At 40.6% G+C, this 144,179-nt stretch overlaps 1 protein-coding gene across 1 annotated transcript; it reads right to left on the reverse strand.

Moving 5' to 3' along the window:
• Positions 1 to 27,155: 27,155 nt before the first annotated feature.
• Positions 27,156 to 120,975, reverse strand: FCLY (farnesylcysteine lyase). Its single transcript, XM_089394902.1, is given in 6 exon segments — positions 27,156 to 27,602; positions 27,777 to 27,952; positions 28,477 to 28,836; positions 118,580 to 118,747; positions 120,250 to 120,593; positions 120,596 to 120,975. Coding segments are annotated over 6 exon segments (1,398 nt in total). The 5' UTR covers positions 120,681 to 120,975; the 3' UTR covers positions 27,156 to 27,337.
• Positions 120,976 to 144,179: the final 23,204 nt, after the last annotated feature.

The following is a 144,179-nucleotide window of genomic DNA, read 5'->3' on the forward strand; positions in this document are numbered from 1 at the left end:
TCAATAGTGTGCTCAAACCCTTTGTCTGGTGGCGGCCCTGGTGGAATGTCACCAAACACTATTGTGCACATGTCCATCAAAGCCTGTATTTATGTCAGTGGTGGTTGAGCATGGCCTTCAGCCTCTGAGATCCTCAACTCAACTGCCCATGCAATGTCCCCATGTCGTAAGTCTGCCTCCATCCTGTGGACCAAAACTGTCCGGGGTGGATAAGACTGCATACCTCTCAAGACTACCAGTTTTCCATCCAACCCAATGAACTCCATCTATGGATTCCTCCAATATGTCGTGACTCACCCAAGGGAATACAACCACTAGACACCCATCACCATGTTGGTGTCTAGCACATCGACCACAAAGAAATGGTCTGTCATCGAGTAGTTCCCCATAACTACTGTCAAGGAAGGCACATATCTAGTGCATTATATGATACGGTCACCTAGTACTAGGACTGAGAAGCCCTCGAATGCACTTGTGGTGAGGCCCCTCCTTTGGGCCAATGGGGCATCTATGAAATTTTGGGTAGCCCCACTATCAACTAGAACTGACACCCTCTACCCTTGTACATTGCCTCTAATCCTTAGTGTCAAAAATTTGGGGATCCCACAAAAGGAAGCAAGAACTCCCCCTACTGGGGCAAGAAATGCCCCACCCTGTGGAGGTGGTGGTGGTGCCTCTCTGTCTGTCAGACTCTTGCCATCTACCCCACTGCAATCCTGCTCCACCTCGTCCTCCTGGTCACTATCAGAAAAAAAAATCAATGTAGTATGCTCTACCAGCAGTGCACCGATGGCCTGGTGCCCAAGGTTCCCTGCATGTGAAGCACAACTTCCTCCTCCGGAGGTCCTTCCGTGTCTCCTCATCTAACTACCCCCTCCCCTATGTGATCCTTTGAGGTGGGGGTCTAGTCTCAAGCCCCTTTTGTGGAAAAGGGGTCCATGCAGGAAATGGTGCTCTCATCTAGGGGATGGCCCCCTATAGGTCTCAAACACACAATATTGCTTCCTACAACGTGGAGGGTCTACGTGACTTCACCAGTCCAAGCAGGGGATCAAGCAAGCCCTGAATGAAGGTATACACCCTCCTTGCCTCGGATAGATCCGGCACCATCATTGACACTCACAAAAATTCAGAGATGTACTGCTCTGGGTTGCCTGTTTGGCGCAGTAGGGTCAGTTCCCTAAAATGGGCCTCTGGATCTCTCTGATCAAAAGGCTCCACCACCCTCTTGGTGAAGTCCTCATAAGAAGCTATGTGGGCATGCCCTAGGGTGGTCAATCCATGAAACCACTAATCATGGGCTTCCCCCTCCATGTGCATCATGTCCATCTTGATGGCTTCCTGCTCTGTCATCCGGTTGAGTTGGAAGTAGGTGTCCATCTTCTCAACCCAAGCCCTGGTTGTGCACTTGGTTGTGTCATCGAAAGTAGGTAAATACATCCTCCCTATGGTCCTCTGCAGCTCGTAGTTTTGGGACCCTTGTCCCCCACGACCCTTGTCCTTCTCACTCTGCTTGAGCTTGCAGTAATCTCTAAAGGAGAGGGCTTCTGTAAAGTCTTTGTCCATAGACTGTCACTCTCTGAAGTAATCTCCCATCTGAGGGGGGTCTTCCTCCCTTGTAGGCTCGATTTGTGCCATGAGCACGAAAAAAGGAAGTGTAGCATGAGTTGGCACACTGGTTGAAGGGCACTGCATTGTTGGTGAGGGATGATCGAATGGCTGAGAGGCCCCAGAAGTTTCCCAAACAGAAACCCTCTAGGAGTGGTCCTCTCTCTGTTCTACGACTTGATCTCTTCCAACGTGTCTTTTTTACCCTTTGCTAAGTCACTCAAGGCCCTTAGGAGGCTGTCGAAAGCCATCTCTTCCTTGCTCCTAGGCTATGCCATTTCCTCCTCTTCTGCTACTATTTTCCCTCTGTCCTCCGTGTCTGGAGTAATCTCCAGCTCTCTTTCTTTGCTCTGGTACATCTGCCTTCGGTAGATGATATTCTATTGGTCCCCTTCTCTCGTAGGAGATAATCCCCACAACTGAGCCAAGAACTAGCCTTTGATACCACTGTAATGATCCTAAATATGAATACAAGTGATAACAAGGAAATAATTTGTGCAGCAAATTATAAAAACGAAATATACATCAAGCATCCATAGAAAAGTTGCAAATAGGGAACTACTGAGCCATTTTATTAAGTTTATGAAGGAAAAATACAATAGATAACAAGATGGTGCACGTAGGCTTGTCTGAATGGACAAGCATGACCAAACCCAAGTGGTAAAATGATTGAGTTGAAGATTCCCCAACTGCTGCACCAATCTGCACTGCGCTACCCATAAACTGCCTCTCTACTGAAGTTCGAATGGATGGAAAGTGAACTTATACTTCCCATAAAATTGTATGCTTTTAATCCCCACACTCCTTGGCCTAAACGCAGAAAAACCCAGAAGGGATTTTGGCTGGTTTGGACCTCTGATTTTCGACCCATTTGGAGCCTCACCTCAGTTGTAGCTACAAAACTCGACCTGCTGGAAACAACCTATAAATCCACCTAAAAACTCCTCCAAAATGTCGATTTCACCCTTCCTATCCAACACCTGACTTCCCGGATGAGCTCTTGGCCAAAATCACTTGCTCCCGAGCTCCACGAAAATCTGCTAAGTGGTCTTTGCGTTGTCCCTTAGCCTAGCGATTCGAACTACTGGAATGTTGTCTCAACTAGTTGTAAACCCAACAAGAACGTTGGTCTAGTGTTGCTACCTTGGCTCCCTAACTCCCCGACAAGCAATATGATCTTTTCTGGCCTCAATCTCCCTCTATGTGTTTCCTGGATGCCCAGAAATGTGCACTCCCTACTCTGTGCTAGCTACTGGTGCTATGTCACTGCCCCAGAACTCCTGTAAACCCTTGTGGAATAGCCTCCCTAGGGCGGGCAGGGATGGTCCCCCGAAGTAGAGGTTGAATCTCCTGCTTGAGAGACTCGTGGCTAAACAGTCGATTGACTCAGCTAAATAGTAGAGTGAACAGTTGAGTAGTTGTTTTCAAATGTCAGAGATGAAACCAAAATGAGAGATGATCTCTCCTTATAACTCCTTGGGCCTCCTTAGCCTCATGTGGGCCCCTCCATCCACGCATTCAACTTTCCCTCCAGTCTGTTCGAATGGCTAATTCGAACTCCCATGTGGGTGGTCCCCACATTCCACTAGGAGCCAAATAAAGTTGATTTGGCTCCTAAGTCCCTAAGTCGAAAGTGTGGGGTCCTCTCCCTTAGTCAAAACTATGAAAAATTGTGTAGCAGCACCCTGTTACAAATGTGTTTGAGAAGGGACATGACACATGGATACTTGTGGATCCAAATCCATCCAAATTATTGTTGATTTTGAAGCAATTGGGTATTCCAAATATTACAAAGGCAAAAAGTTAAACATGTATAATACATAGTTTTGGCTTGAGCGAAAGGTATATTCTGTGGTTATGACATATGAGTTCAATAATGAGCAGCACCAACACGGTACAAAGAGGGCTTGGTTCTCTTCACTAAATACCAATCACATATTCTCGTACATGATGAAATCCAAGCTTGAATTATTGCAATCCAACCAATCTTAAAATACCAAAACCTTAAACATTTTTAACTTTTTTTAACCCCCAATAAAATGTGAATTTCTATTTTCCTTATATGATGTTCCCTAAGGTTGGAACCACTCTCAAACGCCTAGGAATTATTAATGGAAATGTTAAAAAACTAGGAGGATAGAAAAATAAATATTAAGTGAAAACCAACTTTTACTTACAAGAATTCAAGATTCCCACTTATGGCTTTCAATATAAAATAAAGTTGAGAAAATTACCCAAGAAAATCAAATTTCAAGCTTATATTGGCTTTTTTTGATAGGGTTGGGATTTTTTTCCAAAAAATCAATTTTTTTTCAAAAGACCAACCAAAAAATATGAATTTTTATTGTGTTTATGTTGATGATTTCTTCACATATGACTTAAATACTCAATGAAGTGCTCATATTTTCCCTCATAAATTAAGAGGTGAAAATAGTTAATAAAAACAAAAGAAATGGATTCCAATGTCAAGCATTAAGGAAGGACTAAAATTTATAATGAAATTAGTTGCATCAAGAGGCGCTCTCCAGCCCAATATGGAAGAGATGTTGTAATGTCTTGTCTTGTGATGTTATGTTATGTAAACAAAAATAATAAAATAATAAAAATAACCATACATTAAAATTAAAATAATGTATTAACCCATGCTATTGATATGGAATATAGTCTATTTAAAGGGAGAAATACTCTTAAAAGGAGGAAATACCAACCTAGATCCATATTAACTCCAGATCTACCAAGCACTAAGATGGATCAAACCTTTTTTCACTCTAAAAGAGGTTTGCCCCTCAAGATATTTGATCCCTCTCGGCCCTTGATAGATCTGAAGTTAAGATGGATCTAGGTTGGTTATAGAACAATTACAATTTTACAATTGAAGACCATTCAAAATGAATATATGGTTGTTGTCACTAACCCAACAAACACTTAAAAACTATTAATGTTGATTTAGCAAACCATTCAAACTTTTAAAAGTTCACCTCACATATTAGAGAAATGTGCATCTTAGGCTAGTCCCTCTGGGTAGCTCACTTGACAAGGCATGTAAGCGTCTTATATAAATATTATGAGGTCCTTGGTTCAATCCCTCGATTAACCCATGTCCATATTAGGGGCATTTGCAGTGGACCTAGTGGTTATAGTGGTAGTAGACAGAATTGATCATGTGTCATACGAGTATCAGACCACCCAAGTTGCCAATTCCACTAGTCATCAAAAAAATGTGCATCTTAGGCTCAAAGATTTCAAAATTCAATGACATAAAATTAATGATCAATAATTACACTTAAGAATCTAAATGGTATGCTTCATGTATGAAAATTTGTGATATAATTATCAAATATTTTTGTTTAAAATCATCGGGGACTTCACCATAAATTAACAATTAGTCAACAATATGGTATAAAAAGAGGAAATAGCATTCGATGACATTGTAATCAATTGCATTGAAGCCATGTCAACAAGAGATATACCATGAATCAAATATCATCATTCAAAGTATTCGGGAATTAGAAGGAATGAGATCAGGATCAAGCACCAACTCTGCAATCCAATGTGACCAAGAATCACATCATAAGCATGTTTCCAAGAAAATTTAGGAAAACCCTTTGGGACAAGGGCAAGGAAATTACCTAAATCTTGCTTAAAGAAGAAAAAAAGTTAAAACATGAGGATATCTCAATCCCAAAAAATAGTTGATCTGGATTTATGAAGCGAATGAAATGATATACAAATTTATAACAAAAACATCGAGATACAGTAAAACTTGACTTCTATTAATAATTGAAATGCGTTAAAACTGTAAAAATACAAAATGAAACAAACTCACTCGAATGGTGTTTGCTTATCTTTGAGAAAATATGTGACAACTATGTGCATTCACTAGACAGAATTATAATGAGGTTGAAATTCCCTTTTAATCATAAAGCACCAATGAGGGAACCCTAAGCATCCAAAAACCTATCCCTGTGAGATGAAACACCAAAAGGCTTGTGGCCCCCATGGGGTTAGTCGGTATGTCAATATCCCAGGGTTGTAACTTTTGCATGTGATCTCTATTTGGTGTACTCTATAACCCGTTGAAAAGGTCTAACCGAGAAGTACATATTCCGACTAGGCCCATGCTAGAGCCTAGGACTATTTCTTAGGCCCCTTGCCACATCAAAAAAAAAATTGTTGAGGGCCTCACAATGGCCCCAAAAGTTCAGGATCTGAAAAACTATAGAAAAATTACCAAGATGGAGAATTGTGCTTTGAGCCAGTGGAATAGGTGGGTGGTCATTGATATCCACCTAAATTATTCATCCCCTTTTAGGAAGCAATGGTCTCCATTGTGTTGATTGCCCCCATCAGATGGGGAAACTTCTCTTGAATTTGGCCTTGGGTGAGCCACTTGCCTTGGTGCTGGAACTGCCCTGCTTTGACAACTCGATAAAGTTGGATACTTTGTTGGTGAGTTCCCTTAACTTGTGTGTCCACAACCTAATCAATGGTTGCATTTTCCATGTAGTTAGGGTTGAGCTCTATCAATATGAACTACTCCGTTATCTCTGGTGTGTACAATAATGGTGGAAACTATGGTCGGAGAAGGTCCACATTGAACACTAGGTGTAAGCCAAGGAAGGGGGAATACTTTTCTCAAAATAATTGTCACCCACATTCTTTTTGATGGTGTAAGTTCCATAGTGAAGTGGTTGAAGCTTTCGATGGGGTCTTGTAGGGCACCCTTTCTATAAATACAACCAAACCTTGTCTCCCACCTGAAATTTGTGTGGCACCTAATGTTGATCATGGAACTGCTTGTACTTAGTATTGCATTTTTGTAAAATATCGTTGACCTGTTGATGGAAGTGTTGAATTCGTTCAATGAATTTGGTGGCTTTTTCAGACTCATAGTGTGAAGGACTTGTTGAATATGGTGCAAGTGTTCTTCCCAACTCTTGTTGAAGATGAGTATATCATCCAGATATACCACCACAAAATAATTGTTGAAATGTCGTGAGATATCATCCATCAACCTCATGAAAGGAGTTGGGGCATTCATCAAACCAAAGGGCGTGAGCAACCATTCAAAAAGACCTTCTATGGACTTGAAAGCAATCTTTCATGCATAAATTTGTTATATTGGGACCTGGTGGTAGCCAACCTTCAGATCGATCTCACTGATGTACTTGGCCCCCTTGAGATATTCAAGAAGGTTGTCAATTCAGGGAATTGGATACTAGTTCCTAACTATGATTTTGTTCAGGCCCCTGTAATTAATGCAAAGTCACTAAGTTCCATCTTTCTTTTGCACGAGTACAATTGGGCTTCTGCAAGACACAGCCTTATGCTTACTTTGAGAGTGATGAAGAAGAGAAATTTCTCGGTCTAGGAGATGACCTTCATGCATTTCTTAGCAGAGATCAAAGAAATGGAAGTAGGCGGGGTTACCTAGTATCCTATAAGGTTATCTACCCAAAGTAATAATAACATTGTGAGGTTTAGAATCATATATACCATAACACTTTCACAAGTGTGGTTTGCCTAAAATAACATCACAAACTTCAAGGGGGGAAATATCACACAATACCTCATCCTTAAAGGGCTTGATATCATAAGGCAAGTGGCACTATCGGTTGATGTGCAGATCTCACCCTTGCTAGAGACACCTGATGGTATATGGTTATGGGTATGGTGTTGTCAATAAGCCCAATTGCTTGATGATCTCTACTGAGATGAGGTTCTTTTGACTTTTGCTACTAAAAAGGAATTGTAGCAAATAACCCTTCTCCCACATCTACGAGTGAAAAGGGCGATCACCTTCCTCTATCTCTTTGGGTTCACTTGCATAAACCTTGCTAATATCAACAGTGGCATTGGGTTTTGTATCAATGATTTGTTTCCCCTTGTCTAGATCTTATTCAAATTCAAAACTTGTAGTTGACTCTGAGACTTTCCGCTCAGCCACCAATGACTATTTTGAGTGACATTCATCGGTGTTATGTTAAGGGCTCTTATGGAACTCACATCATTTTCCCGTGTCTTTCTTTGCCTTCCCATTACCATTTTTTATTTGCGGCTTAAATTGGTTGTCCTAGGGTGGTCCATCTTGGATTTATCTTTTGTTCTATGTGTTGGCGTTTCCTTTTCCATGTTTCTTTTGACTTCTACTATTAAAAATGAATTGTAGCAAATAACCCTTCTCCCACATCTGCGAGTGAAAAGGGCGATCACCTTCCTCTAGTTCTCTGGGTTCACTTGGATAAACCTTGTTGATATCAACAGTGGCATTGGGTTTTGTATCAATGATCTGTTTCCCCTTGTCTAGATCTTATTCAAATTCAAAACTTGTAGTTGACTCTGAGACTTTCAACTCAACCACCAATGACTATTTTGAGCGACATTCATCGGTGTTATGCCAAGGGCTCTTATGGAACTTGCATCGTTTTCCAGTGTCTTTCTTTGCCTTCCCACTACCATTCTTTATTTGCAGCTTAAATTGGTTGTCCTAGGGTGGTCCATCCTAGATTTATCCTTTGTTCTATGGGTTTGGGTTACCTTTGTCCTGTTTCTGCTGTGAGGAATTTGTAGATCAAAACTCTTTCTTCTTCTGTTTAAATTTATGCTCAATTTTGACATCATATGGATACGTTGCACTTAGTGAAGAGATGTCCAAAAAATCCATTGCCTTGATGTATCTGTGCAAACCATCGTAGTAATTGAGCATCAGATGTCACTCCGAGTCTTTGATACCCAACTTGGTGCACAAGGTATGGAATACATTTGTGAAATCTAGCACTGTTTGGTCTCTCTCCTTCTGCAGTGTGATCCATCTCGTGTACTAGTCATTGTAGCTTCCAACAAGGTAATGTTGTTCCTTAATAGCATCCCTAAAAAATCCCCAACTTGGTATGACCACAAACATTGTGGATTCCTCTATGGTATTTTTCTCACGGTAAGTCTCCCACCAATTCTTGAAATGCGGGATAGACTTAAGGAGCACAAAGGTAATATTTTGTCTATCGAAAAATTATGGATTGAAAAATATAGGAATATCAAAACTGACTTGTAACTTGAAGAGGGTGGCACCTCCAAAGTGGTCGATTGGCGAAGATGCATCAACTATTGGCAGTGATCAAAGGATCCAGGAAAAATTATGCACCATCTCCTTCCTTTGTTGTGGAAGGGATTTCTTGAGCAACAGTTTAATAGGATCTCCTACTCCCTTGTCTTTTTTTTCCTCTACTACGGGGAGGTTGTCGGGGTCAGTGAAGACTGTCTTGCAAAGACTCAAGTAGTTCGAGTCTTAACTCCTTATACGTTGACCTCATTGGGGACATGCACAAAGAAATAAATAAAGAGAAAACCACTATGATACCAAAGATCCAGAATTATGAAGGGAATGAAATGAAATACAAATTTATAACAAAAACATTGAGATATATTAAAACTTGAATACTATTAATAAATAGAGTGTGCTATAATTGTAAAAAAGTGGAATGAAACAAACTTGCTCGAATGGTGGTAGCTAATCTCTGAGAAGAGATGTGACAAATACACATGTTTGTCAAATTGTGTTACAATGAGGCCAAAAGGCCCTTTTAATTATAAAGTAGCAATGAGGAAGCCCTAGGCATCCAAAAAATAACCCTAAGAGATGAAATGCCAAAAGGTTTGTGGCCATGATGGGGTTAATTGGTACATCAGCTTCGTGAATTTGTAACTTTTGCGTACAATCTCTATTTGGCGCACTCGATATCCCATTGAAAATGTCTAGCCGATAAGTACACATTCTGACTGGGTCCAAGCTAGAGCCTAGGGCTATTGCCTAAGCACTTGCCATGTCAAAAAAATGTTGTTTAGGGCCTCAAAATTGACCTAGAATTTCAGGAACCAAAACACTATAGAAAAGCTACCAAGATGGAGAACAGTGGTTTGAGCTAGTGGAATAGGTGGGTGGTCACTGATATTTGTTGAAATTCTATAACATGTGCAGTCAAATACAATTTTTTTATTCGATAGTTACTTCCTAATCATTTATCATATAGTATTTCTTATGCCAATAATATCATTGAATAATTACACACAGAAAATGTCAATTGTAAATTGCAGTAGAAATAATAAAGATCATAGAAAAACAACCATGCATAGTAGACACAATATCTTTCACTTGGGAAACCCAATCCAAGAGAAAAAACAACAATATTTTCTTGAGGAAAAATTGTCTTTCAGTAAGGTTTACAAATAAGAAATTTGTCTAGAAATCTGAGCCAACATTACAAGTCAAAACACTAGTCAAACTTGGTCAAATGGTTGTTGGTCAGCACTAGTCAAACTAGGCCTGAAATCAAACTTGTCCTGTGGTCAAACTCAGCAAAGGTCAAATTTAGCCTGCGGTTAATAGTCTGCGATCAACAACTTGCAGTGAAATAGCACACGCAGATGTACGGACTACAATCAAACTCAGTTGGTCAAACTCTCACATGTGCAACCTCCAAGAGAGAGATAGAATGATGAAGAAAGATGAGAGATGAACAAATTTCCCCTTAGCTGAACTTTCTCCTCCACTAGGAAAGATAAAATAAGCTTGCTATATTGATGAGTGTCTCCTCACATGCACGTCTATTTATATAGAGCTCTAATGTTGAGTGGAGACCCAATAAGAAGCCCCTCATCACAAGGAACCCCTTCACTTATTGAGTTTACATTACAACTCAACATTAGACTAGAATTGTTTATTCCACTAATGGGTGAAAACCTCATTTAAGTAAATGAATCAAGCCCGTTGTATAAAAAATAGATCACTCCATCCTAAATCAAGTAATGTAAGTACCATGGGCCAATCACCCAAGCCAGATACTAGGGCTAATTGGAAAAGATTGCCCTGAGTCATTCACCCGTAGCCAAATCAGCATGGTCCCGTGGGTAAATGTATCATTCCCCCCTAGTCAAATCAGCATGACCCCATGGGAGAACGTTTGCTCGATGTTGCAAAATGCAGAAACATCAACACTCCCTCTTAGTAAGGGAGGAATTCTACATCACGCCAAGCTTGTCTATGAAGTATACAAACTTCCCCCTATATAGAGCCTTAGTGAGAATGTCTGCAATCTGCTCGTCTTTGGATATGTACTAGAGCTTCACTACTTCCTTCTACACCATGCGTTGGATGAAGTGATATTTGATCTCAATCTACTTCGACCTGTCATGAAATATTGTATTCTCTATAAGCTTGACAAATCTTTGATTATCGCAATGTATCAAGGTCATTGCTAGCCCCTGATCAAATAGTTATGCAAGAAGCTTCTGAAGCCACACTCCTTGACTTGTGACACTGGTTGTGATATACTTTGTTTATGTTGTATTGAGTGCAACAAAAGTTTACTTCCTGCAAAACTAGGATATCATAGTTGATCCGAAGCTGAAGCAACACCACGAGGTGCTCTTTTTGTCCATTGCACTCTCGTCCCAATCAGAATCAGTATGTCCTTGCAGCCTCACTTCACCGCCCAAGACATATCTCAAACCATATCCAATTATACCATGTAGGTACCTCAACACATGCTTTGATGCAACCCAATGTGCATGCCTCGGCTCAACTATAAATTTGCTCAGGTTGCTCACTGCAAAGCAAATATATGGTCTGGTGTTAACCAGGTACATCAAGGATCAAATCAACTACCTATACATATTGGGATCCACCAAATATGAATCTAAATCCATAGGTGTAGCCATGGACTTACAGTCAATCATATTGAATCTCCTCAATACTGGAATTGTGTACTTCCCTTTTCCAAGGAAGATCTCACCTGGTCTTTGCCACACCTCCAATCCCAAGAAATAATGCATCAAGCCGAGATCCTTCATATCAAACTTTGAAGGGAACTCCCTTTTGCACCTGAAAATGAGCCTTTTTCCCCAATAAGGAACATATCATCAACATACAATACTAAGATCAAAGGATCACTATCAACAGCCTTGTAGTAAAGGTTAGGATCCGCATCACTCTTAGTGAAGCCCAAACTCATCAAGTATCCATCAATCCTGGAAACCATGCTTTGGGTGCCTGCTTGAGTTTGTACAAAACCTTCATCAATTTGCAGACATGGGACTCCTTCCCATGTATCATAAATCCTTGAGGAGCGCGATATTTACATCCATCTGATGTAACCTCCAACCCATAACTATAGCAAGAGAAATAATATTCCAAATGGAAGTGGACCTAGCGACTAGAGTAAAAGTCTCCTCATATTCCTCTCCCTTTTTCTAGGAGAACCCTCTCGCCACAAACCTTGCTTTTTACTACTTGATGTTGCCATTTGTTGCATGCTTGATCTTAAAGATCCACATGGAAGTCACTACTGACTTCGCTTTTGGTCTCAGAACTATCTCCCATGCATCATTCTTCATGATGGATTGATACTCCTCCATCATGGCATACTTTCAAACCTATTGTCTTGATGCCTCCTCATAACTGGAAGGTTTGGAATCAATGATGTGGTTCATCAATGCCATATAACTCGAGAACCTTTGTGGTCATCTCTATCCCTGAAAGTACCACTGGGATCTGCATGCCTCTTTACATCTTGCAAAGTGTCATGAAGCCATGTTGGCCTCTTCCTGGTCTCTGCAATATCTCTAGGCGAGTCCACTAGCTCTGTTGGCTCTACTGATTCCTCTTGATAGTCTGAAGGATGAAAAACCTAGCGTTGTCCTGGAATGTACATCTTGTAGGCCTTTCAAGTCTCATTGTATCCCACAAAAGTAACATTCTTTCCATAAGGTTCTAACTTTGTCCTCTTCTCCTTGGGCACATTAATGTCTACTGAACAACCAAAGATCCTCAAATGATTTACCTTTGGCTTCACTCGTGTGAATTCCTCCTCACAAGTCTTGTTCTCCAATATCCGGTGAGGACTCATGTTATGAACATAAACTATTGTGTCGGATGCCTCTGCCCATAAGAACATGGGTAAATCTTGATCATGAATCATCGCCTTGACAACCTCCACGATGGACATGTTCTTCCTTTCCGCAACCCCATTATACTGAGGGTTGTAAGAAACTATCAACTCCCTCTTGACCCCCGCCTCCTTGCAAAAATACTAAGTCCTTGGAAGTATACTCTCCTCCATTATCTGGCCTTAAAACCTTGATCTTCTTCCCTGTCAAGTTCTCTACCTGAGCCCTAAACTCCTGGAACTTGTTGAAGACTTCATCCTTGGTCTTCATGAAGTAGATCCATGTCTTCCGGGAGAAATCATCAATGAATGTCACATAGTACAAGAAGCCACCCAAAGATAGCACTATCATTGGTATGCATACATATGAATTGACTAGATCCAAGATCCCCTTGTACCTACTAGAATTGCTCAGAAAAGATCCCTTGGAATTCTTGCCAAGTGCACAACCCTTGCAAACACCCTCATGCTCTCCCTGAAGCTCTAGAAGACCTATAACCATCCTCTTCAATGCTCACAAATCCCTGTAATGCAAGTGAGAAAAATTTTGATGCCATAACTCACATAAATTGATATTGTCATGTACCAATGTCTGGGATGGATTCCCTAACAATGTGTACAGTCCTCCCACTCAAACACCAATCACTCTTGCTGAGTCTGCTCGAGCCCCTAGGCCATACAATAACCTGGCCATCTACAAATGCAACTAACTCATGTTGAGTCTACTCGAGCCCCTAGGCCATACAAGAACCTGACCATCTACAAATGCAACTATGTAATCTCTATCCTCCAATGTTGAAATAGAGAGCAGAGTCTTCTTTAATCATGGTACAAATAATACATCTCTCATGTGTAGAGAATCTCCAACTCTAGCTGAAACGATGTTGTCTCAACTCCTTTCACTACATACTTGGCATTATCTCCAAGTTCCATCTGCAGTGTTGAATCCTTCTTTGTCAACTCTATGAGAGAAACTCGTGAACCTATCATGTGTCTAGAAGCACCATTGTCCACCAATCAAATATCACTACTATCTATAATAATTCCTATAAGAGCGAAGACAAAGAAATATTATTTCCGCAGTCCATCTACAATCTCATCGAGCTTAGATTCCTTTGTCTTCTTCTGTGGTAGAAGCTCATCATCATCATCAACATTGATTGTTGATGCATGTTGCTTTCCCTTCCTTTTCTTCTGAGGACACTAGGAAGCATAATTACCAAATGTATGACATTTGAAGTATCTAATCTTTGAAAGATCCTTCTTTTGATCTTGAAACGGAGTTGATCTTCCACCTATCTTTTTCTTGTCAATGTTTCTTCTTCGTTTTCCTTGCATGAGATACAAGGGCTCGGGTTTTCTTCATCCTGAGGTCTCTGCAAGTTGTTCTTGGACAACAATCTGGCCTCCTCTTTGACACAATTAGTCTAGAGTTAATCAAACATGGGTAATTCAGCCCGTGCACAAATACCTTGTACAAATGGATCCCATGAAGATGGAAATCCATTAAGAGTCATTGTAATAAACTTTGCATCATCAATGGTATCTCTAATGGATTTAAGTTTATCTCTCAATTGGGAGACTCTCGTGAGACTTTGATGTGGATATTATGATACTACAGATTTGATGCCTTAAGCTAATTTCCTACTAATGTTCTTACTCTTGAACAATCTCACCAAGGCATCATACATTTCTTTGGCAGTCTTCAACTCAGAAACATATGGAATCAAATGGTCCCTTATGGAATCTATCAAGATTCTCTTAGCCTTTGCTTCATTCTTCTTAAGCCTATCTTTCTCCTCAACACTCTCTAGTTCTGAGACATTTTCCTTCACATCATTATGAATCTCATTTTCATTTAAGGCAAGGAGTATCATGGACTTCCAAGATCTGAATTTGTAGCACCATCCAACTTGTCTTCTACTTTGAGATTGGGCACCATCTTGACAAGATATGTTAAATTTGTACAAGTTGTTGAATACTGAAATCTGAGTCTAGGATCAATGGTTGATCTTCAACAAAGCTTTGATATGATGTTGAAATTCTATAGCATGTGCAGTAGAATACAATTTTTTGATCTAATAATTACTTCTTAGTGATTTTTCAAACAATATTTCTTATGTCATTGATATCATTAAACAATTACACACACAAAAATATCAATTGTAAATTGCAACAGAAACAATAAATATCATAGAAAGACAACCATGCGTAGTAGACACTATTTTTCACTCAAGAAACCCAATCCAAGAGAAAACCCGGCGATTTTTTCTTGAGGAGAAATTGTCTTTTCAACAAGGTTTACAAATCAGAAATTTGTCTAGAAATCTGAGCCAACATTACAAGTCAAAACACCAGTCAACCTGGTCAAATAGTTGTTCAACGTCGGTCAAACCAGTCAAAATATCAACTCTAGTCAACGTTGGCCAAACTAGCCATGCGATCAAACTCAACCTGGTCAAACACGGCCCACGATTAAATTTAGTGTGAGGTCAATGGTCCGCAGTTAACAATCTATGGTCAACTCGCACATGCTGTTGTACGGACTATGAACAAACTCAGCGAGTCAAACTCTCACACGTGTGGCCTCCAAGAGAGAGATAGAATGATGAAGGAAGACGAGAGATGAACATAATTCTCTTCATCTGAAATTTCTCCTCCATTAGAAAAGATCAAATGAGTTTGCTACGTTGATGAGTGTCTCCTCACATGCACATCTATTTATATAGAGCTCTAATGTTGAGCGGTGACCCAATAAGAAGCCCCTCATCACAAGGAACCCCTTCACTTATTGAGCCTATATTACAACTCAACATTAAACTAGAATTGTTTATTCCACTAATGGGTGAAAACACCATTTAAATTAACAAATCAAACCCACTTTATAAAAAATAGATCACTCCATCCCGGAGCAGGCAATGTGAGTACCATGGGCCAATCTCCCCAAGCCAAACACCAGGGCTAATGAGAGACACACTGCCCTGAGCCATTCACTCCTAGCCAAATCAGCATGGCCCCATGGGTGAATGTATCATTCCCCCCTATTCAAATCAACATGACCTCGTGGGAGAATGTTTGCCCGATGTTGCAAACTACAAAAACATCAACACTCCCTCTCAGCGAGGGAGACATTCTACATCATGCCAAGCTTGTCTCTGAAGTATACAAACTTCCCCCTAGATAGAGGCTTGGTGAGAATGTCTGCAATCTACTCGTTTGTGTATATGTACTGGAGCTTCATTGCTCCCTTTTGCACCATATCTCGGATGAAGTGATATTTGATCTCAATGTGCTTTGACCTATCATGAAATACTAGATTCTCTGAAAGCTTAACACAACTTTGATTATCACAATGTATAAAGGTTCTCTAGCACCTGATCAAATAGTCCTACAAGAAGATTCCAAAGCCACGCTACTTCTTGACTTGCAACACTAGTAGTAGAATACAATTTTCTAACTGATAATTACTTTCTAATGAATTTTCAAACAGTTTTTTTTTATGCCACTATTATCATTGAATAATTACACCCATAAAATATCAACTATAAATGCAATTAAAACAGTGAAGATCATAAAAAAATAGCCATGCAAAATAGACACAATATTTTCCCCCTACGAACCCAATCCAAGGGAAAATCTAAAAATCTTTTCTTGAGGAGAAATTGTCTTTTCAATAAGGTTTGCAAATCAAAAATTTGTCTAGAAACCTAAGCCAACATTACAAGTTAAAGCACCAGTCAAACCTGGTCAAAAAGTTGCTAGTCAATGTTGGTCAAACCAGTCAAAATATAAACTCTAGTCAATGTTGGTCAAACTAGGCTTGCAGTCAATGGTTTGCAGTCAACGGTTTACGATCAACTCGCATGTGTGGCCTTACAGTCAACTCGCATGTGCAGCTATATGGACTGTAGTCAAACTCGGTTGGTCAAAACTCTATCAAACTCTCACATGTGTAGCCTCCAAGAGAGAGATAAAATGATGAACAAAAGATGAAATATGAAGAAATTTCTCCTTGGCAGAAATTTCTCCTCCACTAGAGCATATTAATGAGGTTGCTATGTCGATGTATGTCTCCTCACATGTTTATCTATTTATATAGAGCTCTAATGTTGAGTGGAGACCCAATAAGAAGCCCCTCATCACAAGGAACCCCTTCACTTATTGAGCCTACATTACAACTCAACATTAAACTAGAATTGTTTATTCCATTAATCGGTTAAAACCCCATTTAAATAAACAAATCAATCTCACTCTATAAAAAATAAATCGCTCTATCCTAGAGCAAACAATGTGAGTACCGTGGGCCAATCTCCTTGAGCCAAACACCAAGGCCAATGGGAGAAAGACTGGCCTAAGTCATTCACCCCTAGTCAAATCAACATGGCCCATGGATGAATGTATCATTCCCCCCCTAGTCAAATCAGCATGACCTCGTGGGAGAATGTCTACCCAATGCTGCAAACTGCGGAAACATCAACAATATCCACCTAGATCAATGGCATAGAGACATCTATTGACATAGAGAAGGAAGCATATACAAAATTGAAATCAAAATCAAAATATCAATAAAGAAGAAATTTCATCAACTAAAAATGCTAGGTTTCAAAGCAGAGGTTGAAAAATCAAGATCAAGAAGCAAGTTGCATGGATGTTTCATCATAATCACAAGAGCCATTGTATTGACCAACCAACTTACCAATGCCAACATCACCCTAGACAAAAATGACACTTTCCTTACATTTTGAAGAATCAAAGAAGTTCATTTCTTCAACCTAAGACAATAACAAGAGTATATCAACTAGTGAACGAGACAAATTGACATCAACACCTTCCTTGCCATGCTTTAAAATTAAATCATTTTATGGGAAGAGGTTTGTAATGTACCTAACGTATATTACATTAATGTAATAGTCATTATGTCAATAAATCATAATAAATATTTATTATTACTTATTCTAAATGTGATGAGTCACCTTTTTTACCAACAGGTGTAACTTCTAGCCCTTAAGTGAATTTACACACACTACACTGTAATTGAACATCATCAATCCTATGTCGTTAATTATTATTAAATATGAACATATTTGCATATATATCTATGTGTGTTTTGTGTGCCTTAAATCTCTGTACTTGGTTTGTGAGACGGATCTATGAAGCAACCCAATTCATAAAGTTTCTTTCAAGGATACTTAGTGTAAATGAAAAATAATCTAGAGAATAGTCAAGAATATTCCAAGTGGTTGAAAATAAGCAGCTATATTTCTCACTTCCAAAGCTCTAATAATGCTCATCATTTCCATTTTAGTCCTTCCTAGGCCATGGACATGATCTCAAGGTTGTTAATACATTCACCTTTAGCTCCATGGATAAAGATTGTTTCTGCATGCATGTCATGTCCCTTCCCAAAAGAATTTGTAACAGGCTTTCTCTCTACACAATTTTTCCAAGGAAAAGGACCCAAGCAGTTTCGACTTAGGGACTTACGAGAAAAACGGCCAGATTATTTTGCTAGTGGAAGGTGGGGGCCACCCACGTGGGAAGGCATACTAGGCAATTCAAATTGCTTGGAGGGAATTCGTATAGTTGTTGGAGGGGCCCACATGAAGCAAAGGAAGGCCCACAAGTCATAAGGAGGAAGTGTTAATCTAGTTGTCATTGATGTCAATAGTTGATCGTTGATAGAGCAATAACTGGGTGGCAAATATACTTGAAAATGCAAGAAGAGGAATACACTTGGAAGATTTCTTATATGACATAAACATGATGACATGCCCTACCTCCAATGATGATTTGATGATGACATGAAAAACCTCCAATAATGTTGAAGGAGACAAGGTGATGAAGAAGGCAATCAAGGACATGATGGTGTCCCTACATTGAAGAAGTGTCAACCATGCACCTTGATGACTATACTCGATGAAGGACATGTCCTTACCTCACCTTGACGACCACACTTGATGATCCTAATGATGAAAGATTCCCTTGATGACATGAAACCCATCCATGAAGAATTTCCACTGTCCTCTATTTTTTCTACACCATCTATTTACCAACCTCATAAAAACATATTTATCACTCTTTAGAGGCAGCATTTAAACATGATACATATGCCATCTTTTAGAGCATATTTTTAGCTTTCTAATGAGCTATCACATGCCCCGAAACTCCAAATATTCTAAGAGATATAAATTTTTAAAGATAAGGAAATTAATTCTGGTTATTGAGCCAACTTTACCTCCATAACTCATGTCAGCTTGCATGTGGACGTGGTTGTTCATTGTGAGGACAAATAGGTATATATATAAGAGGTTAGACCTCTGTTTTTTGTAAAGAATTCGGTGAAGATTACACAGGAGATCCGAGACACAGAGAGAACAGGAAAAAAGGAGTTCACAACTCGTGAACTCATAGATTAAGGGCAGAAGCAACTTCATTTGACACATAGAGACTATGCATTGATACCAGAAGGTGCTCTAGGGGTGTGGAGCTCAGTATAGGATCTGTGGGAGCTACGGACTAGCCTATGCAGGCTGCGGAATGGCCTAGACTCCAGACTGTGGGTTGGCTGTGTTTTAAGTGCAGATTAGTAATAACAGTGCAGTGACACCTCCTGATTGCAGCTAGAGACCAAGTATATATCTGCTGAAAGGTTATTAGCATCTCGGACAGACAACACATACTACTGTGGCAAAAGGTGTTAACCCTCAGGCTTATTACAATGAGAGCATTGACCAGTAGAAGAAGTATTGCGGACTGTGTTGGAGTATTGCAGTGAAGAAGTACAGTGCCCCTCAAATCAGTGCAGTGACATCTAAGGAATATCTAACATGTTGTTCGCTGTGTAAATGTTGTGGACAGTGAGCTAATCAATGATTTATGACATTCAGAGATTGGAGTTTCAGTGCTTGTGCTAATTATTGGTGATTGAAGACATTGTACAATTCAATGCTTGGGTGAAGGTGATGATGATGAAGTAACGTGATGACTATCCTCAAAACAGTGAGTACTATTTACATCTTCTAATTTAAAGCTACCAGAGGATTGGTGTCCTTGGAGTTGGTGCTTCTAAACTCAAGGTTGGTGCCTTTAGATAGATAGGGTCGTAGCCCTAGAGGTCGGAGCCTCATCAAAACCAAGTTGGAGCTTGGGAACATATTTATATTGTATACAATTTCTTTTGGTCGATTAATAATACAATTATTATACATTGATTTGATTTAAATTGTGAAAAATCTAACTGGTAAAATAACAATTGAAAAGAAATATTGATTCACCCCCCTCTCAGTATTTCCAACAGGAAGAGTTCCTCACTTGACCATTCATTCCCTCTTGCATATCGAAATTCACTTGACTGTTTGCTCGAGCTGCTTAGCCGAGTCAATGGTTGTTCAACCACGAATCTCTCAAGCGAGAGATTCAACCTTACCTTCAGGGGACTACGAGTGCCACCCTAGGAAGGTAGTTCCATAGCATCTTGAGGAGCACCAAGGAGTATTCATAGCACATCCATTCAGCCATCACCCAAAAGTGTGTATTTCTGGGCCAGCAAGTAGAGAACACGCAGTGGAGGGGAGAACTTCATTGGGCCAACCATTAGCTGGAGAAACCAGGGAATTCGAAGGACAACATTGGGTTAGCACTCAGGAGGAGTTTTGGAGCAAGGGAGTGCAGCAAATAGGCAGTTCAAATTCCAGTCTTGGAGGACAGCGCAAAGGGCTAGTCCACGCAACACGTGGGTCTTGAGAGAAAGAGCTGCAGCCCGGAATCACAGTTGGGAAGGAAGGAAATTCATAGGAGGGATCATCTCAGTGATTTGGGGTAGTTTTTGGGAGGTTTTCCAGCTTCATTCCAGTAGGCCGAGTTTTGCAGTTGCAGCAAAGGTTGGGCTCCTTGGGGGTCGAATTTCAGAAGTTTGAACTAGGCCAAACCCTTCCTGGATTTTGGTGGGTTTTGGCTGAGGATCCGGGAGCTGAAATCTTATAATTTTTTGAGCACGAGAAGCAGTGACTCCAACCCTTTGATTCCAGCAGATAGTGCAGTTTCTAGGCAGCGCAGATCAGTTTTCGTGCTGCAGTTAGGCAGCCTTCAAATCAGCATTTTCTCACCTGGGTTTTGTCATGCTTGTCCTTAGAGACAAGCCCAGGTGCACCATTCTATTTTATCATTGTATTTTCCCCTGAACTTTTAATAAAATGGCTCAGCAGTTCTTTATTTCCAGCGTTTTTATGGGTGCTTGATGTGTATTTCGTTTTTCTAATTGTTGGACTATTTGCTTGCTTTGTTTATCACTTAATTTCCTGTTTAGGAACACTAAAGCGGTATCAGAGCCTAGGTCTTGGCTCAGTTGTGGGGATTTTCTCCTATGAGAGAAGGGGACCAGCAGAATATTACATACAGGAGGCAGAGGTACCGAAGCAGAGAAAGAGAGTTGGAAATCACTCCAGACACGAAGGACAGGGGGAAGGCAGTGGTAGCAGAGGAAGATATGGTAGAGCCCAAGAGCAGGGAAGAGATGGCTTTCGACAGCCTCTTGAAGGCTTTGAATGATTTAACAAAGGGGCAGAAAAAGATGCTAGAGGAGATTAAAATGCAGAACCGGGAGAGAACCACCACTAGGGGATTCTTATTTGGGGAAACTTCTGGAGCCTCTTAGCAATTCGATCACCCTTCACCTGCAGCACAACCCCCATTAGCAAGTGGGCCAACTCGAGCCACACTGCCCTCTTTCGTGCATGTGGCACAGATTGAACCTACAGGGACTTGACGACCCTTCGCAGATGGGAGAACACTTTAGAGAGTGGCAGTCTATGGGTGCAGACTTCAGGGAAGTACTCTCTTTCAGAGATTTCTACAAGCTCAAGCAGAATGAGAAGGGCAAGGGCTATGGAGGATAGGGCATGTAGAGCTATGAGTTGCAGAGGACCATAGGGAGGATGTACTTCCCTACATTCGATGGCACTACCAAGTGCACTGCTTGGGCCTGGGTTGAGAAGATGGACACGTATTTCCAGCTCAACCGGATGATAGAGTTGGAAGCCATCAAGATGGCCACGCTACACATGGAAGGGGAAGCCCACGACTGGTGGTTTCATGGTTTGGCCAACCTAGGGCATGCCAATGTGGCTTCATATGAGGATTTCACCAGGAGGGTGGTGGAACGCTTTGACCAAAGGGATCTGGAGGCTCATTTCAGAGAGCTAACCCAACTTCCCCAGACAAGCAACCCAGAGCAGTACATCTCAGAGTTTCTATGAGTTTCAGTGATGGTGTCGGACCTATCAGATGCTCGGAGGGTATACACCTTCATAAAGGGCTTACTTTAGCCCCTGCCTGGACTGGTGACGTCACGCAAACCCTCCACACTAAAGGAAGCGGTTATGTGCACAAGAGATTTGCAGGCGGCCATCCCTAAGACACAAGCAACTTTTCTTGCACGGACCCCTTTTCCCCAGAAGGGGCATGACACTAGACCCCCACCTCAAAGAACCACCCAGGGACGGGGACAGCTAGACGATGAGACATGGAAGGACTACAGGAGGAGGAAGTTGTGCTTCACTTGTCAGGAGCCATGGGCACTAGGCCATCGATGCACTACTGGCAAGGCACATTATATTGAGGTCTTTTCAGACGGTGACCAGGAGGATGAGGTGGAGCAAGAATGTGGTATGGGAGACGGTGAGGGTCCAGCAAATAGGGGACCACCACCACCACCTCCACAGGGTGGGGCATCCTTTGCCCCATATGGGGGAGTCCTTGCTTCTTTATGAGGGGTCCCCAAATTCTTGACATTGAGGATCAAAGGCACTATACAGGGACAGCGGGTGTCGGTCTTAGTTGACAATGGGGCTACCCACAACTTTATAGATGCCCAGTTGCTTCAGAGGAGGGGCCTCACCACCACTGAGTTTGAGGGCTTCTTAGTCCTCGTACCAGGTGACCGTACCATGCAGTGCACTCGGTATGTGCCTGCTTTGACAGTAGTTATGGGGACCTACTCTATGACAAACCATTTCTTTGTGGTCGATGTGCCAGACACCAACGTGGTGATGGGTGTCCAGTGGTTGTACTCCCTTGGGCAAGTCACTACTGATTGGAAGAAACTAGAGATGGAGTTCACTGAGCCGGATGGAAAATCGGTGGTCCTTAGAGGCATGCATTCATATCCACCCCAGACAGTCTCAGTGCATAGGATGGAGGTAGATCTACGACATGGGGACATAGCATGGGCAGTGGATCTGAGGGTTTCAGAGGTTGGAGAGTAGGCCCAGCCACCACCTCCAGACATACAGGCCTTGTTGGACAGGTACTCACTAGTGTTTGGGGATATTCCACCAGGGCAGCCACCAGATAGGGGATTCGAGTACACCATCGAGCTGGAGCCGGGTGTGCAGGCGGTGATCATGAGTCCCCTTATAGGCATCCCAAGGCCTATAAGGACGCGAATGAGAGGTCCATCAAAGAGTCGTTGGCATTGGGCCATATCAAGCCAAGTTCTAGTCCTTTTGCTTCTTCAATAGTGTTGGTGAAGAAGAAGGATGGAACCTTGCGCATGTGCATTGACTACCGAGCCCTCAATAGGAAGACATTGAAGAACCGGTACCCCATCCCCCGCATCAATGGGTTGATGGATGAGCTTAGAGGAGCCAAGTACTTCTCTAAGATAAATCTACGTTCAGGGTACCACCATATCAGGGTGAGGGATCAGGACATCCCCAAGATAGCTTTTCGATGCCATTATGGGCACTTTCGAGTTCCTGGTCATGCCATTTGGGTTGACCAACACCTCGACTACTTTTCAATCATGTATGAACCATGTGTTCCCGAGGCAGTTGAGAAGATTTGTGCTGGTTTTTTTCGACAATATCTTGATTTACAGCAGGACTTGGGAGGAGCATCTCCAACACTTGGAGGAGGTGCTGCGTATTTTGGAGGAGCAACAGTTCTATGCCAAGCTATCAAAGTGTGAGTTTGGCCTGATAGAGATGCTCTACTTGGGGCATATCATTGGTGCAGATGGGGTGAAGGTCCATGAGGAGAAGATACGAGCTATCTGTGATTGGCCAGTACGCAGAGATGTGACAGCGTTGAGGGACTTCTTGGGCATCTGCACATGCTACCGGAAGTTCATCAAGGGATTTTCGCAGTTGGCAGCTCCCCTGACAGATTTGACCAAGAGAGGGGTTTTCACATGGACAGATGGGGCACAGGCAGCTTTTGACCACCTCAAGGAGGTGATCAGTAGTTGTCTAGTTTTAGCACTTCCAGACTTCTCTCAGCGCTTCACCGTGGAGTGTGATGCATCCGGGGAGGGAGTTGGAGCGGTACTATCTCAAGATGGGCACCCCATTGCGTTCGAGAGTCAGAAGCTCTTACCCCATGAGCGGTCATATTCTATATATGACAAGGAGATTGTGGCCATCATGCATGCCTTGGCCAAGTTCCAACAGTGTTTGGTGGGTAGCAGGTTTCGGGTGAGGACTGATCACAACAGTCTTTGTTACTACATGGGGCAGCAGGGCCTAAACGACAAACAACAGAGATGGGTCAGCAAGGTGCAGGCCTATGACTTCAACATAAAGTATGTGTGGTGAAAGCACAATGTGGTGGCTGATGCCCTATCCTGGAGACGCGCAGGCCTATCACTCATGAGCATCTACCATGATTGGAAGGCCCAGTTATTGGTGGAGTATTCCAAGGACATAAGGGCATGCGAAATTCTAGAGGGTACCCACGCAGATGAGCACTACCGGGTGATGGATGAGGTCATCTACTACAAGGGGCGCATATTTATGGTTCCCAACTCGCAGTTGAGGGAGAGGGTGCTCTAAGCAACACATGACTCGCCATTGTCAGGGCACCAAGGGTTCAGGAAAACATACATGGCAGTCAGGGAGTGCTTCACATGGAAGGGCCTCAAGGGGGATGTGTTGAAGCACGTACAGGAGTGTGAGGCATGTCAGAGGAACAAAGGGGAGTTGATTCATCCTGCAGGATTATTACAGTCGCTTCCCATCCCCGAGGGGAAATGGGAAAGTATCTCCATGGATTTCATCACGGGGTTCCCCACAGTACAGGGCAAGGACTGCATTTATGTAGTGGTTGATCAATTGACCAAGTATGCCCACTTTTTCACCATCCCTACCAGATATTCGGCTTCACAGGTTGTAGAGTTGTTCTTTAGGGAGGTCTTTCAGTTACACAGGCTTCCTAAGAACATCGTGAGTGACTAGGATAGCAGGTTCATGGGAGGCTTCTGGCAGGAAATCTTCAGGTTGGTTGGTACTGAGCTCACCCCTAGCACGAGCTACCACCCTGAGATAGATGGCCAGACCGAGCGAGTTAATCAATGGCTGGAGGGGTACCTGAGGAACTACGTGACTGGGCAGCAGAGGGCTTGGATCCGGTGGCTGCATTTAGGCCAGTATTGTTACAACACCACCCATCACATGTCCATCGGTATGACTCCTTCCGTGCCTTGTATGGTTATGATGTCTTATCTTTTGTTGATGTTGTTTTTGGAGACAGCCAAGCCCCAAAGGCCAAAGATTGGATCCAAGAGAGCCAAGACATCCTCAAGGCTCTCAAGGATAACTTAGTGACAGGGCAGAACCAGCAAAAGGTGTACGCAATTCAACACCGGACCGAGAGACATTTTGAGGAGGGGGACTTGGTGTACCTCTAGTTACAGTGATACAGGCAATCCACGTTGAAGCAAAAGGGGGCCAAGAAGCTACAACACCGTTTTTATGGGCCATACAAGGTAGTCAGGCAAGTCGGGGAGGTGGCCTACGAGCTGGAGCTGCCTCCGAGGAGCAAGATTCACAATATATTCCATATCTCATGCCTTAAAAAGGTGTTGGGACAACATGTGGCAGCAGCAGTAGAGTTACCCCCATTGGATGATGAGGCCACCTAGTTTTGGAGCCCGAGGCCATTTTGGAGAGGAGGGAGAGGAAGCTGAGAAGCAGGACCATCAGGGAGTTCTTGGTGCGTTGGAAGAACTTTCCAAATGAGAATGCCACCTGGAAGGGTGAGCACATTTTGGAGTACCCAGCTTTGAAGTTGCTTGAGGGCAAGCAACATTTGGGAGGGGAGGATTGTCATGTCCCTTCCCAAAATAATTTGTAATAGGTTTTGTCTCTACACAATTTTGCACAATTTTGCCAAGGAAAAGGACCCAAGCAATTTCGACTTAGGGACTTAGGAGAAATAAGACCAGATTATTTTGCTAGTGGAAGGTGGGGGCCACCCACGTGGGAAGGTGTACTAGGCAATTCAAATTGCTTGGAGGGAATTTTATAGCTATTGGAGGGGCCCACATGAGGCAAAGAGAGGCCCACGAAGTCATGAGGAGGAAGAGCTCCTCACTTGGTCATTCATTCACTCTTGCATATCGAAATTCACTTCACTGTTTGCTCGAGCTGCTTAGCCAAGTCAACTGGTTGTTCAGCCACGAATCTCTCAAGTGGGGATTCAACCTTACCTTTGGGCGACTACAAGTGCCACCCTATCAAGGCAGTTCGATAGCCTCTTGAGGAGCACCAGGGAGTATTCACAGCATATCCATTCAGCCATCACCCAGAAGTGCGTATTTCTGGGCCAGTAGATAGAGAACACGCAGTGGAGGGGAGAGCTTCATTAGGCCAGCCATTAGACAGAGAAACTAGGGAATTCGAAGGACATCATTGGGTCAGCACTCAGGAGGAGTTTTGGAGCAAGGGAGTGCCGCAAACAGGCAGTTCGAATTCTAGTCTTGACGGACAATGCAAAGGCCAATCCAGGCAACACGTGGGTCTTGAGGGAAAGAGCTACAGCCCGAAATCACAATTGGGAAGGAAGAAAATTCATAGGAGGGCTCATCTCAGTGATTTGGGGCAGTCTTTGGGAGGTTTTCCAGCTTCATTCCATTAGGCCGAGTTTTGCAGTTGCAGCAGAGGTTGGGCTCCTTGGGGGTCGAATTTCAAAAGTCTGAACTAGGCCAAACCCTTTCTGGGTTTTGATGGGTTTTGGCTGAGGATCCAGGAGCTGAAATCTTATAATTTTCTGAGCACGGGAAGCAGTGATTTCTGCACTTGATTCCAGCAAACAGTGCAAACTGCAGTTTCTAGGGAGCGCATATCAGTTTTGGTGCAGCAGTTGGGCAGCCTTCAGATCAGCGTTTGCTCACTTGGATTTTGTCACGCTTGTCCTTAGAGACAAGCCCAGGTGCACCATTCTATTTTATCATTGTATTGCCCCTGAAGATTTAATAAAATGGCTCAACAGTTCTCTATTTCCAACATTTTCATTGGTGCTTGATGTGTATTTCATTTTTCTGATTGCTGGACTGTTTGTTTGCTTTGTTTATCACTTAATTTCCTGTTTAAGAACACTACAGAGATGAAAATAGGGACATTAGGATAAGGAATGTAGGAATTTACCAGGTGGAATGGACAACTCTGTAAAACGAATATTTGATAGCACAAATATTAGATCCTAGGTCTTCAGCTGTTGATCCATGACACTATAAAAATCATTACTTCAGGCTTCAACATTATCCTTACAACGTAAGGAGAACATTTAAAACTAAAAGAAACATGAACCAAAAACATGGAAAGATCAATTGCATATAGCAAGACGAATGTATCATTTATAACGCATATTGCCAGTGTTCTCTGACTTTAAAGGTCAATCTTTTACACAATAAAAATCTGAGATTTGATAATCATCCAACATCAGATACAACTCTGCTTAAAAGAAAATCTTGATATACACATCTAACTGTTTTTAAGGCCCAAGCATCCAACTGCTTATAGCTCTGGATGCATTTTTGCATTGTTTGAATCAGAAGTTTCTGATTTTGATATCTGTAATCGACCACCAGGTAATCTAGATAAGATAAGTCGTGCAATATTTTCAGCAGATACAGAACTTGTCTCCATGGTACTAGCAGCATTTTCAAATGCATTAATATAATACAGGTGATGACCATCCAACAAAAAAGGAGCAAATTCCTCAGGTGCTTGATAGTGAGGATATGCAGCCCAGTCTATTCGTATGGTCTCTTTTCTATCACTGTGAACAATTTACAGCCAAAGTTAGATTCCAAAAATTATAACTACAAAATCAGGAAATCAGAAGCCACAGTTAATAATCAGATAGAAATTACTTGACTAGAAATTCACTAGGTTTCATCTGAACAGAAGGCAAGCAATCAAAAGCAACAAATTAGCATAAAAGATATCAAACCTGAAAATTTTATTCAGCAAATCATCTGCCATAGGTTTGCGTGAAAATATCTTATAAGCTTTGTCATCTTTGCTATAGTCCTTCAATATAGATATACTTGAAAATGGCAAATCCGGTACTTCTACAGTGCCTATTAGATCAGGAAGGCTGGAAGTAGATGACAACCCAAAGTATACCTTGACAATAAACAGAGGAACCAATAATCAAATAATGTGTATAGACAGAGTGGGCTCAAAAGACATGTGAAACTTTGTAGAGTTACTCCTCTTTTCTTGATCTAGTTCGAATTTCCATAAATCTATTGCATATACGAAAACACAATGAGTTGAGGATGTCATTCTCCTACTGCCAGGAATAAGTGTTTTTGCATTCTGGTATTTGTTGTCTTGTGGAAATTGGATAACCACACTGCACTAGTTATAGCAAGATGGCAGGAAGTTCCAAGACTAAGTATAAAAACAGATGAAGCTCCTCTATGCAACTCATAGAAACCATGATTACCATGCCAAAGGATTTTCACTTAGAAGAGGTTGAAAGTAGTAAAGTTCTGGCACATGCTCAAAACCATTCTACATGATCTTCTAGATATCAATTATCACCAACCCAAAGGATTCACACTTACGAAAGAGAGTGGAAACTGACAAAGTTATGACACCTAAACAAGATATTCCTACATATTTATCGAGAAACCAATCATTACCGGATTTAAGAGGCCCCTGACAAATGTTGTATAAGTGTGGTGAAGATGTCGCTCTGGAATTGAGATTGGTGGGATAAAGTCGATTTTGACCTCATCCAGAGGGGTAGCCACAACAACAACTTCACAATAATAAACTTGCCCATCAGTAGAGTTTACTTCATAATCCTTCCCCTTCAATGAAATTGAGGCAACCTCTTTGTTGAGGTGTAAAGAAACATTTGCCCGATCAATTAAACCTGCAGCCATCTGCCAATTGCCTCCTTCCACTGACCAAAGCCCGCCACCGGACCCACACAAGGAAACTGCTCCAGCTAATCCACTGATATCCACATTCTGTCCATAATTAATTCTCATAATAACCTACACCAGAATGCAGTCTTCGTTAGGTACTATCTACAATAAAAGCCAGAAAATTGTGAGTAGACACTATATTAGTTTTATACACCACAATTTTTGGGCACAAATTTGATCAATAAAAACTACATTTAGTGAATGTCTTTCGGATTAATCACATTATCATTTGTTGGTCGACATTTCAAACCATCTAATGTGGTTCATCCTCAGGACAAAGTTGTCCTGAGGATGAACCACATTAGATGGCTCGAAATGTCGACCAACAAATGATAACGTGATTAATCCGAAAGACATTTGTTAAATCAGTATGGATCACAAAAGCCTGAAATCATTGAAAAATTACATTTGTAACTTTGTTTAACATCGTAACAACTAACAGGTTTTGACATAAAATCAGTTTGTAGACACTTTACTGGTTACATAGTTGCAACTTGCATACCAACAATTTCTGGGTTTCAAATTTGTTAATAGAAATTGCCTTTTCCACAGTTCAAAAAATTCTAGTGCCACAAAACAAATTGGTTAGCAGCGACAATGAGTCAACGAGTCTTAATTCATAGTCTTTGTCAAGTATAGCAATGCATATATTACATGTCTAAAGCATCTGGTTAAAAAACTGAGCTAAGTGTAACGTACCCAATATCCTCTATGCTCTCTTGAGGATAAGGGGTACTTCTTGAAACCACCAAATCAAACCAACTTATCACCCGATACCACAATGTGATATACACAATTGCATAATTAAGCTGTAACCAACATTCATACATGTAATTCATGAACAATTATAGTTTAGCAGAAAAATAACATTGACTGTGACCAAGTAACCCACTTCCCATGAGAACAATTATCCATCTCAGCACATAAAACACAGTTCTACTCATACATTGAATAAATATAGCTGATACATGGGCAATTACAGCAGCATCCTTAAACACTTACAGCAGCATGCATATACAACTCTTTTTCATACATATATTAACATTTTCTTTATGGTTATGACCCCTTCAATGCTGCATGCAAGGCCATTTACAATTGATTGACATGGTTGGAATATTTAACAGAGGCATAATTATGTCCTCTGCATTGCAATTAATGCCTGTACCAACCCTCAATTCAGAGAATAAACCATTACCAGACAGCTCAGCATGCACTCGTGAGCCCCAAAGTCAATTACCAAGCTGGTAGCCTCCAAAGTAAGCACATCATTATCAATTGCAGCACTCACCACAAGCATTAGTATCTAGAATATAAACATTATGAATTAATAAGTTGACTGTCATCAGATGTACTTGGGAAAATAGCTCCATGGGGGCATTTTCCACCCAGCAATAGCAACCAACTTGAGTAGGTGCCACTCCCATGCCAAGCGATAAAACAAGGAAATTCACTGGCCAAAACTATAGTTTTCTCACTTGACCCAATCAATTATTGAAGCCAGTGATTTTTCTTCTTAAGCCCCAGTTTATAACAGCATTTACAACCAAGGAAGTCCCACCCTTCAACCCATGAATTCTACAGCAATCCCACTTTCCAGCCTCTCTTTCCCCCTCAGCTTTGCATAGCACAAGAATGGGATCCACTTCACTGCTAGTCCCTTAGGCTATCCCACTTCTCTCCAGTGCTCCATTGAAATCTGACAAGTAACATCTCCAATGCTAGAAGCCAGGAAATATCAACTGTAGCAATTACAAACACTCACAACCTTGTTTTTCCTCATGCAAGCATAATAATAAGCACATAAAACACAATTCTACTCATACATTAAATAAATGCAGCTGATACATGGGAAATTGCAGCGGGTTTCTTAGACATTTACAGCAGCATGCATATACAACTCTTTCTCATACATATATTTAGTATTTACATTTCTTCATGGTTATGACCCTTTCCAGGCTGCACACAAGGCCATTTATAATTGGCTATGGTTTGAATAAATAAACAGAGGCATAATTATGCACTTTGCATTGCAATTAATGGCTGTAACAACCCTCAGTCAGAGGATAGCTCATTACCAGACAGCCCAGCATGCACTTGTGAACCCCAAGCCAATTCCCAACTTGTAGCTTCCAAAGCACACCATTATCAACCACGGCACGCAACACAAGCATTAGCTTCTAGATATATAAACAGAATGAATTAATAGCTTAACAGTCATCAGATGTACTTGGGAAAATAGCTCCATCAGAGCATTTTCCACCAAGAGATAGGCACCAGCTTGAGTAGGTGCAACCCTTATGCCAAGCAATAAAACAACAAGGGAGAATTCACTGGCTAAGATTATCGTTTTCTCACTAAACCCAATCAATTATTGAAGCCAGAGAATTTTCCTCCCAGCAAAAAATTTTAAGTGTTTACAACCAAGGAAATCACCCTTCAACCCATTAATTCTACAACAATCGCACTTCCCAGCCTCTCTTTCCCCCTCAGCTTTGCATAGAAAAAGTAATGGGATCCCCTTCACTGTTAGTCCCTTATGTGAAAATTCCTAAACCGGAATCTCTACTGCAGCAACTGATGATATTTCTCCTACTTGTTAGATTTACATGAACAAGTTATTTGCAGTTTCCTACGGCAAATATTGAAATACATACACTACAGCCTTCACTTAATTAATTTATATGCGGAAACAAGAGAGTGAGCAAGAAAGAAAATACAACACAATAACACCGTTATTTTTGGACAAATGTCTCCGGAAAAACCCAACTTAGGAAAACCGGTGCAGCAGATCTAAGGGTTTATTATTATTAAGTAGTAGCAAATTCTGAACACATCTCTGAATACCTCGAGGGTTATTCAGTTATAGAGAGAGAAATTTTGGCAGAAAGATTTGTGAGATTACCTCACACAATCACAGAGAAAAATCCCCGTTGATCCAGTCACTTGATGAGGTGCCTCTGGCAGGCCTTGCGCTGCCTCTGCACAGTCCTCAAGCAGTCCCTTTGTTAGCCCCTCTAGGCACTGCGTCACCTAGCCAGTTGATCGATTTTCTACCCGAAGTCATTGCTCTCAACCTTCCAGTCTTACACCCCGGCTCCCGGCTTCTGAAACTGACTCTGCTCCAAAATTTCAAACTCTCTCTCACCCTCTGCGTGGCCCTGCGTCAACCTCTGCATGAAAGTTGCTGGATCACTCTCTACCTCTCTCTACTAATGATTCTTCGGCTGAGAAAATATCTCTCTCTAGATGATATCTCTGCCCCTCAACTGCAAGAAATCTACTTGATCAAAATTTCCTCCTAAGAACTTCTCACTTCAGAAATTCGATCTCTTGATCTCTCGGTGTGTTCTCCAAGTGCCCATCAAGCTTCCTCTTATAATCCTCTCGTTGATCAATCAACGGCCCAAATTAGATCTTAATCAATGGCTAAGATCATACTGACTTGATCTTCGCCTTCTTCTAGAAGTTTCACCCACAGTTTATATTAATACCCTTTAATTATTTTAATTTCCTAAGTTTAGATTTAGAGTCCCATTAAAAATAATTAATTATTTTAATAAAACTATCTTCGGGTGGAATTTCCCAAAACGATTTCTGGGTATTGGAGAATGCATGTGTCTAAGCCTCCCTGCAAATTTTGAGGCCTAGATCACATCCGATACTACCCCAAATCAACACTCCCTCTTAGCGAGGAATGTGCTCTAGCAATATACGTTACTGCATACTGCTCTGACTCTGGAGCATCGCCCTCTGTGTTGTTGATGTCTGACATGCTATCCACCAACTACTGCGTTGCTGCTGCAACTGTACTGCTACTGCTAGCACTGCCACTGCCAACAGCAACTGCACTGCAAATTGTTGCTGTTACTCCATCAGCGATGGAAAAACATCCAAAATTACTGAACTAACTTTGTTCAGTATGATACCACGTGAATGTTGGAGCTTGATTGCTGCTAGTTTCTGCGCTAACCCTCTGAATCTATTGCATTGCTACTGACCTTTGCTCCGAGCCATCTGCACCGCTGCCAACTCTGCTCTGCACTACTCAGACTCCGACGCTCCCAGCCACTGCAACTGTCTCTCTGACACTCCTCAGCATCATCCAACACTAGTCCATCCTGCTACTTCTGATCTGGGCTCCTGTAGCAAGGAAATGATCCTAGAGGTGGATTCCTCAAAGATCCTGCCCATCTGTATCTCTTTCGAACTACAGCTCCAAATCAGGCCACCTCCCTCCTGAAGGTATCTTGGCTGTCATGGCAAACTCCTCTTCGATCTTCGCAGGCGCAGCCTTCAGATCGTGCTTCTCATCCTTGTCCCTCTTCTTCAGAGGAAACTGAGTAGCGTAGTGACCCATCTCACCACACCTGAAACACTTGATCTTCGAGACGACCTACTTACGTCTCCACTGCTGCTGTTGTCCCTTCGATGCAAGCGCTGCATTATCCTCCTCCTCCTTGGGCTTCGACCCACTACTGCTGCTTCCATCAAGTTTAACCTTGACCAAGTTTCTCCTCAGCTCCTCTTGTTTTAGAGCTGCCCACATCTCATCCCAATTTGGCAATGTTGCTCCGCCCAGGGTACTCTGAGACAGAATTGAGGGCCAGTCTAACCAACTCTGAATCTTGAGGTGTATGCCCCATAGTAAACAATTCATCACGAGTCTCCTGAAGCTTCGTGAGGAATGGATCCACACGCTCCCCCTTCTGCATCTGAGCAAATCTTAGCTTTTGTTCAAGGTACATCTTTCGCTGCTCGGAAGATCCTTGATATAACATAGACAAAGCATCCCACATCTCCTTAACAGTCCCTTTGCTAGCGATGTGACAAACCACATGATCCTTTACTCCATCTAAGATCATTCTTTTCGCCTTGCCATCTCAGACTTGTATTTCTTCAACAGATCTGCATCTACAAAGACAGCCACCACATTGTCGACGTATGTCTTGAGGGCATGCTCATCTAGAAGGAACAACATTCTTGGGTTCCAAATGACATATTTGGATGCCCCATCCAACCTGTCCTGATCCCTCAAGCCACTGGTTGCCATTTCTGCCACAAATGTTGAAAATCTCCTCTCTCCTCTGTGCTGTTGTTGGGCTAGCCTACGCACTCCCTGCTGGAGCTAGTAAAATTGTTGCCCCTTGTTGTTGCTCAGCTCTAGAGAATTCGAATTCCTTGGCTAGGAATTCTCTGAGGAAGAAATTCCCTCAACCATGCTTCTCCTCTCTCTTCTGATGATTTTCTGCCCAGCAAACTGCCTGCAGAAAAATCTGTGTCCCACCAACTTTGCTGAGGCTTCAGCGCTACTCCCTCTACCTCAACAAAAACTCGATCTGGAAGCCCTTCTCTCTGTCGGCTCACTCAGAGAGAGACTGCTTTGAAATTTCAGCCCTCCGGCTAAAAACTGCGCAAACCCTCCGGGCTTTCAAACCGCTACCTCCTACAGCTTTTCGACCTCCCTCTTCTGCTCAGCGTTGGGTTCTCTAGCACTGCTCTTCTTGTTCCACCTGCAGCTTTGATACCATGTGAAAATTCCTAAACCAGAATCCCTACTGCAGCGACTGATGATATCTCTCCTACTTGTTAGATTTACATGAACATGTTATTTGCAATTTCCTACATAAAATATTGAAAAACATACACTGCAACCTTCACTTAATTAATTTATATGTGGAAACAAGAGACTAAGCAAGAAAGAAAATACAAACACAATCATACAGTTATTTTTGGACAAATGTCCTCGGAAAAACCCAATGCAGGAAAACCGGTGCAGCAGATTTGAGGGTTTATTATTATTAAGCAGTAGAAAATTTTGAATACATCTCTGAATACCTCAAGGGTTATTCAGTTACAGAGAGAGAAATACTGACATAAATATTTGTGAGATTACCTCACACAATCACTGAGAAAAATCCTGGTTGATCCGGTCATTGGATGAGATGCCTCGGGCAGGCCCTACACTGCCTCTGCGTAGTCCTCATGCAGTCCCTACATCAGCGCCTCTAGGCACTGCGTCACCCAGCCAGCTGATCGATTTGTTGCCCAGAGTCACTGCTCTCAACCTCTCGGTCTCACACCCCGGCTCCCGGATTCTAAAACCGACTCTGTTGCGAAATTTCAAACTCTCTCTCACCCTCTGCATTGCCTCTACATGGCCCTCCGTCAGCCTCTGCGTGAGAGCTACTGGATCACTCTCTGCCTTTCTCGGATGATGATTCTCCGGCTGAGAAAATCTCTCTCTCCTAATGTTATCTCTGCCCCCCAACTACAAGAAATCTACTCTATCAGAATTTCCTCCTGAGAACTTCTCACTTCAAAAATTCGATCTCTTGATCTCTCAGTGTGTTTTCCAAGTGCCCATCAAGATTCCTCTTATAATCCTCTCGTTGATCGATCAACAGCCTAGATTAGATCCTAATCAATGGCTAGAATCATCTTGACTTGATCTCTGCCTTCTAGAAGTTTCACCCACAGTTTATATTAATACCCTTTAATTATTTTAATTTCCTAAGTTTAGACTTAGCGTCCCATTAAAAATAATTAATTATTTTAACAAAACTGTCTCTGGGAGGAATGCCCCAAAACGATTTTTGGGTATTGTAGAATGCATGTGTGTAAACCTCCCTGCACATTTTGAAGCCTAGAGCACATCTGATGCTACCCCAAATCAACACCTTAGGCCATCTCACTTCCCTCCAGTTCTCCAATGCAAGTTGGCCAGGAAAATCTCCAACGCTAGAAGCCAGGAAATCTCAGTTGTAGCAATTACAAACATTCACAACAATGGTTTTCATGATGAACACATAATAAAAAGACTAAGGCAGCAACATACCATTGGGCACAGTGCAATCTCGGCACTAATAAAACCAGCATACTAGCATATCATTTCCCCTCTCAACATAGTTGAATGGCCTCACAGCTTTCCAACATGGTAGCATTCTCCTCCATGGTTTAGCATACCAACATCCTAACCTCCTCTATGGTTTCCCCCTGTTGACGACTAAAGTTGCACCTGAAAAAATTTTGACGACTCCATGCCCGAGGACGTGTCAGAGGCTTTAATGTACCATCAGAGTTCTTATTATCATCAGAGTTTTTAAACTCTAGCTTATTCTTCTCATTTTCTTCTTCAGTCATCAGATTTCGCAACCCTACGGGGATATTGTATAAATGTCACTAGCATGATGAATAAAGTCATGTAACAGACATGTTGACCCTGTCGCCTACACCTACCTACAAGTCAGTGAGAAAAGCCTTCAACCCCACAAGGTGTGGTTGGTGGCAAGGAACTCAGAGAAGGGGTTGTCACACTAATCCTGACTCTCTTCGTTTGAGCTATCTCCTAAGTTAGCTAAGAGGGGTGGTCCCTAATGAAAAGTTAAGTTAAAAGATGTGAGTTTCTAGGAGAGTGTTATAGTGAAAATGGATTTTTTTTAAGGATTTATGGGCAAATATGAAGTGAGCAACTTGAAATAACAATAACAACCATTAATATGATTAAAAACCATAAAACCAGTGCCTTATAAGGAATTTGCTCAACAATTTAAAGATATATTTGCTCAAAGTAAAATGCAATGCTCTCAAAAGAGAAAACAAAGTAACCCTGAAATGTAAATAAGAATTGTTAGCACAAGATATGTAAGATACAAAATGCTTTTGAGATAATCAACTTTATAAATCAAAACATGTGAAACATATCTTGCCAAAACCCAAAAATTAGTAATTAACTTGGAAATGTAAAAGAAAGGAAGTGTTAAACCAAGACATCAATATGCAATTAGACTTGAAACATGAAAAGAAAACACTTGTTTGAAATGATTACAATACTTGCTTTTGGAATAGACTTTGCATATGAAAACTCAAACCATCAAGAGACAAGTAAAGTAAATGTAATGGAAAATGCTCTTGGTTAATTTTATTAATTAACTCTACAACAAGATTACAATTTAACTCTTCAATCCTCAGACCTCACCCTCGCCCAATGATATGGATCTCACAGTGAGGAGTCAATAGAAGAGTAGAGGATCCCTAAGATATCTACTTCAACCAACTTATGTTGGAGGTAAAATTTTAATGAGGTTTGAAGCCTTCCTACACTAAAATGCCTAGATGAAATGCAAGTTGTGTTAATTCCCCAAATTAAAATAATGATACATGCAAATGCTTCAAAGAAATTGATTTGCAATGCTTGAAAATGAAATAGTGTTCAACATAAGTTGCAATTAAGCCCCAAGGGTTAGCTCAGTTGGTCAAAAATCGTACCTCGCCATCGAGAGGTCACAGGGTCGATTATGCCCGAAGCCCTTGGGGTTAGGTCTTGCCAGTAGGCCGAGGGCCGATTAGCCCAGATTTTTCCGTGGACGTAGCGACCACTCACTGACCAGGGTGTTCATGAACCACACTTACAAAAAAAAAAAAAATTGCAATTATAACTTCAACTGGAGGAATGAAATTATCTTACAAGTGTTGCATGTGTTTCATCAATGAATTAAAATGATACAAGTAATTTACTTGAAAGTAAAATTTGTTTCAAATAGACAATGACAATAAATTGCTCCAATATTCAAGATAACAATGTAGCATAAAAAAGAAGCATGTATTCAAGTGCTCATGAAACAATTTACCAAGGTAAATGGAAATGAATCAAAGTTTGTTACGAATATAAAATGCTTGCATGTAAAGAATGAATTGTCCAAAGTAAAGTGTAAGCTTGTAACTCCAAGCAACAATGAGAAAGAAAATGCAAAGCTCAAATGAAATGTGATAATGAGGTTGTGTTAATTCCCAACTAAAGCATGCATGTGAATGAATGAAGTATGAAAGCTTAAACCATGCAAATGTCAATCCACCCAAGAGAAGCCTCCCTCTAAATGGAGAGATAGGATACCATGGGAGAAATCCCAAGCTCCCACAAGCAAGTTGGATCTTTTATTAATATTACAATTAGAAGAGGGCCCTTCAAAGTTCTCAACTATACTTCAAGGAGAGTCCTCACAATAATTTCTTGAAACCTGGACACTAGACCTCCTTTCTTGATAAAATAGTGACAAGATCTCACAAAACTTATGCAAGGGAAACAACGTGTGAGTTTCCTCCAAATGCCCATGGCTTAAAGAGGAAAATGGGCAGCCCTCTAGTGAACACGACTTGGCCAAAATAAGCGTCAAAATGGCTCATGACATCCTTGGAAATCGAACCCCCAACACTTGCCAAAGGTCCTGCAAACACTTGTTAGATGTTGCGGGAAGTTGCTCTTCAAAATTGCCACACAAGAGTTAGCAAACAATCCAAACAATGGCTGCAAAATAAGTTAAGTATTAATGGAAAAATCAGCAAGATAAAATGTATATGTACAATTATAATTTACAAAAGGCTAAGCTAAAAAGTGAGAGTAAACTCTCATCTTTGCTTAGCCATCTTCAAGCTCTTAGATAGCAAATGAAAGAAATGAAGTACAATGTTTTTTTAAAAGAGATTTAAATTTAAAAATTATCGACTTATGTACAAGCTATGTGCCAAAATCCCTGCAAAACCACTTTGTAAAATAAGACTATGAAGGTTCAAAGAACAAATGAGAGCTCATTTAAGAATGTATCAAAGAGTGGGTTGGTCTCTCCAAAGACTTCCCCTCACACTTGATTCTGTAATCCCAACAAGATATTCCCTCTACAAAACTTCAATCAAGAATTAATTCCATATAGATTTAGCAATAAATGATAAGAAATTCTAGAAATTTATTTAAAACCAACTAGAGCATTCTATACCTAGAGCATACTTCTTAATCAAATGTCAATGCAAAATAGCTCTACATTAACAAATCTACAAGAGCAAATGGACGCAAATTAGATCAAAGCATGAGTAAAAGGAATTATACCAATGCTCAACAATTCATCACACTCGAAAAGGAGGAACACCTCATGAATGAAACCCTAAAGTCTTTATTGATATTTCCGAAAGTGTAAAAGGCAGCAGCGCTTCCGCAAGCACAATAGCTAGTAACAATCTTATCTAATGTGAGAGCCCATGGCTCTATTATATAGAGAGTTGGGAGCAAATTCCAATGACGAATGACAATGACAAATGGCATTGGAGCCAATCTCAATGTAGAAATGATTAAACAAGTGGCATCAGGTGACAATATCAAAGAGAAATTCGAATTTGTTGATGGCGCTTTAATGCCAAGTGTAAAAATCGAATTCTGACAAGTGGACATCATTTTCTTCCCTTATGTGCCAAATTCGAATTTTATGGTGGAATGACAAATGTATATGGGTGGTAACCCATGTGGGGACAATTTCCCACAAAAATCTCCACCAAATATTCTCCCAAATCCTCCCAAATGTGCATTAACTTCACAAATTCGAATTTCCAAGCAGTTTTTTCATTTAATGCTAGCAATTCGATTTTATTTGAGCACGTCCTTTCCTTGATTTTAGGAGTCCATCACCTTGGGACTTCACTTTAACTCCCCCATAATTTTCCACCTCATTTCCACAACATTTAGCATGTGTGGATATTTATTTTTCTCCATTTATTTAATTTCTGGCTTAATTAATTGCCAGATTTCCCACTAAACTTAGGAAAAGTGGGTTTTGAGGGTCCAAAACACATTACTAACCCTTCAAAGTGTGTCATAATAGAAAGTTGAGGGGGTGAGGTATAATTTTGATTACTCATACCCCATACAACTTCTCTAGACTACACTTATTACAATTTAAATACAATTTTATTTGCAATTTTTGACTTGCGGGAAATCTAAAAAATTAAAAAATGACTACCTAGACCTAACCAAATTCCACGAAAATTTTTGTGTGATCTAGTATAGTAATATACATCGACTCTAGACACTAAGATGTGTCAGAGACTCAATCTTCAAACCGTCACCCCGGCTTTGGGGTAAAACGTGAATAAAAAAACCTAGAAAATTATCCGCCTCTGAAAAAGAAAGGATAATTAACCAAATAAAAAAAACACTCCAAGGTGTACTCGTTTGCTGATCGAGTCCCAACATCCTAGGCCTGTTACAGACTCAAAACTCATCATTACTAGTATCATTTATTACAATTCCCCGTAGGGTGTGGAATCTGGGTACAAGAAAAATGATGAGAAAATAGAAGTAAGGTTAAAAAACTTTGTTGACTGACAATATCTGATGGTACAAGTGTCCTCTGGATCATCCTTGGGCATGGAGTCTTCATATAATCATCAGGTGCCACTCTAGTGGTCAACATGACCTAGGGTCTTAGGACTCGATTAGCAAGCGAGTACACCATGGAGTGGTTTTTTTACTTAGTTAATTATTCATGTTTTTAGCGGAAATAATTTTCTAGGTTTTTTCACTCACTGCATTATCCGAAAGTCGGGGTGACGGCTTAAAGGTTGAGCCCCTAATGCATCTTAATGTCTAGAATCTGCTAGGTCATCTCTTAAATTTCGTGGAATTTGACTAGGTCTAAATAGAATTTTTTAGTAATTAAAAATTTTCCGGAAAATAGGATTTTTTAATTAATTTCTATGTAATGATGTAAATAAGTGCTCTTTGGAAATGTCTAGGGCGTGTGCCTACTCGAAATTCATCCTCATAGGCCCAACGTTATCCCAAGGCACACTTTGAGGGTCAAAAATCGACTTATAGTCCCTCAAAAGCCAATTTTTCTAACTTCAGTGGCAAAAATGAGGAAAATATTTCAAAAAAATGAATAGTTGGAAAAATTTGAAACTTTTCCAAAATCAAAATAAATCAAATTTTGACATAACAAATTCAGTGAAATTCAAAGATGATGTAGCAACCATGTGGGCCCACCACATAAGGTACAAGTCAAAGTCAAAATACCAAGTGCCAAGTCAAGAGCAGTCAACAAAGGTCCAACATTAAGTTCATGAAATGCTACGAATTGTTGAAGACTTAAATTAAATTCAATTTGGGTATGTTAAAGTCTAATGATAAAGTAAGTGAGTGGGGAATGGACCCCACCTCACTCTCCTCTTCTACGCATGGTTACAAAAGGAAATAGGCACATGCTAAAAGAAAAATCCACGCCACAGCAAGAGGAAATCAATGTATGATTACAAAGATTGAGTTAATATTTCATGGAAAATATTATGGAGATATGTCTCCACAAAATACCTACCATATTACACTTGTACGTGGGCCCTTTTCTTCAGCATCTACGCACAGTAGCTCTTATCTGCACGCATAGCAATTCTGGCAGCTTCTACGCAGGCCAGATTGGGTTTGGTTTGTTGTGGTATCATCACAACAGGGATTTGTAACATATTCAATGAGGATTTCATGCAATTTGCTCCTTATTTCACCCACCATTCATCGCACATGGCAGCAGAGAGAAAATTCGAATTTGGCACATGAGGGAAGAAGAAAACACTGTCAACTTGCCAGAAATCAATTTTTACACTTGGCATTGGAGTTCCATTCAACAAATTCGAATTTCTCTTTGGGATTGTCACTTCATGTCACTTGTTTGATCACTTCTATATTGGGATTTTATCCATTCTTCTATAAATTGAATCATTGGGCTATCATTATTTTTTGCTACGAGTTAATTTGTTTGGGGAAGCTCTGCTTTCATGTACCCTTGTTATTCATTTGAATAAAAAGACTTTGGGGTTCATTCATGACTGTTATTCCATTGGTACATGTGTTTGGTACATTGATGGTATAATCTTCTCTACTTGTGCTTTAAATTGTGTTTCGTTTCTCATATGTTTTTATAGAATTGTAGATGTAGAACTATCTTACATTTGCAATTGGTTTATGAATATGCTCTAAGTGTATATAATCTCTAGTTATTTTCATATAAATTTCTAGAGTTATCTTACCATTGTTTATTGATTTAATCCATATGAGGTAATGTGTGTTGGAAGTTTTGTAGAGGACCATCTTTTGAATCAATTAGCAAGCGTGAAGGAAGTCTTCAAGAGGCCAACCAAGTCTTGGCATAGTTTTCAAAGAGCTCTCATCGTTATTTGAATCTCATATGTCCAATCTTTCAAAGTGCTTGTTTTGCAGGGTTCTCCTTTTGACATAGTTTGTGCATAAATCAAAATCTCAAAAAAAAATTTATCTTTTGATCTTGCACTTTTATTTCCTTATCTAGCCAATTAAGAGTTTTTCACAAGCTAGAGAAGTGATGGGGTCCTTTCCCATCACTTGATTTAGTTTTGTACATTATTTTGTAGTATACTCACTTATTTGCATGCTCTTTTTTTTGCACACTAACTATGTCTTAGTTTTGCAGCCGTAACAATCTTTCTTGTAGTTTCCCTCAAGCGTTCAAGCTCATTTCCAAACAGATCGTGGACATTAGGAGGACTTATCAAAGAGGCTAGGCCGTGCACCTTTTTGGGAGCTTATTCTTTCAAGTTGCAGAATCATTTCATCCCTCTTGAGGCTCCCATAGTTTGAAGGCAATTCCGTGTTATTACAAGATCTCACATTGTATATTTCTCATTATTCCTTGGGCAGACCTCTAAGAAGCTCTAACCTCATTGTAACACCATAATAATATAAAAAATCATTTTTTTTGTTGTGGGAGCATGGATTTTACACATGGTGTCTGTTAGCTTTGTTAGCGTTTGGCCCAAAAATGGATCCAAAATATACTCCCAAAGTCTCCAAAGTTTGTTTAAAATCATGCAAAAGGATCCAAAAATGCTCTTGGAATCTTCAAAAATGCTTAAGATCATCCCAAGATCAAAACAAGCAAGGGAGGAGAGCCCTTGGAAGCGCAAAAATGCACTATTAGGAGGCTAAAACACTTCAAAATCAGTCAAAAAACCCTTATCGCAGGCTTAAAACCCAAGAATGCACAGTTGCCGTTAGATCTGGCCGATCAATGGCCCAAATCTAAGCGGCAAATCGCAAATTGGCGGTCCCAAACAGTGGCAATCAGAGTTGGACACCGCCGATCAACGATCGCCAATGATCGCTATCGGCGGGTCGCATCAGCGGAGGTATCGGCGATAGCATTCGCCGATTCAACATGGACCATCGATCGCGCGCTCAGATCGATGGCCCACATCGCATCGGCGGATCGCTATCGGCGGAAAACATGGGGCGGGGCCTTTGCATATATGTGCGCCGATTGCGATGAGACCCGGACTCGATGGGTTTCAGAACCAAAATGTATAATCTTTCAAGTCCGCGCCAAAGCCATTTTTCAATGAATTTTAGTGTATTTCGTTATATAATGAAATGCAATGGGAAACAGGGCAGCGCCGATTGCGATGAAGCTCGGACCCGAAAGGGTCCAGGAAGTGAAATACATAAAATTTAAAGTCCGCGGAAGGCCCATTTTCAATGTTTTTTCGCAGTTTTAATGTATTTTCGTTGTTCAACGAAATACAAAGGGAGCGGGCCAAATGCGACTTGCGATAACCCCAAGGGCGGACCCGATAAAGGAATTAATCATTTTTGAGGGCTGTTGAAGTCCGGAAAGGACAGAGAGGGGCGGGAATTCTCAGCGCTGCTGTGTTTTCTGTTTAAAGCAGAAATATTCATTATTTTAACAGAGGTCCACAAGAGGGCAGCGCTGTTCTGCTTTAACAGAATGTATGCATTGTTAAATCATAGAAAGGGCCACAGCACGCGCAACTCCTCCCCAAACCAACATAGAGGCTGAGAAGAAGCACAGCGCATCAATAGCCCAGCGCAGCTCATCAAACAAACATTATGGAGCATCAACACTTTTACCAGCGCAACCAAAATATCTGAACGCAGTTACTCTGCTGTCAGAAGAATAATCCTCCAAGCCATGCTTGCCTATAGAGGGAATCAAACAGATAAGACAAGATTAAGACTTCGAGCCTCTCAGAGCTCAGGAGCATTGTAAACAGGCTATAAATAGCTAAAAGTAAGATGTAATAGAGGTTCAACTTCTGAAGATTATTCCTCCTCTATTCCTTCAAGCTTCTCATCTTCATTCTAGCAATATAAGCTTCTTTTGCCATTATATGTTCAATGTCCATTCTCTTTGCTATTCTATGCTTGCACTTGAACAGTTTGTTCATGTTTTCTTTGTGTCTAAGGCCAGATAACTGTCATCTTATCTCTGCTTTGATAAATTAGATTTGCAAGCTTCTTTGCTGCCTGTAGCTAGCCATCCATATGTGGTCATATATGCATCTGCCAGTACAGTCAGTATTCTCTTTTGTTGCCTGTAGCTAGCCATTGATTTATGTTTATGTATGCAATCTGCTGGTATAGTCAGTATTCTCCATCTATCCATTGAATTTATAAATTATTGAGCATTAGTGGTCTAAAGCCTTGTATTGGTGAGAGTGTTCATGCATGCCTTGAGTGAAAACAAAGCTAAAATGGTTATCTAACTTGATCCAAACCATCATTTATTCCAATAGTTCAGAGAACAATATTGAAGATTATATGTTACCAGGCATCTCCGATCTACAACCTAGGAGAGTTTCTTGGAGTGATAACATAATTGGCGCTGCTGCCGGGGAGAGGAAACTGAAGCTCAGCTTCCCTGGGAAACGACATAGATCCAGCTTTGATGATAGACAAAGTCTGGGCACTTTTTTGGTTGTAATCATCTATCTAGCGACTCTACTGGAGGCCGAACCTCTTGGCGACTCCACATCATAGTTCTGGCTCAGTTTGTGAGGCATACTTGGAGAAATCCTCAAAAGTCACAAGCTGACCCAGTACCTGACCCTGAAAAGATCATCAAAGAAAGAAAGGTATTGCAGAAAGGAGCATCAGGTTCAGGTAAACCTAAACAATCTTCTATATCTCTTCAAGAAAGGCTTGTAATAGAACAAATACATGTTGAGAGTATAGCATCTAATACTAGCAGTGAAGAAAAACTCTCAGAGATTCATAAAGCTCCTTATTCTTTAGGTTCTCTTTTTGTTGTAAGCCCAAAGGAAACCTCACCTCCTATCCATCATACTCCTTTAGTCCTATCAGTCACTCCTCAGTGCTTTATCATTCAGACTGCCAGTACTCTTTTAGCCACCACAGTTATGGCAGGTCCACAAGCACCTACCAAAATGGAAAGAATCATAGCTGCTAGGTATGGACCCCTAACACTGCCCACTCCTTTGAATGCCATGCCTAAGTTCACTGGAACTGAAGGTGTTTCAACTGAAGAACATCTTGAGTCATTCTATAGCTATGCTGATAACTTGGACATTAGTGAAGATGATGTCTGGATGAGAGTCTTTGTCCAAAGCCTAGATGGAGAGGCTAGAAAATGGTTCAGGGAACTGACCCCAGCATCTATAGCAGATATTGAGGCCTTAGATGATGCATTCCTAAAGCATTGGGGGGATAAGAAGGATCTCCTTTACTACCACACTGAGTTTGGGAACTTACAGAGGGAAAATGGTGAGCTGTTGTCTGATTTTAATAAGAGATTTAACCGCATGTACAACAAGATACCAGCTGAAGTAAAACCCACCACTACCTCTGCTAGACTCATCTATGCCAGTGCCTTTGACTCTGACTTCTGTTTTCTACTGAGGGAGAGGCGATGTGCTTCTTTGGCTGATATGCAAGATGCAGCCCTAGAAGTAGAAGCAAACATCATGGCTGCAGAAAAGCTCAAAGGCAATGCTGATAGAAGAAGACAGAGGGGCGAGCCTTCATCATCTTCAAATCCCAAGATTGATAAAATGGCCAAGATGATAGAGTCATTAGCCTCTGAAGTTTCCAAATTAAAGGTTGAGCAGCATTCTGGGAAAGGAAGGGTTCCTAATACCTTTGCTCCTCCAAATCCAAATCCATATAGAAAAGCAAATAAGCAGTTGCAGATTTTGCAAAGAAACAAAGATGCCAATGAAGACCAAAGGGTGAAGACCCCTCTTCAAAATGTAGTCATGGAGGAAGAGCACTTTGAAGAGGATGATGAGATCCATTGTATGGAAGACAAAGGCAGCGCCACTTTTTTAACCAAAGCTGCCTATGAGAAGTCATTATTCAATGGCCAGTTCAGCCAAGAATGGGATGGTGAAGCTATTCTACAAACTGTAGATCAGCACCAATATAATCTAAATTCAAAGATGAATAATATCAAGGAAACTCCTACTCATAAAGCTGTTGTCCCTGCAGAACAGCAAGCTAATGAGCAGAAGCAACCAGCAGCTGATCCTCTCATCCTCAAGGCTCCAGCCATAGCGGTAAGAGGCCTTGACAAGTCCGCTTCTTCTTTCAGTTTTCAATTAGAAATCTAGAAGCCAAAAATACCTATGCCCCTGATTGAACCAGTGAAGAATGAGTCCTTCAAGAAATCTATCCTTGAGGCTCTTGAGCCTAAAACCATCCAAGCTTCCACTGACTATGTAAATCTGCAAGATGACCAACCAGTTGTTATTCTCAGCCCAATGATTGAAAATTGTGAAGACAGCTCCCCATCATTCTATGTTTCTCTGTCTATTCATGATGAAATCCTTCACAATTGCCCTCTAGACACTAGAGCCAGCCATAATTCAATGCCCAAGGCTGTCATGGATAAGCTCGGTCTTGACATTACCAAGCCTTATCAGTTGGCCTCTACGCAGCTTAAAAAATTAGTTTGCCAGATCACAGAGGAAGAAGGCCCACAGATTTGGGACATGTTCTTTGATGGGGCTTGCTTTGAGGAAGTTGCAGGAACAGGTGAAGTCCTTGTGTCCCCCACACAAGAATGCATTGATTCATCTTTCATATTAACTTTTCAGGTCACAAATGACACAGCAAAGTATAAAGCAGACCTTATTATTCAGCAAGTGTACAAAACCTCCCAATCAAAACATCCAAGGCTGAAAGCATACAGAGAAGAGGTGAAATATAGACCATCTCTGCCTGATAATATCAAATGCTGGAAAGTTTTTGAAGTAGAGGATCAAATCAATAGGCTTTTGCAAGTCTTTGATGAATTGGTTGATATACACATTGACCAAGAGAAAGAAACCTTTCATAGAAAGGTAAAAAGGGTCAATTTTCAGTTTGGTGACTGTTTTCTCAAAAGGAATGCATCAAAGGAAGGAGGAGATGTTTTTGATGGTCCATTCAATGGGCTATTCTTCGAACTTTATTTCAGTTAAGGCTTTCAAGCCTTGGTATTGTAAATATGTTGTTTTCGAGTTTTTATTTCATGCTAAATAGACTCCATGCCCAATGCAACACTAGGAGGAAGATTTGATCTTGTTTTTTACAGGAAAGGCATTGATCTGTAGTTCTTGAAACCTCACAGGGAGGCTTTCATCCCCAGAAGGAGCCAGTGTTAGCTTTGTTGGCGTTTGGCCCAAAAATGGATCCAAAATACTCCCAAAGTCTCCAAAGTTTGCTTAAAATCATGCAAAGGGATCCAAAAATGCTCTTGGAATCTTCAAAAGTGCTTAAGATCATCCCAAGATCAAAACAAGCAAGGGAGGAGAGCCCTTGGAAGGGCAAAAATGCACTATCAGGAGGCTAAAACACTTCAAAATCAGTCAAAAAACCCTTATTGCAGGCTTAAAACCCAAGAATGCACAGCTGCAGTTAGATCTAGTCGATCAACGGCCCAGATCTAAGCGGCAAATCGCAAATCGACGGTCCCAAGCAGTGGCAATCGGAGTTGGACACCGCCAATCAACGATTGCCGATGATCACTATCGGCAGGTCGCATCGGCGAAAGTATCGGCGAAGTATCGGCGCAGGTTGTGTGGAATGAGCGATAGCGATCGCCGATTCAACGTGGACCGTCGATCGCGTGCGCAGATCGACGGCCCACATCGCATCGGCAGATCGCTATCGGCGGAAACCATGGGGCGGGGCCTTTGCATATATGTGCGCCGATTGCGATGAGACCCGGACCCGATGGGTTTTGGAACCAAAATGTATAATCTTTCAAGTCCGCGCCAAAGCCATTTTTCAATGAATTTTAGTGTATTTCGTTATATAACAAAATGCAACGGGAAACAGGGCAGCACCGATTGCGATGAAGCCCGGACCCGAAAGGGTCCGGGAAGTGAAATACATAAAATTTGAAGTCCGCGGAAGGCCCATTTTCAATGTTTTTTCGCAGTTTTAATGTATTTTCGTTGTTCAACGAAATACAAAGGGAGCGGGCCGAATGCGACTTGCGATAACCCCAAGGGCGGACCCAATAAAGGAATTAATCATTTTTTAGGGCTGTTGAAGTCCGGAAAGGACAGAGAGGGGCAGGAATTCTCAGCGCCGTTGTCTTTTCTGTTTAAAGCAGAAATATTCATTATTTTAACAAAGGTACACAAGAAGGCAGCGTTATTCTGCGTTAACAGAGTGTATGCATTGTTAAATCATAGAAAGGGCCACAGCACACGCAGCTCCTCCCCAAACCAACATAGAGGCCGAGAAGAAGCACAGCGCATCAATAGCCCAGCGCAGCTCATCAAACAAACATCATGGAGCATCAATAGTCCTGCCAGCGCAACCAAAATATCTGAATGCAGTTACTCTGCTGTCAAAAGAATAATCCTCCAAGCCATGCTTGCCTATAGAGGGAATCAAACAGTTAAGGGACAGATCAGACAAGATTAAGACTCCGAGCCTCTCAGAGCTCAGGAGCATTGTAAACAGGCTATAAATAGCTGAAAGTAAGATGTAATAGAGGTTCAACTTCTGGAGATTATTCCTCCTCTGTTCCTTCAAGCTTCTCATCTTCATTCTAGCAATATAAGCTTCTTTTGCCATTATATGTTCAATGTCCATTCTCTTTGTTGTTCTATGCTTGCACTTGAACAGTTTGTTCATGTTTTCTTTGTGTCTAAGGCCAGATAACTGTCATCTTATCTCTGCTTTGATAAATTAGATTTGCAAGCTTCTTTGCTGCCTGTAGCTAGCCATCCATATGTGGTCATATATGCATCTGCCAATACAGTCAGTATTCTCTTTTGCTGCCTGTAGCTAGCCATTGATTTATGTTTATGTATGCAATCTGTTGGTATAGTCAGTATTCTCCATCTATCCATTGAATTTATAAATTATTGAGCATTAGTGGTCTAAAGCCTTGTATTGGTGAGAGCATTCATGCATGCCTTGAGTGAAAACAGAGCTGAAATGGTTATCTAACTTGATCCAAACCATCATTTATTCCAATAGTTCAGAGAACAATATTGAAGATTATATGTTACCAGGGATCTCCGATCTACAACCTAGGAGAGTTTCTTGGAGTGATAACAGTATCCTATCTCTCCATTTAGGGAGAGAAGCTTGTGGGTGGATTGATTGTTAATATTTCCATTTCTTGCATTTTCACATAATATGCATGCTCTAATTGGAAAGTAACACAAATCGCATTTCCTTTCTTAAAGTTTGCTACAAGCTTGCACCATTTATCTTTGTTGCTATAAGCTGCAAGTTCACATTCTATTTCAAAGCAATTTACTCTTATGCAAGCAACTCTCTTACTTCTAGCAAACTTTGACACATTTAGCTTGGCACTTGTCTAATAATCACTTATGCCTCATTGTTATGCTACATTTTTATATCTTGAATATTGAAGCATTGTGTATTGGGCAAGTTTATTTTCCAAAGCAACTATTTACTTTTATGTCAAGCTAATTATCTTTTATTTTCTCAAGTTAAATTTCCTTTTGCAAAGCTATTGTGGGCATCAATCTTATTTCAATTCACTTTCAAGCATTGCAATCTACCTTGGGAAATTTTACATGCATCTTACTTAGGCCCATTTTCAAGCATCACTAAAATCGACCTCCAACTTAAGTTGGTTGTATAGACTCTAGGGACCCTCCACCCCTATTGACTCTTCACTGTGAGATCCAGATTTCCAGGCGAGGGTGAGGTCTAGGGATAGGAGTTCAATTGAAACTTTGCTTTAGAATACAACTAATAAAATAAACCAAGAGCACATCTACATCACAACTTTACTTTACTTGCAAATGCAATTCTCCTATTTATGCTATCTTGGATTTACTTGAGTCTTGTTTGCAAATATCACTTTTATTTCAAGAGGCATTTATTATGCAAGTATTGTGAATTCTTTTACTTTTGCAACATTTAGCTTTCTTGTACTTGGAATATCTTTCATTGGTGCAACTCTATTTCAAAGTTATTTCATATATCTGTTGCTTTGATGATCATTTAAGCTCATGAGTAATTGATGTCATTATCTTGTCATTTGGGCATTTACTTTCAAGTACTATCTCCTTTATAGTTGCAATTGATGTTTATATGCTTATCTTGGTCTAACATTTGATTTTGCAAGATTGTCTATCATTGTATCTTGATTTCATTTTTGAGCAAGCTATTGTTATTTACTTGAAGGCACTAGTCTATACTTTGAATATATCATTGAAATTTGCTCATTTATTCATATGCTTGCTTAATTCTTGGAAACAAGTTATTTTTTACAAATAATCCAAATTAACCTTTCTCCTAGAGACTCATATCATATAACTTTTCATTAAAGACCACCCCCCTCAGCTAACCTAGGAGATAGTTTAAACAGAGAGAATTGGGAATAGGTGACAGCCCCTTCTCTTAGTTCTTGCCACCAACCACACCTTGTGGGATTAATGTTGATTTGTGGTAGCATCAGATGTGCTCTAGCCATGAAAATTGGCGGAGAGGCTAAGGCACATAAGATCTCCAAGACCAGAAATGGTTTGGGTAAATTCCACCCAGTTGGAGAAATATTAAAATAATTAATATTTTTAATGGGGTTCCTAAGTCTAAACTTAGGAAAATTAAAATATTAATGGGTATTAATAAAACTGGGTGAGAATGCTCTAAATGACATGGATCAAGCCAAATCTAATCTTAACCATTGATTAGAGACTTAATTTCGTCTGTTGAAGACTCAACAAGAAAAGTATAAGAGGAGGCTTGAGGGTCAGTTGGAAATACACCAAGTTGATCAGTCAGTTCGATTTTCTGGGGCGAAATTTGCTGAGAGAATCGAACCAATGATTTGTTGCAGCGAGGGGCAGTTCAGCACGAGGCTGATAATACATAGCAGAGAGGCAGAGTTAGTGCCAGAGAGACAGCGCAGAGCCTCGAGAGGCTGACGCAGAGGTAGCTGGGAGCTACACAGAGGCTGAAGAGGCCAGCGTGGGTGATGCAGAGTGTGTGAGGGTTGACGCAGAGAGCCAAGGGGCTGACGCAGAGGCTTCAGTAGCTGCGCAGAGGCTAGCAAAGTTGACGCATGGCCAAGAGGAAGCGTTGAGAGAATTTCCGTGGGGCAGACTGAGTGTTGGCGAGCCAAGAAGGGTGGCGCAGTCCCTGCAGAGCGACGCAGAGCAGCAGAGAAGCTTGGAGCAGCTTTCGCTGTCCAACTAAGAAGCTACAATTGTTGATGTGGGATCGTTCATCCGATGATTGATCAGCCAAAATATGTCTTTGAGGAGAGGCACTACTGCCGAGGGAATTCTCTATTGGGTGAGCCATTTTTGGCACCCTAGATGTATTCAGAAACTGCATAATAATAAAACCCTCATATCTATTGCACCGATTTTCCCGCATTGGGTTTTTCCGGGGACAATTGTCCAAAAATAACGATGTCCCTTGTGTGTTTGTCTCAGTTATCTCAGTTGTTGATCTGTATATGAGTTAAGGTTGCATTTGTGTTTATTTCAGTATTTATATTATAAATAACTTGTTAATGGAATAAACAAGTAGGAGAAATTAACCAAATAATGCAGTAGGGATTTCTAACGAGTCAGACTTAGAAATTTCAACATGGTATCAGAGCGTTGCAGATCACAAGAGAATTGAAGGCACCAGTAGTAATCTGGAGAATTTGCAGCAGTAGCAGCTGTCCCGAGAGACAGCGTTGTTCCAAAGCAGACATAGCAGAGAAGAAGTGATGCAGAGGGTCTGCATCATTATTTCGAGCCAGGATGAGGGTCAACGCAGAGGTAGAGAGGGGCAGATCAGCCCTATGAAATGCCTGATCATCTTTCTCAGCCAGGAAGGATCGACGCTGTGGCCAGGAGGAGCAGATTCTGCCGTCGCCGGGATTGCGCAGAGCCTGAAAGGCTCAGTTTCTTCAGTGGTCGAGGCTTGGGGAGTTATGGGCAGATTGTGATTGAGAAGTTGGTGGGGTGTTGTTTCTATCAATGCATAACAGTACCTAAGGGGACAGAACGAAGGTAGAGGGAGTCGCTACCTTGAACGGATTTCTAGCCAAGAAATCCAAATCCGAGTTGCAGTGGCAAGGAGGATTGGAGAGGAGCAGTTCGACATTTGGCGGGAGGATTTCCAACAGGAAAATCAGGACTTAGAGGGAGATTTTCAGGAGGGGAGTCGAAACTCAGAGGGAGTCCAGAAGAGGAGTTGAAAGGCCAGTGAACGGACTGAGGGATCAGGACAAGTTGGATGGGGCTTCCAACTTTGTCAACTGGAAGGCCAGGATCTTGGTAGCCTTGGATTTACATTGCATTAAGGACTTTGCCTTGAGAACTGTGGCTATCCCAATTGACCCAGCTAAAAATGAGAAGTATGAGGATGCAATGGTGAGGGCGAAGTGCATGATCCTAGATGGAGTCAAAGATCATTTCATACCACATATTGCTGGAAAGAACACAGCAAAGGAGATGTGGGATACTTTGACAACCTTGTATCAGGGTACTTCCGTGCAGCGGATGATGCTATTGGAGAATCATTTGCGGTCATATCAGAGGCAGAAGGGAGAGAAGATAGATCTTTTCCTCCTCAGATTGCAAGAGATTCGTGACCAACTTACTTCCATAGGGTCTACACTGGATCTGGAGTTCATGGTGAGGACCGCCCTGAATGCAGTCTCCGAGGAGTGGGAGACATTTGTCCAAAGTATTTTGGGCAGGGCTACTCTTCCAAGTTGGGAGGAGATGTGGGCAGCTCTTCGCCAAGAAGAGATTAGGAGGTTGACCAAGGCGGGGAGTAGTGGCAAGGGAAGTCGAATCAAGAAAGAGGAGGAGGATGATGCGGCTCTAGCATCTGCAGGACAGCAAGGGAAGAGGAAGAAGGACATCTCCAAGGTGAAGTGCTTCCATTGTGGGGAGTTGGGACATTATGCATCCCAGTGTCCAAGGAAGAAAAACAAGGGAGAGGCTTTCGACTCCAAGGCAGCTCTAGCTAAGGCGAAGAAAGAAGTCGAGACTGATGACGACTGTGCCATGTACTCATGCCCCTCTAGAGAAGAGGTGGGGAGATATCGAGTTGTAGTTGGAAAGACTACATACTAGGGGCAGGATCCTTGAGGTGCCCAAACTCTTGGATGATATCCGGCTATGGGAGCTCTTAATGACAATAGCGGGATGACAAAGGTCGGGTGGAGCAAAGTGTAGTGGAGCAGCAAGGCAGTGTTAGGGTGCAGAAATCTGAGGCAGCACAGTGGAGATTGCAACAGTGCGAGAGGCACAGAGGTGTATGCAGCAGCGCAGTGGCAGCAGAGGGAGCATAGAATAGCAGCAAAGGCAACTTCAGTTTCACGAGGCTTCCAGACTGACTGGGATGTCAGTATTTGGGAGAAGTCAGTTACCTACTTCTCGGTAACTGAGTTGCAGTGCAGCAGTTAGCAGTGGCAGTGTTAGGGGCAGCATGGGCAACATATTGAGAGGGAGCTGGAGCACAGATGTATCAGTGGCAGTGGCAATGTCATGGCCAGCAATACAAGAAGCGGCAATGCAAATAATGTGAGGCAGTAGGCCAAGCATCAGCACATGTACCGGTGCGGAAGGATCAGTGTGATGTTTCAGTGATGGAGCATTACTAGAGCACATTCCTCGCTAAGAGGGAGTGTTGATTTGTGGTAGCATCGGATGTGCTCTAGCCATGAAAATTGCTGGAGAGGCTAAGGCACATAAAATCTCCAAGACCCAGAAATGGTCTGGGGAAATTCCACCCTGTTGGAGAGATATTAAAATAATTAATATTTTTAATGGGGTTCCTAAGTCTAAACTTAGGAAAATTAAAATATTAATGGGTATTAATATATAATTGGGTGAGAATGTTCTAAATGACATGGATCAAGCCAAATCTAATCTTAGCCATTGATTAGAGACTTAATATCAGTCGTTGAAGACTCAACATGAAAAGTATAAGAGGAGGCTTGAGGATCAATTGGAAATACACCAAGTTGATCAGTCAGTTCGATTTCTGAGCCGAGGTTCGCTGAGAGAATTGAACCAGTGATCTATTGCAGCGAGGGGCAGTTCGGCACAAGGCCCAGAATACATAGCAGAGAGGCAGAGTTAGTGCCAGAGAGACAACACAGAGCCTGGAGAGGTTGGCACAGAGAGCCAAGGGGTTGACGCAGAGGCTAGCAAAGCTGACGCATGGCCAAGAGGCAGCGCCGAGAGAATTTTCATGGGGTAGACTGAGTGCTGGTGTGCCGGGAAGGGTGACGCAGTCCCTGCAAAGTGACGCAGAGTAGCAGAGAAGCTTGGAGTAGCTTTCGTTGTCCAGCAAAGGAGCTGCAATTATTGTTGTGGGATCGTTCATCCGGTTATTGATCAACCGGAATATCTGTCTCCGAGGAGAGGTACTACTGCCGAGGGCATTCTCTGTTGGGTGAGCCATTTCTGGCACCCTAGATTTATTCAGAAACTGCATAATAATAAAACCCTCATATCTGCTGCACCAATTTTCCCACATTGGATTTTTCCGAGGACAATTGTCCAAAAATAACGGTGTCCCTTGTGTGTTTGTCTCAATTATCTCAGTTGTTGATCTGTATATGAGTTAAGGTTGCATTTGTGTTTATTTCAGTGTTTATATTTATAAAAACTTGTTAATGGAATAAACAAGAAGGAGAAATTAACCAAATAATGCAATAGGGATTTCTAATGAGTCAGACTTAGAAATTTCAACAGTTAAGGGCTTTTCTCACTAATTGTTAGGTGTGTGTGACGGGCGACAAGCATAACACATCTTTGGCGCCGTTGTCGGGGACAAGTCCTCTTCTACCTGGAATACAACTAACTTTTGGCTTTTGCATGTTGGATTTTAGAGTTAGGTTCCTGTTCAAGTGGCGACTCCACTTATTTCAGTTTTTGCAAGGATTTCTGCTTGAAACCTTCTTCTAGTCGACTTCTTGCTAATCTTGGTAGGAGCCTCTCTCTGGTATCTATTTGCTCTTTCAAGGTCAAGTGAGTATGACATCATGAATGATTTATTCACCCCTTGTGATTTTACTAACATTCCAGGCTATTCAAATTTTATTCCGGATGAAGCCATTGAGGCTATTGAAGAGTTGCCTAGTTTTCTAGGTAACAATGCCATTAGTACTGAAACTCACCTTAGGAATTTCCACCTTTGTGTGAGCAAATGGTGCCATGATATTAACCATGAGGACGTTAAAATGAGACTTTTCATCTTTTTATTAGATGGCGATGTTATGGATTGGTTCATAGACTTACTTGCTAACAATTTCGATTCTCTTGAATCAATCATTAACGCATTTGAAGAAAAATATGTAGATGAAAGAAAGATCAAAGCAAAAGATGATGGCAATGATAAGGATCTCATCAAGGAGTTGACTCGAATGATTAAGGATATGCAACTCAACCAAGCTCAACTCATTAAGACCATGGAGGTAAATCATGCACAAGCAATAAAGGCCATGGAAGAAAAACAAGTAAACTTTTTATCAACACCATGGAAACAAATCATGCCAAGGAAATAAATGTTATGAAAGCTAATCAAATCACTTTTCAAAATAGTTTGGAGGAAATGGAAAGATTACAGCTACAAAAATTTCAGCTTAGGTCAGATGACGAATGGGAAAAGAACAAAGACACAGATCATAAGCCTCCAATCCACTGAAGCAAGCTTCATCTTATTATGAGGTCATTTATTCCATTGAAAAATGATAATTGAAGGTGACCTGGATAGCAAGGAAACTGGGGGGGAATCAAGATTATACTTACGAGATTGATCCATCACCCAAGTCAGAGCAGATGCAGAATGGAGAAAGGCAGGTCACTTGGATACTTCAAATTTTCCATCTGAGCATCTTCAAGATCGGGAAAAAAGGTCTACTTTGATCGCATCAACATCAACATCACAGTCTATTAAGAAGAAAAGAAAAAAGAAGAAAGGATTTGGTAAATCTGATGACCATGTACAACACAGTATTGGGATTGATCAAAGTTCTAAGATATTTAGAATTGGACAGGGAACATCAGAAAAGAAGCTCATGGATCTGCCTGAAAGTAAGCAAGTTCTCAGCATGAACTTTATTGAGGACATCTGATGCCATGGGGCATCTCTTGTATTTGTTAAATTTGGACAACTAGGTCCAAACTCCATGTTCTGATGCTCAGATTAAGAGGCTAATATTTTTGTTGGATTCCTCTTTCTGAGAGGTGTAAAATCCATATAAAAATAGTCTTAATCCGATGAGCAGAACTTATATTTTGAATTTATTATTCTTAATAAATTATATGTGCAAGGTCAGCCAGTTTTGTAATGTAGGCTCACATGCCCAACAGATGTGTCACACACCCTCATTGATGGATATATATACAGGAAAAGTTGGAGAGAATTTGATCACAACACAACTCACATCTTCCTCTCTCATCCTAAAAAGTACGAGCTACCTGGAGGACGAATTTCAGCCACACGTGGGAAGGACGAAGAGGATTTTTCTGCTGCTAGGGTTTCTATTGCTAGGGTTTCGCAGAAGTTTGACCAGCGTTGACTTTGGTCAACGCTTGGTCCAAACAAGCTGAAAACTTGTGGGAGGTTCGATTTTTGAAGGCCGTACTACCTGGCACAAAAATCGAGGTCAAAGGGTTGACCGCTTTGCTACTGCGTTGACTTTTAGCTTGCTGCCCCTGCGTTGACTTTTCAGGACAGCATTGACTTTTGTAGAACTGACTTGGGTTGACTCATCTACTGCTTGGAGGGTTGTTGTGACACATGTTGGGCTGGCTGACCAAAGGAGACTTTGCTGGTTGAAGCATCCTGTTGACCGCCGAAACGAACACATACATTTTTCTTGTTTCTGATTTGTCTTCTGTAAGATCTGCTTATATGTTCTATCTGCATTTTGCTTATCTACTTGTATGATTGCTGTGAGAAAAGTGAAATTGCTCTTAGCATAGAACATCTACAAAACTTTACATGGTATCAGAGCTGAGGTGAAGACAAACTCTATCTATAGCAATCATCATCGAAGGAAATGGATTCCTCTAAGCTTGAATTCAGGGAGAATGACAAGCTGACTGGAAGTGATGACTTCCATGCCTGGAAGATGTTATTAGATATCAAATTAGAAGATCATGATCTCCTAGATCATGTGACAGGGAAGATTCAAGAACCTCCATCAAATGCCTCTGCTGCTGTTAAACACAAGTATAAGAAGGGAGAAATCAGAGCAAAGCTGCTGATCAGGGAATCCATAAATAAGAGTCTGGTTGCCTACATATCTGAACTAGGCACATCCAAGGAGATGTATGACAAACTGATACTTATGTTCCGAGTAAACAATGTGAACCAAGTGCTATTCCTCAAGAACAAGTTGAAGAATATGAAGAAGGGCCGAGACGAGTCCATTCAAACTTTCTTTATGAAGTTGACCGAAACCAGGAACAATCTGCTAGCTATTGGGGAGACAATAGCTGATCGTGAGATGGTTCTCACCGCACTTGGAGGACTTCCATATGAATGGCAAGTATTCACAACTACCATTCTCGACAATAATACCATCCCTAACTTTGATGAGCTTTTGTCTAGATGTATGCAAGAAGAAACAAGGATGAAGGAATTTGATAATGAAAGAAATGCTGCCTATGTTGCTCATTCCCGAAAGAAGAACTCTGGTGGTTCCAAGGACAAAGGAAGGACTAAGACTCAAAAGAAGGGTAAATGTTTCACCTGCCATAGGACTGGACACTATGCTAGAGAATGCCCCTTCCAGAAGAATTCTCCCGATAGTGACGACAACAACAACAACCGAAGGAATGGGAATCGAATAAATGACAAATCCAAAGGAAAGAGGAAGGCTCACTCTGAAGGAAACAATCCACCTTCTAAAAGGACTAGAAATACCAGGTATGAGGAGTCTAATGTTGTTAATAAAAGAAATGAGTATATTCTAATATCTGCTCTCTCAGCTGCATCTCCGCCCGACACTATGGATGTCTGGCTAATCGATAGTGGTGCCTCAAGACACATCACCGGATTCAAGGAAGCACTTTCTGACATGGTTGAAAGGGATACTAATCTAGAAATTATCCTTGGGGATAATGCCACTTATCTTGTGAAAGGGACCGGGACTGTGACCCTCCACTTGTCTCAAGGACAAGTCCTCCATCTACAAGATGTACTCTATGTACCCAAATTGAAGAAAAACCTTGTGTCTGTATCTGCCATGGAAGACAAAGGTTTCAATGTAACTTTCTCTGATGGAAAGGTACTCATGTGGAAGAAGAGCTTCAAGGAAGCTATCTCAATTGGTTTTAGAGTTGGTACACTCTACCAGGTTAGAGGGAGTCCGTTGGGAGCTATGACTTGTGATACTATCCGTCAAACCGAACTATGGCACCGAAGATTTGGACACCTTCATTACAAGGCTCTTCCCGAAGCAAGGAAGGTGGTGACAGGGATGCCTGATTTTGGAAATAATCATAAAGGTGTATGTAAGGGCTGTGCTGAAGGAAAACATACAAGGGGACCTTTCCCCTCAAGTGTCACAAAGACATCTGAGATATTGCAACTGGTCCATTCTGATCTTTCCGGTATGTTGCCTGTAACATCCCTGGGGGGATGTTCTTACTATATGACATTTACTGATGACTTCTCTCGCAAAACCTGGATATACTTCTTGAAGAAGAAGGATGAGGCTTTCATGTGGTTCCGTACCTTCAAAGCCTTGGTGGAAAATATGACCGGAAAGAAGATCAAGATTTTGAGGACTGACAATGGCACTGAATATGAGTCAAATGAGTTCAAAGACTTTTGCAGAGAAGCTGGCATTAAGAGGGAGACTACCACTGCATATACTCCTGAGCAGAATGGTGTTGCTGAACGCAAGAATAGGACTATTGTGGAAGCTGCCCGTGCCATGCTATGTGACCAGGGTCTTCCAAAGTTTCTGTGGGGAGAAGCTGCAAATACTGCTGTGTACATTCAAAACCAATGCCCTCATTCCGCTTTGGACTCCAAAACTCCCGAAGAGGTTTTCTCTGGTAAGAAACCTGATGTCTCACATTTTAGAATTTTTGGATGTCCTGTCTATTTTCATGTGCCGAAAGAAAAGAGAAGTAAGCTGGATGCTACTGGGAAGAAAGGAATGTTTGTGGGCTACAGTGAGACTTCTAAGGCATATAGAGTCTATGTACCTAGTCAAAGGGAAGTAGAGATAAGCCATGATGTCACTTTTGACGAAGATGCTTCCCTGAAGAAAGTAGTAGATCTTCCTAGATCTGAAGAAAACCATGAAGAAAGACCTGGAAATCTGGAAGAACCCCAGGATGAGACTATGCCTGATGTTGAAGGGCCAATGGACCCTATTGATCCTTCCCCTTCTCTAGGAAAGAGGCCATCATGGCTCAGGGACACCCTTGAAGATGCTGAGGGTCATGCTGCCCCAAGGGGAACATTCCGAGAAAGCAAGAAGCCGTGTAGATACCAAGGGTATCTAGCTGCCATGAGTACTATTATACAATCTGAACCTGGATCTTTTGAGGAAGCCATCAAGCATCAAGTCTGGAAGGATGCTATGCATGAAGAATATGAGGCTATTATGAAGAATGATGTCTGGGATGTGGTCCCGAGACCGAAGGACAAATCTGTTGTCACCGCTAAATGGCTCTACAAGATTAAACATGGATCTGATGGGAGTGCTGAAAAGTTTAAGGCAAGATTTGTTGCCCGTGGCTTCTCTCAAAAGGAAGGAATTGACTATGACGATATATTTGCACCTGTGGCTCGATATACCACCATCCGATCCATCATAGCCCTTGCTGCTACGCAAGGATGGAGTCTTCATCAGATGGATGTCAAGACCGCTTTTCTGCATGGTGCAATAAAGGAAGAGGTGTATGTAGAACAAACTCTGGGATTTGAAGTTCAAGATCGAGACACTTATGTCTGCAGGTTGAAGAAAGCCCTCTATGGGTTAAAGCAAGCACCCAGAGCTTGGTATGAGAGGATGGATAGTTACTTGATGAAGCTGGGCTTCACTCGAAGCAATGCTGATCCAAACCTTTACTTTAAGGTTGAGGAAGGAAAGCCTCTCATTCTAGTGCTGTATGTGGACGACCTCTTCCTGACAGGTGATGACCCTCTCATTCATCAATGTAAGAGGGAGCTTGCTGCTGAGTTCGAGATGAAAGACCTAGGACTGATGCACTATTTCCTAGGCCTGGAGGTCTGGCAGAGACCTGGAGAGATTATCCTTTCTCAAGGAAAGTATATTGTGAAGCTTCTGGAAAGATTTGGGATGGTGGACTGTAAGTCTGTGTCGACACCAATGGAACTCAACTTTAAGAAGTTGAGTGGCAGCGCTGCAGGGCCTATCTTGGCCAATCCTACTGAGTATCGTCAACTCATAGGAACTTTGATGTTCTTAGTGAACACCCGTCCGGACATATGTTTTGCAGTGAATACTTTGAGTCAACAGATGGTTGAGCCTCATCATTTTCACTGGGTTGGTGCCAAGAATCTTTTGAGATATCTTCGGGGCACGATAAACCATGGGCTGAGATACACTGCCGGGAGTGTGATACTCCGGGGATATACTGATGCCGATTGGGCTGGCAGTGTGGTGGATCGTAAGAGCACATCTGGATGCTGTTTCAATCTTGGTTCTGCTTCGATCTCATGGATGAGCAGGAAGCAGAAGTCGGTGGCTTTGAGCACCGCGGAGGCCGAATACATTGCTGCTAGTATGGCCTGTTGTGAAGCAGTTTGGTTGAGGAAGCTCTTTAGTGAGTTGTTCCAACATGTGCTAGATACCACTGTAATACTCTGTGATAATCAGAGTGGGATTCGTATGACTGAGAATCCTGTGTTCCACGACCGATCCAAGCATATTGATATCAGGTACCACTTTATCCGGGATATGGTACAGCGAGGCGCCGTAAGGCTCGATCATATAGGAACTGATGAGCATGTCGCGGATATTCTCACTAAGCCCCTGGGGAAGGTCAAGTTCCTAACCTTCCGTGAGAGTCTTGGTGTCGTGGAAAGACCCTATGATGTGGGTCCTGTTGGACGATGAGCTCTGGGAGCTCTGGGGGGCTTTGGGGATAGCTTCTCGGAGCTATAAGCACTCATAATGCTTCTGCCCCACCCTTGTGATTATTGAGCTGGTTCGCCACTCATTTAATCTGTGCCCCGTATGCATCCTACCCATTGAGTTCAGGGCTCATGGGAAGTACCTCTCATTTGGCCAATGAGGTGTGGAAAAGCTAGAGACTATTAGCAAAGACTGATGGACGCATCAGAGATTGCCGTACTCTCTATCTAGGATGGCATGGTCCAACCACTTGATCTGGGATCAAGATTTGTGAGGTCTGGGACCTCTGGACTGATTATGTCAGTCAGGGAATGATGTCTTTGTGACTGACCCACTTCTGTTCTGAAATAAAGAAGCCAGCAAAGCAAGTTTCGGCGGGATGACTCACGATGTTAATTGCACTAATAGATGGAGTTCTCCCTAGTTGAGAGGGAGTGTTAAATTTGGACAACTAGGTCCAAACTCCATGTTCTGATGCTCAGATTAAGAGGCTAATATTTTTGTTGGATTCCTCTTTCTGAGAGGTGTAAAATCCATATAAAAATAGTCTTAATCCGATGAGCAGAACTTATATTTTGAATTTATTATTCTTAATAAATTATATGTGCAAGGTCAGCCAGTTTTGTAATGTAGGCTCACATGCCCAACAGATGTGTCACACACCCTCATTGATGGATATATATACAGGAAAAGTTGGAGAGAATTTGATCACAACACAACTCACATCTTCCTCTCTCATCCTAAAAAGTACGAGCTACCTGGAGGACGAATTTCAGCCACACGTGGGAAGGACGAAGAGGATTTTTCTGCTGCTAGGGTTTCTATTGCTAGGGTTTCGCAGAAGTTTGACCAGCGTTGACTTTGGTCAACGCTTGGTCCAAACAAGCTGAAAACTTGTGGGAGGTTCGATTTTTGAAGGCCGTACTACCTGGCACAAAAATCGAGGTCAAAGGGTTGACCGTTTTGCTACTGCGTTGACTTTTAGCTTGCTGCCCCTGCGTTGACTTTTCAAGACAGCGTTGACTTTTGTAGAACTGACTTGGGTTGACTCATCTACTGGTTGGAGGGTTGTTGTGACACATGTTGGGCTGGCTGACCAAAGGAGACTTTGCTGGTTGAAGCATCCTGTTGACCGCCGAAACGAACACATACATTTTTCTTGTTTCTGATTTGTCTTCTGTAAGATCTGCTTATATGTTCTATCTGCATTTTGCTTATCTACTTGTATGATTGCTGTGAGAAAAGTGAAATTGCTCTTAGCATAGAACATCTACAAAACTTTACATATTTCTAACCCTATCCTTTGTCATTTTGGTTAAGTAGTTTCATTTTTGTTATTAGAATAAATTTCCATTTCATGCCCTAGTATTTCGTTTGAGTTTTGATTTTATATGATGATATTTTGAAGGGACGCTACTGATATATGCCTTTTTGTGGATGCGTATTCTAGGTCCTTGTATGCTATCACTTCCTAGCTAGCATGCATCCCCATGTGGAGCCAAATGTTGAACACTAAAGTTGCACCTGATAAAAAATAATAATAAAAATAAAAAAATAATAATAATAAAAAATAAAAAATAAAAATAAAAAATTACGACTTCACACCCAAGGACATGTCAAAAGCTTCAATGTACCATCAGAGTTCTTATTATCATCAGAGTTTTTAAACTCTAGCTTCTTCTTCTCATTTTCTTCTTCAGTGCTTAGATTCTGGAACCCTAAGGGGCTATTGTATAAATGTCACTAGCATGATGAAAAAAAAAAAAAAATTACGACTTCACACCCAAGGACGTGTCAAAAGCTTCAATGTACCATCAGAGTTCTTATTATCATCAGAGTTTTTAAACTCTAGCTTCTTCTTCTCATTTTCTTCTTCAGTCCTTAGATTCTGTAACCCTATGGGGATATTGTATAAATGTCACTAGCATGATGAATAAAGCCATGTAACAGGCCTAGGGTGTTGGGACTCGATCAACAAGCAAGTACACCTTGGAGTGTTTTTTTACTTGGTTAATTATTCCTGCTTTTTAGCGGCGAATAATTTTCTAGGTTTTTTCACTCACTGCATTACCCCAAAGTCGGGGTGATGGCTTGAAAGTTAAGCCCCTAATGCATCTTGGTGTCTAGAGTCAATGTATATTACCATGCTAAGTCATCTCTAAAATTTCGTGGAATTTGACTAGGTCTAAGTAGGATTTTTTAATAACGAAAAATTTAACGCAAAACGAAATTTTTTAATTAATTTCTATGTAATGATGTAAATAAGTCGTCTTCAGAAATGTTTAGAGCGTGTGACTACTCGAAATTCATCCTCATAGGCCCAATATTATCCTAAGATCCACTTTGAGGGTCAAAAATCGACTTATAATCCCTCAAAAGTCAATTTTTCTAATGTCAGTGGCAAAAATGAAGAAAAAATTCAAAAAAATGAATAATTGGAAAAATTTAGAAATTTTTCCAAAGTCAAAATAAGCCAAATTTTGACATGGCAGATTCAATGAAAATCAAAGGTGATGTGGCAACTATGTGGGTCCACCACATAAGGTACAAGTCAAAGTCAAAATGCCAAGTGCCAAGTCAAGGGAAGTCAACAAAGGTCCAACGTTGAGTTCATGAAATGCTACGAATTGTTGAAGACTTAAATTAAATTCAATTTGGGTATGTTAAAGTCTAATGATAAAGTAAGTGAGTGGGGAATGGACCCCACCTCACTCTCCTCTTCTACACATGGTTATTGAAGGAAATAGGCACATGCTGAAAGAAAAATCCACGCTACAGCAAGAGGAAATCAGCGTATGGTTACAAAGATTGGGTTAATATTTCATGGAGAATATTATGGAGATATGTCTCCACAAAATACCTACCATATTACACTTGTACGCAGGCCCTTTTCCTCAGCATCTACGCACAACAGCTCTCATCTACACACACAGCAGTTCTGACAGCTTCTACGCAGGGCAAATTGGGTTTGGTTTGTTGTGGTGTCATCACAACAGGGATTTGTGACATATTTGATGAGGATTTCATGCAATTTGCTCCTCATTTCACCCACCATTCATCACACATGGCAGCAGCTAAGAGGAAATTCGAATTTGGCACATGAGAGAAGAAGAAAACACTGTCCACTTGCCAGAAATCAATTTTTACACTTGGAATTGGAGCTCCATTCAACAAATTCAAATTTCTCTCTGGGATTGTCACCTCGTGCCACTTGTTTGATCACTTCTACACTGGGATTTTCTCCATTCTTCTATAAATTGAGCCATTGGGCTCTCATTATTTTTTGCTACGAGCTATTGTGCTTGGGGAAGCTCTGCTTCTATGTACACTTGTTCTTCATTTGAATAAAAAGACTTTGGGGTTCATTCATGATTGTTATTCCATTGGAGCATGTGCTTGGTTCATTGATGGTATAATCTTCTCTACTTGTGCTTTAAATTGTGTTTCATTTCTCATATGCTTTTATAGAATTGTAGATGTAGAGTTATCTTACATTTGCAATTGGTTTATGAATATGCTCTAGGTGTAGATAATCTCTAGTTATTTTCATATAAATTTCTAGAGTTATCTTACCATTGTTTATTGATTTAATCCATATGAGCTAATGTGTGTTGGAAGTTTTGTAGAGGACCATCTTTTGGATCAATTAGCAAGCGTGAAGGGAAGTCTTCAATAGAGCTTTCAAGGAGCTTTCATCGTTATTTGAATCTCACAAGTCCAATCTTTCGAAATGCTTGTTTTGCAAGAGTTCTCTTTTTGACATAGTTTGTGCATAAATCAAAATCTCAAAAAATTTATATATTTTGATCTTGCACTTTCGTTTCCTTATCTAGCTAATTAAGAGTTTTTCACAAGCTAGACAAGTGATGGGGTCCTTTCCCATCACTTGATTTAGTTTTGTACATTATTTTGTAGTATACTCACTTATTTGCATGCTCTCTTTTTTGCACACTAACCATGTCTTAGTTTTGCAGCCCTAACAATCTTTCTTGTAGTTTCCCTCAAGTGTTCAAGCTCATTTCCAAGGAGGTTGTGGGCATTAGGACTTATCAAGGAGGATAGGTCGTGCACCTTTTTGGTAGCGTATTCTTTCAAGTCGCAGAATCATTTCATCCCTCTTGAGGCTCCTATAGTTTGAAGGGAATTTTGTGTTATTGCAAGATCTCATATTGTATATTTCCCATTATTCCTTGGGCAACCCTCTAAGAGGCTCTAACCTCATTGTAACACCATAATAATATAAAAAATCTCCTTTTTGTTGTGGGATCGCGGGTTTTACCCATGGCATCCTATCTCTCCATTTAGGGAGAGAAGCTTGTGAGTGGATTGGTTGTTAATATTTCCATTATGCTGAGAGGCTTTATGTACATTGACCATACCACTAGGTGTTCAATTTTCCATTTTATCCCTATGTGAGTGCCTTCCTTGGCCAAAAATTGGAAGTGGGGTCCTCCAACCCACTTCTCCTAAGTTGGAAATCAAAATTATCAAAATTGAGCAAAATTGTATTCTCACCTAGCAATAATTGCCAAGCGGGAATATCACATAGATTGTGATATCCAAATATACCATGAAGCATGGACCTATTGTGTGCCACAATGTTCACAATGTGGATAGCGATATACTCAATTTCTATGCAAATTCCATGCTCTATACTATGATACTAGAATTATTGAATTTTCATTATCACCAAACAAGTAATATAGTTTAATTTTCTCACACTTTTTTAATTCAAGAGACAAGGAGAAGGATCACCAACCTTTTCTCACTCTTCAACAATTCAAGGGATGACAAGAAGGAGAACCATCACTTTCTCACACTCTAGTAATTCGAGGGATAAGGACAAGAAGCAACGAGGCTTTTCCACACACTTTGTTCGCCCATGAGAGCTTGCCTCTTTATACTTGAGGCTCTGCCAAGTCTCCATAAGTAATTCACTGTTACCCACCAAAAGTGGGTGATCCCATAGGAGAAATTTTCCTCCCATCATCTCTTCCAGTCAGTCAGCCAACAACCTTAGAGCCACTACTAGCTGATGACGATGTGCCATTCATATCTCTACCATTTGCATCAATCATATGTTTCCTTTCCCATTTGGCAAGAGCACATGTTGAAAGGTGGCCTTCGATCAGAAGGTACTTTATTCATTTTGCAATAAGGTGCTTATGCTTGTTTGTATTTGGGTATTTGACATGGATTATGGGGTAACCTGGAAGAGAGAGGGGTTTTGATGATCTTACTCCCTCACCTTAAATGGGGGGTTAATCTTTCATCCTAGTCTAGTGGGACCTCCCCTAATGACCCAACGAGTATAGGAGGGGCACTACTTGGGAAAACCCGATTGAGATAGCATAGTCCCAACTCTCCTTATACCATATCACTTTCCATCTTACATTATAAATCCTATATTCCACCTTGTTAGAAAATGTAAAGTGGCATTTTATTATATCTTATTTTCTTAACCTTGATACTTGCTTGTGAATCTTAGTTATCCTCTTTATGTTTTTTAGTTAGATTTGTTCATCAAACAAATATCAAGAAACTACAACAACAAAAGAGGACACAAATATAGGCTCTCAACCAAAGCAAAACCCCTCCAAGAGGAAAACCCAGAAACTCTTCTCTTCTTAAAAGCTACTTCAACTGAGATGCAAAGACCCAATCCTAAGACCAAGCCCTTCTCCCAATGCCAAGTTGGCCCTTCCTCAAGTCCTTCCTTGATTCTGTACCAAATTGCTTCTTTCTTGCAACTTCGACCCGCCAGCTACTGCTACTAGACCTGCAACTTCGGCCCAGCTACTTCGTCCTAGCAACTACAGCAAAGACCCTAATCTATCTTCCTTTTGAGACCTCCCTGGAGAAAAACAGCTCTCCCCAAGGTCAACTAGGTCACAAGAAGGATTTCACTCTATCTAGCAAATTTTCCTTGCAATTATGCTCCCCAGCAATTCGTACCTACAACTTTGGCTTCTTTCTGGCTGCAAAAACCCTAGCTTTTGCGCACGTGTGAGAGAGATAGAGCCCAAAAACAAAAAATTTTGTCCTCCCAACTTCTCGTAGACTTTCACTCTTCTTTTTCCAACTTCCCAGCTACAGATCGAACTCTTTTCTTGATAGATCAAACTTGTGAGTGAGTGTGTCCAAATGAGGTCGAACAGCTTCCTTTTATAGCCTTCTCAAGGAGTCAAATTCCCTCCTTTAGGCCAACTTGCGGATTCCAGGGCCGACCTGTACTCTTGGAGATTCCCGGACTTTCTAGACTCAAAAACAATTATTTTTACAATTATAAATTGCCCGGAAGGGTCTTATAAACATGATGTTGACTTCATCGACTCATGACAATAAATCCTAAGACCGAACAAACCCTAGAAGCATGAACAACATGCTTTTACTTAAAAGAGCATCGATAATGAGCATGAAACCCATGCTTTGATAATAATAATTTTTCTTTTTCTTATTTGTTACATAAGATACATATTGAAATGAGTACAACAATTATGAAGACTGAAACTAGTTACATTTCTCAACACTCCCTCTTAACTAGGAAGGTATTCATAATTGTACAACCAATACAACAACATATCTCAAACTGAAAAGTTCTCATGAAGGGTCGAATTGATAAGCCATACTGTAATCATCATCATTATGACCAGCACTGTCCCAGAGGCCTATCTGGGCAAGCTCCACTTTAATTCAAGAGCATTATGCTGGGAGGCTTTATGTGTGATACTGCACTACCTCTCTAAGATACATATCCCATCTGGATGTCCACAAGGTATGTCCTTTTAGGATTATTCTTATCTTGGATCTCCATACCTAAGTCCTTAAAGAATATTGGTCATTTTCGACCACTCTTCTTTTGGATTCTTGTCCCAACCTCAAAGAGTGTTGGTCACTTTCCTTTCTTGGAAGATATATCCTCAAGGAAACCACAGATGCTTATCCAATCCTCCGTTATTATCTCTTCATCTCTTGAAAAGGAGAACACACATGTCATATCAAATATTACTCCCTCTCAAATCAAAGAGTACATCCCTATTCTCCTTTAATCTTGAGAATAAATTCTTGCTCCTATTCAGGAGACTCCTTTTGCTCCCTCTCTTTTGCTCCCTCTCAAAACCAGAGGAGATTCCAGACTTTCTTTCTAAGAAGCCAATACCACAATCCTTGTTGCTTGTCTTCATAAGAGTACCAGCGTCTTGATTTTCATAGTTGCATGGCTTCCTCTTTCCTTCGCATCTCTTGCATCGAGCCTGCTTCTTTTCGAGGTATCATGGAACCATCTCCACTCTTCGTTCTTGTGACAGGATCCAAGTCATCTTTCTTGCTCATCACTTTCCATCTTTGACATGAAGGCATCATATTGAGCCTTCCCAAACTTCTATCTAATCTTGGCTTCGTCATGAAAGTGATCTTCCTTGATCTTCAGGTTATCTTCTCGCACTGCTACCTTCCAAGATGAACACATCTTGACTTCATAGTTGTCAAGTGTCAGATATTGAGCTTCCCTCAATACTTTTTATCCATACAATTGACTTTGCCTCAATTGTCATCATGTGTTCTTGCACCATTCTACCAGGTAGAAAAGTAATATGCTAACCAGATGACCAAACCAAAATGAAATAGACTTACCTCACCATGGTGACCTCGTATCATCAACATTTCCATTTACCATCTCCACTTGAGCTTTCTGTCTTGCATCAGAGTGCCCAAGGATCGAACTTGATTACCAAGTTACAACTTTTTCTTCCGAAGATTATACCAGATGTTAAACTTATCATATACATATTCTAGAGAAAGTCCTAATTTCTTTATATATAGTAAGTCAAATCCTATTCTTTTCCAACATCATAAATACTTAAGCATAACTTTCATAACCAACTTTCTTTCACCAGATTCTTATATATATGAATCTTTATCCAAAGTTAAACATACATTCCTATGCTTTCATCCAATCATCTAGCTATCCATACAAAAAGTTTTCATCCTGACCCATTGCAACCTTTCATCCCTTTACTAGCATGTTTCCACATTACATAGAATACATACTATTCCTGTCATAATGATTTTCACAAGGACTTCCTAATATAATGGTCCTTCTCGAATCACAATGATCCCCTTAAGCAAGATGACAACCTCTAACATAGTGTTAGATAATATCTAGATGAACAATATGCAAAATGGTCTAACATTCTATCCTAGATGATCTCTACTAAGCAACATAATCATATAAATTCCAAACATGCTAATATCATATGCTTCTATCATATGATGCTTATGCAAAACATATCATCAAAAGAAAAACGTTCATAGACAACCTAGAAGTCAAAGGAACTTCTTTAGTAGTAAATATTCTTCACCTCTTCCTTCTTTGCCTTTTTTCAGGTTCTCCCACTGCTTCGACTACAGAAGCTTCACTTTGTTCTTTTCTTTTATTTTTTTGTTTGTTTGGATAGTCCCTCTTAAAGTGTCCAAATTTGTTGCATCCAAAACATCACACCTTGGACATATCTTTCTTCTTGGACTTGCCAAACATCCCTTTCTTCATCTTCTTGACTCAGGCTAGGAATTCTTGAGATTGCTCATTTGATCCAATGCCATTTTTTACCTTGATCCTTGATTCTTCCAGCATGCATTGTGCCCACAACTCATCAAATGGAGTTGAATCTTTCTTGGAGTATATACTTGTTGCAAAGTTGCTCCATTCTGGTGGCAATGCATTCAGCACACATATGGTTACTTCTGAATCAGTGATTGGCTCCCCAAGTCCTTGTAAATGGTCCCTTAACTGAGAGACTCTCATGAGGAAGGATGCCATATCCTCATCCTTCAATTTCTTCATTCTATATAGCTTGTTCCGCAATGACATCTTTTGACCTGTTGTACTTATAAAGTACAAATTCACTAGCTTGTCGTACATGGCCTTGGAAGTCTTCAGGTTTGCCACAAATGGAACAAGAGAATCCTTGATTGATTCCATTATGATCCTTTGTGCCCTTACTTCCCCTTTCTTGTACTTCGCTAGTTCTTGTGTCCTTTCCTTTGTTGGTTCAGTAATTTCTCTGGTAACATATCCCATTACATCTTGCTCTGTGAGTATCAAGTCAATCCTCTTCTTCCATGCTAGATAGTTTACTACCCCAATGAGCTTGTTGCTCTCCTTGCAGAAAGAACTTACATGACTTGAAGATTCAGCCATTATGAGATAATGTGATACTTACTTGAATAATATCTCCAACCTTCTTGATGTCTTCAAGATCTTTGGAGAGTTCTTGATGATGCCCTTGAAAGATGTTCCCTAGGATTCCTCCACCAACAACTTCCAAGATTGATGCCTTGCAAATAGACTTCCTTTTTGCGAGATCAATACCCTCCTTGCGAGATGGATGTAGTTTTGATCTTCTTCAATGTAGAAACCCTAGATTAGAAGGGTCTTCTACCAATGAGCCTTTAACTAGATCCCTTCAAGAGACAATCTTCTTCTTTTAGGCCTTGAGAGCTTCCTATCCCTTGATCAACAATTCTTTCCAATGTCCTTCTGGTTTCCTTCCTTGCTCACCTTAGCTTTGATTCCATGTTAGAAAATGTAAAGTGGCAGCGTATTATATCTTATTTTCTTAACCTTGATACTTGCTTGTGAATCTTAGTTATCTTCTTTATGTTCTTTAGTTAGATTTATTCATCAAACATTATCCAGAAACTGCAACAACAAAAGAGGACACAGATATAGGCTCTCAATGAGGGGAAAACCCAGAAACTCTTCTCTTCTTAGAAGCTGCTTCAAATGAGATACAAAGACTCAATCCTTATACCAAGTCGGCCCTTCCTCAAGTCCTTTCTTGATTCTGTACCAAATTGCTTCTTTCTTGCAACTTTGACCTGCTCGCTACTACTACTCGACTTGCAACTTTGTCCCAACTACTTTGTCCCAGCAACTACTGCAGATACCTAATCTTCCTTTTGAGACCTTCCAAAACAACGCTCCCTAAGGTCAACTAGGTCAAGAGAAGGATTTCGCTCTATCCGGCAACTTGTTCCTACAATTTTGCTCCCCGGCAACAACTTCGCTCCCAACAATTCGGACTTGCAACTTTGGCCTCTTTCTAGCTGCAGAAACCCTAGCTTCTTCACATGTGTGAAAGAGATAGAGCCCAAAAACAACAAATTTCGTCTTCCCAACTTCTAGACTTTCGCTCTTCCTTTTCTAGCTTCCCAGCTATAAATCGAACTTGTGAGTGAGTGTGTCCAAATGAGGTTGAACTGCTTCCTTTTATAGCCTTCTCAAGGGGTCGAATTCCCTCCTTTAGGCCGACTTGAGGATTCCAGGGCCGACTTGTACTCTTGGAGATTCTCAGACTTTCTAGACACAAAAACATTTATTTTTACAATTACAAATTGCCCGGAAAGGTCTTACAAACATGATGTTGACTTCATTGAATCATGACAATAAATCCTAAGGCCTAACAAACCTTAGAAGCATTAAAAACATGCTTTTACCTTAAAGATCATCAATAATGAGCATGAAACCCATGCTTTGATAATAATAATAATTTTTCTTTTTCTTTTTCTTGTTTGTTACTTAGGATACATACTGAAATGAGTACAACAATTATGAAGATCGAAACTAGTTACATTTCTCAACACACCTCCTCTCTTCAAGTTCAACTGACCATTGGTTCTCTGGGATTTGGCACCATACGTCTGCATACTTGGGTAGGGCCTGGAACTTGGCCCTAGGAGGTTGATGCAGCTAAAAGAACAAGAAAAAGCATATGATGGCCACAAGCAAAAGCAAAAGAGATCAAAATGCAAAAGATGGCCAGGACATACACATTAGCATCTGGGCAAAAGCCTAGCATGAACTCTACCTCACTCATTATGGCCATCACCCGATTCCTAAGCACATGTGCTCTTCATATCAAGAGAAGGAACCCTTGCATGTCCCAACCTTAAGTGGGTAATGAGTTGCCTCACCATAAAGGGGGTAATAATTGTTATACATCATACAAAGCAAGCTCTAACCCTTTGAGCTACGAGTAGTAATAAAAAATCAAGAAAAAGTAAAAGGCGCACAAGAGGGGTGGAAAAACAAAGGCCGAGTTGGTAACTCATGCATCCACGATTGCTCCCTCCCCACATCTATACACTCAGGATGAGGAGCCCATCATTGTTGGTCCCTTTGACCATGGCACTTGGCCATGAAGTCTTCTCCCCTTCATTCCATCATTATTCACATGACACCTATCGATTGAAGGGTGGACCCTAGAAACACCTAATAGGGTGGTCTATAACCATTCCTACCTAGGGAAGTAAAACCATTACGAGTTCAAAGCCTTAATTTTGGAAGGGAAGCCTTATCTGAACTATCAAATTGCCCATTACTCTTAAGCTTGGTTCACTTGGATGCAAAAATGATTAAATGTACCTAATGATGTAGTTCCTAGCACTGGCTATTGTGTGAAATTGTTAGGTGGTTCAGCAACCATGGCTTGGGCAACTTAACTAGGGCCCAAGTCTTTCAGAGGAGCATATTGACACCCACAAGTGGAGCATTGAGAGCCATGTTAGTTTTTGGTAGCAGCGGACAAGTGTTCTAGTCTCTATGGTGTCTAAGAGGCTAAGAAACACATTTTCTCCAATACCCAAAAAAGGTTTCACGAGGAAACACCTCAATTAAATTAATTAGCCAATTATTGATTATTTTGCTAAGTCTCACTTAGGAAAAATGGTTAATTAAATCGAATTAATTGAGGAAAATTGATTTTGCTCTAGAGACTTTTGGAAAAATCACTTAATGGGATCAAGATGATCTTAGCCATTGATTGTAATTAGATCATGGTTGTTGGTTGCTCAAAGAGAGATTATAAGAGCAAGTCGATGGGGTTTGGAAAGACACACTTGAGCAGTTCGACTTACCCAATTGCAGTGATTAGCAAGGGCACAATTGAAGTAGAGGGAGACAACAACAACAAAAGTTTCAACAGAGAATTTGGGAGGAGACCTCTGGAGAAGAATTCCACATATTTACTAGCGTTACAGTGACAAGAAGGGAGGCTAAATTTATCTGCAGAGAGGCCATACCAGGAGGTGCGAATTAGCCAATGCGCACTGCCAGTTTACCTAATGCGAATTGTAGAGGCTATGGATCGAGTTCCAGTGTCATGATTAGCTACTGGAGGAGGTGCAAGTGGCTTTAGCGAGTAGCAGGAGGCAGTGTGGTTGTCGAAACCAATTTCCGGAGGCTAATCGAATTTTCCAGAGCCAATGGTGGCATTTCCAGTCACTAGTGCGAATAGCAGGAGGAGGTGCGAGTAGGCTAGGAAGGGGTCGAGTTATTTTTGCAGAGGAAACTTGTGTTTCCAAAATATTTTGTGAAAAATTATAAATCTACACATCAGAAATCCTACTGCAATCACTAGTTTATCATCTCCTACTTGTTCTTTACATTCAACAAGTTATTTAATTACTTAAACAACAATGAAAACACTATTGCAGCCTACACATACGTACAGATCATGAACTGAAATAAACTGAGACAATCACACAAGGGACACCGTTATTTTTGGACAATCGTCCCTAGAAAAACCCAATTCAGGAAAACCATTGTTTTACAACCCGCCCGAGTCAACTCCGAAACAGCCGTTTCGAACCGAGCCATAGCCAAAAACATTGACCCGGCCAGCAACCCGGCTCGGTTGACCGAGTCATAGTTGACTCGGTCAACCCGGCCGGGTCCGTATTGACTCGGCCGAGTCAATCAACCTACGGCTGGGCAGCGTAATACATGAAAAAAATTCACTTTTCTGTGATTTTTGGTAAAGTTAAATTCAGTTTATGGATTCCAAAGGGTAATGGTAAATTGTTAAATGCTTTTGGGGTCCATTTCCCCCTCCCAAACCCTATTTAAGACAGCCAAATGCTCTCATTCACTCACAGCAGTCTTATGCATTTGAGTGAGAGTCTTCTTTGAGAATTAGTGAGCAGTTCTTGAGCTTGTTTTGGAGCAGCAGTGAGGAGTCTTGCAGGAGCATTGTAGCTGGAGTGAGGAGCTTCTTGGGCAGCCATTTGGAGCAGCATTGAGGAGCTGATTCTTGGAGCAAGCTTGAGGAGGCAGTTTGTGCCTGGAGGTATTTTTTTCCACCTCTATAAATCTGTTTTTGCTTAGTAAATTTTAGGTGCATATCAAGAAAGCTTAGAGAGTGTTTTTTGTCAAATAAATGAACATTGAATCAATTTTTTATTTTTTTTTCATTTTCAGATTGTTTTCCTAGTCAAAAAATGGCACCTAGAGCAAAAGATCCTGCTTGGGCATATGTTGAAATGGTTGATAGTCAGATGCATTGCAAGTTTTTCCATAGGAAAATTAAGGAAGGGGGGGATTCATAGGCTGAAACAACACTTGGCAGGGATTAAAGGCCAAATTACCGCATGTCCCTCTGATGAAATTGAGGAGATTAGAAAGAATTTGTTGGCCAGCTTTGAAAAATTTAAAGAAGATAAGGCTAGGCAAAAAGAGATACAGGATGAAATTGGGAGGAAGAGGGAGATACAAAGAATGATGGCTACCAACCCCCACTATGATTTTGAGGGTTCTTCCTCTATCCCTCAAACTGAGGCATCCAACCCTTTCCGTTATGTTCCTCCCTCTTTTGGTTCTGTTCAAGATAAGGGAAAGGGTAGAATGAAGGGTGATGTGACTATCAAAAATTATTTCACTCCCTCCTCTCCATCAGATGCACATGGTCCTGAAGTTAGTAAAGGTCAAATTCAGCCCACTTTAGATGACCATTGGAAGAAAGAATTGAGGGAGACTGCTTGTGACTACATAGCTAGATGGTGGTATGATGCTGATATCCCCTTTAATGCTGCTCGTTCACCATATTATGAGCCTATGTTTGATGCCATACATGCTGCTGGAAAAGGCTTCAAAGGCCCTACTATGCAAGAGCTAAGGGGGTTTCGTTTGCAAAAAGAAATTCAATCCATTAATGAGTATTTGCAAGAGTTCAGGGACTCATGGGCAAGAACAGGGTGTACCATCATGTCAGATGGATGGACTGATCAAAGAAACCGTACCATCATAAACTTTCTTGTCTTCTGCCCACAGGGAACCATGTTTTTAAAATCAGTTGATGCATCTGATAAGGTAAAAGATGGCCACTTGTTGTTTCAACTATTGGATGAGGTTATTGAGGATGTGGGGGTGGCTAATGTTGTTCAAATCATCACAGACAATGCCTCTAACTATGTTCTTGCTGGTAAACTGTTAGAGGAAAAACACAAGACCATCTTTTGGACCCCATGCGTTGCACATTGCATAGACCTCATGCTTGAGGATATTGGAAAATTAGATTGGGTCATAAACACTGTAGATAATGCCAAAAGCATAACAAAATTTATCTACAATCATACACTGGTTTTGAGTCTCATGAGGAAACACACTGGAGGCAAGGATATTATTAGGCCTGCCATCACTAGATTTGCTACACATTTTTTGACATTGCAATCTATGCTTTCCCAACATAGAAACTTGCAAAAGATGTTTTCCAGTGATGAATGGAATCAAAGCAATTGGTCTAACAAACCAGAAGGCAGAGAATTGAAAAGGAAAGTCCATGATGAAACTTTTTGGAGAAAGGCAACAGAGATTGTGAAGCTTGCTGAGCCACTAGTTAAGGTGTTGCGGTTGGTGGATGGGGAAAGGTTGGCTATGGGCTTCATTTATGAGGCTATGGATCAAGCAAAGGAGCAAATAAAGACAGCATACAAGGATAGAGTGGCAAAGTATGGGCCCATTTGGGCAATCATTGATGAAAGATGGAACAATCAATTCCATCGCCCTATACATGCAGCTGGGTATTTTTTGAACCCACGGTATCATTATAAAGCTAAGGAGTCAGGAGCTTTGAGGGGGGAGGTCAGAGATGGACTGGTTGATTGCATTGAATGCATGATCCCATCAGAGTCTGATCAGCTGCAGATACATCAACAGGTCACATCCTTCAGCAATGCAACAGGTACCTTTGGGAAGAACCTAGCAAAGATTGCAAGAGAAGCAGATGAGCCAGGTAAACAAAAATTTCAATTTTCAATTTCTTAATGGTTTTACAATTTTACTTTTTTTATTAAAGACTAAAGTTTGTTAAATCATTTATAATTTGAAGTTAGATATAATTTGTAATTTTGTTGAGCTTCAGCCTTCATCTAACTCATAATTCATTACACTCCTATGTTTTTTGCAGCACAATGGTGGGAGGCCTTTGGTGGCCAGTGCCCTCAATTGCAAAAGTTTGCAATTCGTATTTTGAGTCAAACTTGCAGTGCATCTGGGTGTGAGCGCAATTGGTCTGTCTTTGAGAGGATTCACACAAAGAAGAGAAACCGTTTGGAGCAAAAACGGTTGAATGATCTAGTTTTTGTCCAGTACAACCTTCGGCTCAGACGGAACCAATTGCTGAACAAAAGACCTGATTCAGATCCCATTGTGTTGGAAGACATTGATCCAACATCAGATTGGGTAGTGGAGAGTCGTCCACCAGAGTTTGATCCTGATGAGGATCTTGATGAACTTGAACTGGAACATCAACTTCAGCCTGTTCAGTTGAATGCAGATCCCGATCCACCAGCCTCAGTCTCACAGCCAGCAAGGAGTAGGACTCCAGTTGTAGGTGCTTCCTCTGCTCAGCCACGACAGAAGCGCAGCCGCATATCTACTCTATCTCAGCTTGCATCTGCTGCATAGCCTGCTAGTGGTACTGGCACCACTTCTACAGTTGCAGTTGGAGACGATGATGATGAGGAGGAGGCATGGGGCCCCTTGTCTGACTCTGATGATGATGATCCAGAGATTGGTCGAGATGATCTTGGCTCCTCTGGCAGTAGCTACTAGCCAGTAGTACTAGTATTGGAGTCTGGTCACCATCACAGTTTACTTTTGTTGTAGAGGCCATTTCTAGCCTCCTTGGTTATTTGTATTTTGTTTTGAGTCTTTGATCATGTATGACAGTTGACTATGTATTGCCATTGGGTACCATTTTGATATAATGGATTGGTTCATGAGCCTACTTTGATCATATGTTGTCTTCCATCTATATTATAATGCTGTGTGTTTGGAAACATGAATGAAAATCTTTAAAATTATGTTTAAAATATTTAAAATTATGTTTTTTTATAAAAAAAATAAATATTTAATGTATTTTTTACAACGACCGAGTCATTGAAATCGAGCCGGCCGAGTCATTACCGAGTCGGAGTCGGAGTCGGAGTCGATCCTCGGCCGAGTCGGAGTCGGAGTCGAAGTCGTAAAACATTGAGGAAAACCGGTGCAGCATATAGAGGGTTTGTATTATTAAGCAGATTCTTGAATACAACTAAGGTGCAAAATGCGGCTCACCCAACAGAGAATAACCTTGGTAGAAGCACCTCTATCTGGAGACAGATATTTCGGCATATCCAGCAACTGGATGATCAAACCCTATAGATGACACGGTTGTCCCCAGTGTTGGTCAGCAATGTCTGCTCCAAGCTCTGCCCTGGGACTGCGTCACCTCCTCTAGGAGTTGCGTCGCCCTCTCAGTGAGCCTCCCTTGCTCAGAAAGTCGATATGTTGAACTTCTCTCTCTCTGCCCCACAAAAAAACCTCAACGCTGCCTCTAAGGGTCTGCATCAGCCCCTCCAGCTTTTGCGTCAGCTCCTCTGGCCTCTGCGTCACCCTCTCTTGAGCTGCGATGTCTCTCCTGGTGCTGCTCTACCTCTCTGCTATGTATTCTTCGGCCTTGGACTAAGGTCCCTCTGTCGAACTGCCCCTCACTGCAACTCAGATCACTAGCTCGATTTTCTCAGCAAACCTCGCCCCAAAAAAATCGAACTCTTTGATCTCTTGGTGTCTCTCCAACTGACCCTCAAGCCTCCTCTTATACTTTTCATGTTAATGAATCAACAGTCGAGATTAAGTCCCTAATCAACAGCTAAGATTAGAACTGGCTTGATCTTCGTCACTTAGAACTTTCTCACCCATATTCTTATTAATACACATTAATATTTTTATTTTCCTAGGTTTAGACTTAGGAACCCATTAAAAATATTAATTATTTTAATAACTCCTCATCCGGGTGGAATTTCTCCAAACGATCTCTGGGTCTTGGAGATCTCATGCGTTCTAGCCCCTCCACAAAATTTTAGAGCTAGAGCGCATCCGATGCTACAAAAATCAACACTCCCTCTTAGCGAGGAATGTGCTCTAGCAATGCTTTCCCATAGAAACATTACACTAATCCACTGCATCGATCCTCTGTGTTGTTGATGCTTGGCCTACTGCCCTTCATCAACTGCACCGTTGCTTCCTGTATTGTTGCCCATGATACTGCCACTGTCATTGCTACATCCGTACTATAGCTCCCTCTCAAAAAGTTGCCTCATGTTGCCCATAGCACTACCACTGCTAACTGTTGCACTGCAACTTTGTTACCGAGAAGTAAGTAACTGAAAACCTCACCCAAACACTGACCAGCTGGTCAGTATGGATGACTCGTGATGTTGAAGCTACCTTTGCTGCTATCTGTGTTGACCCTCTGCTGCTACTACGCTGCTGCAATTTGCTCTGTGCCTCTTGCACCGCTACAACCTCTCACTGCACTGCCTCAGACTTTGGCACTCTAGTTCTGCCACTGTTGCTCTATCACACCTTGCTCCAACTGACACCCGTCATTTTGCTACTATCGTTAATGGCTCCCTTAGCCGTATGTGATCCAAGAGTTTGGGCACCTCAAGGATCCTGCCCGCACATGTAATCCTCTCGACTACAACTCCATGTCGCCCCACCTCTTCTCTAGAGGCGCGTGAGCACTCATGGCACAATCCTCATCCTCGCCTTCCTTGTCCGCTTTCGCTAGAGCAGCCTTTGATTCATAAGCTTCCCCGCTTGCCCTTCTTCAAGGGGCACTAAGTGGCATAATGTCCCAATTCCCCACAGTTGAAGCATCTGACCTTAGTGATCTCCTTCTTCCTCTTCTGTTGCCCCTGTTGATGCGAGAGTTGCATCCTCCTCCTCCTCCTTCTTAACCCAGGTTCCCTTGCTGCTACTCCCTGCCTTGGTCAACCTCCTGTGCTCTTCTTGTCGAAGAGCTGCCCACATCTCCTCCCAACTGGGGAGAGTCGATCTGCACAAAATACTTTGGACAAATGTCTCCCAATCCTCGGTGACTGCGTTCAGGACAGTCCTGACCATGAACTCTTGATCTGGTGTAGACCCCACGGAAGTCAACTAGTCGCGAATCCCTTGCAACCTAAGAAGGAAGGGATCTATCTCCTCTCCATTCTGCATCTGGTTTTGTCTCAGCTGATTTTCTAATAGCATCTTCCATTGCACAAAAGAGCCCTGGTACAAGGTGGTCAAGGTCTCCCACATCTCCCTTGTTGTTTCCTACTCAGCAATGTGTGGTACTACGTGATCTTTGACCCCATCTAGGATCATGCACTTTGCCTTTGCGTGGACCTCTTCGAACTTCTTTACCGCATCAGCGTCAACCGAAACAGCAACCACTTTCAAGGCATAGTCCTTGAAGCGATGTTTAACTAGGATTGCCAGGATCTTGGCCTTCCAGATGACAAAATTAGATGCTCCATCCAATCTGTCCTGATCCCTCAACCCATTCATTGCCATCTCTGCTCAAGAACAAAACTGGTTCTCTTCTCCCTCTCTTGTCGTCAATCTAGCGGGACTTGGATCTAGATTCCCTCTGAGTCCTTATTTTCCTCTCGGAAATCCTCTGGCCAACTGTTGAATCGCTCCTCTTCAATCCTCCTTTGCTACTGCAACCCGGATCTAGATTTCTTAGCTAGAAATTTGTCAAGGAAATGATTCCCTCTACCTTGATTCTATCTCCACAAACGTTGTTCTGCACCAACAGAAACAGCGTCCCACCAGCTCCTCAAAATCGAATCTGCTCTGCTTCCCCAGCCCCGACAACTCACTGATTCAAACCTCTCAGGCTCTGCACTGGCCCAGAGAGCTGAGGCAGTCACTGCATAAGCTCCTCTCTGGCTCTACATCACCCTCTGCAGGCTCGAAATGCTGACGCAAGCACTGCATGAGGCTCACGTCACTCCTCTGGCACTGCGTCACTCCTGCAGTTCCTCCTCTGCCTCTGAAACAACGTTGTCACCTGGGACAGCTGCTTCTCTGTAGCAAATTCTCTAGATCTTCTCGGCTGGTGTCTTTAGTCTCCTATGTTCTGCAATACTCTAATACCATGTGAAAATTTTTGAATCAACACATCAGAAATCCTACTGCAATCACCGGTTTATCACCTCCTACTTGTTCTTTACATTCAACAAGTTATTTAATTACTTAAACGGTGATGAAAACATTATTACAGCCTACACATGTACAGATCATGAACTGAAATAAATTGAGACAATCACACAAGGGACACCGTTATTTTTCGACTATCATCCCCGAAAAAACCCAACTCGAGAAAATCGGTGCAGCATATAGAGGGTTTGTATTATTAACCAGATTCTTGAATACAACCAGGGTGCCAAATGAGGCTCACCCAACAGAGAATAACCTTGGTAGAAGTACTTCTATCTGGAAACAGATATTTTGGCAAATCCAGCAACTGGATGATCAAACCCCACAGATGACATTGTTGTCCCCAGTGCTGGTCAGCGATGGCTACTCCAAGCTCTACATTGGGACTGCGTCACCTCCTCTAGGCATTCTGTCACCCTCTCAGTGAGCCTCCCTTGCTCAAAAAGTCGATATGTTGAAATGCTCTCTCTTTGCTCCACAGAAAAACCTCAACGCTACCTCTAAGGGCCTGCATCAGCACCTCCTGCTTCTGCGTCAGCTCCTCTGGCCTCTGTGTCACCCTCTCTAGAGCTGCGATGTCTCTCCTGGTGCTGCTCTACCTCTCTGATATGTATTCTTTGGCCTTGGACTAAGGTCCCTCTGCCGAACTACCCCTCACTACAACTCAGATCACTAGCTCGATTTTCTCAGCGAACCTTGCCCCAGAAAAATCGAACTCTTTGATCTCTTGGTGTCTCTCCAACTGACCCTCAAGCCACCTCTTATACTTTTCCTACTGATGAATCAACGGCCGAGATTAAGTCCCTAATCAACGGCTAAGATTACAACTAGCTTGATCCTCGTCACATAGAACTATCTCACCCATATTCTTATTAATACACATTAATATTTTTATTTTCCTAAGTTTAGACTTAGGAACCTGTTGACAACTACATGTCAACAACCCATAGCAATACACCCCATTTTTTCACAAAAGGGATAGCGCTTGATCGATGTGTCTGTGTTGTCCAACTATCATCATCATTCTGATCTTCATGTTATAATGTAAACCCATTATGCATGTATATGATGTAAATAACCTCAGCAGATCTATGTCATGTATGTAATTGCTTAGGTAAACCTAATTTTTTGGTGACGATCTACATTCCGAGAGGTTTTTTGTCTCACCGATCCATTCTCGAATGGTCGGCAGAGTTTTCCTTCAGCCTTACCCCAAAACCAGAATGAATTTTGTCACTAAGATCTTAGGCAAGTCCTAGTGTTCTAGATTGTGTCTATGAAAAAGTGATTTGGGAATAATCCTAACTATTTGGTTAGGTTATTTTATTACAAATTGTTTGGTGTGATGGATTATATTTGTGTCGCAGAAATGGGTAGCCTATGAGGGTCTGTTACAGATGGGTTTTCCCCCTTATGATCTAAAAGATATGAAAATTATGATGTAAAGTGTCTTGAGGGTTGGAAAAATAATTTATCCCCTCATAGGTTAATTAATTAAATTTTCTGGCCAAAAATTAATTAAAATCCTAAGCCAGAAATTTAATTAATTCTAAGTCCTAGATAAATTTAAATTCTCCAAAGGCAAAATTCGTCGGTCCTTAAAAATTAAATTTTAAAAGGTCCCGGGACTAAGGTAAATTAATTATTTTGCTAAATTTTAAGCCTTTGGTCCTTGGAGTTTAAATCAAAGTCAAATTTTTGAGGAAATTAACTCAATTTTTTTTATTTTTGAGTTAATTAAAATGCATTTAATTGAAAAATTCAAATTTCCTCAAGAATTTAAAATTTCGACAGATTGCATTAATAGAAATTTTGATCCTCATCAATAGTCGAGATTTCTTTGACGAGGATCACTCGAACTAGCTGTTGGAGGATTTATCTTTAAATAGGAATTCATTCGTCATCCGATCTCTCGATCGTGTACTAAGCTCTCAAGCTCTCTTGTATACTTTTTTGAATTAATGCAAAAATCTTTGGGGTTTCAACGTGTTGTAGTGTTCCTCTTCATGAATTTATGGTAACATTGTTTTAATTTCTGCTTAATATTATGTGAAAACTATCAATCAATAGCTCTCTCAGAATAATCTGAATACAGGTATCTTATTCAGTTTGTTGGATCTAGGGTAACATTTTTAATTTTGATTAAAGTAGCAGATATCTCTATTTCTTTAGAATTTTATTGTTGTTCTATTTCTCTACTTCATTTGATGGTTGATCTAGTGTTTGCAGAAGATCTCGCAGATTCTCATTAAGCGTTTGGGGATAGTCTTCGGTTGGACCAACCAACTCTCAACACATATTTTCTGAAGAGCCTACTTCAAAGTTCATATAAGCCTCCGGATTTATATAACGATAATCTTTTTTTCTGCAGGGTGTTTTTGGCCTAGTAGCTCTCTAAAATTTCAAAATATTTTAAATATTTTGTGGAAATTTTGATAGATCTAGCTATTAAGAGCCTCAAACTATTAGATCTGGGAGCGGAGTTGGACTCATACTCCTCAGATCTGATAGATACGCAAATTATTTGTATAGATCTGTAAATTATTTGTATAGATCTGTTATTTACTTGTGTAGATCTGAAATTTTGTAACATAATTTTGAATTTTAACACTTGGGTTTTTGGGATTTTCTCTATTTTTGTACATATTGGGTATTGGGTTTTTTTCTTTTCACTTGTGCAAGAATAGATTTGAGAAATCAGCCAAGAAAATATTCAAATCTGAGCTAGATCTAAACCATGGAAGGCAAGATCTGGGCTCAAAGATTGATTGCAGGATTAGATCTGGGAAATTAGCCAAGTAAATCTTCAGATCTGAGACTTTTTCAAGCAGATCCGGGGGTTTTGAGACAGACCTAGGCCCTAACGGGCAATATCTTGTCGCAAATATTTTTGCAAGGCCAGCCATTAAAGATTTTGAAAAAAATCTGAAGATCTAAAGCAAAATAATTTTTTTCACAACAATGGTTTCAGATTTTTGGGCTCCTAAGCCCAAATCTGCCTTCTCCTAGCCCAACGCTAGTTCTATTGGGCCTAGTGTTAGCTCTCATTGACCCTAGATTCCCCTTGCTCTAATTCTGATTTGAATATTTGATTTTTTGAAGCTAATCATTGGTGGGTTTTTGCAAAAAAATGGGTAAAAATTTGTGTTTCAGGTATTGAAATTTTTTTGGCAACTTGGACAAGTGATCTTCAAGGCCTAGGGCCTAAGGGTTTGATCTCTAAACCATCTTTTTCCTCATCGTTTGCTACAGCAGTCATATACCTTTCTAATAGTGGTGAAAAACATATCTAAGTGGTTTGAAATTAACTAAAAAAAGTGTTAAATACATTAATAAGTCATTTATGTTTATGTGTATCAAAAATTTGGCCTAGATCTACATTTTGGATGACTGTTATCTCTGAATAATTCTGTTTCTGAAGTCTGAGATATAACAGTGGAAAAATTTCATGTGGGTTAGCCTAAAATCAGTTTCTAAGTTCTCTAATACATTAAGGAATTAATTTCTTGAGTTGGGCATTCATCATTAGGCTTATTTCATGTTTTAATTGTTGGTTGTAATAAGTATATTAGATCTGATATAATTCTAGAAATCACAACATAACAGGCTAAGAATTTTTTATAATTCATGTGGGCAAATTTGAAAACTTTTCGGTAAATTTTTGGCATAAAGATATTATTGATAACTTACTATTTTCATTGTCATATTGTAGTTGTCATAAAGTTTTTCTTACTGCTGTCCTAAAAACTAATTTCTAAAAATTAAGTACTCTGTCATGGAATTGTGATAAAATGCATATCTTTTGTTTCATAAACTAAGTATTTTTTTAGCATCTATTGACATTGATTGCAAAGAAGTTTTTTTTCTCTTTGAGCTATAACAATATCAAAAAAGATTCGAAATAAGCTTGTGGTTTAATTGTAATATTTTCAGGGATTCATTTTTTAGTCTTCATCCAATAAAGCAAACATTTCATTTTGGTGATTGAAGGCTTTTGCGACACAAGTGTTTTCCCATCCTCGAATCTAACTTCATCTCATCATCTGGTGCATTTGCATATAAGTTAGTTTTGCATAAATAAAATTTACTTCCAAGCATAAGCTTGGTCGATAGAGAGATAGGTATCCATCCGTCTTTGCTTGAGAAGCCTGCTTTTAATAGTACTTAAAATGGTGACCTTGCAGTCGTCGGAGCCACAGCTCTCTGCAACGTCGGAGGCACCAAATATGTTAGATTTTCAAGAGAGGTATCGTTAATCATACCTTAGTGTGCTTCACCTTATCTTGTTTCTGCCAATTACTATGAAATCAGGCTCAATATAGAAAAGATCTAAGGGTTAAAACGTAGATAGGCATTTAACTACAATTAACCAAGATTCTTGCATCTCATATTAGCTTTAGGATCTACACTTCATATAAGATAGTCATTCATCCAAGCAGCAGTTGCAAATCAATTACTTGGTCCTAAATTTTCTAGCAAATCTTATAAGTTTGCTAAATCTTAATCAAGTACTTGATCGCTTCACTGTGTCTCCCAAACTAGTTGGTTCTCAACTAGTTCTTCTTCATTCCATTTTTCCATAGCCTCTACCCCCCTTAGCCTGTTGTAGGGAGACAGCTTAAACAGAGAGATTGGGGATCAGGGTGACAACCCCCGATCTAAGCCGTTGTCATGGTGCCTAGACATTCTGTGCGACAACATTTTTTGGCATCGTTGCCGGGGATATTTTATTCTCGGCGCTTCAACGACATTTTATCTTCATTCTCCTCATATAATCTTTATCATTTTTACCGGCAACGCCAACATTTTTTGGCGTCGTTGCTGGGGATCGCTTATTCTCGGCATTTGAACGACATTCCCTCATCATTTTTCTCATTTCTCATATTTTCATTTGAGTCGAGAACGACAACATTTTTTGGCGTCGTTGGTTTCCTCAACATCATTTTAATCATCTCATCTTTTCCGCCATTCATTAACCCGTCAAGCGGCACAACATTTCCTGACGTCATTTGATCTTTTCATCGCCTTATCTTTCGTCATCTCATTCATTGTTTCATCTGCACATTTAACACCTGGACATATCAGTTCGTTTCTTGTTTGGGTGGTGACTCCACTTATTCATCCATTATTTCTTAGACAAGAAGCCCTCCCTTATATCCAGTTGTTTTTGCCTTTTGGATCCTAGAGCTAGATTCATGTTCAAGTGGCGACTCCACTTCTTTCATTTCTTACAAGAATTTCTACTAGAAGCTCACTTCTTGTGCATCTCTTGATTTTCTTGAGCAGGGGTCTCTCTCTAGCATCCATTTGGTCCCTCCTTATCCCTTCAAGCAAGTCATCATGGATGATTTGTTTACCCCGTGTCATTTTATTCATGTTCTCCATGATATGCCGGAAGAGGCCATTCGTAAATTACCTTTGTTCTCAGGTGGTGATTCAGTTGTTGTTAGAAAACATCTATGCAAGGTTACTCATACAATAATCAAATATTGTAGTTCTCCCCAATATAAACATGAAGATGTCAAAATGCGTCCCTTTGCTTTTTCTTTAGAGGGTGATGCTTTGAATTGGCTTCATAATTGTCCTGAAAATTCTTTCACTTCTTTACAAAACATCATCAATGCTTTTACAGATAGATATGATGATCAAGGTAGCTCGCCTTGTGCCCCTAACATTATGCAACAGAATGAGAGTGATCTTGTAAAGAATCCAGATGTCAATGAAAGATCTCAAGACAATTCTCCATATTAGAATGTGCCATCCACTTGTACCATTGCAGGATGAATCCATGATAGTGGAAAAGCATAAACAAGTTATCAAATCAGTGTCGACAGTGAAAGGGAGAATGATAAGCATCTTATAGAAGAACTAAAGCAGTTGGTTAAAGACATGCAGTTCAGTCAAACACAGCTGGTAAAAAATATGGAGCTTAATCAAGAAAAATTTATAACTGATTACATCAAAGATATGAGAACTTTGTACACCCACCTGGAAAAACATTATAACGAGATGGAAATCATGAAAATTAAACACTCTCATCACGTAGCCACCATAGTAGAAAAGTGTGCTCAGGAAATGGAAACCATGAAATCTAATCATGACAGAGAAATGAGTACTATTCAAGTAAATCATAACACAATGATGGAGGCCATGAAATCAGATCATGATAGAGAAATGAGCTCTATGAAAAATTGTTTGATGACCATAAAGGCAGATAATGACAAAGTAATAAAAGATATGGAAGCTGGTCAGATATGTCTTCAGAATAAGTTATTGACCATGGAGGAAAACCATGCCAAGGAAGTCAGTGCTATGAAGGTTGAACACTCTAACCAGATGGATGCCATAACAATACAGGTATAGAAATTCCAGCATTAGTCAGAGGATGAAAGAAACAAGGAAACGTCAACAAATCATAAGCCTCCTTGTCTGTTGCAGCAAGCTCCATCTTATTATGAGGTCATTTGTTCCATTTAAAAGTGGCTAATTGAAAGTGACCCGAATAAAATGGAAATTAATAAGAACCAGGTTGATGCTCACATGGTTAATCCACCAGTCATAAAAAATCAAGTTATAACTCATGACCCCTGTGAGACTGATCCATCATTCTTGACAGAGCAGATGCAGAATGAAGAAAGACATGTCATGCATATCTTACATACTTCATCTGAGAATTTTAAAGCAGAATGTTCCACATCATCAGTGATACAGCTTGCCACAAAGAAAAGGCACAAGAGAAAGAAAATAAGAAAGCGGTTTGATGCATCTGATAGCCGCGAGCAGCTTGATTTTCGAATAGGAAAAAGTCCTATAGTGTGCAGGATTGGACATGGCACATCTGAGAAACAGCCGATAGATTTGCCTAAAAGCAAGCAAGTGCTATATTGAACACATCTTATGCCATGGGGCATCTTTGTATTGTATTTCTAACCTTATACCCTGTTATTTTAGTATTTCATTTTGTAGTTAGATTTATGTTTTTCATGTTGTTACACTAGTTAATAAATGAAGAGCTTATATCTTTCCTGTGCTTAACGTTATATGATGATTTTTGGATGGACGCTACTTATGTTATATTGTGTGTTGCGTGGATGCAGATTTTGGATTCTCACATTCCTCTGGTGCAGCAATGTGTCCCCAAGTAGAGCCAGATGTTGACCACTACGTGTCAACGACCCATAGCAGTACACCCCATTTTTTCGCAAAAGGGATAGCGCATGATCGATGTGTCTGTGCCGTCCAGCTATCATCATTAGTCTGATCTTCATGTTATAATGTAAACCCATTATGCATATATATGATGTAAATAATCTCAGCAGATCTGTGTCATGTATGTAATTGCCTAGGTAAACCTAATTTTTTGGTAACGATCTACATGCCGGGAGGTTTTTTGCCTCACTGATCCATTCTCGGATGATCGCCAGAGTTTTCCTTCAGTCTTACCCCAAAGCCGGAATGAATTTCGTCACTAGAATTTTAGGCAAGTCCTAGTGTTCTAGATTGAGTCTACATAAAAGTGATTTGGAAATAATCCTAACTATTTGGTTAGGTTATTTTGTTACAAATTGTTTGGTCTGCTGGATTATATTTGTGTCGCAGAAATGGATAGTCTGTGAGGGTCTGTTACAGATGGGTTTTCCCCTTATGATGTAAAAGATATGAAAATTATGATGTAAAGTGTCTTGAGGGTTAGCAAAATAATTTATCCCCTCATAGGTTAATTAATTAAATTTTAGGACCAAAAATTTTAGGTCCTAAGTAAATTTAAATTCTCCAAAGCAAAATTCGTCGGTCCTTAAAAATTAAATTTTAAAAGGTCCCGAGACTAAGATAAATTAATTATTTTGCTAAATTTTAAACCTTTGGTCCTGGGGTTTAAGTCAAAGTCAATTTTTTTATGAAATTAACTCATTTTTTTTTTTAGTTAATTAAAATGCATTTAATTGAAAAATTCGAATTTCCTCAAGAATTTAAAATTTCGACGAATGAAATTAAAAGAAATTTTGATCCTCATCAACGGGCGAGATTGCTTTGACGAGAATCACTCGAACTAGCCGTTGGAGGATTTATCTTTAAATAGGAAGTCATTCGTCAGTCAATTCATCCGATCTCTGGATCGTGTACTAAGCTCTCAAGCTCTCTTGTATACTTTTTTGAATTGATACAAAAGTCTTTGGGGTTTCAACATGTTGTAGTGTTTCTCTTCATGAATTTATGGTAACAATGTTTTAATTTCTACTTAATATTATGTGAAAACTATCAACCAATAGCTCTCTTAGAATAATATGAATACAGGTATCTCATTCAGTTTGTTGGATCTAGGGTAACATTTTTAATTTTGATTAAGTAACAGGTCAGGTATCTCTACTTTTTCATAATTTTATTGTTGTTTTATTTCTCTACTTGATTTGATGGTTGATCTAGTGTTTGCAGAAGATCTCTCAGGTTCTCATTGAGCGTTTGGGGATAGTCTTCAGTTGGACCAGCCAACTCTCAACACATATTTTCTGAAGAGCCTACTTCATATAAGCCTCAAAATTTATCTAACGATAATCTTTTTTTTGCAGGGTGTTTTTGGGCTAGTACCTCTCTAAAATTTCAAAATCTTTTAAATATTTTGTGGAAATTTTGAGAGATCTGGCTATTAAGAGCCTTAGGTTATCAGATCTGGGAGTGGAGTTGGACTCATACTCCTCAGATCTGATAGATCTGTAAATTATTTGTATAGATCTGTAAATTATTTGTATAGATCTGTTATTTACTTGTGTAGATCTGAAATTTTGTAACATAATTTTGAATTTTAACACTTGGGATTTTGGGATTTTCTCTATTTTTATACATATTGGGTATTGGGTTTTTTTTCTTTTCACTTGTGCAGGTATAGATCTGAGAAATCAGCGAAGAAAATCTTCAGACCTAAGCTAGATCTAGACCTTGGAAAGCAAGATCTGAGCTCAAAGATTGTTTGCAGGATTAGATCTGGGAAATTAGCCAAGTAAATCTTCAGATCTGATATTTTTTCAAGTATATCTGGGGGTTTTGAAACAGATCTAGGCCCTGGAGGGCAATATCTTGTCCCAAATATTTTTGCAAGGCCAGACATTAAAGATTTTGCAATAAATCTGAAGATCTGAAGCAAAATAATTTTTTCCAGCACAGGCATTTCAAGTTTTGGGGCTCCTAAGCCCAGATCTACCTTCTCCTAGCCCAACGCTAGTTCTATTGGACCTAATGCTAACTCTCATTGGCCCTAGATTCCCCTTGCTCCATTTCTGATTTGAATATTTGATTTTTTGAAGCTAATCATTGATGGGTTTTTGCAAAAAATTTGGTAAAAATTTGTGTTTCAGTTATTGAAATTTTTTTGGCAACTTGGGCAAGTGATCTTCAAGGCCTAGGGCCTAAAGGTTTGATCTCTAAACCATATTTTTCCTCACTGTTTGCTATAGCAGTCATATACCTTTCTAATAGTGGTGAAAAACACATCTAAGTGGTTTGAAATTAACTAAAAAAATTGTTAAATACATTAATAAGTCATTTATGTTTTATGTGTATCAAAAATTTGGCCTAGATCTACATTTTGAATGACTGTTATCTCTGAATAATTCTGTTTCTGAAGTCTGAAATATAACAGTGGAAAAATTTCATGTGGGCGAGCCTAAAATCAATTCCTAAGTTCTCTAATACATTAAGGAATTAATTTCTTGAGTTGGGAATTCATCATTAGGCTTATTTCATGTTTTAATTGTTGGTTGTAATAAGTATATCAGATCTTATATAATTCTGGAAATCACAACATAACAGGCTGAAAAAAATTTATAATTCATGTGGGCAAGTTCAGAAACTTTTCGGTAAATTTTTAGCATAAAAATATCATTGATATCTTACTGTTTTTATTGTCATACTACTGCTGTCATAAAGTTTTTCTTACTGCTGTCCTAAAAACTAATTTCTGAAAATTAAGTACTTTGTCATGGAATTGTGATAAAATGCATATCTTTTGTTTCATAAACTAAGTATTTTTTTAGCATCTGTTGACATTGATTGCAAAGAAGTTCTTGTTCTCTTTGAGTTATAATTGTATCAAAAAAGATTTGAAATAAGCTTGTGGTTTAATTGTAATATTTTCAGGGGTTTATTTTTTAGTCTTCATCCAATAAAGCGAACATTTCATTTTGGTGATTGAGGGCTTTTGCGACACAAGTGTTTTCCCATCCTCGAGTCTAACTTCATCTCATCATCCGGTGCATTTGCATATAAGTTAATTTTGCATAAATAAAATTTACTTCCAAGCATAAGCTTGGTCGATAGAGGGATAGGTATCCATCCATCTTTGCTTGAGAAACCTGCTTTTAATAGTACTTAAAACGGTGACCTTGCAGTCGTCGGAGCCACAGTGCTCTACAGCATCAAAGGCACCGGGAATGTTAGATTTTCAGGAGAGGTGTCGTTAATCACACCCTAGTGTGCTTCATCTTATCTTCTTTCTGCCAACTACTACGAAATCAAGCTCAATATAGAAAAGATCTAAGGGTTAAAACTTAGATGGGCATTTAACTAAAATTAACCAAGATTCTTGCATCTCATATTCGCTTCAAGATCTGCACTTCATATAAGATAGTCATTCATCCAAGAAGAAGTTGCAAATCAATTACTTGGTCCTAAATTTCCTAGCAAGATAGTTGACTCCATAAGGCTCTCGTATCAATTGCTTAAAATCTAATCAAATCCTATAAGTCTTGCTAAATCTTAATGAAGTACTTGATCGCTTCACTGTGCCTTCCGAATTGGTTGGTTCCCAACTAGTTCTTCTTCATTCCATTTTTCCATAGGGTCTACCCCCCTTAGCCAGCTATAGGGAGACAGCTTAAACAGAGAGACTGGGGTTCAAGTTGACAGCCCTCGATCTAAGCCGTTGTCATGGTGCCTAGACATTCTGTGCGACAACATTTTTTGGCCTCGTTGGCGGGGATATTTTATTCTCGACGCTTCAACGACATTTTATCTTCATTCTCCTCATATCATCTTTATCATTTTTACCGGCAACGCCAACATTTTTTGGCGTCGTTGTCAAGGATAAATTATTCTCGGCATTTCAACAACATTCCCTCATCATTCTTCTCATTTCTCATCTTTTCATCTGAGTTGGCAACGACAACATTTTCTGGCGTCGTTGTCGAGGATAGAGTTTTTTCTGTCCTTGGTTTCCTCGACATCATTTTAATCATCTCATCTTTTCCGCCATTCATTAACCCGTCAAGTGGCACAACATTTCCTGACGTCATTTGATCTTTTCATCGCCTTATCTTTCGTCATCTCATTCATTGTTTCATCTGCACATTTAACACCTGGACATATCAGTTCGTTTCTTGTTTGGGTGGTGACTCCACTTATTCATCCATTATTTCTTAGACAAGAAGCCCTCCCTTATATCTAGTTGTTTTTGCCTTTTGGATCCTAGAGCTAGATTCATGTTCAAGTGGCGACTCCACTTCTTTCATTTCTTACAAGAATTTCTACTAGAAGCTCACTTCTTGTGCATCTCTTGATTTTCTTGAGCAGGGGTCTCTCTCTAGCATCCATTTGGTCCCTCCTTATACCTTCAAGCAAGTCATCATGGATGATTTGTTTACCCCGTGTCATTTTATTCATGTTCTCCATGATATGCCGGAAGAGGCCATTCGTAAATTACCTTTGTTCTCAGGTGGTGATTCAGTTGTTGTTAGAAAGCATCTATGCAGGGTTACTCATACAATAATCAAATATTGTAGTTCTCCCCAATATAAACATGAAAATGTCATAATGCGTCTCTTTGCCTTTTCTTTAGCGGGTGATGTTTTGAATTGGTTCCATAGTTGTCCTGAAAATTCTTTTGCTTCTTTACAAGACATCATCAATGCTTTTACAGATAGATATGGTGATCAAGGTAGCTCGCCTTGTGCCCCTAACATTATGCAACAGAATGAGAGTGATCTTGTAAAGGATCCAAATGTCAATGAAAGATTTCAAGACAATTCTCCATATCAGAATGTGCCATCCACTTGTACCGTTGCAGGACGAATCCATGATAGTGGAAAAGCGAGAACAAGTTATCAAATCAGTGTCAACAGTGAAAAGGAGAATGATAAACGTCTTATAGAAGAACTAAAGCAGTTGGTTAAAGACATGCAGTTCAGTCAAACGCAGCTGGTAAAAAATATGGAGCTTAATCAAGAAAAAATTATAACTCATTACGTCAAAGATATGAGAACTTTGTACACCCACCTGGAAAAACGTGATAAGGAGATGGAAATCATGAAAATTAAACACTCTCATCACGTAGCCACCATAGTAGAAAAGTGTGCTCAGGAAATGGAAACCATGAAAGCTAATCATGACAGAGAAATTGGTATTATTCAAGTAAATCATAACACAATGATGGAGGCCACGAAAGCAGATCATGATAGAGAAATGAGCTCTATGCAAAATTGTTTGATGACCATAAAGGCAGATAATGACAAAGTAATAAAAGATATGGAAGCTGATCAGATATGTCTTCAGAATAAGTTATTGACCATGGAGGAAAACCATGCCAAGGAAGTCAGTGCTATGAAGGTTGAACACTCTAACCAGATGGATGCCATAACAATACAGGTATAGAAATTTCAGCATCAATCAGAAGATGAAAGAAACAAGGAAATGTCAACAGATCATAAGCCTCCTTGTCTGCTACAGCAAGCTCCATCTTATTATGAGGAGGTCATTTGTTCCATTGAAAAGTGGCTAATTGAAGGTAACTCAAATAAAATGGAAATTAATAAGAATCAAGTTGATGCTCACATGGTTAATCCACCAGTCATAAAATATCAAGTTATAACTCACGACACCTGTGAAACTAATCCAACATTCTTGACAGAGCAGATGCAGAATGAAGAAAGACATGTCATGCATATCTTACATACTTCATCTGAGAGTTTTGAAGCTGAATGTTCCACATCATCAGTGATACAACTTGCCACAAAGAAAAGACGCAAGAGAGAAAATAAGAAAGCGGTTTGATGCATCTGATGGCCGCGAGCAGCTTGATTTTCGGATAGGAAAAAGTCCTACAGTGTGCAGGATTGGACATGGCACATCTGAGAAATAGCCGATAGATTTGCCTAAAAGCAGGCAAGTGCTATATTGAACACATCTAATGCCATGGGGCATCTTTGTATTGTATTTTTAACCTTATACCCTGTTATTTTAGTATTTCATTTTGTAGTTAGATTTATGTTTTTCATGTTGTTACACTAGTTAATAAATGAAGAGCTTATATCTCTCCTGTGCTTAACGTTATATGATGGTTTTTGGATGGATGCTACTTATGTTATATTGTGTTGCGTGAATGCAGATTTTGGATTCTCACATTCCTCCAGTGCAGCAACGTGTCCCCAAGTAGAGCCAGATGTTGACCACTACGTCTCAACGACCCATAGCAGTACACCCCATTTTTTCGCAAAAGGGATAGCGCCTGATCGATGTGTCTGTGCCATCCAGCTATCATCATCACTCTGATCTTCATGTTATAATGTAAACCCATTATGCATGTATATGATGTAAATAGTCTCAGCAGATCTGTGTCATGTATGTAATTGCCTAGGTAAACCTAATTTTTTGGTAACAATCTACATTCCGGAAAGTTTTTTGTCTCACTGATCCATTCTCGGATGGTCGGCAGAGTTTTCTTTCAGCCTTACCCCAAAGCCGGAATGAATTTCATCACTGAGATCTTAGGCGAGTCCTAGTGTTCTAGATCGAGTCTATGTAAAAGTGATTTGGAAATAATCATAACTATTTGGTTAGCTTATTTTATTACAAATTGTTTGGTCTGCTGGATTATATTTGTGTCGCAAAAATGGGTAGTCTGTGAGGGTCTGTTACAGATAGGATTTCCCCCTTATGATGTAAAAGATATGAAAATTATAATGTTAGTGTCTTGAAGGTTGGAAAAATAATTTATCCCCTCATAGGTTAATTAATTAAATTTTCAGACCAAAAATTAATTAAAATCCTAAGCCAAAAATTTAGTTAATTTTAAGTCCTAAGTAAATTTAAATTCTCCAAAGCAAAATTCGTCGGTCCTTAAAAATTAAATTTTAAAAAGTCCCGAGACTAAGATAAATTAATTATTTTGCTAAATTTTAAACCTTTGGTCCCTGGGGTTTAAGTCAAAGTCAAATTTTTGAGGAAATTAACTCAAATTTGTTATTTTTAAGTTAATTAAAATGCATTTAATTAAAAATTCGAATTTCTTCAAGAATTTAAAATTTCGACGGATGGGATTAAAAGAAATTTTGATCCTCATCAACGGTCGAAATTGCTTTGACAAGGATCACTCGAACTAGTCGTTGAAGTATTTATCTTTAAATAGGAAGTCATTTGTCAGTCAATTCATCCGATCTCTGGATCATGTACTAAGCTCTCAAGCTCTCTTGTATACTTTTTTTAATTAATGCAAAAGTCTTTGCGTTTCAACGTGCTATAGTGTTCCTCTTTATGAATTTATGGTAACATTGTTTTAATTTCTGCTTAATATTATGTAAAAATTATCAATCAATAGCTCTCTTAGAAAAATATGAATACAGGTATCTCATACAGTTTGTTGGATCTAGGGTAACATTTTTAATTTTGATTAAAGTAATAGGTATCTCTATTTCTTCATAATTTTATTGTTGTTCTATTTCTCTACTTGATTTGATGGTTGATCTAGTGTTTGCAGAAGATCTCTCAGGTTCTCATTGAGCGTTTGGGGATAGTCTTCGTTTGGATCAGCCAACTCTCAACACATATTTTCTGAAGAGCCTACTTCATATAAGCCTCAAGATTTATCTAACGATAATATTTTTTCTGCAGGGTGTTTTTGGGCTAGTACCTCTAAAATTTCAAAATCTTTTAAATATTTTGTGGAAATTTTGATAGATGTGACTATTAAGAGCCTTAGATTATCAGATCTGGGAGCGGTGTTGGACTCATACTCCTCAGATCTAATAGATCTGTAAATTATTAGTATAGACCTGTTATTTACTTTTGTAGATCTGAAATTTTGTAACATAATTTTGAATTTTAACACTTGGGTTTTTGGGATTTTCTCTATTTTTGTACATATTGGGTATTGGGTTTTTTTTCTTTTTACTTGTGCAAAAATAGATCTGAGAAATCAACAAAGAAAAATCTTCAGATCTGAGCTAGATTTAGACCCTGGAGGGCAAGATCTGGGCTCAAAGATTGTTTGCAGGATTAGATCTAGGAAATTAGCCAATTAAATCTTCAGATCTGAGATTTTTTCAAGCAGATCTAGGGGTTTTGAAACAGATCTAGGCCCTGGAGAGCAATATCTTGTCCCAAATATTTTTGCAAGGCCAAACACTAAAGATTTTGCAATAAATCTGAAGATCTGAAGCAAAATAATCTTTTTCAGCGCAAGCATTTCAAGTTTTGGGGCTCCTAAGCCCAGATCTGCCTTCTCCTAGCCTAGTGCTAGTTCTATTGGGCCTAGTGCTAGCTCTCATTGGCCCTAGATTCTCCTTGCTCCATTTCTGATTTGAATATTTGATTTCTGAAGCTAATCATTGGTGGGTCTTTTGCAGAAAATTTGGTAAAAATTTGTGTTTCAGGTATTGAAATTTTTTTGACAACTTGGGCAAGTGATCTTCAAGGCCTAGGGCCTAAGGGTTTGATCTCTAAACCATCTTTTTCCTCACTATTTGCTACAGCAGTTATGTACCTTTCTAATAATGGTGAAAAACACATCTAAGTGGTTTGAAATTAACTAGAAAAATTGCTAAATACATTAATAAGTCATTTATGTTTTATGTGTATCAAAAATTTGGCCTCGATCTACATTTTGGGTGACTGTTATCTCTGAATAATTTTGTTTATGAAGTCTGAAATATAAAAGTGTAAAAATTTCATGTGGGTTAGCCTAAAATCAGTTCCTAAGTTGTCTAATACATTAAATAATTAATTTCTTGAGTTGGACATTCATCATTAGGCTTATTTCATGTTTTAATTGTTGGCTATAATAAGTATATCAGATCTGATATAATTTTGGAAATCACATCATAATAGGCTGAAAATTTTGTATAATTCATATGGGCAAGTTTGGAAACTTTTCGGTAAATTTTTGGCATAAAGATATCATTGATAGCTTATTGTTTTCATTGCCATATTGTTGTTGTCATAAAGTTTTTCTTACTACTGTCCTACAAACTAATTTCTGAAAATTAAGTACTTTGTCTTGGAATTGTGATAAAATCCATATTTTTTGTTTCATAAACTAAGTATTTTTTTAGCATCTATTGACATTGATTGCAAAGAAGTTTTTGTTCTCTTTGAGCTATAATTGTATCAAAAAAGATTTGAAATAAGCTTGTGGTTTAATTGTAATATTTTTAGGGTTTTATTTTTAAGTTTTCATCCAATAAAACGAACATTTTATTTTGGTGATTGAGGGCTTCTGCAACACAAGTGTTTTCCCATCCTCGAGTCTAACTTCATCTCATCATCTGGTGCATTTGCATATAAGTTAGTTTTGCATAAATAAAATTTACTTCCAATCATAAGCTTGGTCGATAAAGAGATAGGTATCCATCCATCTTTGCTTGAGAATCCTGCTTTTAATAGTACTTAAAACGGTGACCTTGCAGTCATTAGAGCCACAGCTCTCTGCAGCACTGGAGGCATTGGGTATGTTAGATTTTCAATAAAGTTATCGTTAATCATACCTTAGTGTGCTTCACCTTATCTTCTTTCTGCCAATTACTACGAAATCAGGCTCAATATAGAAAGGATCGAAGGGTTAAAACTTAGATAGGCATTTAACTAAAATTAACCAAGATTCTTGCATCTCATATTAACTTTAGGATCTGCACTTCATATAAGATGATCATTCATCCAAGCAGCAATTGCAAATCAATTACTTGTCCTAAATTTCCTAGCAAGATAATTGACTCCATAAGGCACTAGTATCAATTGCGTAAAATCTAATCAAATCCTATAAGTCTTGCTAAATCTTAATCAAGTACTTGATCGCTTCATTGTGTCTCCCGAATTGGTTGGTTCCCACTTAGTTCTTCTTCATTCCATTTTTCCATAGGGTCTACCCCCCTTAGCCTATTGTAGGGAGACATCTTAAACAGAGAGATTGGGGATCAGGGTGACAGCCCCCGATCTAAGCCGTTGTCGTGGTGCCTAGACATTCTGTGCGACAACATAACCTATTAAAAATATTAATTATTTTAATAACTCCTCATCCGGGTTGAATTTCTCCAAACAATTTCTGGGTCTTGGAGATCTCATGTGTTCTAGCCCCTCCACAAAATTGCGGAGCTAGAGCACATCCGATGCTACCAAAAATCAACACTCCCTCTTAGCGAGGAATGTGCTCTAGCAATGCTTCCGCATAGAAACATTACACGGATCCATTGCATCAGTCCCCTGTGTTGTTGATGCTTGGCCTACTGCCCTTCATCCACTGCACCGTTGCTTCCTGTACTACTGCCCAAGACACTGCCACTGTCACTGCTACATCCGTACTACAGCGCCCTCTCAAAATGTTGCCTCATCTTGCCCATAGAACTGCCACTGCTAATTGTTGCACTGCAACCCAATTACCAAGAAGTAACTAAAAACATCACCCAAACACTGACATGATGGTCAGTATGGATGCCTCGTGATGTTCAAGCTACCTCTGTTGTTATCTATGTTGACCATCTGTTGCTACTGCGCTGCTGCAATCTGCTTTGTGCCTCTTGCACTACTGCAACCTCCATTGCACTGCCTCAGACTTTGGCACCTTAGCTCTGCCACTATTGCTCCATCACACCTTGCTCCAATCGACACCCGTCATTTTGCTACTATCGTTAAGGGCTCCCATAGCCATATGTAATCCAAGAGTTTGGGCACCTCAAGGATCATGCTCGCACATGTAGCCTTCTCAACTACAACTCCATGTCGCCCCACCTCTTCTCCAGAGGCGCATGAGCACTCATGGAAAAATCGTCATCCTCGTCTTCCTTATCCACTTTCGTTGGAGCAGCCTTTGATTCAAAAGCTTCCCCCTTGCCCTTCTTCCGGGGGCACTGAGTGGCATAATGTCCTAGTGCCCCACAGTTGAAGCATCTGACCTTGGTGATGTCCTTCTTCCTCTTTTGCTGCCCCTCCAGTCCTGCTAATGTGAGAGTTGCATCCTCCTCCTCCTCCTTCTTGACCCAAGTTCCCTTGCCGCTACTCCCTACCTTGGTCAACCTCCTGAGCTCTTCTTGTCGGAGAGCTGCCCACATCTCCTCCCAACAGGGGAGAATCGCTCTGCCCAAAAATACATTGGACAAATATCTCCCAGTCCTCGATGACTGCATTTAGGGCAGTCCTGACCATGAACTCAGGATCTGATGTAGACCCCACGGAAGTCAATTGGTCGCGAATCCCTTGCAACCTGAGAAGGAAGGGATCTATCTCCTCTCCTTTTTGCATCTGGTATTGTCTCAGCTGATTTTCTAATAGCATCTTCCGTTGCATGGAAGAGCCCTGGTACAAGGTGGTCAAGGTCTCCCACATCTCCCTTGTTGTTTCCTTCTCAGCAATGTGTGGTACTACATGATCTTTGACCCCGTCTAGGATCATGCACTTTGCCTTCACCTGGGCCTCCTCGTACTTCTTTGCCGCATCAGCGTCAACCAAAACAGCAACCACTTTCAAGGCATAGTCCTTGATGCGATGTTTATCTAGGATTGTCAAGATCCTAGCCTTCCAGATGACAAAATTGGATGCTCCGTCCAATCTGTCCTGATCCCTCAACCCATTCATTGCCATCTCTGCTCAAGAATAGAATTGGTTCTCTTCTCCCTCTCCTATTGTTGATCTAGTATGACTTGGATCTGGATTCCTTGGGTGCAAGAAACCCTCTAAGGAACAAGCTCCTCTCTAGACTCCCTCTGAGTCCTGATTTCCCTCTCGGAAATCCTCTGGCCAATTGTCGAATCGCTCCTCTCCAATCCTCCTTTGCTTCTGCAACCCGGATCTAGATTTCTTGTCTAGAAATCTGTCAAGGCAGTGATTTCCTCTACCTTGGCTTTGTCTCCACAGACACTGTTCTGCACCAACAGAAACAGCGTCCCACTAGCTCCTCAAAATCAAATCTACTCTGCTTCCTCAGCCCCGGCAACTGACTGATTCGAACCTCTCAACTCTACGCTGGCCCAGAAAGATGACGCAGTCACTGCGTGAGCTCCTCTCTAACTCTGCGTCACCCTCTGGCATCACTCCTCTGGCCCTGCGTCACTCATGCAGTTGCTCCTCTGCCTATGAAACAGCGTTGTCACTCGGGACAGTTGCTTCTCTGCAACAAATTCTCTGGATCTTCTCGGCTGGTGTCTTCAGTCTCCTATAGTCTACAATGCTCTAATACCATGTGAAAATATCTGAATCTACACCAGAAATCCTACTGCAATCACTGGTTTATCATCTCCTACTTGTTCTTTACATTCAACAAGTTATTTAATTACTTAAACAGCGATGAAAACACTATTGCAGCCTACACATATGTACAGATCATGAACTGAATAAACTGAGACAATCACACAAGGGACACCGTTATTTTTGGACAATCGTCCCCGGAAAAACCCAATTCGGGAAAACCGGTGCAGCATATAGAGGGTTTGTATTATTAAGCAAATTCTTGAATACAACTAGGGTGCCAAATGCGGCTCACCCAACAGAGAATAACCTTGGCAGAAGTACCTCTATCAGGAGACAGATATTTCGGCAAATCCAGCAACTGGATGATCAAACCCCACGGATGACATTGTTGTCCCCAGTGTTGGTCAACGATGACTGCTCCAAGCTTTGCGCTGGGACTGCATCACCTCCTCTAGGCGTTGTGTCACCCTCTCAATGAGCCTCCCTTGCTCAGAAATTTGATATGCTGAATTGCTCTCTCTCTGCCCCACAGAAAATCCCCAACGTTGCCTCTAAGGGCCTGTGTCAGCGCCTCCAGCTTCTGCGTCACCTGCGTCATCTCCTCTAGCCTCTGCGTCACCCTTTCTGGAGTTGGGTTGTCTCTCCTAGTGTTGCTCTGCCTCTCTGCTATGTATTCTTCGGCCTTGGATTGAGGTCCCTTTGCTGAATTGCCCCTCACTGCAACTCAGATCACTAGCTCGATTTTCTCAGGAAACCTCGCCCCAGAAAAATCGAACTCTTTGATCTCTTGGTGTCTCTCCAACTGACCCTCAAGCCTCCTCTTATACTTTTCCTTTTGATGAATCAATGGCCGAGATTAAGTCCCTAATCAACGGCTAAGATTAGAACAGGCTTGATCCTTGTCACTTAGAACTTTCTCACCCATATTCTTACTAATACACATTAATATTTTTATTTTCCTAAGTTTAGACTTAGGAACCCGTTAAAAATATTAATTATTTTAATAACTCCTCATCCGAGTGGAATTTCTCCAAACGATTTATGTGTCTTGGAGATCTCATGTGTTTTAGCCCCTCCACAAAATTTCGGAGCTACAGCTCATCCGATGCTACCACAAATCAACATATTTTGCCATTGGAGAATATTGCATAACAGAGCTTTGCCAATATCAGGCAAGCAGTGGTATTTCTCAAATTGTTAGAGAAATAATAATAAAACTCTCGTCTTCTGAACTGGTTTTCCCCACATTGGGGTTTTTCCAAGGACATTTGTCCAAAAATCTTGGTGTCCATAATTTTTGTGTGCGCATTATTTTCTCAACACATGAATTTTATTTTTGAAAATTGCAATAGCGAATTAATCGTTATTTGTCGTAAAAATTTCTAAAGACAAATAAACTGGACTTCAAGCAGCAACAGAGCATCATACATACACGTGGGCACCTTCAACACCCACAGCATTCTAGCACTTTGCCCTACATTGATGACTTTTATGGGATGATGCACCTATTGACCATTGAAGATCACTTGAAGACTCCATGCCCGAGGACATGTCAGAAATTGCATGTACCATCAGAGTTTTTAAGCTCTTTCTTCTTCCTCCTATCTTCTTCTCTATCGTACTTAGATTCCGCAAACACTGCGGGGATGTTGTAAAGTGATGCTAGCATGACGAAAAGAGTCATGTAAAAGGCCTAGATAACTTGGGACATTTTCATCAAGTGAGTTTACTTTGGGGAGTTTTTTTTACTTGGTTAATTATTTGTGCTTTACAGCGCGTAATAATTAATTGAGATTTTTCTCCCAGTTATAACCCCAAAGCCGGAGTGCGGCTTGATAGTAAGGCCTTGTGTGAGTCCTAGTGTCTAGAGTCATTATATATTACCATGCTAGATCGCTCATAAAAATTCGCGGAATTTGATTAGGTCTAAGGGTCATTTTTTTAATTTTTTAAAATTTCCCGCGGGATCGAAATTTTAATAAATTTTGTATGTAAATTGTAATAAGTGATATCTAGAGAAGTTGTATGGGGTATTTGTGCTCAAAATTACACCCCTTCCCCTCAACTTTCTACTAAGACACACGTTGAAGTGGTGAAAAATCACTTCTACCCCCGAAAAACCCACATTTTCCTAAGTTTGGTGGGAAAATGAGAAATAATAACCCAGAAAATAAAAAGTGGAGAAAAATAATAAAAAATTCCACATGCCAAATGACATGGAAATTGTGGAAAATAAAGTCAATTTAAAAGTGGGTCAAAGGGGTGAGTTGGCAACCACATGGCACAAGAATTTGAGAACATGTAGAAAATCATTTTGTGGGCTAGATTTGGTGGAACGCACATCCTTTGGGCAGCTCAAATTTCTTATGGAGATTAACGCATAGCATAGGAGATTTGGGGAAATATTTGGTTGAGACATTTGTGGGAGTATGTCTCCACTATTATTCACATTTCCTTCCACTTGTATGCACATCTCCAAGGCAGCTCAACGCACAGCACTTCATCCTTCACGCTGGCAGCAGTTTAATGCAGTTTTGAGGAGCAGATTTGGGAACAACTTATAGTGGTGTCATTCCATGAGTTTTCACTGGATATTTTCATGGGAATATGCTGCCTTTTCCACCCACACTTGGCACAGAAACAAGGGAACAAATTTGGCACATGGGATTGAAGGGAAAATGCTGCCACATCTCAAATTCATCCTCTACACTTGGAATTCGAATTTCCTTTGAGATTTCCACCATTCTCCACTTGGCATTGGGGTTTTACATTGGGATTTTCTCCCATAACTCTACTTAAATGAACCTTGGCTCTCATTTTGTAATCTTGATATGAGCTCTTGTGCTTGTGGAAGCTCTACTACTTTGTACACTTTTAATATCAATAAAGACTTTGGGGTTTCATTCATGAGAAGTTCTTCCTCCTTGAGCATGGTATGGACTTGTGTTGATTAATTGTCTTTATTTCCTTTTACATGTGCTATATGTTTAATGCTTCTATATGCTTTTGGAAGATGTATGGATGTAGAGCTATCTTGCATCAATACATGATTTAAAAAAATTTGCTCTAGATTTAGATAGTCCTAGTTGATTTCACATAAATCTCTAGGCCTCATTTTTCATTGCTCATTTTTTAAATCCATATGTGGAGCTAAGCTTTGGTTGAATTGTGCAGAAGGAAAATCTCTTGTTGGATCAATGATCAAGCATGAGGGGAAGTCTTTGGAGAGACCAACCAAGTCTTTGGAGAGACCAACCCACTCTTGATATGCTCTTGAAGGAACTTTCATTTGTTCTTTGAGCCTCGTAGCCTAATCTTATGAATTGTCTTGTAGGGGTGCTAGCCATAGCTTGTATACAAGTCAAGTTATTTCAAGTTTAATATTTTAAATCATTCTCTCATAAAATATTGTGCTTCATTGTTGTAATCCGTTATTCAAGAGCTTAATGATGGCTAAGCAAAGAGGAGAGTTTACTCATACTCTTTAGCTTAGCCCTTGTAGATTATATAGTATATACATTTCGTTGTCTTGAATAATTTTCCAGCTAATTCTTGATTTGTTTTGCAGCCCTACTAACTCATTTTTGTGGCAGCTTGAAGGAGCATTTATTTGAGACATCTAACACATTTTTGCATGATCTATTGGCATAGAGTTTGCAGCCTTCTTTGTGAATATTTGCAGCCCCCTTAGTGACTGTTTGCAACCCCATTTGTTGTTGTCCAAAAGGTCCCAAAGGCTGTCACTTATCCTTAGCTAATCGTGTGCTTGAGGGAGGCTTACCCTCTCCTCCTTCCACATTTCTTCTTGGTTATTGAATGCTGCAATTTCTGGGGCAGAATTCTGCCATAAGTTTCCAGTTTATAAGAAAGGATCACTGGCATCTTGCAGCCATCTCCCTTTTGTAAAAATGTGTTCCTATTTCCCAAAGGAAGGATCCTAGCGCCTAGAGGTTGAATTTTATTTGAAAAAAATCCCCAAATCTTGAAGTTTTTCTCTCACATACAAAAGAAATTTCATCATTGTAATTTTCTCTTTAATAAAAGATTAATTTTCTTGTGAGGGAGCTTGGGAATTTTCCCATGGTATCCCTTCTCCCCATTTATAGGAATGATTTTTGCTTGTGGATCGACAAATCTCTTTAGTTTGGTTTCTCTTATACTCTTATGCTAGCCTCATTGTTAATCTCATTCATGACTAGTCTCTTAACATAACACTCATATCTACTTTCATTTTGCATAAATTGAGCTTGGTTTAGTTTTCCATTTCCATTTCTTGAATACTTGTATTGTGCAATCTATTACAACACATGAAATTTTTCTTTTGCGCAAGCAAGTACTTTACATTTTATTGGCAAGCTTAGACTAGTTTATTTATCATCTACCTGGTTTCACAAGTCCCTTGAATACATTGCTTCATCATCTTATTGTCAACTCATGTTTATGTGGCATTTTGATTATTGTTGATGTCTCTTAAAGCATTCATGTGTCATTTCAATTGAAGCAATTTGGCATCTATTTCATTTACTTGCAAGCAATCTATTTGGAACATGTGGAGCTACACTAAGCTAATTTTCACTTTCACTTTCCCATTGAAGATATTGGTACCATTTACTTGAGCATTACCTCTTATTTTGAAGCATTGATATCATATTTTTCTCTGGAAGCAATAACATTTACTCAAGCATCTCATTTAGGCATCCTAGTATAGACTGGCATATCTAAAACTTACCTCCAAGGATAAGCTTGGTTGTATAGACAATATAGGACCAAATTTTCCTAAAAATTTCTTCTGATTGGTACGGAGTAAGGTAAAGTATGTGACCTTGCAGCTATGAAGGTGCCTTTGTCCCCTTGTAGGAACGATGTCACATACAATTTGTAAGGATTAGGGGAAGGGTATCGTTAATGAAAGACTAGTGCCTCCTCAGGCCCTCTTCCTTGCAAGTCACCCCAATCTTTACCCCATGGTAAGAACTTTGAAAGGAGAATTTTCACACTTTAGGATAGGCATATAGAATAAAATTAACCAAGATAATTGAATTCCACATAGATAGGTTGCACATCATTTTAAATTAATCATCTTGTGAGCATTTTAAGTTTTACTTGCAATATTATTATCCAATGTACTTGTCATTTTGATGATGAATTGGCTCATTATTATTTGATGTCATTATATCTTGTTATTTGAGCATTTCTTTTACAAGTACAATCTTCATTTATATTTTGCAAGTCTTGATCTAACATTGGTTTACATGATTGCTTATCATTGTATTTTGAATTTCCATTTGAGCAAGTACTTGTCATTTACTTTAAGCAATTATTTGTTTAAGCAAATCTATACTCTTTATCCTTTGAATATATCATTGAAATATTGCTCATATATTTACTTGCGTGTTACATCTTGACATCAAGTTATCTTTGATAAGTTTTCCATTAACCTTAGTCTCCTAGAACCTCACATTTCACTTTATTAACCTCTTTTAGGGACCACCCCCTCTAGCTTAACTAGGAGAGAGAGAGTTTTAATGGAGAGAGTTGGGCTTAGGTGACACCAGTAGAGCAAGGAGATATTCTTTATGTCTGTTAGGATGAGGACTCTTCCTTGGACGAGTCCATGGGTTCATACGATGATACCTTAGAGGAGCACGAGCAGTCATATGGAGTTGATGACATTAGCCCAGATATGCATCCATGTGTGGTGGAGGAGTACGAGGAGTAGTTGATTGTTCCCATGTGGGAAAGAGATCAAGGAGCAGATGAGCGGTGTTGACCACTACGTGTCAACGACCCAGAAAAGTACATCCCCTTTTTTCGCAAAAGGGATAGCGCCTGATCGATGTGTTCGTGTCATCCAGCTACCATCATCAACCTGAGGATCATGTTATAATGTAAACCCATTCTGCATGTATATGATGTAAATTATTTCAGCAGATCCGTGTCATGTATGTAATTGCCTAGGTAAACCTACTTTTTTGGTGACGATCTACAGTCCGGGAGGATTTTTGTCTTACCAATCCATTCTCGGATGGTCGGCAAAGATTTCCTTCAGTCTTATCCCAAAGTCGAAATGTATTTTGTCACTGAAATCTTAGTCGAATCCTAGTGTTTTAGATCGAGTCTATGTAAAAGTGATTTGAGAATAATCCTAACTATTTGGTTAGGTTATTTTATTACAAATTGCTTGGTCTGTTGGATTATATTTGTGTCGCAGAAATGGGTAGTCTGTGAGGGTCTATCACAAATAGGTTTTTCCCCTTGAGATGTAAAAAAATATGAAAATTATGATGTAAATGTCTTAAAGGTTGGAAAAATAATTTATCCCCTCATAGGTTAATTAATTAAATTTTTTGGCCAAAAATTAATTAAAATCCTAAGTCAAAAATTTAATTAATTCCAAGTCCTAGGTAAATTTAAATTCTCCAAATGCAAAATTCATCGATCCTTAAAATCAAAGTTTAAAAGGTCCCAAGGCTAAGGTAAATTAATTATTTTGCTAAATTCTGAGCCTTTGGTCCCTGGGGAATAAGTCAAAGTCAAATTTTCTAGGAGATTAACTCAAACCATTTATTTTTGAGTTAATTAAAATGCATTTAATTGAAAAATTCAAATTTCATCAAGAATTTAAAATTTTGACGGATGAGATTAAAAAAAATTTTGATCCTCATTAACGGTCGAGATTGCTTTGACGAGGATCACTTGAACGGCCGTTGGAGGATTTATCTTTAAATAGGAAGTCATTTGTCAATCGAATCATCCGACGTTTGAGTCGTGTGCTAAGCAAAAAGCTCTCGTGTAAAATTTTATCTGGATAATAAAGAAAGGTTTTGGGGTTAATCTTCGTCGGTGTTACTTTTCATGGAAAGACTGTAAGATGTGTCGTTTTTCATGTGTAATTTTTTTTAGCCATTGATAATAGCTTCTGAAAAGTGATTTGAGTAAAGGTATCTTGCTCAGTCGTTGGGGTTTAAGTGATAATTTAAATTTTGAATATAATAGCAGGTATCTCTATTTATCTGAATTTTATTATCATTTTCTCACTCTATTTTGATGGTTGGATTGAGTTTTGCAGGAAAATCTTGATTTTTAGATCATCGAACATTTAGGGAAGTTTTTAGTTGAACCAGCCAACTCTCGATCCGTGTTTTCTGAAGAGCCCAGCTTAATTTGATCACGGGTTTATCATAAGATTTTTTGTGGTGATGCATGGAGGGTTTTGAGCTAAGCACCTCCTATAAAATTTAAAAATTTAACTTTTTATGTGCGAAATTGATGAATCTGGCTGTTGAGAGCCTTAGATTATCAGACCTGGGAGCGGATCTGGACCCACACTTCTCAGATCTGATAGATATATTATTCATGTGCATAGATCTATAAAGTTTTTGGGTTTTTTGACTTGGGTTTCTGGGGTTTCATTTATTTTTTTGGTATGTCTGGGTTCTTGGTGTTTTTTTTCAGGAACAGGTTGCAAATCTGAAGGTGAAATTTGATTTGAAGCCAGATCTAGGCCCTGGAGGGTAAGATCTGGCTTCAAAACCAGCTTTTGCAGGGTCATTATTTTTTTAAGTCCAAGGGTTTTAAATTTTTTAAATCTGGAGACGATTTTACAGGGGTTTCATTAATAAATCTGAAGCAGAACATACCATCTTAATCAAAAAAAAATTGGGTTTTATTGGGCCACCATTTTCCATTTTGTCTGCTACCTGGGGTTTTTGTTTTGCAGTTTTGCTACAGAAATTTCGAAATTTTTTAGGGAAAGTCTCTTATTTCCTTTGTCTGCCTATGTTTTGAAAACCCTTCGAAAATTTTCCATTCTCCTTGCTACTCTTCAGGTTCGATCCTTTGTTGCCCAGTGCTTACATTCATTCTTCAAACCGATGTCCATTGCTACAGCTCCACGTCCCTCAAGCGCTGCCCACATTGCTGAGTCAACCTGCAGCTCCCTTTCTCGTTGTATCTTCTGCCTTTGACCTGCACACTGCCCCGTTAACCCTCTTCCTTCACTAATTCAATATTGCATTGCATCTTGCATTAGTTAAGTCTTGCATTCATTCTTTATTGATCATTGGAATCATGGACTAAATCTATAGTTGCAAGTTTGTTGCATTTGGAATAACATCTTTTCTCTTCCTTGCAATTTTCTTAAAATTTACTGCTCATATCTCTGATTGCCTTGATCATTTTCTAATATTTCCTTGCAAGATCTCATCAAGTATTATTGCTCATATTCTAGTTGCTTATAATCCTTTGATTCATTATACTAACAGCCTTCTTGCAACAACTTGTCTAGTAACTTGAAGCTTTTCATATTTGTGCAACTGATATCATATATTTTGAGCATTGTTCATTAGGCACTGGTCTATATTTGTTGATCTCGTTGTTGCCTCATTGTTCTTAATTGCTTCATCTTGTTAAGCTATATTTTGCCCAAAACTTGCTAATTCATTATGATTCAAGTTGTCTAGAAAGGTAGTGATCTTCCCCTTTGATCTCCTAGGACTTGTTGCTTCAACAAGTTTTCCCCTTTCATCTATCTTTAGGGACGACCCCCCTTAGCTTGTTTAGGAGAAAGCTAGAACGGAGTGAGTAGGGATCAGGATGACAGCCCCTGCTCTGAGCGTTGCGCCTTAGGTGTACACTTTGGGCGACAACATTTTTTGACGCGAGTTTTTTTGTCCTTGGTTTCCTCGACATTGTTTTAATCATCTCATCTTTTCCGCCATTCATTAGCCCGTCAAGCATCACAATATTTTTTGGCGCCGTTGTTGGGGACCAATTATTGGGCCTTGGCTCTACGACATTCATCTTTCATCTTTCTATCATTCATTTTTGCTAGCAACGCCAACACTTTTTGGCGTCGTTGCCGAGGATAGAGTTTTTCTATCCTTGGTTTCCTCACGACATTTTTCTAATCATCTAATCTTTCATCATTTCATATCCCATCAGCACAACATTTCCTGGCGTCATTTGATATTTTCATCGCTTTATCTTTTGTCATCTCATTAATCGTTTCATCTGCACTATTAGCACCTGGACATTTCGGTTCGTTCTTGTTTGGGTGGCGACTCCACTATTCATCCATTATTTCTCAGACAAGAAGCCCTCCCTTATATCCACCTTTTTTTCCTTTTGGATCCTAGAGCTAGATTCATGTTCAAGTGGCGACTCCACTTCTTTCATTTCTTACAAGAATTTCTACTAGAAGCTCGCTTCTTGTGGATCTCTTGATTTTCTTGAGCAGGGGTCTCTCTCTAGCATCCATTTGATCCAAGTCATCACAGATGACTTGTTTAACCCGTGTCATTTTACTAATTTTCTCCATGATATGCCGGAAGAGGCCATTCATAAATTGCCTTTGTTCTCGGGTGGTGATTCAATCGCTGCTAGAAAGCATCTATCTAGGGTTACTCATACAATAATCAGATATTGTAGTTCTTCCCAATATAAACATGAAGATGTCAAGATGCGTCTATTTGCCTTTTCTTTAGAGGGTGATGCTTTGAATTGGTTTCATAATTGTCCTGAAGATTCTTTCGCTTCTTTACAAGACATCATCAATGCTTTTGAAGATAGATATGGAGATCAAGGTGGTTCGCCTTGTGCCCCTAATACTATGCAACAGGATGAAAGTGATATCGTAAAGGATCCAATTGTCAATGAAATACTTCAAGACAATTCTCCATATCAAAATGCATCATATTGCAGGCATTGTGATTGTTTTCATGATGAATCCACTTGTACCGTTGCAAGACGAATCCATGATAGTGGAAAAGCAGGAACAAGTTGTCAAATCAGTGTCGACAATGAAAGGGAAAATGATAAGCATCTTATAGAAGAACTAAAGCAGTTGGTTAAAGACGTACAGTTCAGTGAAACGCAACTGGTAAAAAATATGGAGCTTAGTCAAGAAAAATTAATAGCTAATTACGCCTAGGATATGAGAACTTTGTACACTCAATTGGAAAAACGTGATGAGGAGGTGGAAATCATGAAAATTAAACACTCTGATCACGTGGCCACCATAGTAGAAAAGTGTGCTCAAAATATGAAGGCTATGAGAACCGACATGCAGAGTCATCATGAGAAAGAAATGAGTACTATCCAAGAAAGGACTTCCATGCAAAACTATTTACTTGTCATGAGAGAAAAACATGCTAAGGAAATGGAAACCATGAAAGCTAATCATGACAGAGAAATGAGCTCTATGCAAAATTGCTTGATGACCATAAAAGAAGATAATGACAAAGTAATAAAAGATATGGAAGCTGGTCAGATATGTCTTCAGAATAAGTTATTGACCATGGAGGAAAACCATGCCAAGGAAGTCAGTGCTATGAAGGTTGAACACTCTAACCAGATGGACGCCATAACAATACAGGTACAGAAATTTCAGCATCAGTCAGAGGATGAAAGAAACAAGGAAATGTCAACAGATCATAAGCCTCCTTGTCTACTGCAGCAAGCTCCATCTTATTATGAGGAGGTCATTTGTTCCATTGAAAAGTGGCTAATTGAAGGTGACCCGGATAAAATGGAAATTAATAAGAATTAGGTTGATGCTCACATGGTTAATCCACCAGTCATAAAAGATCAAGTTATAACTCATGACACCTGTGAGACTGATCCATCATTCTTGACAAAGAAGATGTAGAATGAAGAAAGACATGTCATGCATATCTTACATACTTCATCTAAGAGTTTTGAAGCAGAATGTTCCACATCATCAGTGATACAACCTGCCACAAAGAAAAAGCGCAAGAGAAAGAGAATGAGAAAGCGGTTTGATGCATCTGATGGCCGCGAGCAACTTGATTTTCGAATAGGAAAAAGTCCTACCATGTGCAGGATTGGACATGGCACATCTGAGAAACAGCCAACAGATTTGCCTGAAAGCAGGCAAATGCTCAGTATGCACTATATTGAACACATCTAATGCCATGGGGCATCTTTGTATTGTATTTCTAACCCTACACCCTTTATTTTAGTGTTTTATTTTGTAGGTAGATGTTTTTCATGTTATTAGGATAGTTAATAAATGAAGAGCTTATACATTTCTTGTGCGTAACGTTATATGATGATTTTTGGATGGACACTACTTATGTTATATTGTGTGTTGCGTGGATGCAAATTTTGGATTCTCACATTCCTCCGGTGCAACAACGTGTCCCCAAGTAGAGCCAAATGTTGACCACTACGTGTCAACGACCCATAGCAGTACACTTTTTCGCAAAAGGGATAGCGCCTGATCGATGTGTTCGTGTCGTCCAGCTATCATCATCAGCGTGAGGATCATGTTATAATGTAAACGCATTCTGCATGTATATGATGTAAATTATCTCAGCAGATCCATGTTGTGTATGTAATTGCCTAAGTAAACCTACTTTTCTAGTGACGATCTACATTCTGGGAGGTTTTTTGTCTCCCCAATCCATTCTCAGATGGTCTACAGAGTTTTCATTCAGTCTTACCCCAAAGTCGGAATGTATTTTGTCACTAAGATCTTAGGCGAGTCCTAGTGTTCTAGATCGAGTCTATGTAAAAATGATTTGGGAATAATCTTAACTATTTGGTTAGGTTATTTTATTACAAATTGTTTGGTCTGCTAGATTATATTTGTGTCGCAAAAATGTGTAGTCTGTGAGGGTCGATCACAAATGGGTTTTCCCCTTTGAGATGTAAAAAATATGAAAATTATGATGTCTTGAGGGTTGGAAAAATAATTTATCCCCTCGTAGGTTAATTAATTAAATTTTCTGGCCAAAAATTAATTAAAATCCTAAGCAAAAAATTTAATTAATTCTAAGTCCTAGGTAAATTTAAATTCTCCAAAGGCAAAATTCGTCGATCCTTAAAAATCAAAATTTAAAAGGTCCCGGGACTAAGGTAAATTAATTATTTTGCTAAATTTAAAGCCTTTGGTCCTTAGGAGTTAAGTCAGTCAAATTTTTGAGGAAATTAACTCGAAACTTTTATTTTTTAGTCAATTAAAATGCATTTAATTGAAAAATTCGAATTTCCTCAAGAATTTAAAATTTCGACGGATGAGATTAAAAGAAATTTTGATCCTCATCAACGGTCCAGATTGTTTTGACGAGGATCACTCGAACTAGCCGTTGGAGGATTTATCTTTAAATAGGAAGCCATTTGTCAGTGGAATCATCCGACCTTTGAGTCGTGTGCTAAGCGAAAACCTCTCGTGTAAATTTTTATTCGGATAATAAAGAAAGACTTTGGGGTTAATCTTCGTCGGTGTTACTCTTCATGGAAATACTGTAAGATGTGTCGGTTTTCATGTGTAATTTTTTTTAGCCATTGATAATAGCTTCTGAAAAGTGATTTGAGTACAAGTATCTTGCTCAGTCGTTGGGGTTTAAGTGATAGTTTAAATTTTGAATGTAGTAGCAGGTATCTCTATTTATCTAAATGTTATTATCATTTTCTCACTCTATTTTGATGGTTGGATTGAGTTTTGCAAAAAAATCTTGATTTTTAAATCATCGAGCATTCGAGGAAGTTTTTAGTTGAACCAGCCAACTCCCGATCCGTGTTTTTTGAAGAGCCCAGCTTAATTTGATCCCGCGCTTATCATAAGATTTTTAGTGGTGATGCATGAAGGGTTTTGAGCTAAGCTCCTACTTTAAAATTTAAAAATTTAATTTTTATGTGCAAAATTGATGAATCTGCCTATTGAGAGAGATTATCAGATCTAGGGGCGCAGTTGGACCCACACTCCTTAGATCTGATAGATCTGTCATTCCTGTGCATAGGTCTATAAATTTTTTGGGTTTTTTTACTTGGGTTTCTGGGGTTTCATTTATTTTTTATGTATATCTGGGTTCTGGGTGTTTTTTTTTCAAGAACAGGTTGCAGATCTGAAGGTGAAGTTTGATTTGAAGCCAAATCTAGGCCCTAAAGGGTAAGATCTGGCCTCAAAACCAGCTTTTGCAGGGTCATTATTTTTTGAAGTCCAAGGGTTTTAAATTTTTTAAATCTGGAGACGATTTTACAGGGATTTCATTAATAAATCTGAAGCAGAACATACCACCTTAATCAGAAATTTATGCGTTTTATTGAGCCACCATTTTCCATTTTGTCTGCTGCCTGGGGTTTTTGTTTTGCAGTTTTGCTGTAGAAATTTCGAAATTTTTCAGGGAAAGTCTCTTATTTCCTTTGTCTGCCTATGTTTTGAAAACCCTTCGAAAATTTTCCATTCTCCTTGCTGCTCTTCAAGTTCGATCCTTTGCTGCCCGGTCCTTACATTCATTCCTCAAACGGTTGCCCATTGCTACAGGTCCATGTCCCTCAAGCGCTACCCACATCGCTCAGTCAACCTGCAGCTCCCTTTTTCACTGTATCTTCTGCCTTCGACCTGCACGCTACCCCGTTAACCCTCTTCCTTCACTAATTCAATATTGCATTGCATCTTGCATTAGTTAAGTCTTGCAATCATTCTTTATCGATCATTGGAATTGTGGACTAAATCTATAGTTGCAAGTTTGTTGCATTTGGAATAACATCTTTTCTCTTCCTTGCAATTGTCTTAAAGTTCACTGCTCATATCTCTGATTGTCTTGATCATTTTCTAATATTTCCTTGCAAGATCTCATCAAGTATTATTGCTCATATTCTAGTTGCTTATAATCCTTTGATTCATTATACTAACATCCTTCTTGCAACATTACTTGTCTAGTAACTTGAAGCTTTTCATATTTGTGCAAGTGATATAATATATTTTGAGCATTGTTCATTAGGCACTGGTCTATATTTGTTGATCTCGTTGTTGCCTCATTGTTCTTAATTGCTTCATCTTGTTAAGTTATATTTTGCTCATTTAATAAAACACTTGCTAATTCATTATAATTCAAGTTGTCTAGAAAGGTAGTGATCTTCCCCTTTGATCTCCTAGGACTTGTTGCTTCAACAAGTTTTCCCCCTTTCATCTATCTTTAGGGACGACCCCCCTTAGCTTGTCTAGGAGAAAGCTAGAACGGAGTGAGTAGGGATCAGGGTGACAGCCCCTGCTTTGAGCGCTGCGCCTTAGGTGTACACTTTGGGCGACAACAAGCGACTAATGATTTAGCATAGAGAGCACATAGAGGAGCATGAGTCATGGCGAGTCATTGACATCAGACCAGATTCATATGATGAGCAGTCTGTGGGTCCTAGGAGAGACATTCAGGATAGTGTGTCACCAGTGATGAGTCAGCATGAGCAACATATGATGGAGCGTGAGTCAGCTGAGGAGGATGAGGCGCACAATATGCATGATGAGCCTTTTTGGGAGAGCCAGTTGGAGGTTCATATTGAACCTGTGATGATGGAGGATGAGCAGCCACCCTTGGGGTCAGTCGTTGATGAGGAGAAGACAGATGTACAGATAGCTGGCAGGGTGACGATGTTCGCTAACACTTGTCCTCAGGAGATGCTGGAGTATGACAGGACAGTTTGGCAAGAGATTGGTGGATTGGAAGAGCGTGGAGTTTCCTATCAGGCGAGGGAGATGGCAGTGCATCCATCTTTGGGTCTACCCATTGATGAGGTGCAAACAGGTGTAGTGGTAGCTAGCCGAGCTGCAACATTTTCAGGCAGCAGCCCTCTCCAGGAGTACATAGACAGGGCTTGCAGCACAGCTTGGCTACTTGTACCCATTACAAGGAGAGAGGCAAGACTTTCTCGATGGATATTGTTGACCAACCAAATAGGGCAGCATGAGTTGAGCATGGACCAGCATCAGCATAGTAGACTTGTTCCTTACACAGGAGTCCATGACTTAGACTGGCGGGAGATCATGAGTTGTTATCCTATTGATGGAGTATCATCCTAGTCAGGAGCAGTGTACTGCAGGAGCCCTTAGAGGTGTGGGATATTACATGCTCCAGTCGACAGCAGAATGTGGGTTGGCCACTCATCAGTATCTCAGCACAACATTAGTATGATGAGACTGACCTTGGGGTATGCCAAGGATTGGATTGGAGAGAGGTGATGAGCTGGTACATAGTTGGTAGGGCAGCATTCACAGTCGAAGCTACAACACAGCAGGAGCCATGGAACATTAATGCTCCTTCTTGGTGGCATTGAGATCCAGGTGGATCTACTAGCAGCAGGTTGAGTCAAAAATGGACATGAGATCCAGGTATTGGAGGATCCAGTGATGTTTCGATATCTTGGAGATGTGACATGGACCAGTGGTTCGTATGGGATTCGGGCATTGGGTCTCAGTGGCGTTGGGCCAACGGGTTGGTCCACATATTTGGATTGCTTGAGGGCAAGCAATCTTGGGGCAGGAGGACTTTCATGTCCCCATTTTTATTCTTCTTCATAGTACAGCCAGGGTGGATTTCCAGGACAGGGGATGGCCAGGTCAATGGAGCAGGTTTATGTCATCAGGGGTCCCACTGGAATTTTGAGAAGTTTTTATGGGATTTGATGGCATTCGCTTGGCAAATTCCATCACCAGCACAGTTTGCTTTTCATTCCGTTGCATTCCGACAACTTTCTAAAATTAGCATTATTATTGGGCATAACTTAATTAATTATGCTCGAGGTGGCATTCCGGGGAGATTAACTGATGGAACACCTTAGTGTAATAGCTTGTTGGGACCGGAACGAGAAGATCTACATGATGGGAGTTTCAGTGACCTGAGGAGACATGGTGGCCAATTTACCCTTTTCCCGCATTAAAATTAATGTTTTAATTAAAATAAAAGAGGAAAAAGTGCTCCATGATTAAAATAATAATAAAATAGAAGATTCTAGAGGAGTCCATCAGATCTATAAAAGAGGAGGAGGCCATTGGAGGACATCTTGGTTTTGACATTATTTCTTGTATGTGAGGTTGAGAACCCAGTTCTCTACTCCAACAGTAGCCCCAGGACAGAAACCCTCGGGTGATTCAATGAGAGTGGGCGAGCACCCATCTCTTCCCTTGGTGAATCCATTTAGGGTTCACAGGTTGCAGTGTATTGTTTTTCAGTTGTTTGGAGGCCGATTTGTGGCATTGTTGTAGATCTGTTTGAGGCCAGATTATCTCAGCTATATGGGTTGTATGTGTATGTAAAACCCTGGTTTATCTAATATAATAAAGCTGAGTATTTTCTGTTCATGGTGTTATGTGATTGTAATGCTTTCTTTGCTTAATTTTACATGGCAATCTTCTGTTAAATGCATGATTAGTTTTCCAAATTTTCTGCATTTGGGACATTACACAGTGGCCTACCCATGCCACCTCCTCCAACCAGCTCCTGCCAGAGAACACTAAGTGGTTCAGCAGCCTAGGTCTTGCGCACCTTCTCCATAAGTACCCAAGCCCTTAGAGAAGTATATTGGCACAAATAGTTGAAACATTGAGACTCTTGGGCCTCCTAGCACCAGCATCAAATGTCACATGTTCCTAGGCACCTCCTGCACACAGGACATTGGATCACTTTGTACCAGATTTGATGATTCTTCAGGATGACACACCTAGACCCAGCATGCCCCTAGGCTGACCTTGACACCAATTGATGGATGGTAGCTAATTTAGGGTCCAGATGAGGGTGGTCTCGCCTTCAGAGACTTGGGAGGGCTAGTTGCACCTGAGAATCCCTCAATGTTAGAGCAAAGGAGGCTACTTTGAGTAGTTAGAGACCTATGTTGCACGAAACTTCTAAGAACCCGGTGTTTCGGGACGTACTCATACCCAAAAATCTGAAACTTGATCGAAACTCGACCATCATGTAATCATTTATGAAAGTTAATATAAACTTGGTTTTCCTTCTAGATTGCCATCTATGGGTCTTATTCCCCTTTTTCTTGCAAGATAATGTGTTATTCACTTATTTATAAATTTATTTTTATATATATGAACATACATGATGTTTTAGTCGATGTTTCGACCGACATTTCCACTTTTGGGAGGTGACGTTTCTAAACGTACCCATTTCGGAAACTCTGAAATGTTCCAGCACTTCGTGCAACTTAGTTAGAGACCCATGGAGACCACTTTGTGGTGCCCCAGCTGGATCTTGGGATCACATATGAGCCATTAAGGTGAATTTGAGGCACAACCCTCAAATGTTGATTTTTACATGCTTCTACATCACCTTTGACACCTCATATTAGTTGGACATGGCATTTGGAGCTCATTCTTAGCATGACATCAGCCCTAGAGAGCTAGCGGCTCACACATGTGGGATAATTACGGCATTTATTGTTGAAGCTAGTGGGTTGGCTTGTAACCCAAGGTTATGTTATGGACAAACTTGTTTCTAGGGGGGATTTTAGGCTAATTAGCTCTTGTCCTCCTCATATAAATAGAGGAGAGGATTATTCATTCCTAATCATCATCAATTGTAACTATTTCAGCATCCTTGAGAATTTTGGCCTTCTTGTCCAAGGTTACTTGGAAGCGGAAGCAGGAGCGGGGAGCGGGGAGCGACATTTTCAAAAGCTCCCGGTTTGGGAGCGAACTTTTATATATTACATATTTTAATATATTTTGATGCATATATATGTCAACAAAAGCATATAGAATGATGAATTAGCTATAAAAAGCATAAAAACATGGATTACACCATATAACATCAATCATCTAGAAGTTATAATCTTCATCAACCACGTCCACAAGTTACAAGTTCTCATTTATATAGCATGTAAGGGTGCACATAACCAAAATAGCATCAAGTGTAATCCGTTTTTGAACTGAAAATACATCAACAAATAGGCTCTAGATGGCCCCTCTAGCATCCCAAAAAAATCATGCTACAACAAATAGCTACCTATCATCAAAATCATTGCCTATCTTGGGGTCTTTGTCATTAATATCGCCCTCTAAGCAATTAACATAAGATAGAAAAAAATGTAGCATGTCAAGTCAAGATTATGTTTGAGTGACGGGTACATTTTTAATAGGGTCATGATACAGGAGTTCAACAACCAATGTCACTAACATGAAGGTACATAGAGGGCTTGGTGCTCTTGATTAAATGTGAGTCCCATACCCTAGTACATGACAAAATCCAATGGAAACATTGCAATCCCCCCATCTTGAAATCCTGAAATCCTAAAAAACTGATAACTCTATTGGATTTTGAGTGAGATCTAAAATTCTACTTTCTCCATATGAAATGCAATGAGGATGGAACCACTCTCAAACATCTGGAGTCATTTCATGGTAATGTTACAAATTTAAGTAAAAGCATCAAGAAATATCAAACACTAACAGTCTTTGAACCTAGGGATCTACCAAAAAGTCTACCAATCCTCGGTATTTCCCGAAAATTCTCCGTTACTCGGAAAATCCACAGAAGTCAAGTCAGGACCTTGTCGACCTAAGATCATGCCCAAGAAGATGCAAAAATCCACAGAAGTCAGGTCAGGACCTTGTCGACCTAAGATCATGCCCAAGAAGATGCAAAAATCAACCGAGAAAGGCAAAGTATCGAATGTGAACCACCACGACAGATTCTCTATCCCAATTGCTGATCTGAAGTATTCTGTTATTTTGTTGTGCATCATCTAACATTGACCCCATTTGTAGGATAATTGCTGTTAAAATCAGTAGGAATAAATATGAATGTGGTTTAGAGGGGGTTTAGCTTGTTAAGCAATTTGTTTTATCTTTTTTGTTTTACCTTATTTTGTACTGAATCTTTCTGGTTGCCTGTCCGAGATCAAGCAAGATCTCTTTATTGCTAATCATCTTCCTTACCACGGAGGTCTGATACATCAAAACTCTACACTGCAAATGTTTCATACAAAATCTATGCCTTTGGCAAATAATGTGGCAGTAGACACACATTACTGCAAAGTCCAACCCTACATGTTTTCAACTTGAAATCCTTTAGAAACTGTAATATCTGCAAATTCAAAACCTATGATAAAGATGCAAAAGCTACTGGTATTTATGTCTACAACTCACCGTCACAAGCTCGGATATTAGACGTGGAGATAATCCTGCAGCAACCAATTCTTTCTGAAGAGTGTGCCTTGGGTATTCATGGAGATCTGCCCATTTCAACATTTCATCCACTGTGTAAAAAATGGGACGTGAATCCTCGTAATAACGCAAGAACCTACTCAGGAGGTTCTGCAACCATAACCAGAAAGACACACATGCATTAATAACTTGATATTGAATCAATGTGATGCAAAGCCTTTAATCGTGTCCAAGCAAAAAGTAAAAAACAGTAAGAAAACACAGAAATATACATAATCTAATGAGCTTCATCTTGAAATTGCTATCGCAAAAACAAATAAATGGCTGAGGAAGAAACAATTCCAACTGAATAATAAATTGCTGATTTTGTTTGCAGCTTCAAGCTGCATTCAGTAGTTATTAATGATCCTATCCAGAGTGACTCAATAAAAGTCCAACTCGGTCAACCTTGCGAAGTAGAATATGACAATTATAGTTCCATGATAAAAAAATCCCCATTCACATTCTGTAATTGCTAATGATCCTATCAATAGTAACTTTAACTAAAGCCCAAATGGGTCAATCTTAGAAGTAGAATATGCTAATGATCCTATCAATAGTAACTTTTAATAACGCCCAAATGGGTCCACCTTAGAAGTAGAATATGGAAATTATAGTTTCAGGATTAAATTCCCCACTCAGACTCTGTATTGCAAATAATCCTGTCAAAACTCGAGACTAATTTTAATTAAAGTTCAATTTGGTTAACCTTATGAAGAACTTATGAGGAATTTATGAGATGTAGATTAGTTAGTTTGTGTGGGGTTTAGTTTTTGTTAGGTTTCAGGTTCTCAAATCTCATGGGGAGAGGTTGAGGATGGAAGCTACTTTGAATATTAAAACTATTAAAGGGCATCCAAGCCCGACCAATCTTCAAAGTTCGCACAATCTCGATAATAAACATCTGATTGTGAGTTGAACATTCTTCTTCCAATTCCATCAAATAAGCAGATCAGCCCTGGCCTAAGCTCAGCCTAGTAATTTAAAAACAAACCTTATAAAATAGAATATGAAAATTATAGCTCCAGGATGAAAATTCTCCATTCACATTCTGTAACTCACATTATGAAAATTCCCCACTCAATGTGACGAGATAGATTAAATACACCCGAAAACATCCAATTCATATGCTGAAACCTCCGTGAACTTATTAGTTATTTCCTGTAAACTCTAAGTCCCTATTCTAATTGATTTTGCCAAAAACTATACAGTCACCCTAGTTTTTGCAAAGATGACATAAATAATTGTAACACATATCCAACATCCAACAGGATCAATTGCCATAAATCATTATAAAACATATCAAATAGGTCAAATTAAAACATATCAAACAGGTCAAATCGGTTTAAGTGGATGTTGATAAAATATTTATATGGCAACAATTCGCATTACTCATTCAATCAATCAATGTAAACACAAGTATAGCTGCTAGTCATGGAATAATGCAAAGTTCAAATCTCTTAGAAATCAACTCACGGCGAAATGTGGGTTTAGCATTAGAATGTTGATTCCTGGGTGCGAGTTGATAGCTCCCAACAGATTGATCTTTTTTAAAGCACTTACCCGTAAACAATTTATGGTTTCAAAGAAAGAATGAAAAGGCTCTCACTCACAGAGACATAATCTTGCATCTTTAGCAGACTGATTCCATATCGCCAAAATATTAAAATGTTATTGATGAATGGAGTTATGATTGCAGGAAACCCAGATTTTCCTGCAGGGAAAGTTTTGAATATAAATTTCTTCCCATCCCATATCCCAAATTCACTGTCATCGTCGCTGCTCGTCTTACGTTTGAGGCCAAGCAATTCAGTATATTGAAGAGTGTGGAGATTTTTGGGATGTAAAATCGATCCTCCGGCTTCGAACTTGTCCCCTGCTAACTCAACCATCGCCATTCGTCCTCCCACAGTTGGGTTCTTTTCGAACACACTGATCTCCATCTGCGTCTCGTTGGTTTCTTGGGAATACTTTCTGAGGAAATGGGCAGCGGAGGATCCACCAATTCCACTGCCCACAATGCAAACCCGCTGGCTATCTCCATTCGTATGACCAATGAATTGAACCACCAACACGCTTATCATCCACGCCACTGTTTTCCATTCCATTGCCCGGTCTTCCTTCCCCATTGCTTCGTCCTTTACATGCGATCATTCATTCAACTTCTCTTCTTGGATGCAATGTCCTTGGTTTATCAGTGGAGCCATTTAGCCACCAGTATATCGCTCATCAAACCGGTCATCTTGGAATTTCATTGACTTGGCAAATAGGAGGTAACGCTGACTTGGCAAATAGGAGGTAACGCACATGCGATCATTCATTCAGCTTCTCTTCTTGGTTGCAATGTCCTTTGTTTATAAGTGGAGCCATTTAGCCCCCAGTATATCACTAATCAAACCGGTCATCCTGGAATTTCATTGACTTGGCAAATAGGAGGTAAAGCTATTGTCTTCTTAATCTCTACTCAAATTCGGTCGCAAATTTTTTTTTAATTTACGATAAGTACGAGTTAGTTATATAAATTAGTATATTTATATTTAAAATATTAATGTGGTGGCATATAAAGACTATTGTAATACAACTATTGTCTTATTAATGTACACATTTACTTGATTAATTATGTATAAAAATGTGGTTAATATATGAAAGCTATTGTAACATAAAGAATGTTTTATTAAGGTACTATCTTCAAGATAATGTTAGAGAGATTAATTTGGAAGGAGAAAAATGGTTTCAAACGCTTCAATAGTCATGAGTGGTTTTGGGAAAACTAGTATTCCTAAGGAATGCTAGCCCTCTAGGTTTGGCAGCTACCCTAGAAACAACAGTTTAAAGCAATTCAACAATTTCTTCTATGTGTAACAGATAAGAGAAAGATAATGGAACCAATCTGGAACTTTCATCTAATCCCTTGCTTGCTCTCTCTCCCCCTTGAGAGATCTCGCAACTCCTCTCCGTACTTAACCAGCTTGGAGAGTACTTGCACAAGTACAGCAACAAAGAACCGTCAAAATCGTGATCTATTACAACATAAACATTACAGAATCAGATATATAATGAACAAATGATAGCATTCACAAATGATAACATTCGCAATTGCACAATCATATGGAAGAAAACTTGAAAAACTTTATTAATAGAAGGGAGAATTACAACCTAGTTGTCTGATCCAACATCATCCTCCCAACTTCAATCCTTCTTCACCTCATGAAATAGCAAGATCACACCAACAATACAATGCTCCTTCCTCAATTACAAACTATCAGCACTTCCTTGCAATTCACAATATTCCAACCCCTGGATCTCTTGAATTGGAGATCCATTTATAGATGTGTGCAAGGGTGTAAGTCATCCATGGGGTTTGATTAGTGTCATTCCACTTGTTACAATTGGTTCCACTTGGAGATTTCTTAAATCCCTTATTCATCCTTGGGAGAATCCAGAGAGGCAAGTGGCACAGGAGAAGTTTCTAGAAGATTCCGTGAGCAACCACCTAGCAAACTGTCTCAGACATTTGTCCATCCTCGCCCATCGCACCCTATCAGTGGAGCAGTCAGTATGGTTTAATTTAGGCCATTTTTGGATGGCTTCTCAGGTGGAACTTTTGGGGAATGATGTATTCAGATGACTATGTTCCTTTAGGGCATGAAACAACTCTTTTAGGGGTTGATGAGCCCTAGTTTATCGACATATAATTTTGGGGTTGATGTGCCCAAATATGTCTATAACAATGAGTTAACAAATATAATTCAAAGTGCACTTGAGAAGTGCAAAAGAGCAAAAAATAAGAAATCAAAATCAAATTGTTTTCATGTAAATTCTTGATTTGATGAGGAATGCAAAATGACAAGGAGAACTTTGAAAAAGGCAGGAAAGGAGAAGATGAATGTAAAGTTATATAAGCAGATACTAAAAAGGAAAAAAGATGAGTTCATGCAAACAAGGAGAGAAGAGTTAATATATTTAAGCAAGAATAATCCAAAGCTTTTCTCGCAGGGACTACAACCAAGGAAGAAGCAAATTGAAAATAATATTACAGCCAATCAATGGTTTGAATATGCAAAGCAACTCTATGAAAAAGAATCTAAGGCAGAGTCCCCCCCAGGATCAACACAAATTCAAAGCTCTTCACATTACAAGAGGTGGAGAATGGAATTAAGAAGCTGAAAACGAAAAAGGCAACTTGATTGAACTTCAAGCAGAGTATCTAAAATGGGGAATGAACGCTCTTGCACTACACATCATGGAAATATTCAACAACATCATTCAGCAAGTATTCCCAAGAGATTGGACAACTAGCATAGCAATACCCCTTTTTAAAAGTGGAGACATTAATAATCCATCCAACTATAGAACAATTATAATCAATCATTTGTTTGCAAAGCTTTTCGGCAATATGGTAGATGACAAAATTAGTAAGTGGGCAGAAGTAAAAGAAAAGAGGGCAAGAGGGAAAGCAGGTTTTAGGCCGAAACATTCTACAGTGGATCATAGTATCACGTTGAGACACATTGTTGAAAAGGTTTGGAAGGACAAAGAAGAAGTATTTTTCTGCTTTGTTGACTTCAAAAAAGCATTTGACACAGTCCCTAGGGATAAGTTGTGGCGTATAATGGAAGAACTTGAAATTCTTGTGCATTATAGAGTCGTTGTCCATAGACTTTATGACAAAGTGAAAGTTAAAATTATAACCTCAACAGGTATTTCAGAAAGTTTTAAAAGTGACATTAGAGTCAAGCAAGGTTGCCCTCTATCCCCTACTCTTTTTGGTCTATATATTGATAAATTGGAAGAGTGGCTAAATTTACATGGTGGAGATGGTGTTCGGTTCGGGGAGTTTGTGATAAAGCTTCTTTTATATGCTTATGATATTGTATTGATTTCTAAATCGGCCCATGGATTGCAAATGCACTTATATGCCCTTGAGCATTTTTGTAGAGCAGTGGGGATGCAAGTCAATACTAGCAAGACCAAAATAATGATTTTTTCTAATAAAAGGAAGCAGAGCCAACATAATTTTTTCTTTGAAGACAACATTCTTGAAGAAGTAAATGAGTACAAGTACCTTGGGATTGATTTCAACAACAAACTCAATTGGGAGGACTTATCCCCAACGCCTGCATATCCTTGTCACTGGGCTTGCCCTCCCCATTCTGGTTTCTCCCTTTGGTCTGGATACTCCCAAGTCTCTCTCCCCTTGGTTTGGATATGGGCAAGCCCTCAGTTGTCCTATCCCCCACCTAGATTGCAAGCTTAACTTCCTCAGGCTGCCCCTTTGCCCTGCTCCTACAGTGCCCCGGCAAGCCATTGTTCTAGTCCTCACGCTTCCTTACCATACAAACCTCTGCCCCATTCGGAACCACCCCTTCCTCTGCATTTCCCATCTTGCCCCGCTGCGCCACCTTACTATGCGTAACCGGGTAGATTGCGGATCCGCTCAGACGCGGCCTTCCCTCGATGATTCCTCGCTCTCCCCCCTCTTCCAACATACTATGAATGGCCAGAAGAGATGCAGGAATTGAGACTAAGAACACATACCGGGACTTTTGCTCGACCTCTAAAGAATCCGACACCCGCCCAGCTCTGTTCTCCACCTTCCTTCGCTACACACTAATCTCTCTTCCCCCCTTAGCCACCCTCATTAACCCTTTCCCACGTGTCCTGCATCCCATCCCACTTCCGCCGCCGTTTCCTCCTTCCTCTTCCCCCACTCCCTTGTCACCTCATTGCTTCGGAATTCCCTCAGGCATGCAGGATGTCACTGCGTCCCTTTGAATTATTATGAGGGCAGTTGGTGGCTGGCTTGGCCCACCTCCCCCCTGCGTTGTCATTCTCGTCGTTCTCTCCACTTCCCTCACCCCGATCGGGGGCATGTCAAACAAGAATATTATAATAACGGAACAAACCAGTTTAATTACTTAATAAGAATGATAATATTTAAATTATGAAAGGTAAACAAAATGGTAATAAGAAATAAATTTATTATGTGAATAATGAAAAAGTTTTTGAATTAATAAGTTTTATTCTAATTACTATGTGTGAAATAATAACTAGAATATGCGAGTAAGGTGATTTAAATATAAGTTGGGGAGAATGCAGAGCATGGAGACCTGGAGCGATGGTGCATCCATGAAGACCTAGTCTGATGCCTGCGCTTCTGCGCCTCTGTTCTGCGCCCTTAGTCCCCTTGCCCTGCGGCCCTGGGCCCTCTATCTTGTTGCGTTTGTTCCTAAGCGTCTTAGTTGAGAGCCTGCGCTTATGTGTGGCTCGTATGCTGCTGGGAGGGGTTTGAGCTAGGGTTCGCCCACATGGAGGTCCCAAGCTCGCCCCAGGCAGACCCCCTCCCCCCCCCCCACCTTCATCTGCCGAAGCCTTCTCTCGGCTCTTGACCAGTTTCTCGCAGAAGAAAAAGAGTGAAGCAGCCAAGTTTGTCAAGAGGCTCGAGGATATTCCTGAAATCTCCCTGTCGCTAGAGACCCCGATCCAAGTCGCCTTGTCCTTGGCTGAGCGGGCACTCGTTGGCTAGTTCACTAGACTATGGCCTTCTCCTAAGTCCACTAAGAATTGGGTCAACAAGAACTGGGCTCCATTGATCAAGAATAACGTCACTTCCTATTTCTTAGGACGAGAGTTTTTCCTCTTCGAATTCTCCTCTAAGGACGACAAGGATCTGATCTTCCAGAATGGCCCCTATTTTATGGGCCTCCAAGGGCTTTATCTCAAAAAATGGATGTCGGATTTCGACCCTGCAGTCGACGTTCCCACAGCTGTCCTGGTGCGGGTCAGGCTTCCAAACCTTCCAGTGCATTGTTGAAACTGGAACTCGCTGAAACACATCGATAACGCCCTTGGGAAATTCATAGATACGGCAAACAACAAAGATCAATATGACTGTGCCCGAATCTGCGTAGAAGTAGATCTAGAGGTGGGACTTCCGAAAGCCATCAAAATCAAAGTAGGAAGCTGGACCCATTTGCAGAAGCTAGATTATGAGCAGTTGCCCTTCAAATGCCGAAAATGCCATGTCTACGGTCACTTCGCCAGAGGATGCCCATCCAATGCTGAATCAGATAAGGGTAAAGAAGAAGGTTGGAACCAGGTCAAGCGAGCCAAGAAAACCCAAAAGAATGTCGGTCCAAACGGAAGAGGCCCCCAGTAGGCCCCTCCTCAGCAACCCCCTTCCAAAATGGAGCAAGAAAATAAATTCGCCCCTCTAAGCTCGCAAATAGAGGAAACACAGGAAGCAGATATCCAAAAATCATCCCCCCTCACAAAAGGTACCCCCTCTTCTCCCAAGGGGGCACGCCTTGCCAAGAGCTCTAAAGGAAACACTGTAGAAGTTGAGGAAGTTGAGCAAGAATCTGATGGCTCAAAGGAAGAAGGCGAAATAGGAGAATCGCAAGCTTCGGTAAGGAGATCCACAAGAGGTCGCAAAACAGATCAGGAAAAAAGAGAGCAGGAAACTTTCAAAGATAAGCTCCAAGGTGTGGAGGTTTGCCGTTACACCAAAACCCGCAGGTATTGGTAAACATTACAAGCCAGTAACTAGGATCCCCAGGGTGGAAATTACGGATTCTATAGAGGTGCGGTGATTCTTCCAACACCCCCCCTCAAACGCAACTTGGGGGAATCGAACCTGGGTCCAAGCTCTGATACCATGTGGAGGTTTGCCGTTACACCAAAACCCGCAGGTATTGGTAAACATTACAAGCCAGTAACTAGGATCCCCAGGGTGGAAATTACGGATTCTATAGAGGTGCGGTGATTCTTCCAACACAAGGCAGCTAACCAACTCTCGAAAAGCTATTAGCGTCAAAACCAAAGATGGAGAGAAACCAACCCCAAGGCTCCAAGGGAGCCAACCAGAAATACAAATGATGAAGATTGTCTCCTGGAACTATAGAGGTATGGGGAGTAGAATCAAAAAAGAAGCCATCAGAAGTTTATTAAGGACAGAAGCTCCTAACATACTCCTCATCCAGGAGACCAAACCGGAGGACTCCGTCTTCCTTCAGGTAAGTAAGAAACTTTGGAATAAATGTGAGGCGAAAGCAATCTCAGCCCGAGGGGCTTCCGGTGGATTAGGCACTCTCTGGAATGCAAGCAAATTCTTAGTCATTTCTGAGACCCTCAATACTCACTGGTTGTTCTTAAAATTGCAGCACTTAGACTCAAAAGAGATTTTTAGTCTCTTCAATGTGTATGTCCCTGTGAATGCTGGGGGAAAAAGGCCTACTGGGAATCCATAAGAAACCAAGCAGAGCTCGTTAATCTTGAGAATACCATCATTGTCGGAGATCTTAATCTCACTCTCCTGTCAGCAGATAAGAGAGGAGGCAGCATTGTTTGCGATCCGACAAGGGAATGGGTAGAGGACCTTATGCAGGACTGGGATCTGCTAAACATTAAGCCAATTTATGGCAAGTACACTTGGACTAATAAAAGAATTGGACCTGGTCACATCGCTACCAGGTTGGACAGATTCTTTCTTCAAAGCTCTTTCCTTTTGCTTGGATTAGAGGCTAGAGTCCACATTCTCCCATGCAGCACTTCTGATCATAAACCCATCAAGCTGGAACTCGTGTCTCAGCTTGATCTCGGTCCTATTCCCTTCAGATTTAACCCGCTCTGGGCTAAGGAATCTAACTTCATGCAATTAGTTAAGGGCATCTGGTTGCAGCAGGTCAAAGGCTCCCCCTTTTTCGTCTGGGAGGAGAAGCTTAGAAGAGTGAAAAGGGCTTTGAAAAGCTGGGCCAAATCTCTGCCCAATCCAGCCAACGAAAGGAAAAAAATTCAACGCACGCTAGAAATTCACCATCTCCAGGCTGAAAAAGCTGACATAACAAAAGAGGTTCTAGATAAAGAAGCCCAGCTCCAGAAAAACTATCACAAGGCTTGTCTAGTTGAGGTAGAATACTGGAGGCTTAAGTCACGTAGCCTTTGGCTTAAAGCAGGGGATAGGAACTCTTCCTTCTTGCACAAACAAGCTCAGGCAAGGAAATGTACCAACTCCATCTTCGAAATCAAAGATGGCACTACCATCCACAAGGATAATACAAACATCAAAAAAGAAGCCTCCTTTCATTTTAAAAGTCTGTATAGTGAAGATATAAATCTGGACCAAAACTCTGATATGATGGATGTGGTCCCCTCCTTGATTACTCCTGAAATGAACCATCTCCTTGAAGCTAAAGTCACCAAGAATGAAGTCAAGGATGCCCTCTTTGCCATGGACCCAGACAAAGCCCCTGGGTTGGATGGATTCTTAGCCAGATTCCTCTAAATCTGCTGGTCGATTGTGGAAAAAGATCTTTACAAAATGGTTCTAAAGTCCCAAGTTTGCCAGAAAATCGGAGGCAGCACGGACTCCGATTTTCTTGCTCTCATCCCCAAAGAGAAAGGAGCCAACTCCTTCAACACGTTTCGCCCGATTTCGCTTTGTAATATTGGTTACAAATTGATTACCAAAGTTATCGCTAATAGATTGAAGCTCATCCTCCCCAAAATCATTCCGAAAAGCCAAGGAGGCTTAATTCAAGGTAGACAGATTGTGGACAATTTCATTCTGGCCCAAGAGGCAATCCACTCAAGTCTGAGCCGCAATGAAAAAGGTATGGTTGTCAAACTTTATTTAGCAAATGCATTTGGTCAAGTTAGGCATAGTTTTCTGCTGAAAGTCTTACATAAGCTTGGATTTGGTGAGAAAATTATAAACTGGATTCGGGCTTGCATTTCAGAGCATTGGATTGCCCCGTTAGTAAATGGCAGAGCTGCTGATTTTTTCAAAGCCACGAGAGGGCTCAAGCTGGGGTGCCCTCTCTCACCACTTCTATTTGTTCTTCAAGCCTCAGTCCTCAGTTTGTATTTAGACAAAAAAATGATGGATCAGGAAATCGTTGCGCTCTACATAGCAAGAGGCGTTAAAAACATAAATCATGCCCTCTTTGCGGATGACACCTTGTTATTGGGAGTTGCTTATGTGCTCATGGCCTCCAGATTTAAAGGAGTTTTGGATGAGTTTTGTATGGTCTCGGGAAGCAGTCTAAACTATGGCAAATGTTATATCTATTGCTGGAACACCACTCCCAGCTTGCTCAACTCCATTTCCAGAACCTTTGGCTTCGCAACTTCCTCAAATTGGACTTCCTTCAAGTACTTGGGCCTTCATGTTTTTCTAAAAAGAGCCTATAGCAGAAATTGGCTCCCCCAATTGGATAAATTCAAGATCAAATTGCTTGCTTGGGGATTTTCCTGGGTTAACATTGTTGGTAAGTCCGTTCTCATAAAATCTGTTCTTAACAGCCTTCCCTTATTTCAGTTTTCTGTCCTTCTTGCTCCCACTGGCATTCTCAGAAAAATGGAGAAGATCACTCGATTTTTTTTTGGAAGGGGGGTAAGCAGAATGAGAAAAAGACTCTGCTAGTCAATTGGGAATCCATCTCCAAACCTCTATTGGAAGGAGGCTTGAATTTCAAAAATCTTGGCATCCATAATATTGCAATGGGAGCTAAATTAATCTGGAGAATTATTGCTCCTAACCCTGGCTGGGTGCAATTAGCTCTTTGGAAAAAATATTTCAAAGGCCAGCGCTCCCGCTGCCTAGATCACCCTCAGACGCATCCAAATACGCCCCCTTCTGGAGCTCTGTATCAAAACCTGCCCTCTCATCAATGGTCATGCCTACTAGATTCCAGGTAATGGAAAAAGGATCAACCTCTGGACAGATAGGATAATGAATAATGAGCTATTGGGAGACTGTAGCTCACTCCAAGCGCTGCGCATATGGATGAACGAGACAGGAATGCGTTCCCTGTGTGACATTTCCGTCTGGCAAGACTCATGCCGGGCTGGCTGGAATCTTTAAACGCCCTTGTTTATGGAGTGCGAGATCCTGTTATCCAAGCTCCACGGCTTCGCTCCAACGCTGGCACGAAATCGTGACTCAAGAGGATGGGGTGCGCAGGTTGGTGGATACATAGTAGCTCATGGTTACGCCAAGTTGTGTGAGCACCCTCATGTGGCCACGAACCCAGAACCATGGAAAGGGATATGGCATAATCCCTCCTTGCCAAAAATCGACTTCTTCAACTGGCTGCTATGCCACTCCAAAATTTTGACTGATGATAATCTTCAGAAGCGAGGTTTCCACGGCCCTTCAAGGTGCAGTCTTTATAAGGAAAACCAGGAAATTGTAACTCACCTGATGCTTGAATGCACTTTCACAAGGCATATTTGGACCGAGCTGCTAGGATCTTTGAGCTCCAGCTTCTCTTTGCCTTCCTTCATTCCTGATCTTTTTGCTAAATGGTTGCAAAGGTATCCTGGTCCCCCACCAAAAAATAAAACTATCAGAGTTGCTTGGTCTATTCTCCCTAAAATTATATGTTGGCAGGTTTGGCTTGAGTGAAATAAAAGGATCTTCAGAAACCATGAACAACATACCAAGCTCATGGTAGTTAAGATTAAATTTCAGTTAAAAGAGTGCCTGAGAGAGTATAAAGACGATTTAAGCCTAAGCCAGCAAGATATAAATTGGGGCTCTTCTCTTGATCTTCAGTTCCAAAAAATTGCAAATAGTATCTCCCTCCCCAAAGATTGGAAAATAAGAGTTACAGCAAAAGAGTTTTAGGGATGGATTACAAATCAACCGAGACACTCTTTATTTTTTGATGGGGCTGCAAAGGGCAACCCTAGAAGAGCTGGCGCTGGAGGTGTCATATTGAATCCAGAAGGCACAAGGATCCACAGTTTCACTTGGGGTTTGGGCATTGCTTCTAGCATTCAAGCTGAGGCTTTGGCTCTTTTCCAAGGGCTCAAGCTTTTGAAAGTGTTGAACATGAGGGAGGCTAATGTAATTGGGGATTCTCAAGTTATCATTAAAACTATGGTGACACATCCTAAGCCAACGAACCTAAGGCTTGCAAGGCTGATTTTCAGAATAACATATCTCGGAGGCACATTTCAGAAATTGAATTTCTACCACGTGTTGAGAGCTAATAACAAGGAGGCGGATATTGAAGCCAACAAAGAAGCCCTTCTTACGGCTGGAGCTTTGCTCAGAGGCAGACAGGAAACATGGGAATCAATTCCTTAATTTAGAGAGTTGTTATGTTTTACTGCCTATTGTTAAATCAGTATGTATGTATCCACAAACTTGGGAAAATCTCTGAAATTGACCACATAGTAGCAACTAAAAAGAGATATGAGCTAAGCATAAATAACACGACCTTGCAAGGTTGTGCGGTACTCATGGAATTAAGCTCTCCTTTTGTAATCCGCTTTTTGGCATTAAGGCCAAGTATCTAATATATCCACTATCCGTTTCTATAAAAAAAAGGTGATTTAAATATAAAATCATGAGTCATAACGAGAGTGAGAGTGTTATATATTGTATTATTTGTCGATGAGGCATAATAGTGTAGGTGTATGTTGAAACTAGTTATATCTCAAAATCATAAAGGTTAGTGACTTACTCCAAGTGTAATAGGGATAGGAACACCAACTCTTAGGGCAGGAAAAGATGTATAAATAAAAAAGGAAGGAAACAAGACCTCACTGTTATGGTGATTGTAACAAAGATAGGAGAAGGAAGAAGGCAATTTTGGCATGAAATTGACAAAGTGGGATAGGTGACATCCACAAACTAAAATCCAATGAAAGTTGGAGAGGTCACATACACTAATCCCAACTTATCATGAGCATGAAGGTGACATATCGTAATTTAGAGTTAGTGCAAGCACACAAGGTGACATACATTAATCTTGGATTATCATAGTCATGAAGGCATTATGCACTAGTTTAGGACATAGTCCAAAATGTTGAAGAAAGTGTAACTAGGTTCGGTCTTCATAAATGTAATCTTGATCTTTGTACTTGTAAAATAAAACAATTATTATTTTTGTCATTTGTAAAAATGAGTTTCTTTCTCATTGCATAGGTCAAGCACATGTTTAAGTGCTTCTAGGAAAGTCAAAGAGTCAATGTAATTGTTAAAGACCCATGAGGGCATGTTACACTATGTAAATCTATGTACTAGAGTCAAAGAAATATGTCAAAGGTGATCCTCCAAAGCAAAGACAAGTCTCCTCTTCAAAGTCAGCTCAAAAATGATTTTTTTGGTGCACTTAAGGACATGTCGGCCTCACTAGCTCAAGTTGGCCCAAATAGGAGGGACAATCTCCTATATATAGGGCAGTTCGACCTCACAAAAGGATCATAAATCATCTCTGAAATCAGTAAATAAGAAAGGACGAAAAGAGGTGCGAAAAAGGTGATTCTAGGGCAGTGAAGAAGAAGGAAGAAGAAATTGAGTTTGGGAGGTCTATTTTGGGGTCAAATTATGTCACACGTGCGAAGGAAAAGAAGGTATGTCTGCTGCCAATCAAATCCAGAATTGCAACAACCTAAGAGAACCTGTTTGGGTGGAGAAGAGGCTCCAAATAGGCCTCCATCTCAAGTGAAGAAGGTCCCACCTCAAGTGAAGGAAGGGAGCAAGCTAGAAGGACAATCTTGAGCCTTAATCATCCACATGTGCGAGGAAAAATCAGATTTGCAGTAGGGTTAGAGGATCAACCTCTAACTCAGAAATATACCTCAAGAAGAACCTCATTCTCTAGCCCAAGTATCAAAGAGAAGGAAGATTGCCTAGCGAGGTAGAGAAGGAAAGGAAGACACCAAAGAAGAGGTCTCTAAGGAGACCTAGGGTTTCTGCAGTTACCGGAAAAAGAGCAGTGTTATCAGTGGCTGGAAGAAGTGCGAATAAAGAGATCAAGGTGCAAAGCAGAAGAGGGCATTGATTGAAGAACAAAAAGAAGAAACATTGTGTCTTGTGCTTGGAGGATCTACTAGTCAAGGGTATAGGGTTTGGCATTATAACACCCCCTCCCAGGTCTACCCAAAGTAATCATGCCAACTAGGGTAAACATGAGGAAATATGCTACTATGATCATATTTGACCTCCTATGTCACCTTAAGGAAATGGAATCGACGAAACATCACATATAGTCATCCAACATCATCAACAAAACCCTCACGAGATAAGTTAGCCACTCAGACAACCTGTCCATGGGTCCCATTGCTATTTCGTAGCTCTTAGGCCATAGTCACTCTCATGCTATGGGCAAGGTAGCAACCAACAACCCAAAGTCGCTCTCATAGGCCTACCTGCCATCGAATGTGGATCAAAAGTGTTAATCCTGTGGCAAGGACCCTAGGATTTAAGCCACTTTTCTAGCCCATAATCCCTGGCCTCTATTAATAACTTTTTGTAACTTCTAGAATTAAAAACATGATAACAATGCTGATCAATCAAAAATCACCCTTAGGACTAGGCCCGAGCATCCCTAACCAAGACTGACATTCTGTCAAACACTTGGCATCAATGAAACCTGGAAGTCTAGGATACAAGACAGAGCATAAACGACTGAAACAACTTATGAAACATCACCAGAAGGATCACCTCCTTCTCCATTGAACTACAACATCATTAATTAGGTCTTGCATCCATCCATTTAACAATTACAAGTAAATATATGAAATAACCATGACATAAACCAGTCATTCAACCATGCTTATAACCAACATAAAACCATATAAATATCAGAGATATGATAGCCATTAAATCCACATATAAATCAATGCAAAAGTAAGAGAAATTAGCTTTTATTAATCATAGGCAAATTCGACCAGGTTCGGGACTTCCACGTACCACCCGACCATAGACATGGCTGAACCAAATCTCTCTTTCAGCTAGTCACCCTCGTTCCATATTCCAAGCATGAATGTGGGATCTCATAGAATAACCAATCCAAGAACAACCAATGGAATCCAAAGGTTAAACCACCTCCACCCTCATCAAACCGTGATCACACCAAAACTAGTGCTCCGATCACAACTGAACCGAACTTGGAATGCCATATGGAATCCATCACTATCCTTGAGGAATTTTTCGTCTCCTTGTCTCTCAGGCTTTACCGCAATCCAAACCTAGATCACTAGGCCCTAAACTGAGACTGCTCCCTCAGGATTTACCATGTATCTCGCCAAAATCGGTCAAGGGATTCCTAGGCCTTTGGGAATGAACCTTGAGACCACCTCCACCCTGGATTTTGAAATCCATCCGACAATTCCAAAGCTCAAAAACCAAAATAACATCCCAACATACCATGGCATCCGAAAAAAGGCTAGGCTAGGCTGAAATCCATTGTCATAACCCGACAAAACCATGCCATCGACAACAAGAGAACCATACACCAACATGCAAATACATGCATGTCCAAACTAGCTAGGAAATCACACATGCAAAAGGTTACCTGCAAGTATTCCTGTTGAAGTTGCTTGAGTCCTGCTTTCCTTTCCTTGATCCTTGCTTGCTTTTCCTTTCCTTTCCTTGCTTTCCCTTTCCTTTGCTCCAAACTAGAGTGCTCCAAGAAAACTTTAAGTGACCAAGAGTGAGAGAGAGAAAGAATAATGAGAGAGCTCCAAACTTGAACTAAAAAAAGGTTACCAACTGATCCTTAGAGGCCTTTTTATGAATATTTTCCATTATTTTCCTTCAATTTCCTCCTCACATGCGACATGTGACCTTTCACCTTACGTTTCTCCTAATTTCCTTTATTTTCATAAATAAATGTGCCAAAACTGCCTTTTTGCCTTTTAATGCCTTTGCCTTAGCCAAAATACACATCCAGTGATGCCCACTGTTACACAGTAATTTGTCACCATTGGTCACCGTCCCTATCGCCCTGTTTCCATACATTGGAGGACGCATTCCGGGACCTGTGAGCAGTGACATAACCCAAAAACACTTGCATTATGTTCCCCTGAGTATGTACTTCATGTTCCCTGAAGACACCTTCTGCAAATTCTCCCTGAAAAGTACTCTTTTTCCATTGGCGCAGGACCACAAGTATCTTACCCGCGCCAATCACTGAGATCCTCAAGAGAGGGCGCGACCATTGGCGCTCTGTCACAGAACAACACCCGCGCCAGCCCAGTTTGGTAATGATTTTTGCTAAACGCACGCCCATCTGTTTTTTCCCTTCAGATCACGAAGTCTTTTGAGGGAAAAATCCATCTGATAGAGGTTGAGAGTCATCATTTATCCTTGATATCTATCCAAAGTGGCTTTTCAGAGATAATGCCAATCCACAATGGGTGTCCTGGTTCATCGAATCCTTCTCCCTTCTCCATCTATAAATATTTGTCCTCATGCATTAGACAGGCTAGTTTTTAATTCTTGGAGGAATGCTAGTTGTGATTATGCTTGTCGTGGGTGATAGTGAAGCATAGAGAGGTTATGCTGCCGGAGAGGAGGTACATTGCAAGACACATATAGTTGCTCGCCCAGCCAGAGGAGAGGTTCAACGTCAGAACCTTGGTTGTAACTTTTCCTGTCTATTATTCATTAATGAACGACTGCTATTATAGTTCCAATCTCATTGTCTATTATAGTGATGTTTGATTTATTTCCTTTCTGACTGAAATATAGTTGTGCCTTGGTGGATTTTATGCTTGTATTTGTTTCTTCCTTTGCATGTGCAGGTGTCCGTTTGCAAGGATCGCAAGGATTGTGACCTGCCGGAGCGAGGGAGCGGGGATACCAACTCTGCCTCGACTACAGCATTGGATTCCAGGTTGGTCTTCTTAATTCACCTTTAATGTACAACTAGGAACTTGCGTGGCAGCATGAATCGATTGTGGCTAGTTCTGTTTTAGGCTAGTGGCGTCGCCAAATTGTTGGATAGGTAAATCCCCTCTGCGGACAGAGGCGATCCCACTAGCCTAAAACAGAACTAGCCACAATCGATTCACGCTGCCACGCAAGTTCCTAGTTGTACATTAAAGGTGAATTAAGAAGACCAACCTGGAATCCAACGCTGTAGTCAAGGCAGAGTTGGTATCCCCGCTCCCTCGCTCCGGCAGGTCACAATCCTTGCGATCCTTGCAAACGGACACCTGCACATGCAAAGGAAGAAACAAATACAAGCATAAAATCCACCAAGGCACAACTATATTTCAGTCAGAAAGGAAATAAATCAAACATCACTATAATAGACAATGAGATTGGAACTATAATAGCAGTCGTTCATTAATGAATAATAGACAGGAAAAGTTACAACCAAGGTTCTGACGTTGAACCTCTCCTCTGGCTGGGCGAGCAACTATATGTGTCTTGCAATGTACCTCCTCTCCGGCAGCATAACCTCTCTATGCTTCACTATCACTCACGACAAGCATAATCACAACTAGCATTCCTCCAAGAATTAAAAACTAGCTTGTCTAATGCATGAGGACAGATATTTATAGATGGAGAAGGGAGAAGGATTCGATGAACCAGGACACCCATTGTGGATTGGCATTATCTCTGAAAAGCCACTGTGGATAGATATCAAGGATAGATGATGACTCTCGACCTCTATCAGATGGATTTTTCCCTCAAAAGACTTCGTGATCTGAAGGGAAAAAACAGATGGGCGTGCGTTTAGCAAAAATCATTACCAAACTGGGCTGGTGCGGGTGTTGTTCTGTGACAGAGCGCCAATGGTCGCCCCCTCTTTTGAGGATCTCAGTGATTGGCGCGGGTAAGATACTTGTGGACCTGCGCCAATGGAAAAAGAGTACTTTTCAGGGAGAATTTGCAGAAGGTGTCTTCAGGGAACATGAAGTACATACTCAGGGGAACATAATGCAAGTGTTTTTGGGTTATGTCACTGCTCACAGGTCCCGGAATGCGTCCTCCAATGTATGGAAACAGGGCGATAGGGACGGTGACCAATGGTGACAAATTACTGTGTAACAGATGCCCCCTAAAGCATGAAGTCCGAGAGGGAGAGAGAGGGGTGAAATGCTTTATAGGAACACACAAGAACACATATAGCTGCCGCCGAGGATCTGCATTGAGAGACACGACTGATAGTTCAATTACATGATGTACGTGGTATGGTCGCAACCATCCATAAGAGAGTACATAAATAATCTAGATCCATAGTATGGACGCAGCCATCTGGTTAGGATCAATGAATTGACTCAGGTATGGTCGCAGCCATCCAGTGAATGAGTCATGTATCAAGAATCACGCCTGGATTACAACAGACACAATCCAGGGTCTTGCGCTCCATCTCGACCCGAACAAGAGTACAAGTTCAAGCATGCGAATATATGAGCTGAAGTCGAGCATGCATGAACATCGTCTGATTACCAGTCAATAGTGGAAACTGTTAACAGACGCGAGAGGTACCACCAATAATGACAATGGCCCTCAAGGTACTATAGGTACAATCTACTGCGTGTGAATTAATGAGCTGGCGTCGAACACCCGTAGAATCATTCGATCGGAGGCCAATGATGAAAACCTCACGTCGAACACGAAGAACCTGCCATTGAGGCATGCAGGCTCCAAGGCATCGGAAGGGAGTCTTTAGATCAGCTTCCTGGATAATGAGCTGAAGTCGACAGGAAGTGACCTTGATCGAAGGTGGGCCATAATGTTTCCCACATCATCGACACGAGACAAAGAGATAATGTTGTGAACCAAGATCATGTGAACTATCAGATGGAGGTTGTTTCTTTTCAGAGGTCAACTTCTCTTGAACATATCGGCGGCACGGTAGTGGAATTGGCAGTATTTGACATCGATGGATCAAAGGTCATGATGACGAGGCAATGAGTAGATGAGAGGTCAAATAGGGTACCCAAGTCCATGGAAGCAAGTGAAAAATATGAGATGAGATATCCCCACCCTGGACACGAAAGCAGAGAAGTGCCATGTTCAAGAGTGACATACCGCCGACACGACGGTAATTATGGTTCCTTTTTTTCCCCCCGCCATTTCTGGCGAGTACCCCAATTATTTTTAACAAGCTTGATGGGGATAGCATATGCTTGTGGTACGTCATTTTGACAAAATCCGATGTCATCAGGTTTTAACGAGTCTGACAAAGGAAGAACTCGGCGTCTTTTCATGTTTAGAGAGTTTGAAAAGACAGCAGAAAACAGAACAGTTTGGATAGGTAAATCCCCTCTGCGAACAGAGGCGATCCCACTAGCCTAAAACAGAACTAGCCACAATCGATTCACGCTGCCACGCAAGTTCCTAGTTGTACATTAAAGGTGAATTAAGAAGACCAACCTGGAATCCAACGCTGTAGTCGAGGCAGAGTTGGTATCCCCGCTCCCTCGCTCCGGCAGGTCACAATCCTTGCGATCCTTGCAAACGGACACCTGCACATGCAAAGGAAGAAACAAATACAAGCATAAAATCCACCAAGGCACAACTATATTTCAGTCAGAAAGGAAATAAATCAAACATCGCTATAATAGACAATGAGATTGGAACTATAATAGCAGTCGTTCATTAATGAATAATAGACAGGAAAAGTTACAACCAAGGTTCTGACGTTGAACCTCTCCTCTGGCTGGGCGAGCAACTATATGTGTCTTGCAATGTACCTCCTCTCCGGCAGCATAACCTCTCTATGCTTCACTATCACTCACGACAAGCATAATCACAACTAGCATTCCTCCAAGAATTAAAAACTAGCTTGTCTAATGCATGAGGACAGATATTTATAGATGGAGAAGGGAGAAGGATTCGATGAACCAGGACACCCATTGTGGATTGGCATTATCTCTGAAAAGCCACTGTGGATAGATATCAAGGATAAATGATGACTCTCGACCTCTATCAGATGGATTTTTCCCTCAAAAGACTTCGTGATCTGAAGGGAAAAAACAGATGGGCGTGCGTTTAGCAAAAATCATTACCAAACTGGGCTGGCGCGGGTGTTGTTCTGTGACAGAGCGCCAATGGTCGCGCCCTCTTTTGAGGATCTCAGTGATTGGCGCGGGTAAGATACTTGTGGTCCTGCGCCAATGGAAAAAGAGTACTTTTCAGGGAGAATTTGCAGAAGGTGTCTTCAGGGAACATGAAGTACATACTCAGGGGAACATAATGCAAGTGTTTTTGGGTTATGTCACTGCTCACAGGTCCCGGAATGCGTCCTCCAATGTATGGAAACAGGGCGATAGGGACGGTGACCAATGGTGACAAATTACTGTGTAACAGATGCCCCCTAAAGCATGAAGTCCGAGAGGGAGAGAGAGGGGTGAAATGCTTTATAGGAACACACAAGAACACATATAGCTGCCGCCGAGGATCTGCATTGAGAGACACGACTGATAGTTCAATTACATGATGTACGTGGTATGGTCGCAACCATCCATAAGAGAGTACATAAATAATCTAGATCCATAGTATGGACGCAGCCATCTGGTTAGGATCAATGAATTGACTCAGGTATGGTCGCAGCCATCCAGTGAATGAGTCATGTATCAAGAATCACGCCTGGATTACAACAGACACAATCCAGGGTCTTGCGCTCCATCTCGACCCGAACAAGAGTACAAGTTCAAGCATGCGAATATATGAGCTGAAGTCGAGCATGCATGAACATCGTCTGATTACCAGTCAATAGTGGAAACTGTTAACAGACGCGAGAGGTACCACCAATAATGACAATGGCCCTCAAGGTACTATAGGTACAATATACGGCGTGCGAGTTAATGAGCTGGCGTCGAACACCCGTAGAATCATTCGATCGGAGGCCAATGATGAAAACCTCACGTCGAACACGAAGAACCTGCCATTGAGGCATGCAGGCTCCAAGGCACCGGAAGGGAGTCTCTAGATCAGCTTCCTGGATAATGAGCTGAAGTCGACAGGAAGTGACCTTGATCGAAGGTGGGCCATAATGTTTCCCACATCATCGACACGAGACAAAGAGATAATGTTGTGAACCAAGATCATGTGAACTATCAGATGGAGGTTGTTTCTTTTCAGAGGTCAACTTCTCTTGAACATATCAGCGGCACGATAGTGGAATTGGCAGTATTTGACATCGATGGATCAAAGGTCATGATGACGAGGCAATGAGTAGATGAGAGGTCAAATAGGGTACCCAAGTCCATGGAAGCAAGTGAAAAATATGAGATGAGATATCCCCACCCTGGACACGAAAGCAGAGAAGTGCCATGTTCAAGAGCGACATACTGCCGACACGACGGTAATTATGGTTCCTTTTTTTCCCCCCGCCATTTCTGGCGAGTACCCCAATTATTTTTAACAAGCTTGATGGGGATAGCATATGCTTGTGGTACGTAATTTCGACAAAATCCGATGTCATCAGGTTTTAACGAGTCTGACAAAGGAAGAACTCGGCGTCTTTTCATGTTTAGAGAGTTTGAAAAGACAGCAGAAAAGGAAACTCCAGGGGTGTCCTTTTTCGTAAAGTTGTGTCTCTCGGGCCCGAAAAAGTATAAAATAATGCCCGAAAGAACCGCCCGACCATTACGATCGAGGAGTACTTTTCATAAATAGTGATTCCGACCTGAAAAAGTAAAAAAGCGGTTGAAATCACGTCGTTTCATGACCATTAACAAGTTTGAAACGACAAAACCCGGTAATCATTTTATGTTTTAACGGTCGATAAAAAGAAGTTAAAATGACCGCCCCTTATTAACGTTTAACGAGTCGAGAGGAGTAACTCGGCAATCTTTTCCTTGTTAAATGGTCAGAAAAAGAGCTAAAAGCGGACCTCCATTTTTATTCTCTTTAACGAGTCAAAAGGAAAAAATACTCGGCAATCTTTTCATATTTTACGAGTCTGAAAAGAGCTTAAAGGAGACTCGTCCTAGAGGAACGAGTGGTATAAAGGGTAGCAACTGGTTCCGGTAATGGTGGAACTGCTCAAAACATGTAATGGTCAAGAGGCTGGCTAATAAAACCACTCATCGCTGCGGTTCCTCAGGAAAGGATAAACAACCAAGTGAAAGCGTATGGTTGGCCAAAGAGATGGTGGCGATGGAATGAAACAACCAAGGCTCATCTAGCAGAATTTAGCAGATAAAAGGCAATCACGGGATGTAAATCAGGTATGGGTTCATTTTCACACAAGCTTGAACCATATAGAACTTTGCTTGAATTCGGTTTCATGTTTACACAAGCTTGAAACGAAAAACTATGCTTGCTATAAATTTGCATGCCCCCAGCATGATAATGCAAATCGAGGAACAGGCCCCCCAAGCTTCATGGCATTCACGGAGTGGATGGAATGAAGGTTCACTTGGAAAGACTCGATTTTAAAAAAGGAGGATGCATGCCCCCCGGGCTTCAGTCACGCGCCCGGGTCAGCTGCCGTCATCAAGATGACGGACTGGATGTTGAGGCATTTCCTGTGGAAATAAGACCATTTAGGAATGGTAGATGACTATATGTGAAGTGTGAACCGGGGAACGAAAGTTGGTCTACGACCTTGATCGTCCTTCCGTCGTGCGGAAAACACATCACTCTGAAGAGTGAGGACACAATTGCGCGTATGCGATAAATATAGTCTCGCCCAAGGAGTAAATTGTAATCTAACGGACCTTGGACTACCATGATGCCCATTTGAACGGTCTTCCCTTCTAATGTGATAGGTACATTGGGAAGAATTCCTAAAGGTCGAATAGTTTCTCGATGAAAACCTGTAAGGTTTCTCATCTCAGGCAGAAGCAGTGGTGAACCAAGTGCTTCCCAAGCTGTTGAAGAAAGGATGCTCACAGGAGATCCCTCATCAATAATGGTACCGGCCATAACCATTCGGTAGACTTGAACTATAATTCGAAATGGTATGGAAGCTGGTAACCGGGGATTGCCTAGTTGATCCCAATTGAAGGAAACAACTAGGTTGCTTGGAGGTGGGACCGGATAAACGGCCGGATATGACTCTGATGAACTTCCTTCCTGCTGCGAAGGAATGAGAGGGATGCTCACTTGATCATAAGAGTCTGTGTTTATGAATAGAGTTTGGATGGTGTGGTCTTCATTTTTTACAGTGATAATATCATCTGAGGATGGAACTTCTGAAGGCAAAACCGGGTCACTTGTCATCTGGACCTCTTGAAAGACCAGGTCACTTGTCATCTGGACCTTTGGACTTTCGTCTGGTTTGGATTCAGATTCTGAAGGCAAAACCGGGTCACTTGTCATCTGGACCTCTTGAAAGACCGGGTCACTTGTCATCTGGACCTTTGGACTTTCGTTGGGTTTGGATTCAGATGGTTCATCCTTGATGAGAAACATTCCCGGAACAAAGTGGTGCATAGACGATGAACGTAAATCAACACTTTTTCCGACCAGGGACTGGTCTAGAACAGGCTGAGCACAGCCAGGTTCGGGAAGAGAAGGCTGGGCCAAAGAGGAATCATGCTTGATCTCTTGGTTAGCGGAGAGATGATCTGCAGTTGCAAGAAGACGCTGATAACCAGTAGGAAGTTGAGGTAAGGGAGCTGACAGACTTTCCAAAAGACGGGAGGCTTCATCCATAAGTGGACAAAGGCAAAGGAGATGATTACCTTCACAAAGTCGACAAGGGAAACGAACCTTCCCTTTTCCCTTACCAGCTGATAAGGTATCGTCAATCTGCGATGACGAGGGGCGAGTCGGGTCACGGGACCATATATCTAGGACCCTGGGAATACCAGGACAATCAGTAAGAAAATGGTCCTCCTTGCATAATCGACAAGGAAACTTAGCCTTCCGCGGAGGAGCAGAAGGTGGCTTTACTTGAGGTATACTCGGGGTAGATGCAACCTTTCCCTTGGGAGACTTCTTCTTTTTGGTCTTCTTCTTCTTCTTCTTAGCCACCTGGTTACTTAAATCCAGACTTTCACCAGGCGAAGTAGAAGATGAGGACGCAGCAATAGGCGAAGAAGGGGAGGTGTCCACCTTGGAATCAACATGATGTTGTTCGGGTGGAGGAGGTGGTGGTGGAACAGGAGTTATCACACTCAAGACCATCGAGTTTGAAAACAACCACACGGGCAAACCGATGGTTAACCCAGGCAAAGACAAAGTTGCGATATACTGAACACCGACATTTCCAACAGCAGGAAATGGACGAGGGTTTCCATCAAGGGGAACACCTTGGCCGGTGGGCTCAGGGAAGGATGCCATTGAACGAGAAATAATCCTACTCAAGCTAATCACAAACAAAATCTAATTGGGTAGATGTTATCGTAGCCAGATAAATTTTAAGACGCAAAGACACAACTTGACCTTTTCATGTTTTAAGAGTCGAGAAAAGGACAAAAGATGACTCTAGTCTCCTTCGAATATTTAATGAGCACGAAGTGACAAGATGCTCACAGGCACCTTTTCTTTTAGGGAGTCCGAAAAGGATCAAAAGTGACTACTCTGGAAAACTAGGCAAGAGGTTTACCAAACAATCCGTAAAACTGCTTATACACCTTGGCAATCAGATGAAAACCAAGGACTTCCCGTACTGCAGTCAATCTTCCCGAATGCTGTGTTCAGTGCATTACGGCTTGTAAGGCGGCAGACTCGGCTTCCTATGGATAAAGGATGATAGCCTAGTGGGGTCTCCCGTATATACGCGACGGTACGTGGGAGCTCAGTCCGTATTGGCACCTATCGTTTCACCGTGGAGGAATCACCCAACCACTCAACGGTAAGCTACCAGGTTTAAAGACGCCGGAACACGTCTCTAACCTAGACCTCTAGAATGTTTGCGTTAGGTTCCAATGCGTTGTTATGTTCATTGAGTTTATTTTAAAGTTTATCTTCAATTATGTTTCAGTTTTTTGGTCCTACCGCATGTGATATCTCAAAAGCTTCTTAGATGCAAACTACATGCCAAAACGATACCATTTCATTCGATGAATTCTATCTACAGGAGGGTTGAGATCTTTACACAAACGAAATGATCAGTCAGCAAACAACAAAGATCCTGATGCAGCTAATAACAAGAAATGAAAATTTTTTCTTTTTCTTTTTAATAGCAACAAATAACAATAAACGCTAACTAATATGATGCAAAAGATCTTTTGTTTTTCTTTCCTTTAAGATGGCATGATGCATTTAAACAAATCTTAAGAGATATTCACAAGTATAAACAAACCAAGTTCACTTGATGAAATGGAACCAATTCTGAAACACCAAGATGAACTATCCAAGCAAGGAGAAACACAAAGACTTTCAATGAACCATGTAATCTAAGTTCAAATGAAGTCGAGCAAAATCCAGAGAAGCTAGAAGTGAATCACCCAAAGCATAGAAGACCAAGCTTTAACAATCACTAGATAGGTGCAGAACACAACCAACAAGTTGACTGGAAAATCAAAAGACCGAAACTTCCCACAGAAGGCTAGACATGCGAAGCCACTAGATGTTCTAGGGCTGAGACGAAAATCAATAGAAATCAGCAAACAACTGAAGGATAAAGGCCAAAACCAGTCAAACAGAGGTTCAACACACTTCCAGAGGCTGTAAGAGATATAAAAAGATAAAAATCTGGGCCGAAAGAGCTTCCAACCGACACACAGGCAAAATTCACAGGGCTGGCGCGACTGTCAGCCTGCAACTTGCGCTACCAAAAGATTGGCGCGAGTTTTTGTTGGGAAACATGCGCCAACTGGCGCGACTATCAGAATAAAAACCGTGCCAACTAAGCTTGCCGGCTAAAAAATAAATAACACGACCCCAGGT

Source organism: Pinus tabuliformis, chromosome 1_2 (assembly GCF_031772625.1).
Source record: "Pinus tabuliformis cultivar Carrire ecotype Pingquan chromosome 1_2, CPIR1, whole genome shotgun sequence".
NCBI classification, from domain to species: Eukaryota; Viridiplantae; Streptophyta; class Pinopsida; order Pinales; family Pinaceae; genus Pinus; species Pinus tabuliformis.